The 144,179-nt window shown below is 40.7% G+C and overlaps 4 protein-coding genes and 1 pseudogene across 16 annotated transcripts in view; 4 read left to right on the top strand and 1 right to left on the bottom strand.

The window, feature by feature from the left end:
* Positions 1 to 1,491, top strand: part of LOC123826213 (CCHC-type zinc finger nucleic acid binding protein) — a 13,795-nt gene extending 12,304 nt beyond the window's left edge. For all 9 annotated transcript variants that reach the window (XM_045850192.1, XM_045850191.1, XM_045850190.1 and 6 more), the window contains exon 5: positions 406 to 1,491. In XM_045850192.1, coding sequence (XP_045706148.1) covers positions 406 to 523 — 118 coding nt within the window. In that variant the 3' untranslated portion in view covers positions 524 to 1,491. The remainder of the gene's footprint in view (positions 1 to 405) is intronic.
* Positions 1,492 to 37,401: 35,910 nt separating this feature from the next.
* On the top strand, positions 37,402 to 75,738 carry ISY1 (ISY1 splicing factor homolog). Its single transcript, XM_045850001.1, has 11 exons — positions 37,402 to 37,717; positions 40,333 to 40,355; positions 40,949 to 41,000; positions 44,478 to 44,543; positions 44,953 to 44,995; positions 62,149 to 62,261; positions 67,116 to 67,233; positions 71,421 to 71,543; positions 72,342 to 72,463; positions 74,483 to 74,569; positions 74,966 to 75,738. Exons 1-11 carry the CDS (start codon positions 37,715 to 37,717, stop codon positions 75,071 to 75,073), a joined length of 858 nt encoding a protein of 285 aa, XP_045705957.1. The 5' UTR covers positions 37,402 to 37,714; the 3' UTR covers positions 75,074 to 75,738.
* On the bottom strand, positions 70,720 to 71,220 carry LOC123826025 (annotated as a pseudogene).
* A 6,257-nt stretch (positions 75,739 to 81,995) lies between the features above and the next one.
* Positions 81,996 to 121,317, top strand: RAB43 (RAB43, member RAS oncogene family). Its single transcript, XM_045850002.1, has 3 exons — positions 81,996 to 82,469; positions 114,172 to 114,355; positions 116,623 to 121,317. Exons 1-3 carry the CDS (start codon positions 82,272 to 82,274, stop codon positions 116,871 to 116,873), a joined length of 633 nt encoding a protein of 210 aa, XP_045705958.1. The 5' UTR covers positions 81,996 to 82,271; the 3' UTR covers positions 116,874 to 121,317.
* Positions 82,337 to 141,108, top strand: GP9 (glycoprotein IX platelet). Of its 5 annotated transcripts, XM_045850003.1 has the most exons (4): positions 82,354 to 82,469; positions 85,332 to 85,624; positions 138,240 to 138,335; positions 139,281 to 141,108. In XM_045850003.1, the coding sequence occupies exon 4, from the start codon at positions 139,293 to 139,295 to the stop codon at positions 139,824 to 139,826; it is 534 nt and encodes a 177-aa protein (XP_045705959.1). In that variant the 5' UTR covers positions 82,354 to 82,469; positions 85,332 to 85,624; positions 138,240 to 138,335; positions 139,281 to 139,292; the 3' UTR covers positions 139,827 to 141,108. The 5 variants fall into 5 exon arrangements, with proteins under 5 accessions (XP_045705960.1, XP_045705959.1, XP_045705964.1 ...); XM_045850004.1 differs by lacking the exon at positions 85,332 to 85,624 and having other exon boundaries at positions 82,337 to 82,469; XM_045850008.1 differs by lacking the exons at positions 82,354 to 82,469; positions 85,332 to 85,624 and adding an exon at positions 114,333 to 114,355.
* The last annotated feature ends 3,071 nt before the right edge of the window (positions 141,109 to 144,179 follow it).

Here is a 144,179-nt window from a genome sequence, read left to right as displayed (position 1 = left end):
GGTCACCAGTTTGATTCCTAGTCAGGGCGCATGCCTGGGTTCCAGGCTAGGTCCCCAATTATGGGGCACGTGAGAGGCAACTAATCAATGTTTCTCTCTTTCTCCCTCCCTTCCCATCTTTCTAAAAGTAAATTAAATCTTTTTTAAAAAAAGATATTTTGGCCTGTATTTAGGTTTTGATGTTGGTTTATACATTTTGGGGAAATTTTAATTTTGTGGTTTTGCCATACAACTGAATATCTTTGTTCCTTTTTGCTTTTAGGTTAGAGTTTAATGATAAGATTTACTGTCTTGAAAATAAATATGTTAATTCACTTATCATTGCTTTTTGTTATGTAGTGACTATTACTTGAATATAGTTTTATGTTTTCTGAGCTCCATTGTGAAAACTTTAATTTTTTTTAGGTGTGGTGAAACTGGTCATGTAGCCATCAACTGCAGCAAGACAAGTGAAGTCAACTGCTACCGCTGTGGTGAATCAGGGCACCTTGCACGGGAATGCACAATTGAGGCCACAGCTTAATTATTTTCCTTTGTCGCCCCTCCTTTTTCTGATTAATGGTTGTATTATTTTTTCTGGATCCTCTTCACTGGCCAAAGGTTGGCAGATAGAGGCTACTCCCAGGCCAGTGAGCTTTACTTGCCATGTAAAAGGAGGAAAGGGGTGGAAAAAAATCGACTTTCTGCATTTAACTACAAAAAAAGTTTATGTTTAGTTTGGTAGAGGTGTTATGTATAATGCTTTGTTAAAGAACCCCCTTTCCTTGCCACTGGTGAATAGGGATTGATGAATGGGAAGAGCTGAATCAGACTAGTAAGCCCGTTCTGGGTTTCTTGAATATGTTCCCACATCGAAGGTAAAAACCAATTCTGGAAGTATTTGTGAGCTTCCATAAATAACTTTAATTTTAGCATAATGATGGTCTTGGATTGTCTGACCTCAGTAGCTGTTAAATAACATCAATTAACATCTGTATCAGGCCCTACACAGATCATACAGTTGAGTGGGAGTAAACAAAATAAAAAGATAAATGTGTGTTTAACATCTGCCAGGAAAATTGGTATAAAAGCCTAAACAGGAACAACTTAATGTTGCTACTTGATATGCAAATGACAAAGGTTTAGAACACATTCTCTGGCAAAGACGGAATCTAAAACCCATCTATGGGTTTTTTGAGTAAACATCTATGTTCAGAGTAAGCATAATTTGGAGCTGTTCAGGAATTGCAGAGAAATGCATTTTCACAGAAATCAAGATGTTATTTTTGTATACTATATCACTTACACAACTGTGTTTCATTTGATGTAATCAGTTTTAAAAGTCATGGAAAAAGCAACTGAAGTCCTAGATAATAGAAATGTAATTTTAAACTATCCAATAAAGCTGGAGGAGGAAGGGGAGTTTGACTAAAGTTCTTTTTGTTTCAAATTTTCATTGATGTATATAAGTGCAAAATGCCATATTAAAGAGGGGAATGTGGAGTACTGAAAGTTGACAGTTTGGACTCTTTTTGTATTAACTCAGTTACATCTTCAGTAGTGAAAAATAACCTACTTTAAGGAAGCATAAAGTAGTTACTTTGGTGTCAGTTTTGCAGGGATATAGAAGATTTAATTTTCTTTCTGTTCCATTTTAACAGTGTCCTTTAGTTGTATGTTCATAATGACCAGTTATAATATCATTACTATATTTCAGTGTTTTGTATTTTTCCTGGGCTTCACAATGATCTGAAATACTGTATTCCTTTTTTTTCTACAATGAGACCTAGATTTGAAATGACCTTAGAAATAATTTAGTTTAATGAATTCACTTTATTAGATGAGTTACTAGAAGTTTAATTTGCTCAAAGAAGGTACAGCTATATAAAGCTTAGAACCTCAAGTATCCTTCCCACCCTATGCCTTCCATTCTTTTTTTGTCCCCCCACTAAACTACAGTTACTGACATGTTTCCCTGGCTTCTTTTTTCTCTTCACAGTGCCATGTGATTTCTTGGATGTATTGTAAATTTTCCATCCTTCAAATAGAGCCTGGTCAATTTTTGATGGTATATCAATCACTGCAGTGTTAAGATATTGGTGTATCACCTATGCTGTCCCAGTTCCAACTTTGTCAAATTAATAGTTCAAAGCAGGCAAGAAAGAAGTCATAGCAGGTTTATTACTTTATAAATACAGGCTTACATGTTTCTTTTTCATTTCATATTTTTACTCAGCAAACTGTCCCACATGTTAACTAAGCATGTTAAATATTTTGAGAATCTTGGTTTCTACAACCAATGTGAGATAGCGTAACAGAAGATCTATTTTCCAAGGCATCATTGTTAAATGTAATATTCAGGAGTGAGGTGGTGGTACTTGTGCATGGGGTTATTTTCTCCCAAGGTTTCTGTCCTCAAGTAGAGAAACAAAATATAGCAAATGAGATATTTAGAGCTGCTTTGCTTCACACCATTCTTTGGGCTGCATTTGTTAAGTACCTTTGTGGCACCCTTTGATATGCATAATTAAGATCTATTTATTTACAGCAGACTACAAAGTGTTCTTTGGTAAGAACATTTATAAGTATTGATGTCAAGCCAATTATTAGGAACCAGTGGGTAAGAAAACCAATTCTGAACTCGAAGTGAATTCTTCCAGGAGGTATGGACTACAAGGAAACCACTGCCGTGTGTTTCTCTAGTTTTTGCTGACATTCCCATCCCTGTAAGCTAGATATAAAAGATGAAGGATTTTTCTTGTAACATTGGTTGGAGAGGGTAGATGAAGGAAGATAAAGAGGGCTAATATAATGAATTTTGCATTGTCTAAAGGATGACTTCATCTTGCTCTTGCATCCCTGTTAAGTTTTGCTGCCTTTTTGCCTACTTCTATAAGCTGTTGCTCTTTAGTATCTTGAAGATTCATCACTGACTTAAATGGATCAATGTCTTACATAGCCACTTTTTCCAAACTAGGTCCAGGCAAGGTTTATAAATTGCATTTGGTTAAATTCTTTAATCTCTCATCACTTACCCAGTTTTTTTCTTTGTAACTTTGAGTTTTTTAAGAAAACAGCAGTTTTCTTGAGTGTCCTATATTTACTGATTTTTTTTTCTCTTCAGGTGTCATTTATTGTTTTCTAGTCTAGAGGCTTGATTGTTGTGTTCACCTTGCATTTGCTCTGACAATATTTTAAACGTGTGTAATGTTGCATTATATTAGTTATACTGTTGATACATAACTTGTTCACTTACAGTAATCTCATTTTTTCATTATAGTGATAGGCATTTCTCTTGAAAATTTAGTAATTGTCTCTTAGTATCCTTCATTTAATGCTTTTAGCATTTATCCATTTGTGTTCATAAATTTACACAAAAGGAGAGTCTAATGTAATTCTGATTTCGCAAAACCATGTTACACTGAGAGTGATGTAGTACACTTACATGGTTTTGAAGTTATTTATAAATATGGAATATCACTTGGAAAAAAACATAAGAAAAAGTTGGTTTCCTTGGTAGGAAGTCACATTTCTGTTGAAATTGTTGCAGAGAATCTTACAAAACGAACATTTATATGTAGTATCTTGAAAAATTTTGCCTGTGAAGATTGTAGCTGTTGTACTTAAGTTATTTTTTGATTTTTTAAATAGATTATTCCTGGTACACGCTGTTCTTAGCATGTAGCAATTCTAGGGTCAGGAGGCCAGATACTTGGTTTTGTGATCATTGCAGACCATGAGATATTTTTTCCTGGGAAGTCAGCAGAAAGCTTATTTAGTATCAATATTTAGTATCAATATTCAAATTGAGAACTCCATCTAAACTTTCTAAATAGTATTTTTTGTACTTTTAAAAAAATTGTTGTTCAGCTACAATTGTCTCCATTTTCCTGCCACCACCTTCCCCTGCCCCCTCTCTATCCTTCCCCCCTGTGGCTTTCTCCATGAGTCCTTTATACATGTTCCTTGGCTAACTTTCCCTTCTTTCACCCATTATCACCCTCCCCTGTCTCCTGTGGTTACTGTCACTTTGTTCTTTATTTCCATGTCTCTGGTTATATTTTGTTGGCTTGTTTTGTTGATTAGGTTGCACTTGTGGATAAGATCATATGGTTTCTGTCTTTCACTGCCTGGTTTACTGCATTTAGCATAATACTCTCTAGTTCCATCCATGCTGTAGCAAAGGGTAGGAAGTCTTTTTTTCTTTCTGCTGCTGAGTGTTCCATTGTGTAAAAGTACCATCGTTTTTTGATCCATTCATTTACAGATGGGCACTTAGGTTGCTTCCAGCACTTGGCTATTGTAAATTGTGCTGCTATGAACATTGGGGTGCATAGGTTCTTTTGAATTGGTGTTTCAGGATTCTTAGGGTGTAATCCCAGCAATGGGTATGCCAGGTAAAAGGCAGTTCCATTCTTAGTTTTTTAAAGAAATTCCATACTGTTTTCCACAATGGCTACATTCTGGCTTCTACACTCTGTATTCCCACCAACAATGTACTAGTGTTCTCTTTTCTCCACAACCTTGCCAGCACTTTACTGTTTCTTGATTTGTTTATGATAGCCATTGTGACTAGTGTGAAGTGGTATCCCAAAATGGTTTTGATTTGCATCTCTCTGATGGCTAGTGATGCTGAGCATCCTTTCATATGTCTCTGGGCCCTTTGTGTGTCCTCTTTGTTGAAGTGTCTGTTCAGGTCCTTTGCCCATTTTTTAATTGGATTGTTTGTCTTCCTGGTGTGAGGTCATCTGGGTTTTTTATATATTTTGGAGATCAAACCCTTGTCAGAGGTATCATTGGCAAATATATTTTGCACACGGCTGGTTCCCTGTTAATTTTCTTGATATTCCTTTAGCTGTGTGAGAGCTTTTTAATTTTATATAGTCCCACTTGTTTATTCTTTCCCTTATGTCCCATGCTCTAGGGGGCATATCACTGAAAATATTACTGTGTGGAATATCAGATATTTTCCTTCCTATGTTCTTCTCTAGGAATTTTATGCTGTTGCAACTTATGTTTAAGTCTTTTATCCATCTTAGTTTACTTTTGTGTATGGTGTAAGTTGGTCATTGAGTTTCATTTTTTGCATGTAGCTGTCCATACCTCCCAACACCATTTGTTCAAGAGGCTACTTTTACTCCAATTTATGCTTCTGTCCCTTTTGTCAAATGTTAAGTGACCATAGAGATACGGGTTTATTTGTGGGCTCCATTCTGTTCCAGTGTCTGTTCTCATGCCAGTACCAGACTGTTTTGATTACAGTGGCCTTGCAATATACTTTGATACCAGGTATTGTATTCCCTCCTACTTTATTTGTCTTTCTCAAAATTGCGCCTATTTGGGGCATTTATGGTTCCATATAAACTTTTGGAGTGTTCTAGATCTGTGAAATGTGTCATTAGTATTTCAATAGGTATTGCATTGAATCTGTACATTGCTTTGGGTAGTATGGATATTTTGATGATGTTAATTCTTCCAATCCATGAACACACTATATGCTTCCATTTGTTTGTGTCTTCCTTAATTTATTTCTTCAGTGTTGTGTAGAGTATTCCGAGTACAGGTCTTTTACCTCTTTGGTTAAGTTTATTCCCTTTACTTTATTTTTCTTGTTGCTATATCAGTTGAGGTTTGTTTTTTTTTTTTCCTAATTTCTATTTCTGATATTTCATTGTTGATGTACAAAAGTGCCTTTGATTTCTTAATAATGACTTTGTATCCCGCTGTTATGCCAAATTCACTTACTGTATCAAGTACTTTTTTGGTGGAGTCTATAGGGTTTTCTATGTACGCTATCATGTCATCTGCAAGCAATGACTAATTTACTTCCTCCTTTTCAATTTGGGTGCCTTTTATTTCTTGTCTGATTACTGTGGTTAGGACTTCCACTACTGTGTTGAATAGAAGTGGTGAAAGTGTGGACATCCTTGTCTTTCCCACTAAGATTTAGTGGGAAAACTTTTAGTTTTTGCCCATTGGGTATGATATTGGCTGTAGGTTTCTCATAGATGGACTTTATTAGGTTGAGGAATGCTCCCTCTGCTCCCATGTGGCTGAGTGTTTTTATCATAGATGGCTGTTGTATATTATCGAATGCTTTTTCCATATACATCGATATAATGTGATTTTTGTGTTTCCTTTTGTTTATTTGATATATTACATTTATTGATTTGCAAATGTTGTGCCATCCTTGCATCCCTGAGGTGAATTCCACTTGATCATGGTGTATGATGTTTCTAATGTATTGTTGGATGCAGTTTGCCAATACTTTGTTCAGGAATTTTGTGTCTGTTCATCAGCAATATTGCCCTGTAGTTTTCTTTCTTTGTTGTGTGTTTATCAGGTTTTGGGATTAGGATAATTCTTACTTCATAAAAATAGTTTGGGAGTTTCTCTCTCTCTGTCCCTCTCTCTCTCTCTCTCTCTCTCAAATAGTCTGAGAGGGATAAGGGTAGTTCTTCCTTAAATGCTTATGTAAAATTCTTCTGTGAAACTGTCCAGGGCTTCCTGTGTGCTGGGAGTTTTTTTACTACTGCTTCAATTTCACCAGCTATTAGTGATCTGTTCAGGCTTTGTGTTTCTTCATTCAGTTCTGGAAGATTTTATTTTTCTAGAAATTGTCTATTTCACCCAGTTTTTAAATTTCTTGGCATATACTTGTTCATATTAATTTCTTACAATCCTTTGTATTTATGTGGTATCAGTTGTAATTTCTCCTCTTTGATTTATTTTATTTTTCGGGGACTTCTCCTTTTTTTTCTTGTTGAGTCTGTCTAAGGGCTTCTTGATTTTGTTTATCTTTTCATACAGTCAGCTCCTGGATTTATTAATCCTTTGTAGTATTCTTTTAGTCTCTATGAGATTAAATTCTGCTCTGATTTTATTTCCTTCCTTCTCTTTGCTCTGACCTTTGTTTTTATTGTTCTTCCAGTTCTTATAGATGTAGGGTTAGGTTGTTTATTTGAAATGTTTCTGTCTTTTTTAGGTAGGCCTGTATCACCATATATTTCTCAGCACTGTCTTTGCTGTGTCCCATAAGTTGTGGATTGTTGTGTGTTCATTTTGTTTCCAGAAATTTTTCTCTTCTTTCATCTCATTATTAACCCATTGATTGTTTAATAGCATGCTATTCAGTCTGCATGAGTTTTTAATGCTTTTGAATTTTTTCCTTGAGGTTGGTTTCTAGTTTCAGGCCCTGTCCAAGAAATTGCTTTCTATAATTTCAGTTTTCTTGAATTTGTTGAGGCTTGTTTTGTGTCCTGTAATGTGGTGTATCTTTGAAAATGTTCCCTGTGTGTTTGCAAAGAATGTGTATTTTGCTTCTTTGGGATGAAAAGTTCTATATACATCAGTTAAGTACATTTGATCTAATGTGTCATTCAGTTCTATCCTTGTTGATATTTTTTGGAACAGCTATCCATTGTTGACAGAGGGGTGTTAAAATTCCCTACTATAATTGTGTTACTGTCAATATCTTTCTTAAAGTCCTCCAAGATTTTTCTTATATATTTGGGTTCTACTATGTTCAGTGCATATACGTTTACAGTGTTTATCTTCTTGATGGAAGCTTCCCTTGAGTATTATAAAGTGTCCTTCTAAATCTCTCTTTACGGTCATTGTTTTGAGGTCTATTTTGTCTGATATAAGTATGGTACCCCGGCTTTATTTTCCTGTCCATTTCCTTGGGATATTTTTTTCCAAACCTTTACTTTCAGTCCGTGTAGGTCTTTTGTCCTGAGGTGGGTCACTTGTAGGTGGGCCATGTTTTCTCATCCATTCAGCTACCCTATGTCTTTTGATTGGAGCATTTAGTTCATTTACATTTAAGGTTATTATTGATAGATACTTATTAGTTTCTGCTCTCGTACCTATGTTCCTCTCTCTTACTCTTTTTCTTCCTCTTCTTATAGTAGTCTATTATATGTTGCAGTACTGGTTTGGTGGAGGTGTATTCTTTCAGCCTGCTTTTGTCTAGAAAATTCCTTATTTCACCTTGCATTTTAATTGATACACTTGCTGAGTAGAGTAGTCTTGGTTGCAGGCCTTTGCTTTTCATTACTTGGAATATTTCTTGCAATTCCTTTCTGGTTTAGTGTTTCTGTTACGAAGTCAGCTGCTGGCCTTAGTTGGGACTGCCTTGTATGTTACTGTTCCTCCCTTGCTGCCTTTAAGATTCTCTTTTTGTCTTAGAATTTTGCTATTTTAATTATGATATATCTTGATGTAGGCCTCAGGTTCCTCCTGATTGGGACTCTGTGCTTGTTAAATTTGGTGACTTGCTCTCTCATCAAATTGATGAGGTTTTCCATCATTGCTTTTTCAGACAGGTTTTCTATTCCTTGTTCCTCTTCTTCTTCTGGAATCCCTATTATGTGGATATTGTTGTATTTTATGTCATCCTGCAGTTCCCTTAACCCCTCTTCGTTCTTTTTGAGTCTTTTTTCCTTTTCTTGCTCTTTTTGGGAGTTTTTTTGTACTTTGTCATCCAGCTCACTGATTCAGTCCTCTACTTAATCTAGCCGGCTGTTGATTCCTTCTACTGTGTTCTTTGCTTTAAAAATATGTTCTTCATTTCCTCTTGTCTTGTTGATTGTTTTTATGTTTGTTTTCATGCCAATATAGTTTGTAGTAGGTTCCTTGTAGCTTCCCTGTAGTTTTAGGTAATTCTCACTGAGCTCATTGAGTTTCCTTATAACTGTTGAACTTAGTATCTGATAGTTGCCTCTATTTCATTTAGTACTCTTTCTGAGGATTCTTCCTTTCCTTTTGATGGGGGTTTGTTTCTTTGTCTTGCTGATATTTGTGAGTCTCATTGTTTGCTTCTGTTTCTTAAATTGATCTGTTTTGACTCTCTGATTTTGTGGTATGAACTTCTATGATAGGAAACGTATGAGGGTCAGTGGTGCTATCTCGATCTCCTGAACTTGATGCTCTTGCAATGCCCTTTATGCCATTTGTGTTGGCTCTCTCGACGTTAATTGGGTTTTGATTGTTGTTGGGTCATTCTTCAGTAGGTCCTCCCTGCGGCTGGGTGACTGGGGCTCACTCTGCCCACCATGTCTTGTATGATGCTGTACAGGTGCAGTCAGGTGTAGGTGAAGCTGATTCTTGTGGCTGTCTGAGGTTATAAGGCTTCTCTCACTATTGTTCAGTTGTTTGTTCTGGGTGATTTCCTCACAATTTAATTGTAATTCATTCACTCCTCTGCCATCTTGCCTTAAAGAATTTTTATAAGTTTAAAAAAATTGTATGCCTGAGGCTTACTATCCACCATGACCTGCCCAGTTAGGAATTCATGATCAGATTGTCCTGTAAATTACTTTCATAGAATCGCGCGCCGCCCCCCCTTGTTTTTCATCCACAGTTCCCTCTTTTGGTCAAATCAATTTAAAAGGAGTCATCAGTGACCAAGCTTTAGGTTGGATAGTGCCATCTGACAGTGGTAGGACGGTTCATTCCTAGGAAGTCTCAGTATTGATGTCAATACCATGGGATATGAGTTGAGGCTGAATTTTTCAAAAATAGGAAAGGTAGGTAAATTGAAGGCAATCAGGTCTTAACAGCCTTTATTGCAATAAAAAGCACTCTGGATTGTTTCCATCCTATGACCTGTATTTCCTTGTGTCTCATTTTTTTCTATATTTAGCAGATAGTATTACATTTACATAAGCCATGTACTACCAGTTATATATGTTCAGTAATCAAATAGTTGGACTACATAGAAAAACCCAAAGAACAAGTGTAACTATTATGGCTGATACTATGTAATATATAGTATTATATAATTACATATCATTATATATATAACTATATAATGTTACATATTTAACATACAGATAAACATTGAATTCTGAGTTCAATATCAATCCATAGGTATACAGGCCTTGTTGATGTCTTGGGATTGCTGTCTACCTCTTGTATTGGTGGTTTCACATCCTCAAGGAGTCTTATTTCCACAGAGGGAGATGTCCGTTTGTGGTTAGGCACCCGGGAAAGTCCCTTCCAGTGAGGCTGGAGGCTGTCTTAAAAATGTTTCCAAAAATCAAAATCTCCAGCTGTCAGTCAATGATATTTAAAGTCTTTGTCTCCTGGTAGCTTGCTATAAAAGGAAGCTGTTACCATCTTCTTTAAGTGACTTGGTGAAATTTTGGCAATGGTGTAAGATGTCTCCTTTCAGTAGTGTCAACTCATAAATTCCCTCATCTGAGTCTAGTGTAAGTTCATTGTGATAAAAAAAAAAAGAAGGAAAGAAAGGGATCCCAGTAGCATGGAAAAAGCAGGTAGCCGTCCTGGTTTCCCATAGACCTGACTATTTACAACCACTGTTTACCAATAAAATACACCATAGAGGTTTTGGTCACTTATTTTACAATTCTTCCTGTGGGATTTCAAATCTTCAGGTGTTTTAAGGTGTTACGGAAGGGAGAGACAGATCCACATCAGGAGACCCCCTCCCCACTCCCGCCTCCCCGCCTCAATTCTTGTCTCACTGCAAGAGACGAATTCAAGCAAGAGACAACACACATAGTGGAAATGAGGTAGAAAGTTTAATAAACATACATGAGCACTAAGCTGTAAGCAGGCACCCAGCTAGTTGAACTGCTCCGGGTACTGAGGGAAGAAAGTAAGTTTATTCTATACACTTGAGCCAAGGCTGCAAGTGGGTACTTAGCTAGTCTAAGTATGCGGACTGTTGGGGTTCAGGGGATATATACTATAGTGAGTTTCAAGGTTTCCCCTCTTTTGTCCTTTGGGAATAATATACAGCTATAAAGGCCTTTTTCAGTTAGTAAAGGCTCATTGTCTTAGTGAAATTGTTACAGAAGCTCCCTTTCCCAGCATAAGCTCCTCTCTTCTTCTCACTCAGTTCCCACTTGTGATGTTGAATACCCTGCAATCTCAGAAAGATTGTTACAGAAGCCCCCTTTCTAAGTGCAGTCTTCAAGGACTCCCCTTCTGTGCTCCTTTTGCTTGTGATGCTCAGGACACCTGGTAATTTTATAAAACTGAACTCAGGACTGCTCAGTTAATTGGTGCATGTCTCTTTTGCTTTAACTCTCCTCTATTAATTTATTAGATTGTAATAGCCAGGGCCCTGCCTTTATTTTGCATCTGGCTGCTCATTCCTAGCTGCTACCTAACAGGGGGATCTTCTGAAACACCTCAGAGTTATTTCTATGTATTTTGAGATTTTAACCTTAAACCCTTAATGTGTAATGAAAACTAGTAAGTAATCAATTAGCATTCTTTAGCTTGGACATTATATAACCTCTAGAAATACTTATCATAGACATTAAAAAGTTATTAATATAAACTTGCATTCGTAAAACCCAGGCAAAATAAAGACGTGTCTGTTTTACTTAAACCAAAAACTTAAGCTAGCTTGTATTTACTAAGGATTAATTCAATCACATGAACTTGAAAAGCCTTTGAGTTACTTTCTGTGCTTCTGAGAATTTTAGAATAGTCAATTCTTACAAGTGCTTACCTTTAAAAAATTTAACAATACCATCTAGAGGTAGAAAATTATTTCATATTTACAATATACATATATAGCCACATGCACACAGACCTTTTAGCTATGAGAAACTATAAAAGAACAATTGGATACAAATTTTTCCCTGGAGGCATTTACAATTTATATTTGTCTTTACCAGTCAGGTAACAAATGACTTTCCTTCTTAAAATAAGACCAGCCATTTTTAATACCTCAAAGAATTGTGTTGACACCTAAATGACATCATAGGTTGATAATTACTTAAATCTTCAAAGCTTTCAGAGACGAATTAAATGTTATCCATTCATCAGGCCTATTTTATAGTTTTTTTGTAATTGTACAAAAATTAGAAGTATCAAGGATACTTCAACCATCTGAAGTATTAGACTGACAGTTAATGGGGCTTGTTGGCCTCCGAGGTATGATTTCCCATGTTAATTTTGAGATTTGTAGAGTGTAAACATACTTCTAGGAAAAGTCAGCTCTTATATGCACATCTCCAGATGAGCTAAATGTAGTGGATATTCCTATACGACTGTTTCATTCCCTAGAGAAAATATTTCCTTAGGGTATCCCACAGATTCTTTTTTTTTTAATATATTTTTTTATTATGCTATTACAGTTGTCCCAATTTTTTCCTCCCTAACTATTCTTTGCCTGCAACCCCCATCTACCAGCATGCCCCTGATTAGTTCATATCCATGGGTTGTACATATAAATTCTTTGTATTCTCCAGTTCCTATACAATTCTTAACGTCCCCGTGTCTATTTCGTACCTACCATTCATGCTCCTTAGTCCCTGCACCTTTTGCCCCCTCCCCACTGATAACCCTTCATGTGATCTCCATTTCTGTGATTCTGTTACTGTTCTAATTGGTTAGTTTGTTTTTGGCTTTTAGGTTCAGTTGATGATGTGGGTTTGTTGTCATTTTACTGTTCATCGCTTTGAGCTTCTTAAGTAAGTCTCTCTAACATTTCATATAGTAAGGACTTGGTGATGATGAACTTGTTCAACTTGACTTTATCTGGGAAGCGCTTTATATGCCCTTCCATTCTAAATGAAAGCTTTGCTGGATGGAGTAATCTTGGATGTAGGTTCTTGTCTTTCATGACTTGGAATACTTCTTTCCACCCCCTTCTTGCTTGCAAGGTTTCTTTTGAGAAATCAGCTGGTAGTCTTATGGACACTCTTTTGTAGGTAACTCTTCCCTTTCCTCTTGCTGCTTTTAAGAATCTGTCTTTAACCTTGGGTAACTTGATGATGTGCCATGGTGTGTTCCTCTTTGGGTCCAACTTTGGGATTCTGAGCTTCCTAGACTTCCTGGAAGTCTATTTCCTTTGCCAGATGGGGGAAGTTTTCCTTCATTATTTGTTCAAATAAGTTTTCAATTTTTTGGTCTTCCTCTTTTCCTTCTGGCACCCCTGTAATTGAGATACTGAAACATTTCAAGTTGCCCCAGAGGTTCAAAGGTCTCTATTTTTTTTTTTAATTCTTATTCCTTTATTCTGTTCTGGTTGAATGTTCATTTCTTCCTTCTGGTCCAAACCATTGATTTGAGTCTCTGTTTCCTTTCCTTCACTGTTGGTTCCCTATATATTTTTATTTCACTTTGTATATCTTTCACTTTTTCCTCTGTTTTGTGCCCATATTCAACCATTTCTATGAGCATCCTGATTACCGGTGTTTTGAACTGTGCATCTGATACAGGTTGGCTTTTCTTCATCACTTAGTTGTATTGTTTTATTTGTTTGTTTGTTTGTTTCGGTGTTTTGATCTGTTCTTTCATTTGGGCTATATTTCTTTGTCTCGGCATGCTAGTTACATGTAAGGGGCAGAGCCTTAGGTTTTAGCCAGGGTGGGGCAACCCACTTTGCTCTTTTGGGGCGCTATATGTGGGAGAGGTTCAGAGAGGAAACAGTACCACTTGGTTGGCTCTCTGTTGGCTTTTAGTCATTTACCTCGCTACCCACTAGCAAATTGGGCCCTTCTGGTGCTGATTCCTGGGTGGGTGGGTGGGTTTGCGTATGTTCAGGATCCTGTTCGTTTCTCCCACGCTCTTCTGTGAGGCTGGGAGTTTCACAATCCCCACAGGTTTTTATAGCCAGAGGTTTTCAGGCTTTATTTCCCTGCACTGGAACTGTGGGTTGCGTGGTCTGTCTCCCTCCCCTGTTCCTCCCGGTTTATCTGCAGGCAAATGTGGGACTGCCCTGTCCTCCGGCCACCTCTTCGCTGTGTGTCTTCTCCTCCCCAGCTGCCTATCTCCACTCCTCTTACCAGTGTGAATAAACATTTCTTCTTTAACTCCTTGCCTGTTGGACTTCCATATATTTAGATTTTCTGTCAGTTCTGGTTATTTTTTGTTTCTAAATTTGTTACTGTCCTTTTGGTTGTGGGACAATGCAAAGTGTATCTATCTATGCCTCCATCGTGGCCTGAGGTTGTTTCCATCCTATCCCACAGATTCTTAGTCACCTAAGATTATCCGAGCAAAGGCCAGTAAGAGCTTACCAGATGCTGCTGGAATCACAACGCTTTCCAAGGCACTGGTCTCTCTCTCAGGGTGCCCTGAGTTTCTCCTCAGGGCTCCCACCGGCTTTGGGATCAGGATTAACTATGCTACCTCAACAGACAACTCTAGGCATCCATCTCTCCCACTCTGGGTTCAGGGATCTGAGAAACTTATCACCCCTTTGGCTATTCAAATTGGGGAAGCAAGTGTGTTTTCTCTTTTAGAGCTAATGAGTTCCATCTTTAATTTAACTAGGAAAGATTTTGTTCAGATTATCAGTAAGGAATCCATGTTAAAAAGCCAAAATTGAAAATAGCAACCCGTTTGTTTTCCTTTCCCTGGATTGTTTTAACCCATGTCCACCTTGAGGATTTTTAAAGAACATCTCAGAAAGTCATGGCCCTGATACTTAGGCCCAGAACTCTAAGAGCCACTTTTAAAAACAATTGAAAAATCCTCTTTCCTCTTAAGAACTTCATTCCTTCCCGAGAAATCAATATGTTCTATTTCAACACAATTACAATGATGGAGTTAACTTAGGGGTGCATCAGTTACATCCAAGGGACATGTGCACATTGTTGTGAATTTTCAGGAATCCAGTGTAGCATTACACTGCAGTGTACAAAAAAATTTCACATTTATCTGTGATCAATAGGGTAGCCCTTTTGGGGTTGTTGATTCTCCAGAAAACATTTCAGTTATGCTCTCTGGCACAAGAGTATTTGTAACCTTGTCTGCTTAAAGTGCCAGTAGTAAAACCTTGGGATTTGGGGGATGTCAAAAGAAGTTTTTAGAGCGCACTTATCTTTTACCATCCGTTTAATTTTTTTTCTAATATAAGAAGCGTATTTAGAAAGAGAGGCAGGAGTGAGCCAGCTGGCCCACAGCTTTTCTTGTCTTCTCCTCCTCTTTTCCACAGTTTTTCTCCTCTTCTTCCTTCAAGGCATGAACCTATATGCATTCCTAAGCTCCAAGAACCCATCTTTTGCCTCTGTAGCTTGTTTCCCGAGCCCACACAGCCTATCTGGCTCACTTTTTCTACCAATGTGATTTTCTAAATAAACTTTTGCTTGTGTTTGGTGGGGTTAGCATAAATCCTATAACAGTCTCATGGAGTAAGATGTTAATAACTTCTTTGCTAGAATTAGAGATGTATACATTTGGCTTGAATTTGTCAGCATCAATATTTTATGTTTTCAGATGGTTCTAGGGAGCCACAGGATTGAAAACTATTGGGATAAGTAACTAAGGTCAAAACCTTTGTGGTACAGTTGGAATTTGAGAACAGCTCACTCTCTTTTGCATATGCTCTTAATTGCAAATTGTTTACATGTAATTATCCCTTCTTGCTTGCCTGAGAATTGAAAGAACATTCATTAAACATAACTGCTTCGCATGTGTCCATTTTCAGCTCCACTACAAACCTTAACAAGAAATTTAACTGCTATTGTTAATCTTTTAATAAGTATTTTGATAGCAAGCTGTGATATTAAACCTGTCTCCTAAGATAGCTGATGCATCTCTGATGGCAAGGATGATGGGAGTGGATTCTCAAAAATAACAAACTTGGTCTTTTCTCACACTTCTGTTTCTCCCCTTATAAAAATATACAGGGGTGGAGAAAAGTAGGTTTACAGTGCGAGTACACAACAGTTTATTCTTGTATTATTATTTTCATAACCTAAATGTTTTTTTTCCATATGAACAACTGTAAACCTACTTTTGTCAACCCCTGTACTCTCCTAAATGGGCCTGAGGAGACAGGGCAGTTCCACTGAGTAGTCCTGGTACTTCCTAGTGATTTTTACTACGTGCCATTGTGATTCTCTGTTTTCAGCATTGCATCTTTCATTGAATATACTTTGCAGTATGACCCACAAACCAGAGGCCAGAACCTGACTACGTTTGTCTCCCCACAGAATATTGCTAAGTGACCGAGCTTAGGCAAAAAATAATTTGGTGGCAGATGGAGAGGTAATTCAGTAACTTGTCAATAAGAATTTTTCCACTCCCTTGAGATGGACTTCTTTCATAAGCATTACTACCTGCACTTCTAATAATCTCATCTCATGAGATTGCTTTCACAGAATAACCATCCTCTTAGGTTTTATTTAAATATTAGTTGCTGTTAGCTTGCCCTCTTATTCCCCCAATAATGATGGTCACTGGACCAAGGTTATCACAATGAGGACTTCCTTTAAAGTAGATGCTTGTGGGTAGAACAGGGGCAGTTCCCTAAACAGAGAATGGGTGACTCCAGTTGTTCTGCCTACTAAATTTTTACTTGTTGGATCAAGCCACAGAGATTCATGTATTAGGTACATTAACTAAGGATATTTCTTAGACTTAATGCTTGGGTGATATACCTACCATTTAAGAGGAAGCATTAAATAATCATTGGAGCCCTTAGGAACTTTTAATCAAGAATTGACCCAGAGTTACCCTGACCAGTGTGGCTCAGTTGGGCATTATTTCACAAAGTGAAAGGCCCCTGGTTTGATTCCTGATGAGGGCACGTGCCTGGGTTGCAGGTTTGGTTCCCATATGGGGCGCATACAAAAGACAACTCATCAGTGTTTTCTGACACTGATGTTTCTCTCCCCTACTCTCTCCCTTCCCCTGTCTAAAAATAAAACCTTTTTTTAAGAATTTATCCAGAATCAACCAATGAATAAATGGAACAACACATCAATGTTTCTCTCTCTAAAGAAGGAATTGATTAGACATGGATGAATGGTTTGAGGTCAGGAAAAGATTTCTGACTGATGTAGACATAAACCTTATTAGAAAGATGGGCATTTCATCCAGGGTATTTTAAGTTGGAAAAATCAAAATATATTTGTGTTAAATGATATGGTCTGTCTCACACAGATGAGATGACACTACAAGCTGTGACCATTTGTCCACCAATTTTGGGGTGATAGTTTTCACACAATAAACCTAAACAGATAAGGCAGAGGTCAGAGTTTGCAGATTTTTTTTTTTTTTTTCCTGAAGAGGACAAGAGTTCAGAGGGAACATTTTTGTTTTTCTATTTTATTTTTAGTTGCTGAATTTGGGTTGAGGAGAGGGGTGGGGGAGAGAGAGAGAAACATTGATTTGTTGTACCACTTATTTATGCATTCATTCCTTGTATGTGCCCTGACCAGAGAGATTGAGCCCCCCACTTTGGCATATATGAATGACGTTCCAGTACTTTTATATTTTTTAAACAGTACACTTGAGAGCAGAAGCAAGAACTTGGCACTGACTTTGAAACCCTTTCTGGTGCTCTGTTGTGGGTATAAAAGAGCCTATTCACTCTAGTAATATTCATGTTAATATTCACAAATTACCCTATCTGTCAAGTAGAAACTTTTTTCCAAATTTCTTCACTAACTAGGTTTCTGAATCAGATGGATCAACCGCGTCCGCACCCCCCCCCCCCCGCCCCTTCAAATACCCTGGAATTGGAATGGAGGAAACAGGATTTACTATTTAATACAATTTTAAGTTTTAAAACGTTTTAATTATGAAAAGTCTTAAAGAAGTAGAGGCAATAATGGTACAATGAGTTTCATTGTATTATTCAATTAAACATCTGTCAACTTTCTGTACCCTATCCATTTTTTCTTAATTGAATTTATTGAGATAACATTGGTTAATAAAATTATACAGGTTTCAGGTACACAGTTCTAGGATATATCTGTATATTGTGTGATTACCGTCCCAAATCTCCTATCACCCTTTACCCTCTTCTCTCCCTCCCCACTGCCCCTTCCCTCTGGCATTCACCATACTGTTGACTGTGTCCATGAATCTTTTTTTTTAATTTGCTTAATCCCTTCACCTTCTCACCCAGTCCCCAACCCTCTCCCCTCTAACAGATGTCAGTCTCTCCCCTTTATTTGTTAGAGTATCTTAAAGCAAATCTCAACTATCATATAATTTTACCCATAAATGTTTTTAAAACAACCACAATATTGGAGGGAGGGTCACAAGATGATGATGGAGTAGGAGGATAGTTCCTCCTCCTGGAACCAAACTGGAAATAAATATGGAAACAGCCACCCAAAATAACCAACTGAAGAAAACCTGAAGAAGACACTTTTAACCAAGGATGGGCAGAAACCAACTTAAGACTGATAGGAAGGGTGAGGATGCACAAGGGGCAGGCCCTGCTCTCATGGGCAGCAGGCTGAGGTTACAGCATGGCTGTGGGAGCTTCGCCCTGAGAGGACTGAAGCCTGGATCCCAGACTGGGATCCCAAGCAGAGTCAGTACTGGGATCAGCCATCTACGCAGAATTCTGTGGCTTAAAGCCATGGGGTTTTTGTGAGGAAAAGACAATCCACTGGAGACAAAGCCACTATTTTTTTAAGGGGCCAAACCACAGTTGTTTTTTTTCACGGCCACTCACCTTGGGCTCCAGTGAAGAGAGGGTAGCATGGGCTACAATTACATGAGGAGAGTCTGGAGTGGAAGGCACTGGGGAGAGAGATGGAGCCACTGCTGGGATCCATGTGCTGGCTAATCCCCCAATACTGCAGAAGCCATTGTTTTTGAGAAGAGCAGGCTCCTCCCAGGAGAAAAACAATTACTCCATCCTCTGGGATACCTCTTACCACACTCTCTGGAACCATGGTCGCCCCAACCTGCATCTTAACCTCTGTGGAGAAGACAGCAACATAGGCAGACTTGGGGTATCAGAGACTGACTTTAGGGTATGGCCATTCCCAGCACTTTCCCAGGAGCCACTGGTACTTCTCCATGGGAGACCCATAGAAACACCCTGCTGGTTTCATTCAGACTAAAACCCTGGGCCCTGGAGGCACCACCCACTTTCCTACTAGGGGCTCCAGCCTGCAAAGTTCAGGGGGATAATTTGGGGCAAACTCAGATGTATGGCTTAAGGTAGGAGGACACACCCACCATCTTTCCTGAAGTCTGAAAGGCACCTCCCCACCATGGAAGATCCAGTGGTACCATCTTGCTGATTCTGCCAGAAGCCCCCCCAGAAACAGTCTGGTCAAAAATTAGACTGACAATAGGCTGGCAGGTAGAGGCAGATTCTGCAGCACAGCATAGATGATCCCATGCACAGACAAGCCTGGAGGAGACAGCCACAAACTGTGAATCACTTGTAGCTTTGAAACAGACTGCCAAGGACTAGACATGGACAGCATCTGACATTGACTTACATCAGCTTCAGAAAATGTCAGAGCCATATCCAAAGGGAGAACCAGCAGGCAAGCACTAAACATTGCAGAGATGAATTCCACTTTGTCCTTTCATTATTTTCATTATTTCTTTTTCATAGATTTTGTATTCAGTATTATTTTTTCCTAGTTTTTCCCTGTTTTTTTCATTCATATCACCTACTTTACTTTCATTTTTTAATTCCATTTTTCCTTTTCTTATTTTTATTTCTTATTTCTATGTTCTTTTTTTTTTTTGCTGTTTTCCTCTTTCTATTCCTTACTCTTATTGTTCCTATTCCTTTTGTCCTCTCATTATCATTTATCTTTCCTTTAGTCTTGTATTTTTTTTTTCTATTCCATTTCTCTTTCCACTTTTATTATTCTTTGCTCTTTTGTTGTTGGTTTTGCTGTTGTTGAAGTGTATTTGCTGGTTTTGTGTTTTGTGTATGTGTGTGTTATTCTCTGAGCACCTGTACAACAGTATGGAAGATGTACTTGGAGTTGAGCCTTTCAGTCAGCCAGAGGGAAGATCCTACCAATAAACAGGCCAACAATAATCAAGACCCAAAAACAATAGGAGAGCTCACATAGCCCTCACAAAAGTCATTCCTACAGGATCCAGCTCAGGAGAGCAAGCAGACTGTACCACTGGGTCCCACAGGATTCCTAACACATAAGACCACCCCGTGAAGACAGGGAGTCAAAGCAGATCTATCTAACAAGGTAACTAACAAGGTAACAAGGTAAAGAGAAAACAAATGGGGAGACAAAGAAACAGCCCTCAAAAGAAAAGGAGGAATCTCCAGGAAAAAAGCTAAATAAAATTGAGGGAAGCAATGTATCAGATATGAAGTTCAAAGTAATGGTTATAAGGATGCTCAAGGAAACTAGTGAGAACTCTAAGGAACTTGGTAGGAAATACATCAGCATGAAAAATGGCACAAACTGAGTGAAAATAAGTTGGAAATGAAGAATGCAAATGTGAAAATGAAGATTACAATATAAGGAGTTTAAAACAAGGCTAGGTGAAGTACAGGATCAAATCAGCGATTTGGAAGATGAGGTAGATAAAAACACCCAATCAGAGTAACAAAAAGATAAAAAGACTTTAAAAGAATGAAGACAGTTTAAGGGAACTTTGAGACAACATGAAATATAATATTCACATCATAGGGATACCAGAAGGAGAAGAAACTGAACAAGGGATAGAAAACCAGTTTGAAGAATAATGACATAAAACTCCCCTAATTGGGTAAAGAAAAATGTCACAAATTTAGGAAGCAGAGTCCTAACTAAGAAGAACCCAAAGAGACCCACATCAAGACACATCATAATTAAAATGGTGAAGTTTAAAGACTGAACTAAAGGCAGCAAAAGAGAAACAGTTGCCTACTAAGGAATTCCAATAATATTGTCAGGTGATTTCTCAAAAGAAACACTGCAGTCCAGAAAGGATTGGCATAAAGTATTCATAGTAATGAAAAGCAAGGACATGCAACCAAGACTACTCTATCCAGCAAGGCTAACATTTAAAATTGAAAGCAAAGATAAAGAGCTTCCCAGACAAAAACAGAGTTCATTACCAACAAACTAGCATTGCAAGAAATGTTAAATGTACTGCTTTAAGAAGAAAATGAAACAGAGGAACATAGGTATACAGGAAGAAAATGGTAATGAATAAGTACTTATTAATATCATCTTAAATGTAAATGGATTAAATGATTCAATCAAAAGACATAGGGTGCCTGAATGGGTAGGAAAACATGACATATATATGCTCTCTACAAGAGATCCACCTCAGCACAAAAGATTTACACAGGCTGAAAGTGAAACAATGGAAAAAACATGTATTCCATGCAAATGGAGACCAAAACAAACAAGCAAAGCCAGGGTAGCAATACTTTTATCCAAAAAGATAGACTTCAAAACAAAGGCTGGAACAGAGACAAAGAAGGTCACTCACTACATAATACTAAATATATCAATCCAACAAGACAATATAACCCTTGTAAACATATAAACCCAATATAGGAGCATGTAAATATATAAAAATATTGGTGAACTTTAAGGAAGCAATTGACAGCAATACAGTCAATGTATGAGATTCTTAACACCCCACTGTCACCAGACTAAAATTAAACAAGGAAACCTTGACCTTAAATAACACACTAGGTCGAATGGGTTTAATTTATATTTATGGAACATTTCAAGCCAAAGCAGCAGAATACACATTCTTCTAAAGTGCACATGGATCATTCTCAAAGACAGACCATGTGGTAAAACAAAAATAAATCTGAACAAGTACAGGAAAAATTAAATGATATGCCTTTTTTGGATTATAATGACATGAAACTAGAAATCAACCTCAATAGAAAACTAAAAAACATTAAAATGCATGGAGGCTAAATAGCATGTTATTAAATAATAAATGATTTATCAATGAGATTAAAGAAGAAATAAAAAAATTACCTGGACACATGAAAAGGAACACACAATAACCCAAAACTTAAGAGACACAGCAAAAGCATTCCTGAGAGGGAACTTCATAGCATTACAAGCCTACTTTAGGGAAATAGAAAAATCTCAAACAATCTAACCCTACACCTAAAAAAACCCCAGAAAGACAACAAAGTCCAGGCTGAGTAAGAGGAAGAAAATAATAAAGATCAGAGCAGAAATAAATAACAGAGACTAAAAAATACAATTCAAAAGATCAAAAATCCAGGAGCTGGTTCTTTGAAAAGATAAAATTGACCAAACTTTAACCCAGTTCTGCCCAGCTAGTTAAGAACTACAAAGGAAAACATTTCAGTTAAAGATTATGTGTACAAACAAAAGGAAAAAAAAGGAGAGAGGACCCAAATAAAATCAGAAATGAAAGTGGAGAAGTAACAACTGACACCACAGAAATACAAAGGATTGTAAGAAAATACTATGAGCAACTATATGCCAAGAAATTGGACAACCTGGGCAAATGGATAAGTTTCTATAAACAGAGCCCTGGCTGGCATAGCTCAGTGAATTGAGCACGGGCTGCAAACCAAAGTGTCGCAGGTTCGATTCCCAGTCAGGGTACATACCTGGGTTGCAGGCCATGACCCCCAGCAACCGCACATTGATGTTTCTCGCGCTCTCTCTCTCTCTTTCTCCCTCCCTTCCCTCTCTAAAACTAAATAAATAAAATCTTAGAAAAAATTTCTACAAACATACAGTCTTCCAAAACTGAATCAGGAAGAAGCAGAAAACCTAAGTAGAACAATAACAACTAATGATATTGAAACAGTAATTTAAAAACTTCCAGTAAACGAGAGTCCCAGACCAGATGGTTTCACAAGCAAATTTCACCAAACATTCCAAGGAAAACTAACATCTTTCCTTCTCAAACTATTCCAGAAATTTCAAGAAGAGGGAAGACTTTCAAACTCTTTTTATGAGGTCAATATTATCCTAATTCCAAACCAGGTAAAAACAACCTGGGATATAGGCCAATATCCCTGATGAACACAGGTGGTAAAAACCTCAACAAAATATTAGCAAAACAAACCCAGAAATACATTCCAAAGATCATACACCATGATCAAGTGGGATTTATCCCACGGATGCCAAATTGGCACAATAGTTGCAAATCAATACATATGATATGTTACATAAAATGAATGATAAAAATCACATGATCATATCAATAGATGCAGAAAAAGCATTTGATAAAATCCAGCACCAATTTATGATTTAAAAAAACACTAAAGTGGGAATAGAGGAATCATACCTCAACACAATATCGGCCACATACAATAAACCTACAGGCAACATCACACTCAATGGGCAAAAACTAAAAGCAATTCTCTTAAAATTAGGAAAAAAATGGAGGTACCTGCCTTCCCCACTCTTATTCAGCATAGTACTGGAAGTCCTAGCCAGAGTGATCAGACATGAAGAAGAAATAAAAGACATCCAAATTGTAAAGAAGGAAATAAAATTGTCCTTATTTGGAGACGACATAATGTTGTCTCCACTGAAAAAATACTAGACCTAATATATAAATTCAGCAAATGTAGTGAGAAAAAAATCAGTGTGCAGAAATCTATGCTATTTTTCTATAACAATAATGAACTAGCTCAAAGGGATACTAAGAAAACAATCCCATTTACTATTGTAACAACAATAAAAAATAAGGTACTTAGGAATACATTGAACCAAGGAAGTAAAGACCCGTACTCAGAAAACTATAGGACATTCAAAAAAGAAATTAAGGAAGAAACAAATAAGTGGAAGTATATACTATGTTCATGGATTGGAAGATTTAGCATTAAAATGTTTATACTACCCAAAGAAATCTATAAATTCAACACAATTTCTATTAAAATACCAATGACATATTTCACAGATCTAGAACATATGTTCCAAAAATTTATATGAAACCAAAAAAAGACCCCAAATAGCCTCAGCAATCTTGAGAGAAAACAAAGTTGGAGGGATCACAATACCTGATACTAAACTATACTGCAAGTCCACTGTAGTCAAAACAGTCTAGTACTTGCATAAGAACAGACACATAAATCAATGGAACAGAATAGAGAGCCCAGAAGTAAATCCATGTTTTTATGGCCAATTAATATTTGACAAAGAAGACAGTAGCACACAATAGTCTAAAGACAGTCTCTTTAATAAATGGTATTGGGAGAATTGGACTCGTGTTTGCAAAAAAAAAATGAAAGACCACCAACTTATACCATACACCAGAATAAACTCAAAATGGATAAATGACCTAAATATCAGTTGCAATATCATTAAAATCTTATAGGAAAATGGGTAGTAAAATTTCAGACATCTTGCATAGCAATATGTTTGTTGACATATCTCCTAAGGCAAAGGAAAAAAAGGAATAAAAATAAATGGGACATCATCAAGGTAAAAAGCCACACAGCTAAGAAAACAATAATCAAAATGAAAGGGAATCTACTGAACATATTTGCCAATGATACATGGGACAAGGGTTTAATCTCCAAATATATTAAAAAATTATATGACTCAACACCAGGAAGACAAAAAGTCCAATTAAAAAATGGGCAAAGGACCTGAATAGACACTTCTCCAAGGAGGACATACAGACGGCCCATAGACATATGAAAAAATGCTCAACATTACTACTCATCAGGAAGATGCAAATGAAAACCACAATGAGTATCACCTCATACCTGCCAAAATGGCTGTCATCATAAGTCAACAAACAACTGCTGCTGAGGATGTGGAGAAAAAGGAATCCTTGTGCACTGTTGTTGGGAATGCAGATTGGTGCAGCCACTGTGGAAAACAGTATGGAGTTCTTTAAAAAAATAAAAAATGGAACTGCCTGTTTACCCAGTATTCTACTTCTGGGAATATATCCTAAGAATTCTGAAACACCAATTAAAAAGAGTATTGTACCCCTATGTTCATAGCAGTATTATTTACAACAGCCAAGATTTGGAAACAGCCTAAGTGTCCATCAGTAGATGAGTGGATTGAAACAGTGTACATTTACACAATGGAATACGGTGCAGCACTAAAAAGAAAAGGAATTCTTACCTTTTGTGACAGCATGGATGGAACTGGAGATTATCATGCTCAATGAAATGAGTCATTCAATGAAAGGCAAATACTCATATGGTCTCACTTAGAGGTGGAATATAATGAACAAAATAAACTAATGAGCAAAAAAGAACCAGATGCATAGAATCATGGAACAGATTGGCAACTGTAAGAGGGGAGGGTGGATATGGGGATGGGGTGAACGAAAATGAAGGGATTAGTCAGAGAACATATATGGATGACCCATGGACATGAACTACAGTGTGGGGATTGACTGTGGGTGTTGTGGGGGCTGGCTGGAGAGGGCAAAGGGGAAAAATAGGGACAACTGTAATAGAATAAACAATAAATATTTTTAAAACCACAATATTAACATTTGACAAGATTAATAATTAGTAGCATGAAAAACTCAGTCTTGTGTTTCATTTTCTTTATGCAAGAATATTTTAATTGATTTGTTTCCATGAGAACCCAAATGCTCTGTATGTATTGCATTTGGTAATATCTTTTATAGCTCTTAAATCTGTAATAGTTCTTTGTCTTTACTGGGGAAAAAATCGAATTTCCAATTACCTGTATTTGGCTGATTGCATCTTGTAGCATTTTTTCACGTGGTTTTATTCTCCAGTTTCTGTAAAATGGTAGATCTAAAACTTTAATTACATTTTGGTCCTGTTTCCCTTCTTTTAGGCAAGAAATCTCACAGGAGATGCTGTCCTGTGACATCATGTCAGGATGCAAATAATGTCAGAATTCCTTACTTTTGATGATACTAAACTTGATCAATAGATTCAGGTGATTTCATTCTTTTCTATGCATTTAAAAGTCTCTTACCAATCTTGCACCAAATGTTTTCAGCAGCGGTGGATGATAACTATCTAGATCTATGCTAATATATTTCAGTCCTGGAGAACAATTTGTGAAAGGGCCATAAATCCTTGAAAAGGCAAACCAAGGTAAGAGACCCCGGAAATTAAAATGTGTAACTTCCAAAACTTGGCCAAATAATCCATCACTTTATCCCCAAAATTCTGTTGGTACTGTTGTATGCCAATCTCTAAAACCCTTCTGGTTTTAGCACTAGAGCCTTGCTCATTTTTGAGGCTGTGTAGCATCATGCAAACAATTTGGACTGTGGTGTTAGACCTCATTGGAATCTCAGCTAAAAGTCAGTTGTTTGCTTAGATTTGGAACTGAGCATGTAGCTTTAAGATCTAGTTTCCTTATCTGTTAAATGAAAAAAAAGAAAGACCTTCTATCTTGCTGGATCATTATGTAGTAGATGAGCCATTGTTGGTAAGGAACCTAGTACTTACTAGAATATGAAATGGTAGCTATCATTTTTTAAAAAATATATTTTATTGATTATGCTATTACAGTTGTCCCATTTCCCCCCCTTCACTCCCCTCCACCCTGTATACCCTCTCCCACCCATATCCCCCCCCTTTAGTCATGTCCATGTGTCATACTTATAAGTTCTTTAGCTTCTACATTTCCCATACTATTCTTACCCTCCCCCTATCTATTTTTCAACCTACAATCTGTGCTACTTATTCTCTGTACCTTTTCCCCCCTCTCTCCTTCTCCCACTCCCCTGTTGCTAATCCTCCATGTGATCTCCATTTCTGTGGTTCTGTTCCTGTTCTAGTTGTTTGCTTAGTTTCTTTTGGTTTTGCTTTAGGTGTGGTTGTTAATAATTCTGAGTTTGCTGTCTTTTTACTATACATGTTTTTTCTTTATTTTCTTTTCTTAGATAAGTCCCTTTAACATTTCATAAAATAAGGGCTTGGTGATGATGAATTCCTTTAACTTGACCTTATCTGAGAAGCACTTCATCTGCCCTTCCATTCTAAATGAGAGCTTTGCTGGATAGAGCAACCTGGGATGTAGGTCTTTGTCTTTCATGACTTGGAATATTTCTTTCCAGCCCCTTCTTGCCTGTAAGGTCTCTTTTGAGAAATCAGCTGACATTCTGATGGGAATTCCTTTGTAGGTTACTGTCCCCTTATCTCTTGCTGCTTCTAGAATTCTCTCTTTCATTTTTACCTTGGGTAATGTAATGATGATGTGCCTTGGTGTGTTTCTTGTTGGGTCCAACTTCTTTGGGGCTCTCTGAGCTTCCTGGATTTCCTGGAAGTCTATTTCCTTTGCCAGAATGGGAAAGTTCTGCTTTATTATTTGTTCAAATACGTGCTCCATCTGTTGCTTTTCTCCTTCCCATTCTGGTACCCCTATAATTTGGATGTTGGAACGTTTAAAGATGTCCTGGAGGTTCCTAAGCTTCTCCTCGTTTTTTTTTTTTTTAATTCTTATTTCTTCATTCTTTTCTGCTTGATTGTTTTTTTCTTCCTTCTGGTCCACTCTATTGTTTTGAGTCCCAGTTTCCTTCCCTTCACTATTGGTTCTCTATGCATCTTCCTTAATCTCTTTTATGGTAACCTGCATTTTTTCATGTAATTTGCACCCAGAATCAACCATTTCTATGAGCTTCCTGATCACCAGTGTTTTGAACTGTGCATCTGATAGATTGGCTATCTCTTGGTCACTCAAAAGGATGAGTCCTGGGACATTGATCTGTTCTTCTGTTGGAGACATGTCTCTCTCTCCTTTTTTTTTTTTTTTGGTCTGGTCGCTCTTGTTACAGTGAGGGGCAGAGCCTTATGTCTTCACCTGGGCTGGGCACCCCAGTCGCTAGATTGTGACGTTGTATGTGAGGGCGGAGGTGGGGGCGGGAGAAAAGAGTGGCGGTAGCTCCGCTCTCCTGGGACCTTACTATCCCCCCTGGGATCCTGGGTTGCGCTCTCTGCCCTGGTCCACAATACCACCTCACTGGGTCCGCCAGCTGCCACTTACGAACTCAGGGTCCACCTGCTGTGCTCTTGCGTGCCCTGGATGGCTCGTGTGCCCCAGATGGCCTACGTGGTTCTGGTTGCTTATGCGCCCACTGCTCTCCATGCCCGGCTCCTCCTCTCCGCCCCTCCTACAGGTCTGGATGAACGGGTCTACTTCAACTTCTTGGCTGTCCGACTTCCATTCAGATAAATTCTCTGTCAGTTCTGGGTGTTATTCTGCCTCTAAATTGTTGCTGTTGTAATCTTGGTTGTGTGTGGAGGTACGGTGCATCCACCTATGCCTCCATCTTGTCGGAAGTCCCCTGTAGCTATCATTTTTATGCAAACTTCATAGAGTGCCACTAGATGTTTTATGTGCCACCTGAGAGCAATACCACTCAGTATTTTTGGCAAATTTGAAATGGGCTGGGTTGAACTGGGTGAGGCAAAATTTTAATGTGTGGCCACTAACTCCAGAGCCTTTGAAAGTCAGCAGTTGGTGGTTAGAGTAAAGCTGGTCACCTGGAAAATGGAGGTAGTGTAGTCCCTCCAGGGACTATGACAGCTACTTGGTTCTGCTTCATTTAAAGATTCTAGACTAGACTGGCTCCCTAAGAGGAAGGAGGAGGTGTCCCACGCAGAGGAGAGCAGCAGGGCTCAGGGAGGTAGCAGTCCCCAGAAAGACTTAACTCTCTGGAGGAGCTGAACTACCCTAAAGAGACTGACAGTGCCTAGCACCCAGGACAGCAAAGAGCGAAAAGGTGGTGTATGAGTTGCTCCTAACTGTTGTACCTCAAGGACAGCACAACTGGTGGCTTGAAGGCATCAGCCTGGCACAGAAAGGTGCTGGAGGCCTGGCAGCAAACTGAGTAACTGGGATGGAGGCTGGGTAACAGTGAAGAGCATGGCTCATTCCTGGCACCCATCCTCGCAAAACCCAACCTTCCTCAGCCTGCTGCAGCCAGGAAGACCAGCAGAACTCACTTGGATGGTTTAAAGTCAGCAGGAGGCTTTTCTTTCTATTTTTTTTTAAATTTTTAAATTTTTAATTTTTTTATACAGGTGAGACAATAAGACCAAGAGCTGTGAAAGGACCAAAGTAAGAACCAAAGAAGCATCACAAGGATAACCCCAACAACTGAGAAATGTAGACAAATTTCACTTTGCTATTCCAGACAATTTGCATGTTATTGTTTATTTGTATCATGTTATTTTTTCATTATTTTTACTTCTTTTATTTTATTACTGTTTTTAAATTTGTCTTCTTTCTGTTTAGTTTTCTTCATTTTATTTGTTTGTTTAATTGCATTGACTGGTTTTCCTTGTTCTATCTCTCACAGTGTAATTTTAATGTTCCTTCTTTCACTTCACTTGTGTTCCAATATCACACTACTCTAGGTCACGTACTTCCTATTCTTGTTATTCAGATCACACAGATTCTGTCATATGATTGTTGCTCCATTATTATTGTAAATAATTGTTGTTCCATATAATTAATTGTAAATACTACATACACAGCGAAGTTCCCAGATCTTAGCCCATTTCATTATCACCCAGAACTTTAATACTGTTGTGGTTAACTCTATTCTTTCACACACTACACCTATTTTCCATCCTTTACTACTCTCATTATATCTGATAATCTGACCTCCCATAGCCTCACTATTTTCTGCATTCAACTCACAATTCCTCCCCACTCTAACAAGAGCCTTATTTTTTCCCAACCTCTCAAAAAAGTGACTAGGTGGGTGAAATATCACAGTTAATACTATAATTACCCAAAAGATCTCCTGTCTCTTCTCTATGGGCTGGTACATTAGATATCATACAATACACTCCTGCTGTCTTAAATCATTTTGCCGCCCCCCTCCAGCTGATCACAAAAAAAGAATAGGTGGAAGCTGTGAATACCAGGATACCCACTGGAAGAGGAAACCCAACAACAAAGGAACCACCAACAAACAACAACAGAAGAAGGTGCAGGAGGCAGTGGAAGTCACATTAACTCAACCCAGGACCTATCTGGAAATACAACTAAATAGTGGAGAAATTACTCAGAACAAACAATTCAACAAGAGCAAGAGAGAAGCTTCAAAACCTTATACACGCTGAAGAACCAGCTTCAACATAACCTCCCTACACCTGCACAATAGAATACAAGAGGTGGCAGACAGAGTGACCCTCAGTTAACCAGCTGGAGGGAAGGACCAACCAAAGAAAGACCCAGCAACAATCACAACCCAAAGACATACACAGAGCCAACATAAACAACAGCCCAAGAGCATCAAGTTCACAGAATCAAGGAGAATGCACTACTGAATCTCACAGGTCTCCTACCATAGAAGTTCACACAACAAACCCAGCAAGTCAGAACAGATCAACTTAAGAAGCAGAGGCTAACAAGAAGACTCTCACAAACAATGGGAAGACAAAGAAATAAACCCCAAATGAAAGGAGAGGAGGAAGCCTCAAAAAGAATGTGAAATGAAACACAGGCAGGTCAACTATCAGATGTTGAGTGTAAAGCAATGCTTATAAGGAAGCTCAGTGAGCTCAGTGAGAATTACCTAAAACTGCAGGGAAACTGCAATGAACTCACTGCCAACTATATCAACATGAAAAAGGAAATAGAAACCATCAATAAGGTGAAGAGGAAATGAAGAATACACTTTCTGAATCAAAGAACACGGTGGAAGGAATCAAAAGCAGGGTAGATGAAGCAGAGGATCAAATCAGCGAGCTAGAGGACAAGGTAGAAAAAGACTCCCCAAAACAGCAAGAAAACAAAAAGGGACTCAGAAAGAACAAAGAGGTGTTAAGGGAATTGCACAACAACATGAAACGTAATAATATCTGTATAATAGGGATACCAGAAGGTAAAGAAGAAGAGCAAAGGCTAGAAAACCTGTTTGAAAAAAAAATGATGGAAAACTTCCCTAATTTGATGAGAGAAAAAGTCACACAAATCCAGGAAACACAGAGAGTGCCAGTCAAGAGGAACCCAAAGAGGCCCATTTCAAGACACCTCATAATTAAAATGGCAAAATTCCAAGACAAAGAGAGAATCGTAAAGTCAGCAAGGGAGAAACAGGAAGTAACATACAAGGGAGCCCTAATAAGACTACCAGCTGACTTCTCAATGGAAACGCTCCAAGCCAGAAGGGAATGGCAAGAAATATTCCAAGTAATGAAAGCCAGAGGCCTGAAAACAACTACTTTATCCAGTAAGGCTCTCAATTAGTATGGAAGGCCAAATAAGGAGCTTCCTGGACAAAAGAAGCCTCAAAGAATATACCTCCTCCAACCCAGCTCTGCAGGAGATGCTAAAGGGTTTCCTTTAAGAACAGGAAGAAAAACAGAGAAAGGGAGAGGAACACAGGTAAAAAACAATGGCAAAGATTAAATACCTATCAATAATATCCTTAAATGTAAATGGATTAAATGCCCCAATCAAAAGACACAAAGTAGCAGAATGGATAAGAAAGCATGACCCACACATATGCTGCTTACAGGAAACCCACCTCAAAACAAAAGACCTACACAGACAGAAAGTGAAGGGCTGGAAACAAATATTCCAAGCAAATGGACAGGGGAAAAAAGCCGGGGTACCAATACTCATATCGGACAAAATAGACTTCAAATAAAGAGCTGTAAAAAGAGACCCAGAAGGTCACTTCCTAATACTCAAGGGAAGAATCCATTAAGAAGACATAAACATTGAAAATATGTATGCACCCAACATAGGAGCACACAAATGCATAAAGAAAATCTTGGAGGACTTCAAGAAAGATATGGACAACAACACAATTATAGTAGGAGATTTTAACACCCCACTGTCAAAAATGGACAGAACTTCCAAACAAAATATCAACAAAGATATTGTGGCATTGAACAATGCCCTAGATCAAATGGACTTAACTGATATATATTGAACCTTTCATCCCAAAGAAGCAAAATACACATTCTTTTCAAATGCACATGGCACATTTTCAAAGATAGACCACATGATAGGTCACAAAACAAGCCTCAACAAATTCAGGAAAATTGAAATCATATCAAGCATTTTCTCCGACCACAAGGACTGAAAGTAGAAACCAACCTCAAGGAAAAAAACCCCAAAACACTCAAACTCATGGGGATTAAATAGCATGCTATGAAACAATGAATGAGTCAAGACTGAGATCAAGGAAGAAATCAAAAAGTTTCTGGAAACAAAGGGAAATAAACTCACAACAACCCAAAACTTAAGGGACACAGCAAAGTTACTCCTGAGAGGGAACTTCATAGCGATACAGGCATACCTAAAAAAGATAGAAACATTTCGAATAAACAACCTAACCCTAGGCCTACAAGAATTTGAGGAACAACAACAAAGACAGCCCAGAGCAGGTAGAAGGAATGGAATAACCAAGATCAGAGCATAATTAGAGGACATAGAGACTAAAAGCACAATTCTAAGGATCAATGAATCCAGGAGCTGGTTCTTTGAAAAGATAAACAAAATCGACAAGTCTTTAAGCAGGTTCATCAAGAAAAAAAGAGAGAGGACCCAAAATTAACACATCAGAAATGAAAGAGGAGAGATTATAACTGATACCACAGAAATACAAAGGATTGTAAGAAAGTATTACGAAGAACAATTTGCCAAGAAATTTGGAAACCTAGATGAAATGGACAAATTTTGAGAAAACTATAATCTTCCAAAACTCAATGAAGAACAAGCAGAAAGACTGAGCACACCCAAAACAGCTGATGAAATGGAAACAGTAATCAAAACTTTCCCACACACTAAGTCCTGGGCCAGACTGTTCCACAGGAGAATACTACAAAGCATTTAAGGAAGAACTAACCCCTATCCTTCAAAGACTATTCCAAAAAAGCCAAGATGAAGGAAGACTCCCAAGCTGTTTTGAGGAAGCCAGCATCACTCTAATCCCAAAACCACATAAAAAACATAACAAAGAAAGAAAACTTCAGGCCAATATCTCTGAAGAACATAGATGCTAAAATCCTCAACAAAATATTGTCAAACTGCATCCAGCAATACATTAAAAACATCATACACCATGATCAAGTAGGATTCATCCAGGGATGCAAGGATGGTACAATATTCGCAAATCTATAAATGAAATACATCACATAAACAAAACTAAAGACAAAGGTCACATGATCATATAAATAGATTGGGAAAAGCATTTGATAAGGTACAGCACCGATTTATGATAAAAACCCTCTGCAAAGTAGGAGTACAAAGAGTATACCTCAACATAATAAAGGCCATATACGAGAAACCTTCAGTCAACATCATACTCAATGGCAAAAACTAAAAGCTTTTCCACTAAGATCAGGAACGAGACAAAGATGTCCACTTTTGCCACTGGTATTCTACATAGTATTTGAAGACCTAGCAACAGCAATCAGACAAGAAAAGTAAAAAGCATCTAAATTGGAAAGGAGGAAACAAAACTGTCATTGTTTGCAGATGACATGATAGGGTACATAGGAAATTGTACGGACTCCACCAAAAAAACTACTTGACCTAAGAAGTGAATTTGGGAAAATAGCAGGATACAAAGTCAATATTCAGACATCAAAGGCATTTTTGTACACCAACAATGAAATTATCAGGAACAGAAATCAGGAAAAAATCCCAGTTGATACAGCAACAAGAAAAATAAAATACCTAGGAATAAGTCTAACCAAGGAGGTACAAGACCTGTACTCAGAAAACTATGCAACACTGAAGAGAGAAATTAAGGAAGACACAAACAAATGGAACCATGTACCATGTTCATGGTTTGGAAGAATTAACATTATGAAAGTGGCCATACTACCCAAAGGGATTTATAGATTCAATGCAATCCCTACTAAAGTACCCATGACATATTTCACAGATATAGAACATACATTTCAGAAATTTATATGAACCCTTAAAAAAAGCCTGAATAGCTGCAGGAATTTCAGGAGGTCTGGACAACAACATGTAAAAAAATGAAACTTATCACCAACTTACACCATACACTACAATAAATTCAAGGTGAATAAAAGACTTAAATATAAGTCTTGACACCATAAAATGCCTAGAAAAGAACATGGGCAGGAAAATCTCAGATATTCCATGCAGCAAAATTTTCACTGATATATCCCCTTGCATGTAGCTGTCCTAATCTCCCAAAACCATGTGTTGAAGAGGATATTTTTGTCCCATTTAATACTTCTACCCCCTTTGGCTGATGGAGACACTGGCTCACAGTGTCTGAGTCATTATGGATGAAATGAGATATTCACACGGACTATCGAGTTTGGTGGAGGAAAAGGGACAGCATGGCTTTTCTCTCAAGGGGAGCAAAAGCCTTGGCCTCCACCATGACAGGTCTTTATTGGGTTTCTCCACCCATTACATGTTGGTCTTCTTTTACTATCGCAGGTTCCCTTTAGGTGGTTACAAAGGGAGGGAAACAGAGGGAGAGAAACATCGATGTGTGAGAGATATATCCATTGGTTGCCTCTCACACATCTCCAACGGGGGGCTCGCCCACAACCCAGGCATGTATCCTGACTGGGAATTGAACCAGCGACCTTTTGGTTCACAGGCCTGCACTCAATCCACTGAGCTATACCAACCAGGGCCATTGGTTGGTGCCGCGGTCTGGCCACAGCTAGGTCCAGGGGTTCCTGAAAGGTGAGTAAGGTGTCGGCAATGGGAGACAGACGACAACACGCCTCAGAGGATGGTGATGCTCTGTTCCGTTTATTGCAAGTACAAGCAGGTTTTTATACTTTCATTTTTGGTAGTGATTAACATTTGTGATTAGGTGAAGCAGGAAAAAATTAATACAAAGGTAACCAGGAAAAATACAAAAGTTTCCATAGATTCAATTATATTAAACAAAGATTATTTTAACCAGGAGAGCCATAAATCAGACAATTAGAAATAGCTGTACATACAAAGTTTGAATGTCTTATTGTTTATTAAAGTTCTCAGAATTTGTTATCTGACGCCCTGGGAACTGTTTCTACGTGCTTAGTTTGTAATAGTTAACCGGCTTTTCTTATTTCTTTGCCTGTCTAATTCTTTTTGATATATATTCCTATTCAAGGTAAAGGCGGGGCTGTTACTCCAACAACTTTTAGACATTCAGGGGCTCTTTTATTAGAGGGGATCTTGTTCTCTGGTCAAGAAATTATTTTATACAACTTCATTGGAATTATGCAAATCAATAAACCTGAAATACAGGTGTCTAACAATCCCACCACCTTTTGATCACCAAAACAAACATGTAAGGAGAGATAAACAGGAAATCCAGCTACAGTAAACCTTTTTTGTTCCTTAGTTAATAAACACCAGGGAGGTCTGCTTCGAGCTAGCCTTTCCATGAAATTTAGACTATTATAAGGCACTTGGACTCCATCCTTATTGAGCATTCTAATGCCATCCTAATTATATGCTCCTGTATAAGGCAATGGGGGACCTGGAACCCTCTGGAGACTATTAGCTCTTCTTGGGGGATACCATAATTTGCCATTAATCTAATATGCTACCCACGGGTATCCCTGGGCTGTGGGTAGGGATCTATAAAGTTTTTTCTTGTTTTCTTGAAAGACTCTTTGTATCTGTGGGTAAGGAACAGGCATGGGAAAGTCCGCCAATAATTCAGCCTGTTGTAACTGATTCATGAATTCTTTTATGGGAACAATCAAGGATAATTTCTTACTCAGGTTTATAAACACCTTGTTTAAAACAATTTGGGCATGATTCAATAGTCTAGGGACAACTAGTTGTCCCTTCAGAATTTCCTTCAAAGTAAATCGTTGACTCACTTCGAGACTTTTTCTCCTCATGGCCTGTTCTTACGGGAATCAGGGTACAAAGTAAGACCATGATCAATATTAGCAAGGAAATTATTAAGAGCAATCCCCAGGAAAATTACCGCCCCCCTTTGTATGCCACACTCTGTTCTAGGAAGATGGATTCCTTGAATTCCCTCTTTCCACGTTTGGACCTTGTCAGAAAACATAGTTGGAAGAGGGCGTGGCAGGTTGGTTCTTATATGTGCCCTGACTCAGGATCAAACCCACAAACCTGGCACATGGGGATGATGCTCTAACCAACTGAGCTATCCAGCCACTCCTAACACTGGACATGTAGTTCCCTTTCCCAGAATCAGAAGGTTCCCAGATGGAATTCAGGGGAGTAGGTAGGGGGAATGGTTGCTGGAATGACAATCAACATAGGTAATGCCTCTTGAATCCTGTTACATATGATATCTGCATCCTAGAGTCAGGAATTTAATAGATAAATATATGTGTGAAAAATCTCATCTGAGTGAAGAACAAGTCTGTTTGTTTGGAACCAGATATTATTCAAGGTAAAGGTTAAGCAACTCTAATAACAGACCCTCAAATGCATCAGCTAAAATAAGACTACGTTTATTTCTGACTTTACAGAGCTTGGTGTTCCAGAACTCTGAGGGGACACTAGCACCCTCAATACTTCCATTTCTAAATTCAAGGTGGCTGTTCCCATAGTAGCCTCTCAGCAAAGGGAAAGGGCAAAGGGAGGACATGTTCATTCTTTTCATGGCACAACTTAAGTGTCACACACTTCATTCATTTGATTCCCATTGGCCATTATTCAACCATAAACCCACACACAGCTGACAGAGGTGAGAAAATAGGAGTCTAGCAGGATGGACCTATGTCCACTTAAAACTTTTAAGGAGGAAACTTGTCCTTGTCATGGTTCAGGCATGAGATACTGGTATCTCTTCTTCTAAGTATTTGTTTGATCCTGAACCACATGTCAGCTGTCTCCTAGCTGCATCTAGAGTGACCATCATTGGTCCTCTGATAGAGGAAGTCACCATGGCTGAAGCGCCATGCTTGGGAAGGAGAGCTGCTGTTAACTGAATTTGGTATCAGCTCTCACCTGAATTCCACATCACAGCTCACTCCATTGCCAACACCATGTGGGATTAGCCACCAGAACCATTCCTAACAGTGGCCTCTCCTGTGTTCCTAGTCTTTGTCTAAGGATCTTTTCTGATCCTAGCAATGTGCCTGTCACACAAACTGACTGCATCTCTGTGGCTAGTTACTCACATATCATCTAATCAATATCCTCCTTCTTAAAGCAAGTGGCCTTTTCTTCCCTGGACCTAAATTTCTTATTTTAAAAGAAGATGACCTCAAGCTCTGGTCCAATTCTGATAGGCTCTGTGATTCCAGGAGGAGAAAATCCCAGAAAAAGCACAGGTTCCAAATAAATGACAAGGAAACGTGAAGAAATTTTCAAAGCCGGGCAAGCTCCAATTCCTGGAGAACACAGACTCTGGCTATGATTTGCCCACAGAGGCGTTTTAGCGTTAGCTAAACGGTTTTGTGCAATTTATACTTGGGATTATTATACCATGGTATGCACCCATCGGAATGCCCATGGGTAATCATTATATCCATGTACAATGCGCATCCTTATTTTCCCCTCCAAAATCTGGACAAAAAAAGTGTACATTACACACAGCAAAATACAGTAACTGAAGACTAGCTTTGACTTCTGAAGAAGCCTCCTCCATGCAGGCGGGATGGTGATCCTGTTCAACCTCAGTTAATTGTGAGAATTCAATCCATTCACTGGGATAAAGAGAGCATCTTTGCTCTCCACGAGGTTCCACGGAACGAGCATCTACGGCTGCGTACGCCACTCCCAACGTCTTTCCAGACACCTGCAGTGGAACAGCTAGCTACCGCGATCCCAATAGTTACTGCGTGAAATTCGCAGTTGTTATCGCGAGAGTAAAACCAGCCTCCGAGGGCTGAGTCGGAGAAATGCCTGTCATTCCCAGTACGCAAGCGCAATTCTGTCAACGCCCCCATTCTTCTATCGTACGCGTTGGTGCAACGTCCGTACGCCCAGGAAGGCCGCCAACGGAGCGACTGTGCATTCCTTCTCCCTTCTCCAGCCAATTCTCAGCTTCACTTCCGGTTTCTTCATTTCTTGTTCTTCCTGCCCCCGCCCTCCAGCCTTTTTTCCCCTTCCAATTGAAAAAGTCGGTGATACAGTTAGAATCTTCAGTTCCCGACCGGGTTGGCCTCTTCTGAGGCCGGAAAGTTCTCTGGCGGTGATCCGAGGTTGGCGCCTCCACTTGCACTATGGTGAGTAGGGTGGGTGAGTGAAGGACGGGGCGAGCGGACCGGCTATACGGGCTCCCAGCCTCTTCTGGGTCCCTCGTTGTAGGCGCTCAGCCGGCATCACTGTAGGCCTCAGGCCCCTAGGGTGTAATGTGTGAATTCTCTTCCCGCCTCTCAACGTCAGAAGTTGGTGACGGAAACTGGAATCTCGAGGGCCACCGTCTCTCATTGGTGTTTTAATCTCGACAAAGCGCTTACGTCATCAAGAGGGGAAACTAAGGAACAGAGAGGCAGGCACAGGGACCGGCTCGGATTCACGGTTCCTGCCGTGGGCTGGATGTTTGTCCCCAAGCGTCATAGCTGTTGTGACCGTATGTTACTGAATTGTTTGATTTATATATGTTCCCCCCAACACAAGATAAAAACTTCCCAAGGGTAGGGGCCTTTCACCTTTGCTTATTTAATGTCTGGCACGTTGTAGGTGTTCCAGTTAACACATGAATGAATGTCATAGTGTCATTGCTTGAAGGTGTGATCTCTGGTCTGGAGTGGTTAGTTGGCTTTTTCATTCAGGAAGCACTCACAACGGGTAAATATGAGAATGCACACAGTGCTGGTACAACATTTTGGTTTACCATGATATTTTCATCAAGTGAGGCTCCCATAATGAACCCTCGATGCTGCAGTAAGGTTATAGAGTAATTCCAACATAAGGTTATATTGGAAACCATTGTGGATTGATGAACACAAGAACCTAAGAATGAAAGAAAACAGTTGGCTCGAAGCAGTGCTTTCGGTAGGAGGATATATCCCAAATTTACTGTTTCATTCTGCCCTGAGATTCTTCATTTCTGAACTCTGGCAAGCATTGGTAATCTCCTTTTTCCATTCCCTAGCCAGGGAGATGATCCTTGGGCCTGGTTATTTTTGGCTATAGGAGTTGTTGGTTATTTTATGTAACACCATCACACGTTCATATTTGTGGGTTCATTACCCTGGCTACATGTACTCATCACTGATTACTTACTATTGATTCATTGTTTTGGAGGGAGTTCCTATGAGTTACTTGGGAAAAACCATGGCTTAGTTCCTAGCATCTAGCATGATGTTTTAAGTGTGGAATAGGCATTGAGAAATACTGAATTAAATATTTAGGATCTGTCCTAGATATTTAATGAAATATCTAGGACACAGTCACAGCCTTCAAGATGGTGGCTTCCCCTGGGAGAGCCTTTATTTTATTCCTTAGTAAATATTGTGTTCATTTATCCACCAAGCATTTGCCAAGCTTGTTTTTGTGTCTATTGAAAAGGATGGTCAGAGACAAGATTTTAATGAGCTCACTTTTGCTTAGCATCTATAAATTGCATACTTGATGTCTTCATGTATTTATCTCATCAAGTCATCATGACCTCTGTATGAGATAAGAAGTATGATCCTTGTTGTAAAGTAGTCTTAGACTACTTAATACTTAGTAGTACTCAGGGATGATAAGTGGAAGAGCTGGGAATAAAATTCAATTTTGTGACTCTAGCAAGTACTCTTTCACTTACACCCAGAAAACATTTTCCCTACCTGACATTGTATTTCAGGGATAATTGGCTTAACCTTAGTGTGACAGTACTTATATAAAACTCTCTTTGTAAAAGTTAGTCTCTTTCTCAAATTCCATTGCCAGAAAACAGACAATTGTAATACTAGATGGAAAGTGCCATGGTAGGTATAAACCCAGACAAAGGGTAGTAACCTAGTTGGGAAGAAAGGGGGTCATGGAAAAACTTACTGGGATGGTGATGACACAGGTAAATTTTGAAGAATGAATAGGAGTTAGCCAGATCCAAGGGGTTGGGGACCAGAGGAGTAAAGATTTTAGGCAGAGGGAGCAGCATAAGTAAAGGCACAGGATTTGGACATCTTTTTTTTTTTAAAGAATTTCTAAAAAGATTTTATTTATTTATTTTTGGAGAGGGAAGGGAGGGAGAAAGAGAGAGAGAGAAACATCAATGTGCCATTGCTGGGGACTGTGGCCTGCAACCCAGGCATGTGCCCTGACTGGGAATCGAACCTGCGATGCTTTGGTTCACAGCCCGTGCTCAATCCACTGAGCTATGCCAGCCAGGTGGACATCTTTTAATTATTATTATTTTTTTTAATTTTGAGAGTACATTTATTAAAGCTGGGGACAGTGAAACAGGGAAGGGCTTAGGATAGAAGAAGCTACAGAAAGAGCCTAGGCAGTGATGTTTTGGCTCTCTAGAAATGTTATAGGAAAGAAGCCTAGATTTCTTTGGCTCTAGAAAGTCAGAGAAAAGGAACCTTGGAGATAGATTCAGGGGGTTAGCCCAGGATGAGCTGCTGCTGCCCATTGGTCCCCTCATTGCAACTCTTTTGGGGACCCTTAGAGTTTAGGAGATGTGTGTCTGAGAGGAAAGAAAGGTGTGGGCATGCTCCCGAGAGGGAGAGCAGTCTTTTCATATTTTTTTTGTTATTGTGTTTATATGCTACTTTAAGCATTTTGCTTGTGACTGTGTCTTGTGGTGAAACTTGTTGCTAAAAAGCAAATAAATATTTTTTTAAAAAAGCAAGTTAAGAAAGTTTTTAAAAAATGGGTCTTTTTCTTCTGTTCTTTCCCCTTTTAGGCCCGAAATGCAGAAAAGGCCATGTAAGTATCAACTCAATTTTGACTGTAGATTTTATGTAACTTAATTACTACCACAGGGCTCTTTTTGTGTTTGGTCCTTTTGGTGTATGAGCCTTTTGATATATGTTCCTTTCTTTACATATTTTCAAATAGTATTCTCATATTTTCCCATTTGTTTTCCCCATTAGTGTTTTCTGAAAGCTCCCAGAACTTTTATTGGATGAGCATTCATTTACCTAGGCATAGAGGCTAGGGCTGTGAGAGTGACAGCTAGGGCACCCCAAACACTAATCTTTAATAACATCTGGATGTTTTGCTCACCACAGTGGTCTGTTAAGTTGAGTTTCCCACAGTACTTACATGCAGTGAAAATAAAATAGATACTTGGATTTTCAGGAACACACATGATTTATAAATTCTACTCTTTGGAACATGGAAATCTGTAACTTCTGTGTGGTTTCTTAATCACAACACATGCACACACACACACACACACACACACACACACAAGAATGACGTTGAATATGGTCTTGAGCAGATTTACCCTGTCCAGGAACTTAGGTGATAAGAAATCTGTGAGCAGGGTCTAATGGAGTCTTTTCTTTTTCTGGTAGGACGGCCTTAGCAAGATTTCGCCAAGCTCAATTGGAGGAGGGAAAAGTGAAGGTTGGTGTAAATCTCCTCTTGAACTGTAAAGTAGAATGAAAAATGTGATAAAACTCCCTACTGAGCTGACTTCAAACTCATAATCTTCCTGTTTCTTGTTTATACTTGGTGACATGCCTTTTTTTTAATGTATTTTATTGATTATGCTATTACAGTTGTCCCGTTTCCCCCCTTCTCTCCCCTCCACCCTGTACCCCCTCTCCCACCCACGTTCCCCCCCTTTAGTTCATGTCCATGTGTCATACTTATGAGTTCTTTAGCTTCTACATTTCCCGTACTATTCTTGCCCTCCCCCTATCTATTTTCAACCTACATTCTATGCTACTTATTCTCTATACCTTTTCCCCCCTCTCCTCCTCCCACCCCCCCCTGCTGCTAGCCCTCCATGTGCCCTCCATTTCTGTGGTTCTGTTCCTGTTCTAGTTGTTTGCTTAGTTTCTTTTGGTTTTGCTTTAGGTGTGGTTGTTAGTAATTGTGAGTTTGCTGTCCTTTTACTATACATGTTTTTTCTTTATCTTTTTTTTTCTTAGATAAGTCCCTTTAACATTTCATAAAATAAGGGCTTGGTGATGACTAACTCCTTTAACTTGACCTTATCTGAGAAGCACTTCATCTGTCCTTCCATTCTAAATGAGAGCTTTGCTGGATAGAGCAACCTGGGATGTAGGTCCTTGTCTTTCATGACTTGGAATATTTCTTTCCAACCCCTTCTTGCCTGTAAGGTCTCTTTGGAGAAATTAGCTGACAGTATGATGGGAACTCCTTTGTAGGTTACTGTCTCCTTGTCTCTTGCTGCTTCTAGGATTCTCTCCTTCGTTTTTACCTTGGCTAATGTAATGATGATGTGCCTTGGTGTGTTTCTTCTTGGGTCCAACTTCTTTGGGGCTCTCTGAGCTTCTTGGATTTCTTGGAAGACTGTTCCCTTTGCCAGATTGGGGAAGTTCTCCTTTATTATTTGTTCAAATACGTGCTCCATCTGTTGCTTTTCTCCTTCCCATTCTGGTACCCCTATAATTTGGATGCTGGAACGTTTAAAGGTGTCCTGGATGCTCTTAAGCTTTTCCTCGATTTTTTGAATTCTTATTTCATCATGCTTTCCTGCTTGGTTGATTATATCTTCCTTCCGGTCCACTGTATTGTTTTGAGACTCAAATTCCTTCCTTTCACTATTGGCTCTCCTCCGCATATCTTCCTGCATCTCTTTTATGATAACCTGCATCCTTTCATCTAAATTGTACCCAAAAACAACCAATTCTGTGAGCTTTCTGATCACCAGTGTTTTGAACTGTGCATCTGATAGATTGGCTATTTCTTGGTCGCTCAAAATGATGAGTCCTGGGGGACTGATCTGTTCTGTTGGAAACATGTCTTATGTCTTTCTCTGTCCTTTTTTTTTTCCCGGTCTGGTCGCTCTTGTTACGGTGGGGGGCAGAGCCTTAGGTGTTCACAGGGGCTGGGCACCCCGGTCGCTAGATTGTGACGTTATATGTGGGGGCGGGGGGCGGGGGCGGGAGTGGGAGGGAACAATGGAGGTAGTTCCATTCTCCTGGGCTCAGACCCCTCCCCGGGATCCTGGGCTGCGAGCTCTGCCCTGGTCCACAATCGCTGCCCCACTGGGTCCGCCAGCCGCAGCTTGTGCACTCAGGGATCACCGCTGTGCTCTTGCGCCCCTGATGGCTGTCGCGCCGATTTCGCGCCAAATTTTCCCCGACCTCCACGCGCCGCCTACCAGCGCCTGCCCCGCGCCTGCCCGGCTCGTCATCTCCCACCAGTCTGGATGTATGGGTCCACTTCAACTTCTTGGCTGTCTGACTTCCGTTCAGATAAATCCTCTGTCAGTTCTGAGTGATATTCTGTCTGTAAATTATTGTTGTTCTAATCTTGGTTGTGCGAGGAGGTACGGTGCGTCCACCTATTCCTCCATCTTGCCGGAAGTCCAGTGACATGCTTATGAGTCTGTACACTTGAATTCTGGGTGCATCTCTATAGCTAGGGTTGTGTGATGATCTGGCTACTTGTTCTTCCATCTCTTTTGTGCTATGGTAATTGGGTCCCCATATTATCTCAGCTTTGTCTAATATTGAATAATAGTGGGTAGAATAGCTGTGAGGAATAGCTTTTAGCTGAAACCAGTAAGTGATCTCAAACTCACAGAGACTCAGGCAGATTAGGGGTAAAATGTACCATTCTTTGGATATTTTGCTTTGTTTACATTTTATTTTTTTCCTTAGTTTTTTGTATCAGTTTCAGGTGTACAGCATAGTGGTTAGAGAATCTTGTACTTTGCAAAGTATTCCCTTGATACTTCAGTTCCATCTGCCACCATACATAATTATTACAGTATTATTGGCTATATTCCCTATGCTGTACTGTACATCCCTATTACTGTTTTGTAACCACCAATATGTACTTCTTAATCCCTTTACCTTTTTCACCTAGTCCCCCAAACCAATCCTTCCTTTCTGGTAATTATCAGTCTGTTCTCTGTAACTATGAGTCTATTTCTGTTTTGTTTGTTTATTTAAATTGTTCTTTAGGTTTCACATGTATATAAAATCATATGGTATATGTCTTTCTCTGACTAATTTGACTTAGCATAATACCCTGTAGGTTCATCCATGCTATTGCAAGTGGTAAGATTTCATTCCTTTTTGTTGTTGAGTAATAGTCCACTGTATATATGTACCACAACTTTTTTATCCACTTGTCTGTTGATGGGCACTTGGGTTGCTTCCCTGTCTTGGCTATTATAAATAATGCTGCAGTGAATATAAGGGTGCATATACTTTTTCAAACTAGTGTCTTGGGTTTCTTCAGCTATATCCCCAGAATTGAAATCATTGGGTCATAAGGCAGTTCCATTTTAAACTTTTTGAGGACCTTCTATACTGTTTTCCATAGTGACTGCTCCAGTCTGCTTCCCCACCAATGGTACATGAGAGTTCACTTTTCTCCACATCCTTGCCAACGCTTCTTTCATTAATGATAGCCATTCTGACAGGTGTGAGGTGATATCTCATTGTGGTTTTAATTTGCATTTCTCTGATGAGTAGTGACATTAAACATCTTTTCATATGTCTATTGGCTATCTGTACATACACACACACACTCTCTCTCTCTCATACATGTGTATACACACACATCTGTTCTAAATGCTGATGGCCATCATTTCTTAAGGTGATATAAATATGCCATAAGTGGATATAATCTAGTTTACTTAGTCATCTCTCTACTATAGGGCTTTTAATTTGTTTCCTTTGCTTCACTGTACTAAATACAATGCAATGAATGTTTTTACCTATTGTTTCCTAAATAGAGAGTGTAAAGTGAGGTTTAAGGCTTGATGAGATCATCTGGAAGTGAAACTTTAGATGTGTTTAGACATTTTGGACTTCAGGCCTGAATCAGCTGAATGTTGTAGGAAGCTTGTAATTTCATACTGTACAGTGGCAATGTGTAAAATTTGCTTCTTTTTAGGAACGAAGACCCTTCCTTGCTTCAGAATGTACTGAGCTACCCAAAGCTGAGAAGTGGAGACGACAGGTACATTCTGGATGAATATGATCTTAGTAGAAGTAACAGGTTTCTAATTGCTTCTTGTTATCTAAATGACTTTTAAACCAGAATTCTAAGTTATTTTTTTAAAAAAGATTTTATTTATATATTTTTTAGAGAGGGGAAGGGAGGCAGAAGGAGAGGGAGAGGAACATCAATGTGCAGTTGCCTCTTGCATGCACCCCTTACTAGGGACTTGACTGGCAACACAGGCATGTGTCCCAGACTGGGAATCCAACTGGCGACCCTTTGGTTCATAGGCTGGCACTCAGTCCACTAAGCTATTACCAATTAGGGCCTATGTTTTTTTAAATTACTAATTTTAAATTACATTTTTCTGTGCTTTTAGACATATTCAAAAGTAATAAGAATCTATTAACTTTTGTTTTTTTCATAGATCATTGGAGAAATCTCTAAAAAAGTGGCTCAGATTCAGAATGGTAAGCTACTCTGTGTACTTGAAGTGTTTGATTTTCAAATTCACAATTAAATTTCGGGATGTCAACACTCTTCTCTCAATAATCAATAGAACAAGTAGAAAATAAGTAAGTACATACAAAAACTGAACAATACTACTAATAATTGGACCTAGTTGACATTTATACAACAATCTACTTAACCTAACATAAAAACATACATTTTATTTTTTAAATATATTTTATCAATTATGCTTTTACAGTTGTTCCATTTTTTTTCTCGCCTTTATTGTCCTCCTCCCTGCACCTCCCACTCCACCAGCTTTCCCCCACCTTAGTTAATGTCCATGGGTTGTACATATAAGTTCTTTGGCTTCTCCATTTCCCATACTATTCTTAACATCCCCCTGTCTATTTTGTACCTGCCATTTATGCTTCTTATTCCCTGTACCTTTTTCCCCATTCTTCCCCCTCCCCTGTCCCACTGATAACCTTCCATGTGATCTCCATTTCTGAGATTCTGTTCCTGTTTTAGTAGTTTGCTTAGTTCATTTTTATTTCTTATTATTTTTAAAGGTTTTATTTATTTTTTATTTTTTAGAGAGAGGGGAAGGGAGAAGGAAAGAGAGGGAGAGAACCATCAGTGTGTGGTTGCCTCTCATGTGGCCCCCACCGGGGACCCTACTCACACCTAGGCATGTGCCCTGACTGGGAATCAAACCAGCGACCCTTTGGTTCACAGCCCACGCTCAATCCACTGAGCTATACCAGCCAGGGAGTTCATTTTTATTTTTGTTTTTGGGTTCAGTTATTGATAATTGTGAGTTTGTTGTCATTTTATTCTTCATAGTTTTGATCATCTTTTTCTAAGATAAGTCCTTTTAACATTTCATATAATAAGGGCTTGGTGATGATGAACTCCTTTAACTTGACCTTATTGGGGAAGCACTTTATCTGCTCTCCCATTCTAAATGATAGCTTTGCTGAATAGAGTAATCATGGATGTAAGTCCTTGCCTTTCATGACTTTGAATACTTCTTTCCAGCCCCTTCTTGCCTGCAAGGTTTCTTTTAAGAAATCAGCTGATAGTCTTATGGACACTCTTTACCAGTAGGTTACTGTCTCATTTTCTCTTGCAGCTTTTAAGATTCTCTTATTTTTAATCTTGTATAATGTAATTATGATGTGCCTTGATGTGTTCTTCCTTGGGTGCAAATTCTTTGTGACTTTCTGAGCTTCCTGGACTTCCTGGAAGTCTGTTTCCTGTGGCAGATTAGGGAAGTTCTCCTTCATTATTTGTTCAAATAAGTTTTCCACTTCTTGGTCTTCCTCCTCTCCTTCCGGTACCCCTATGATTTGGATGTTGGAAAGTTTAAAGTTGTCCAGCAGGGTCCTAAGCCTCTACTCATTTTTCTGAATTCTTGTTTCTTCATTCTATTCTGGATGAATGTTTATTTATTCCTTTTGCTCCCAGTTTTCTTCCCTTCAGTGTTGGTTCCCTGTATATTTTTCTTTATTTCACTTTGCATAGCCTTCACTTTTTCCTCCATTTTGCAACTATACTCAACCATTTCTGTGAGCATCCTGATTACCAGGGTTTTGAACTTGTCATCTGATAGGTTGGCGCTGTGTGTGGGGGAGGGGTCAGAGAGGAAACAGTGCCGCTTGCTAGGCTCTGGGCTGGCTTTCAGTCACTTCTCCTGGTACCCACAAGCAAATTGGGCCGTACTGGTGCTGATTCCCAAGCTGGTGGGTTTGTGTACATTTTAGGACCCCACGAATCTCTCCAATGAACTCTGCTATGAAGCTGGGAGTTTCTCTTGTCACTGCAACCCCCACAGATTTTTATAGCCAAAGGTTTTGAGGCTTTATTTCCCCACACTGGAACCCTGAGTTTTGCTGTCTGTCTTGCTCCTCAGTTGTTCCTCCCAGTATATCTGCATGCAAATGTTGAAACACCAGGTCCACCAGTTGCTACTTTGCCATGAGTCCTCCCCGCCCTGGCTGCCCGTCTCCACCCCTCCTACAAGTCTGAATGAATGTTTCTTCTTTAACTTTTTGGTTGTCAGACTTCCATACAGTTTGACTTTCTGGCAGTTCTCGTTATTTTTTGTTTTAAATTTGTTGTCATTCTTTTGGTTATGTGAGAAGGCAAAGTGTATCTACCTATACCTCCGACTTGGCTGGAAGCAAAAGCATACACTTTATTTTTTAAAGAACACGTTTTAAAAAATATTTTATTTATTTTTAGAGAGAGGGGGAGGGAAGGAGAAAGACAGGGAGAGAAACATCAATGTGTGATTGCCACTCATGTGTCCCCCACTGGGGACCTGGCCTGCAACCCAGGCATGTGTCCTGACTGGAAATCAAACTGGCGACCCTTTGGTTCGCAGCCCGTGCTCAATCCACTGAGCTACACCAGTAGCAGGGCTACTGGTTGCAGGGCTTAAAGAACACATTTAAAAAATGTGTTCTTTAAAAAATGGAACATTCACCAAAATAAAACATATTTTGGCTCTGGCTGTTGGGGCTGTGCAAGAGGCAACTTCACATTGATGTTTCTCTTCTTCTCTTTCTTCCTCCCTTCCCCTTTCTCTAAAAATAAATAAATGAAGTCTTTAAAAAACCATATTTTGGGCTATAAAAGAAATATTAGCAAATTTAAAATAATTGAAATCATACATTGTGTGTTCTCTGATAGCATTAATGTAGAAATCAACAGCAGAAAGATATTGGGAAAATTTCAAATAATTGGAAATTAAACAACATACTTCTAAATAACATGTGTCAAAGAGGAAACCACAAGGAGATTAGAGATTTTGGCAGAGGTAATGGGTATTTATTTTTCTATTTTTTAAATAATTAAAAAAATATTCCATTGTACTTGAGATGAAACATTATATTTGTTTCAGGTATGCAACATAGTTATTAGCCATTTATATAATTTATGAAGTGATCACCCTGATAATTCTAGTACCGATATATACCATATATAGTTTTTACAGTATCATTGACTATATTCTTTTTGTTAAGTTTTTTTTTAAAGATTTTATTTATTTTTAGAGAGGGAAGGGAGGGAGAAAGAGAGAGAGAGAGAAACATCAATGTGCGGTTGCTGGGGGCCATGGCCTGCAACCTAGGCATGTGCCCTGACTGGGAATCGAACCTGCGATGCCTGGTTTGCAGCCTGTGCTCAATCCACTGAGCTATGCCAGCCAGGGCTTTTTTTAAAAATTTTTTTTATTTTACTTATTTCTTTTAGACAGGGGAAGGGAGGGAGAAAGAGAGGGAGAGAAACATCAATGTGTGGTTGTCTCTCATGTGCCCCCCACCGGGGACCTGGCCCTCAATCCAGGCACGTGCCCTGATTGGGAATCAAACTGGTGACCATTCAGTTCCCAGGCTGGGGCTCAGTCTACTGAGCCACACCAGCCAGGGTGATTATATTCTTTATGGTCTGCTTTACATTCTCGTAACTATTTTTATAACAGTCAGTTTGTATTTCTTAACCCCTTCTCCTATTTCGCCCAGTCTCCCAAACCCCCTCCCTTTTGGAAACTACCAGTCTGTTCTCTGTGTCTATGAATTTGTTTTTGCTTGTTTATTAGGTTTCACATATAAGTGAAATTGTAGGGTATTTGTTTTTCTCTGACATATTTGACTTAGCATAAAACCCTCTATGTCTATGTATGTTGTGGGAAATGGTAAGATTTTATTCTTTTTATGGCCAAGTAATATTCCATTGTATAAGTATACCACATCTTTATCGTTTTGTCTACTGAAGGACAGACACTTAGGTTGATTCTATATCTTGTCAGTGATCACAAGGATGCAAGTATCTTTTTGAAATAGTGTTTTGGATTTATTTGGGTATATATTCAGAAGTGGGATTGCTGGGTGATTTGGTAGTTCTGTTTTTAATTTTTGGCGAAACCTCCATACTGTTTTCTATAGTGCCTGTTACAACTTACAGTACTACCAATATGCACAAGACTTCCCTTTTTTCTATATCCTCACCAAAACTTGTTTGATTTATTTATGATAGCCATACTGACAGGTGTGAGATGATATCTCATTGTGGTTTTAATTTGCATATCCTTTTTTTTAACAACTGATAGTCAATTTATTAAAAAGGTTGATTTAAGCATCTGTAATGAGGACTTCAGTCTCGGCTCAGCTCAATACTGATGGAAGTAGTTTGCTTAAAAAATCTCAGAAGGGCCATTCAAGTCAGTGAGTCACTTGTGGGTCCTTATGTGACATGATCCCAAGTCTTAGAACTGCCCCACCCCTCACAGGGAGTTTTTCTTGTAGTGATTCTTGGAGTCTTGGAACCCATCTCAACTGGTTCTTTCACTTTGAGATTCTTTTCCTTGGCACCTCTGATCAGGTTAGTACACATCATCTGCAAAGACTTTACATTCCGATTAGAGTAATTCTAATTCAGTGAATCGCCACCTCTGGTTGAGTGGGTATCTTTCTGGTATCTTTATTATTTTTTAAAGGTTTGATTTATTTGTTTTTGGAGAAGGGAAGGGAGGGAGAAAGAAAGGGAGAGAAATATCAATGTGTGTTTGCCTCTTGTGCACCCCAAACTGGGGACATGGCCTGCACCCCAGGCATGACTGGGAATCGAACTGGTGATCTCTTGTTTCGCAGCCCGCGCTCAATCCACTGAGCTGCACCAGCCAGGGCTCTTTCTGGTGTCTTTAAAAGCCATTGCTGCCATGCTGCTTCCTGGCCAATTTGTTCCTAGTTGAGAAAGCGAACAGTTGTGAATCAGGAGCAGGAGTGGGTGGGACATTAGTTAGCTACAGCTGCAATCTCCTCTTCCTCAAAGAGTTTAATTTGCATATCCTTGATGATTAGTGATGTTGAACATGTTTTCATATGTCTATTGGCCATCTGTATGTCCTCTGTGGAGAAAAATGTCTGTTCTGGTCCTCTGCCCATATTTTAATTGGATTTTTTATTTTTTTGCAACATTTTCAGCATAGTATGCTTTATTATTTCAAGAAAGGTAAAAATGCAACTGAAACACATTGTGCGGTATATGGAGAAGGTGCTGTTACTAATTGAACATGTTAAAAGAGCTTTGTTTTGGCTGGAGGTTTCTTGTTGGATGATGGTTGAGTAGACCAGTTGAAGTTGATTGTGATCAAATTGAAACACTGAGATCAATAAACGTTATACCACACAGGACATAGCTGACATACTCAGAATATCCAAATCAGTAAAGTTATTGGTGAAAGTAAAACATGTATCTTTTATTTTACAGAAAAAACTAAATGGACTTTTTGGCCAACCCAGTATATTATAGATATTAACCCCTTGCTGAATGTATTATTGGCCAATATATTCTCTTGTACAGTAGTTTGTCTCTTCATTTTTTTTTTTTTGATGGTTTCCTTTCCTGTGCAGAATGTCTTAGTTTGATGTATTCCCATTTGTTTATTTTTCCTTTTGTTTCTCTTACCCAAGGAGACATGCCCCCCAAAATATTGTCAAGAGTATTATCACAGAATTTACTACCTGTATTTTCTTCTGGGAGTTTTATAGTTTTACATTTGTGGTCTACATTTAGGTCTTTAATCCATTTTGAGCAAATTCTTGTTTTGGTGTAAGAAGGTGATCTAATTTTATTTTTTTGCATGGGGCAGTCCAGTATTGCCCATAGTATTTGTTGAAGAGGTTGTCTTTACCCCACTGGATAATCTTGCCTCCTTTGTCATATATGAATCGACCATAAAGGTGTAGGTTTAATTCTGGGCACTTTATTTTGTTCCATTATTCTGTGTGTCTGTTTATATGCCAGTACCAATACTCTTTTGATAACTGTAGCCTTGTAGTTTGGTTTGATGGATAGGTATCAGATTGTGTGACCTCCAACTTATTCTTTCTCAAGATTGCTTTGGCTATCTGGGATCTTTTGTAGTTTCATACTAATATTATTTGGATTTTTTTAGTTTCAATTTTGTGAAAAATGCTATTACTTCTTTGATAAGGATTGCATTGAATCCATAGAGTGCTTTGGGTAGTATGGACGTTTTAATGATGTTAATTCTCCCTATCCATGAGCATGGTATATGCTTACATTTATTTGCATTTCTTCAGTTTCTTTCTTCATTGTCTTATAGTTACAGGTCTTTTATACTCTTGCTCAAATTTATTCCTAGGTATTTTATTATTTTTTGATGCAGTTGTAAATATAGTTATTTTCTCAACTTTCTTTCTGATAGTTTGTTACTACTGTAACAATGCAGCCAATTTCTGAATATTAATTATTTATTCTGCTTCTTTACTGAATTCATTTATTAGTTTTAGTAGTTTGTGGTGGAATCTTTAGGGTTCTCTCTATATAGTGGTATTCTGTTATCTACAAATACAGTGTTAGTTGGCTGTGGTTGGGTGTCAGGGAATCACCAGAGGGAGGTGAATTCTATTAGCCAGGTTAATGAAGAACTCAGATTTTGTGCCTTCCTGCATCTGCTTTTCTGTTTGGAGGTAGGGTTCAACAAAGGAACAGTGGCACCTGCCAGCCCTTTCATCCCTGGAGAGAGATGTCCCGATCCCTGTTCCTGCACTCCCCCAAAGCTAGTCAGTTTAGTTTTTTCCCCCCGTATGTCCCTTGTGCTTTTTGAATTGCTACCTCTGTGCTGAAGCCCAGAGCAAATGAGTTTGTGAGCAAATGAATCTGTGCTTGGGCCTGAGACGTGCAACGCCCAGGTCTCCAGCAGCCTTTCATCTCACTTGGATATAATCTTCACTAGTTTTTCACAGCCAGATGTTATGGGGATTTTTATTCCCAGCAGTGGATCCCTGGCCAGGGGAACCTAGTGTAGGGCTGGGATTCCATGTTCCTCATGGGGGAATCTCTATAGCTGAGATATTTCTCCTGATTCTTTTTTTTTATTGTTTACTGATTTGAGAGAGAGAGAGAGAAACATCAGTTTGCTGTTCTGCTTATTTATGCATTTATTGGTTGATTCTTGTATGTACCCTAACCAGAGATTATACCTGCAATCTTGGTGTATTTGGACAATGCCGTAACCAACTTTCGTACCCAGCTAGAGCTCCCTCAGGATTCCTAATTGCCACACCATGGGTGTGGGGCCTGCCAATCCATGTGTATCCCCATCCTACCAGTCTTGACGTCACTTTCTTATATCTTTAGTTATAGGACTTGTGTTCAGCAGGTGTTCAGGTGGTTCTCATGATGGTTATTAAATAATTTAGTTGTAATTTTGATGTGATTGTGGGAGGAGGTGAATACAGCATTCACCTACTCTGCCATATTGACCAGAATTTCAGAAAATATTTTTAATTTAGTGATAATGAAAACTTAACATCAAAATTTAGGAAAAAAACAATTATGGCATGCAACTAAAGCAATGCTTAGATGAAAATGTATTGCTTTAAAATAATAGAAAATAAGAAAGTTAAAAAATCAGTGAATTGTTTCTACCCCATTCAACTAGACAAGAAGAGCAAATTAAACCTAAAGTAAGCATAAAGAAGGAACTAATAAGATGAGAGCAGAAATCAATGAAATTGAAAACAGAAGGAGATAGAGAAAGTAAATCAAGGCTGATTCCTAAGACAATCAATAAAAATTGATAAACTTTTAGTCAAAATGACTGAGGAAAAAAAAACACAAATTACAAGTGTCACAAATAAAATTGGGCCATGACTGGTGTGACTCAGTGGGTTGGGTGTCATCCTGTAAACTGAAAGGTTGCTGATTCGATTCCTGCTTCAGGGCAGATGCCTGGGTTGCAAGCCAGGTGCCTTTTTGGGGGTGTGCCAGAGGCAACCAAATAACATTTCTGTCACACGTTAATGTAGCTTACCCTCTTTTTCTTCTGCATTTCACCTATCCAAATAATTCAATCAATCTTAAAAAAATTTTTCTTTACTATTCTATTAAAGTTGTCACAGTTTTCCCCTGTTTCTCTCCCCTGCCCACACCCCACTCCCACAATCAATCCCCACCCTGTTGTCCGTGGGTCATTCATACATGTTCCTTGACTAGACCCTTCCCCTCCCTTACCCGCTCTTCTGCCTCACCCTGCCCCTCTGGTTACTGTCAATCTGTTCCTCGTTTCCATGCCTCTGATTCTATTTTTCCCATTCGTTTGTTTTGTTCATTAGGTTCCTGTAACAGATGACATCATATGGTGTTTGTTTTTCACTGCCTGGCTTGCTTCACTTAGCATAATACTCTCTAGTTTCGTCCATGCTGTTGCAAAGGTAGGAATTCCTTTCTTTCTGCTGCATAGTATTCCATTCTGTAACATACCCCAGTTTTTTGATTGATTCATATACTGATGGGCACATAGGCTCTTCCCAGCACTTGGCTGTTTATTAATGCTGCTATGAACATTGGGGTTGGTAGGTTCTTCTGAATTGGTGTTTCAGGATTCTTAAGGTATAATCTTAGAAGTGGCATCCCTGGATCAAAAGGCAGTTCCATTTTCAGTTTTTTGAGGAAATTCCATACTGTTTTCCAAGGTGGCTGTACTAGTCTGCATTCCCATAAACATTGTAGTAGAGTTCCCTTTACTTGATAACTTTTCTAGCACTTGTTTATAGATTTGTTTATAATGGCCATTCTGACCACTGTGAGGTGGTATCTCATTGGGTTTTAATTTGCATCTCTCTGATGGGTAGTGATGCTGAGCATTCTTTCATATGTCTCTAGGTACTCTGTATGTCCTCCTTGGAAAAGTGGCTGTTCAGGTACTTTGCTCATTTTTTAATTGGATTGTTTGTCTTCCTGGTGTGGAATTGTGTGAGTTCTTTATATATTTTGGAGATCAAACCCTTGTCTGAAGTGTCATTGGCAAATATATTTTCTCATACAGTTGATTCCCTTTTCATTTTGCTGATGTTTTCTTTAGCTGTGTAGAAGCTTTCTATTTTCTTGTAGCCCCAATGGTTTATTCTCTCCTTTTTGTCCTTTGCTCTGGGGGACATGTGGTGAAAATATTGCATGGAATATCTGAAATTTTCCTGCCTATGTTCTCCTCTAAGACTTGTATGGTGTCCTGACTTATATTTAAGTCTTTTATCCATCTTGAGTTTATTTTTGTGTATGGTGTAAGTTGGTGGTCAAGTTTCATTTTTTTTACATGTAGCTGTTCAGATCTCCTAACACCATCTGGTGAATAGGCTAGTTTTACTCCATGTTATGGTCCTGCCCCCTTTTTTGAATATTAATTGGCCATAGAGACATGGGTTTATATCTGGACTCTCTATTCTGTTCCATTGGTCTATGTGTCTGTTCTTACGCTAGTACCAGACTGTTTGGACTACAGTGGCTTTATAATATAGCTTGATATCAGGTATTGTAATCTCTCCTACTTTGCTCTTATACTCTGAATTGCTGATACTATTTGGGGTAATATATGGTTCCATATAAATTTTTGAAATGTTTATTCTATGTCTGTAAAATATGTCATTGATATTTAATAGGAATTGTGTTGAATCTATAAGTTGCTTTGGGTAGTATGTACATTTTCATAATATTAATTCTTCCAATCCATGAACAGGGTATATGCTTCCATTTATTTGTGTCTTTAATTTCTTTCTTCAGTGTTGTGTAGTTTTCTCAATACAGGTACTTTTTCCTAGGTAGTTTTATCTTTCTTGTGGCTATAGTCAATGGGAATTTTCCCCCTGATTTCTGTTTTTGATATTTCGTTGTTGGTATACAAAAATGTGTTCGATTTCAGAATATTGACTTTGTATCTTGCTGTTTTGCCAGATTCACTTGGTAGGTCAAGAAGTTTTTTGAGGGAGTCTGTAGGGTCTTCTGTGTACACTATCATATCATCTGCAAACAATGACAGTTTTACTTCCCTGTTTTCAATTTGGATGCCTTTTATTTCTTTTTCTTGTCTGATTGCTGTGGGTAGAACTTCCAGTACTATGTTGAATAGAAGAGGTGAAAGTGGACACCCTTGTCTTGTTCCTTAATCTTAGTGGGAAAGCTTTTACAAGCTTAGTGGGCAAAGCTTTTTTTGCCCATTGAGTATGATGTTGGCTGTAGGTTTCTTATATATGGGCTTTATTATGTTGAGGTTTGCCCTCTCTACTCTCACTCTGCTGAGTGTTTTTATCGTAAATGGGTGCTGTGACCTTATCAAATGCTGTTTCTGCATCCATTGATATGATCATGTGATTTTTGTCTTTCCTTTTGTTTATGTGATGTATTACATTTATTGATTTGCAAATGTTGTACCATCCTTGCATCCCTGTGATGAGATCCACTTGATCATGGAGTGTGATGTTTTTAATGTATTGCTGAATGCGGTTTGCCAATATTTTGTTGAGGATTTTAGCGCCTGCATTCATCAGTGATATTGGCCTGTAGTTTTGTTTCTTTGTTGTGTCTTTATCTGGTTTTGGGATCAGAATGATGCTGGTCTCAGAAAAGAGTTTGAGTCTTCCCCCTTCTTGGATTTTTTGGAATAGTCTGAGAAGGATAGGGTCTAGCTCTTCCTTAAATGTTTTGTAAAATTTTCCTGTGAAACTGTCCAGTCCAGGGCTGCTGTGTGCCAGGAGTATTTTAATTACTGATTCAGTTTCACCAGATGTTATCAGTCTGTGCAGGCTTTGTGCTTCTTCTTTATTCAGTTTTGGAAGATTATGAGTTTCTAGAAATTTGTCCATTTCACCCAGGTATTTAAATTTCTTGGCTTATATTTGTTCATAGTAGTTTCTTACAATCCTTTATATTTCTGTGGTAATCAGTTGTAATCTCTCCTCTTTCAGTCTATTTTATTTATTTGGGTTCTCTTCCATTTTCCTTGATGAGCCTGGGTAAAGGCTTGTTGATTTTGTTTATCTTTTCGAAGAACCAGCTCCTGGATTTATCCAACCTTTGAATTGTTTTTTTAGACTTTTGTCATTTAATTCTGCCCTGATCTTGATTATTTCCTTCCTCCTACAGGGCTCTGGGAATTGTTTGTTGTTGTTACTCCACAGTTTTTATAGTGTAGGGCTAGGTTATTTATTTGAGATGTTTCTGTCTTTTTTAGGTAGGCTTGTATTGCCATGAACTTCCCTTTCAAGATTGCCTTTGCTGTGTCCCATAGGTGTTAGACTGTTGTGTGTTCATTTTCATTAGTTTCCAGAAACTCTTTAATTTTTTTAAATGATTTTATTTATTTATTTTTAGAGGGGGGAAGGGAGGGAGAATAAGAGTGAGAGAAATGTCAATGTGATTGCCTCTCACATGGCCCCCACTGGGGACCTAGTCTGCAACCCAGGCATGTGCCCTGACTGGAAATTGATCCAGTGACACTTTGGTTTGCAGCCCACGCACAGTTCACTGAGCTATGCCAGCCAGGGCTGATTTCCTCCTTAATGTCATTATTAACCCATTCATTGTTTAATAGCATGTGGTTCAGTCTCCATGAATTTGAATGTTCTTGAGTTTTTTCCTTGAGGCTGGTTTCTAGTTTCAAGCCCTTGTGCGCCAAGAAGATGCTTGATATAATTTGTTTTCTTGAATTTGTTGAGGCTTGTTTTGTGTCCTATCAAGTGGTGTATGTGTGAAAATGTTCCATGTGCATTTGAAAAGAATGTGTATTTTTGCTTCTTTGGCATGAAAGGTTCTATATATATATATATCAGTTAAGTCCTTTGATCTAGGGTGGTGTTCAGTTCCACAATATCCTTGTTGATATTTTGTTGGGAAGATGTATCCATTGTTGACACTGGGGTGTTAAAATCCTGTTCTATAAATGTGCTGCTATCTATCTTTCTTGAAGTCTTTCAAGATTTTCCTCATGTATTTGGGTGCTCCTATGTTGGGTGCATAAATGTTTACAGTGTTTATGTCTTCTTGATGGATTCTTCCCTTGAGCATTAAGAAATGTCCTTCTGTGTCTTTTTTTATGGCGTTTGTTTTGAAGTCTGTCTTGTCTGATGTAAGCATTGTTAAACCGACTTTTTTCTCTTGTCCTTTTGCTTGGAATATATTTTCCAGCCCTTTGCTTTCAGTCTGTGTAGGTCTTTTATTTTGAGGTGGTTCTCTTGTAAGCAGCATATATGTGGGTCACATTTTCTTATCCGTTCAGCTACCCTGTGTCTTTTGTTGGAGGATTTAATCTATGTACATTTAAAGTTATTATTGATAGGTACTTATTCATTGCCGTTTTACCCCTTTGTATCTGTGTTCCTCTCTCTCACTATTTTTTCTTCTTCTTCTTAAAGCAGCCCCTTTAGCATATCTTACACTGCTGATTTGGTGGAGGTGTATTCCTTCAGCCTACTTTTGTCTGGGAAACTGCTTATTTCACCTTCTATTTTTTAAAAAATATTTTTTATTGATTACGCTATTACAGTTTTCCCATTTTTCCCCCTTGATCCCCTCTCCACCCTGACCCCCCAACCCTCCAGCCCCTTAGTTCATGTCCATGGGTTGTACATATAAGTTCTTTGAGTCCTCTGTTTCCTATACCATTTTTTATCTCTCCCTATTTTATGCCTAAATTATGCTGCTTCTTCCCTCTACCTTTCCCCCGCATCTCTCCCTTCCCTGTCCCCACTGACCTCCCTCTGTGTGATGTCCATTTCTCTGATTCTGTTCCTGTTCTGGTTGTTAGCTTAGTTTTTGTTTTCATTGTTTTTCTTTTTTTTAAGGTTCATTTGTTAATAGTTGTGAGTTTCTTGCCATTTTATTGTTCATAATTTTTATCTTTTTCTTGAGTAAGTCCCTTTAACATTTCATATAATAAGGGCTTGGTGATGATGAACTCCTTTAACTTGACCTTATTGGGGAAGCACTTTATCTGCCCTTCCATTCTAAATGATAGCTTTGCTGAATAGAGTAATCATGGATGTAAGTCCTTGCCTTTCATGACTTTGAATACTTCTTTCCAGCCCCTTCTTGCCTGCAAGGTTTCTTTTGAGAAACAAGCTGATAGCCTTATGGGCACTCCTTTGTAGGTAACTGTCTTCTTTTCTCTTGCTGCTCTTAGGATTTTCTGTTTGTCTTTAATGTTGGATAACTTTTTAATGATGATGTGCCTTGGTGTGTTCTTCTTTGGGTCTACCTCCTTTGAGATTCTCTGGGCTTCCTGGACTTCCTACAAGTCTATTTCCTTTGCCAGATTGGGGAAGTTTTCCTTCATTATTTGTTCAAATAAGTTTTCAATTTCTTGCTGCTGTTCTTCTCCTTCTGGCACCCCTATAATTTGGATATTGGAACCGTTCAGGTTGTTCCAGAGAATCCTCAGCCTCTCTTCATTTTTTTTTTTTATTCTTATTTGTTCGTTCTGATCCAGTTGGATGTTTATTTCTTCCTTTTGTTCTAAATCGTTGCTTTGGATCCTGGTTTCCTTCGTGTCACTGTTGCTTCCCTGTATATTTTGCTTTATTTCATTTTAGGTATCTTTCACTTGTTCTTTCATTTTTTGACCAAGCTCAATCAGTTCTGTGAACATTTTGATTACCAGCGCTTTAAATTCTCCATGAGATAGGTTGGAAATCTCCTCATCTGTTAGTTCCGAGGTTTTGCTGTGTTCTTTCATTTGGGCCATATTTCTTTGTCTTGGCACACCTGCTAAGTTGTAAGGGATGGGCCCTTTGGTATTCACCAGGGCAGGGCAACCCTCTTTGCTGTGTTGCCTGTGGGGGAGGGGTCAGAGAAGGAACAGTGCAGCTCACCTGCTCATCTCTTGTTCACTTTCCAACAGACTCCTGTGTCAGACTAGAAGCATCTGCCACTGTGGCAACCCCAGCCATAGCCCACAGTCAGCACTGAGTCTCAGTTTTCCCCTTAAATTAGCCCCTCCCATGCAGCTCTGCCGAGCTTGGCAGTCAGTCCCACCGCCCAGCCACCTTCCCTCAGTTTTTCTGAGTTGGCCTGTGCGTTCTGCCTTACCGATCTTGTTATTCTCATTGATTTTTTCTTAATTCCTTGGTTGTTGGAGTTCCATGCAGTTTGATTTTCTGGCATTTTTGGTTGCTTATTGATTTTACATTGGTTGTTATCCTCCTTTTGGTTGTGCAGGGAAATGAAGGGTTTTTATCTATGTCTCCATCTTGGCCAGAATTCCCTTACCTTCTATGTTAATGGACAGTTTTGCTTTGTAGCATAATCTTGGTTGCAAGCCTTTGCTTTTCAGTACTTTGAATATTTCTTGCCATTCCCTTCTGTTTTGTAGTGTTTCTGTTGAGAAATCAGTGATACCCTTATTGGAGCTCCCTTGTATGTTACTATCTGTTTCTCCTTTGCTGCCTTTAAAATTATCTCTTTGTCTTTAAATTTGCCATTTTAATTATGATGTGTCTGGAGTGGGCCTCTTTGGGTTCATCTTGATTGGGATCCTCTGTGCTTTCCAGATTTGTGTGACTTTTTTCTCATCAAGTTAGGGAAATTTTATGTCCTAACTTTTTCAAACAGGTTTTCTATCCCTTGCTCCTCTTCTTCTCCTTCTGGTTTCTTTATGATATGGATATTATTATGTTTCATGTTGTCCTGTAGCTCCCTTAAACCCTCTTCATTCTTTTTGAGTCTATTTTTCTTTTTCTTTTTTTAAGTATATATACTTTTAATAATAAATTTTTTTAGATTTTATTTATTTATTTTTAGAGAGGGAAGGGATAGAGAAAGAGAGAGAGAGAGAGAGAAACATCAATGTGTGGTTGCTGGGGGCCGTTGCCTGCAACCCAGGCATGTGCCCTAACTGGGAATCCAACCTGCGATGTTTTGGTTCGCAGCCTGAGCTCAATCCATTGAGCTATGCCAGCCAGGACGAGTCTATTTTTCTTTTCCTGCTCTTTCTGGGAATTTTTTTCTACCTCGTCATCCAGCTTGTCGATTCTGTCCTCTACTTCATCTGGCCTGATTTTGATTCTTTCTACTGTATTTTTCAAATCAGAAATTGTATTCTTCATTTCCTCCTGGTTCTTGTTGATAGTTTCTATGTCTTTTTTCATGCTGATATAGTTTGCTGTAAGTTCCTTGTAGCTTCCCTGGAGTTTTTTGTAGTTCTCACTGTGCTTCCTAAGTGTTCTTATAACCATTATTTTGAGCTGAAAATGTCTGATAGTTTGGTTACATCAAGTTCATTTAGCATTCTTTGTGGGGATTCCTCCTTTCTTTTGTTCTAGGGTTTCCTTTTCTGGGGATTCCTGAGTAGATGCAGGAAAAATATTTGACAGAGTTTAACATTCCTTCATGATAAAAACTATTAACTAACTAGGAATAAAAGGTAACTTTTTACCTTAATCAAGCACTTTTATGAAAAAATCTATTCCATCATCATACTTATTAGTGGAAATTTGAACACTTTTTTCCTAAGATGAGAAAGTACGTAGAGATAGTCATTCTCATCACTTCTATTCAATATCATAGTGGAATTCCTAGCCACTGCAGTAAAGAAAGAAAAGGTAATATAAATATAAGGCTCACAGATTGGAAAGGAAGTAATAAAGTTCTCTATTCTCAGATGACATGTTTTCTATGTAGAAAATCCCAAGGAATCTACAGAAAGATTTCTAAAATAAATATAGGCATTTGGCAGTGTCATTCAATAGAAGGTCAATAAACAAATTTTTTGTATACTATGTGAATATTTGGAACTATAACATTTTTATAGTGCTATTTACAAATGCATCAAAACACAAGAAAGACTTAGATATAGCCCTGGCTGGTGTGGCTCAGTGGATTGAGCACCGGCCTGTGAACTAAAGGGCCATCAGTTTGATTCCCAGTCAGGATGCATGCCTGGGTTGCTGTCCAGGTCCCTGGTAGGGGGCACTTGAGAGGCAACCACACATTGGTGTTTCTCTTCCTCTCTTTCTCCCTTTCTTCCCCTCTCTAACAATAGATAAATAAAATCTTTTAAAAAAAGAAAGACTTAGATATGTCTGATAAAATCTATGTGTGATTAATATGCTAAAAACTATGAAACAGTGATGAAAGAAATCAAAGAAGACCCAAATAAATGGAGAGATATAAAGTATTTGTGGAGGGGAAGACTCAATATAGGAAATATACCAATCTTTTTTCAAATACTATCACAATCAAAATCCCAACAGTATTTTGTTTTATATGTTGACAAATAGTTTAAAAATTTAAATCTATAGGTAGGAGAACTAGAATAATCAAAACAGTTTTGAAAAAGCACAAAATTGGAGTATTTATACCACCTAGTTTTCAGGTTTAATATGAACTACAGTATTCAAAGTAATGTGGTATTGGTGAACAATAGACACATAGACCAATGGAACAGAGTAACATGTCCATAAGTAGAGCCACACATTTATGATTAATTTACTTTTGACAAAGGTACAAAGCAATTCAATGGAGAAAGGGAGGGACTCTCCCTTGGAACAGCCATAAGACATTTTATTTCAGTGGTTCATTAACCATATGACCTCCTTTTCTGTGGTAAGGTGCTCTAGCTACTTCCTGCTCTTGGCCACTACAGACAACATCCTCAGCAAACTCCTTTGTGCACATCCTTTTAAATCAGTCCCTTAGGCTTAATTCTCATACCATTTAATAACACATTGTTTTCTTGAAAATACTAAGTCAAGCCCGGGCTGGCGTAGCTCAGTGGATTGAACTCGGGCTGGGAACCAAAGTGTCCCAGGTTCGATTCCCAGCCAGGGTACATGCCTGGGTTGCAGGCCATAACCCCCAGCAACCGCACATTGATGTTCCCCTCTCTCTCTCTCTCTCTCTCTCTCTCTCTCTCTCTCTCTCTCTCTCTCTCTCTCTCTCTCTCTCCCCCCCTCCCTTCCCTCTCTAAAAAATAAATAAATAAAATATTAAAAAAAAAGAAAATACTAAGTCAATACAGAATGCTACCAGCCTCATGCATGTTTGCTAGATTGAATACTAAGTTTCCCCACCAGTAAGGTTTTGCTATTTTAGTAGTCATGTAAATAGAAATGCAGGATTACTTCAGTTTATATTTCTTTGGTTGCTAATAAGGATGAAGTTTTTTTCAAGGATTTTTTTTTTCCCTTATGCTGGTGGCAACTCTGTTCATAATCCTTGCTCTTTCATTTATTTGGGTATTGATGGTATTTAAAATAAATTTAAAATGAGTATTTTTTATCTTGTATGTCTTTGTAGATGTTGACATTCATTTTTATGGGTATGACATTGAATGGTATTTTGAAGAAATGATATAAATATTTTTGTTTTCTAGCTGGCTTAGGTGAATTCCGAATTCGTGACCTGAATGATGAAATTAACAAACTGCTAAGAGAGAAAGGACATTGGGAGGTCCGGATAAAGGAGCTGGGTGGTCCTGATTATGTAGTAAGTAAGCAGCTCACTTACCCCCAGTGGCTGTTAGGGGTAAGCTTGTAAGCTTTTGGGCAGGCTGGGTGAGTCTTACCTAGGAGCATGCAGTTCCCAGCCCATGCCTATCAGAGGGCAGTCACTCAAGTAATGAAAGAAGGCTTGAAAAGTACTTGTTGCAGGTAGACAGGAAACCATGAAAAGCATAGGTCAAATAATGCTTAAAGGCTCTATAGTACAGGTCTCAGAGCAGATAAGGCACATACATTTACTAGTCAGATGTTCCTAAGTAAGCCACTTAATCTCTCTGGGTCTTGCTCCTTGGGAATTAGGGCAACCATTATTGGATTTTTACCTGAGGGGGCTGTGGAACACTCCATTCTTTCCTGGTTTTACGGAAACAGTGGCTTTCAAGGTTTTACGACCGTGAGTCATTATAAATATGTGCCTACATGTGTGCGCACACACACACTTTATATCACAACCCAGTGAACACAAAAATGTGCTGAAGAAATACTTAATATGTGTTGATGCACTTTGTTATTTTCTATTCTGTTCTATTTTGATTTTTAAAAAAATTGATGATTGTGATCCACTTAACTGATTTCATGTCTTGCTATTGGTTTCAACTTTGAAAAATACTGTTCCCAGAGCTTGTGAAAAGATCTGCCTCAGATCATTTGAACTGGTAGTATCTAATTAGTGGACTATATGTAATGTGTCATGTAAGAAATACATGGCAGTTTTTCTACATCATGGTCTTTTCACATTTGTGAAGGTCTAACACAGCCATAATTTGCACTTTAATACCTGCAATGTAAATGAAGCATTTCTTCTTCCCATAACATAAAGAAAGGCATTCACATTTCTTGAACATCTGTTGTATTCTAGGCAATGCAGTAGGAACTTTCATTTAACCTCTTTACCAGGTTTGTGATGATGTATTTTGTTTCCTGTCAGCCTTCATTAAAGTAATGCAGAAATTTATCAGTCCTCATAGAAAATGTCAGAAGCATTACAAAATTAAAATATAATTCTTAAATTCACCTCCCAAAAGCAACATTGGTTTTATATATTTCCTTTCAGAATTTTTTAATGCCTAAGAATTTTGTTTTCATTTATTATGTATAAAAATAATAAATTTATGCTCCGACTGGTGTGTCTGAGTGGGTTGGATGTCATCCCACAAGCCAAAAGGTCGCTGGTTCAATTCCTGGTCAGGGCATGTGCCTGGGTAGAGGGCCAGATCCCCAGTTGGGGACACTGAAGAGGTGGCTGATTAATGTTTCTCTCGCACATCGATGTTTTCTCCTTCTCTTTCTCCCTCCTTTCCCTTCTCTCTAAAAATAAATAAGTGCATTTTTTTAAAGGTGGTACATTTAGAGTTTCAGTTTTATAAGATGAAAAGACTTATGATGATGGATGGTGGTGATGGTTACATGACATTATGAATATATTTATTAGCATTTTTATGTACATATAAGAATGGTTAAGACTTCTGGCCAAGATGAAGGCGTAGGTAGACACCCTTTCCCTCCTTGCACAACCAAAAGGACAACAACAAATCAATTAAAAAAAAAAAGCAGAAGTGCCAGAAAATCAAACTGTATGGAAGTTTGACAACCAAGGAGTTAAAGAAGAAACATTTGTTCAGACTGGTAGGAGGGGCAGAGATGGGCAGCTGAGGCAGAGAGGATGTGTGGCTAGGCGGCAGCTGGAGGACCAGGCAGGTGGGCAATACATGGTGGTGCACTGGGTAGCCCCACATTTCCATGTGGATAAACTAGAAAGAAGAAATGGGGAGCGAGGTGGGCCAAATAATCCAGGCTTCTAGAGTGGGGAAATAAAGCCTCAAAACCTCTGGCTGTAAAAACTTGTGGAGTTGCAGTGGCAGAAGAAACTTCCAGCCTCACAAGAAAGTTCACTGGAGAGTCCCACAGGGGCCCAGAATGTCCACAACCTCACCCAGCTGGGACTCAGCACCAGTAGGGCCCAATTTGTTTGTGGGTACTGGGAGAAGTGACTAAAAGCCTGCCCAGAGCTGAGCAACTGACATTGTTCCCTCTCTGACCTCTCCCCCACACACAGCGCCACAACACAGGGACGTGGGTTGCCCTGCCTTGGTGAATACCTAAGGCTCTGCCCCTTACTGCTGAGCAGGTGGGCTGAGAAAAAGAAATATGCCACAAATGAAAGAACAGATCAAAGCTCCAAAAACAGAGATAAGTGATGAAGAGATAGCAAACCTATCAGATGCCAAGTTCAAAACCCTGGTAATCAGGATGCTCACAGAAATTGTTGCAAAATGGAGGAAAAAGTGAAGGCTATGCAAAGTGAAATAAAGAAAAATATACAGGGAACTAACAGTGAAGGGAAGAAAACTGGGACTCAAATCAACTTTTTGGAGCAGAAGGAAGACATAAACATTCACCACAACAGAATAAAGAAACAAGCATCCCCAAAAAAATGAGTAGAGGCTTAGGAACCTCCTGGACAACTTTAAACTTTCTAACATCCGAATCATAGTGGTACTGGAAGAAGAGGAAGAGCAAGAAATGGAAAACTTATTTAAAGAGATAATGAAGGAGAACTTCTCCAATCTAGCAAAGGAAATAGACTTCTAGGAAGTCCAGGAAGCTCAGAGCATCCCAAAGAAGTTGGACCCAAGGAGGAACACACCAAGGCATATCATAATTACAATACCCAAGATTAAAGAGAAGGAGAGAATCTTAAAAGCAGCAAGAGAAATGGAGAGAGTTACCTACAAAGGAGTTCCCATAAGACTATCAGCTGATTTCTCAAAAGAAACCTTACAGGTAAGAAGGGGCTGGAAAGAAGTATTCCAAGTCCTGAAAGGCAAGGACCTACATCCAAGATTACTCTATCCACCAAAGCTATCATTTAGAGTGGAAGGGCAGATAAAGTGCTTTACCCAGATAAGGTCAAGTTAAAGAAGTTCATCCTCACCAAGCCCTTATTATATGAAATGTTAGAGGGACTTATCTTAGAAAAAGATGATCAAAACTATGAACAATAAAATGACATCAAACTGACAACTGTCAACAATTGAACGTTCAAAAACCAAACAAACAACTAGAACAGGAATGGAATCACAGAAATGGAGATAGCATGGTGGTTTATAGGTGGAAAGGGGGAGGGGAGAGTATTGGGGGAAAAGGTGCAGGGAATAAGAAGTGTAAATGATAGGCACAAAATAGACAGGGAGAGCTTAAGAATAGTATAGGACATGGAGAAACCAAAGAACTTACTTACATGTATGACTCATGGACATAAACTAAGAGGGGGAATGCTGGTGGGAGTGGGAGTGCACGGTGGAAGGGAATTAAGGGGAGAAAAAAATGGGACAACTGTAATAGTGTAATGAATGGAATATATTGAAAAAAAGAAGAACGGTTGTTAGTAAATTTTGCGATATGTGTATTGTACCACAATAAAAAAAAGTAATACATTATCATCAAGTTCATAAAAGTATAAAGAAGCAGAACAACATTTGGTTACAGTCCCATTACCTGTGCAATACTTTAATGTTTCCTTCCATTGTTTTTCTATGAATGCCGTAATTGAGATCATACTCTATATGTACAATGTTGGTTCCAGGTTTTGTTTCTTTTATAAATGGTAATTTTGATGATATAAATAATGTATATACTTTTATACAAAAAACATAAAGAAGTATATAAAAGTTGTGAAATTTTAAAAATGTATGCATATAGGATATATTGCATATTTTTCTTCCATGCAGAAATGAGTATTACCATTTTCCAGAATTTCCTGTGCATATTATGCTTATATTTATAGAAATTGATTCATATTTATGTGTTTTGTTTGTATAATAGTGTATCGGGAGCAGAGTTTTACATAAATAATCATTTGTATAATCGTTTTAAAAAGCATTTTTGAGCTAACAAAAAGTTGCAAAAATATACAGCAGATTCTTATATACCCCTTAGACAGATTTACCAGTTTTTTAACATTTTTCTGGTATAGCTTTGTTATTTTCTTTCTTTTATTTATTGATTTTAGAGAGAGAGAGAGAAACATAGATTTGTGTTCTACTTATTTATGCATTCATTGGTTGCTTCTTGTATATGTCCTGACCAGAGATTGAATCTATAACCTTGGCAGATAGGGATGATCCTCTAACCAATTGAGCTAACTGGCCAGGGCCAGCTTTATCATTTTCTGTGTGTACCTTGAGATTTATTTTTCTGAACCATTTCAAGCTTAACTAAATGGTTCTCCTTTATCCCTTAATACTTATTTTTGTACTTCCTAAGAAGAATGTTCTCTTACATAACCATGGTAGAGTTACCAAGTTTGATATTTAACTCTGATGTAATAATTTTATCTAATCTACGTGGCTGATTCATCAGTTGTCCCAATAATGTCCTATATAGCATTTCCCCCTCTAGTATAGGACCTAGTTCAAAGTCACTTAATGCATATAGTTGTTGACATCATTTTAAATGGATTGAACTGCATCTTCTGGATATTTCATTTGTCTTCTACTTGTCATTTAGTTGGTTTGCAATTTTTTGTAAGCTTTTGTCACTTAACATCATATCATAAGCATTTTCAAAGTCAATATAAGAACCATTATTGTTAAAAATAAAGAATCAAAGAACCATCATTGATAAGGTATAGTATATATTCCAACCATGAATTTGCTATAATTTACCTAAATCATCCTCTTACTTTTAGGTATTCAGGTTGATTTTTAAGAGGTACATAAATATTTTTCTATGTGCATAAATATTTTCCATATTAAAGATTATCTTAAAATATATTTACAGACATGGAAATAGTGGGTTTAAGGATTAGATTCACATTCTTTTTTTCCTTCCCAATAAGAAAGTTGGCCCTAAAATGCTGGATCATGAAGGAAAAGAAGTCCCAGGAAATCGAGGTTACAAATACTTTGGAGCAGCAAAAGATTTGCCTGGTGTTAGAGAGTTATTTGAAAAAGAACGTGAGTAATTAATATTTGAATGGGTTTTAGCTTCAGTTTTTTTTTAAACATTACACATAGGCTTTTATTTGTTATCATTAAATGTCTGAATTTTAAATAGATAACTTGGAGTGGGGGTTCATTTCTAGTAGCTTGTTCAATTTTAGTACTTGTCTTGCTTACAGGAGCTTTTCCAAAATTACTACCTTCACCATGAAGCTCCATGAATTTTCCCAGTTCAAACTTGGGCTTCTTCAGCTTTTTCACTTTTCTTCAAAAGACATCATGGAGTGGATAAATAGATTGGCAAGCTTTTCTCTGCCATTCCAGCGCTATCTGGAGTCAATTTATTGACCACTTCTTTCAAGTAATTTATCTGTACCTCTTGAGTTAAGATTTCCTTCAACTTCCAGATTTTGCAGACTGTTGATGCTGAGCCTAAGAGGTCTCCTGAACCTGATTGCTGTTTTTTAGTAAAACCAGCACAGAATAGATGAAGCAAATAACAGTCAGTAGTCTTGATGGCAATGTGAGCCTCAGTCACGGGCTACTATTTTTTGAATATGAAACACATTTTGTCATCGGTTAGGATCAATGCTATGAAGATTAAGCAGACAATTTTTGCCCTGAACACCCTCAGTAATTAGCTTGAATTTCTAAATGCAGCTTCATCATTCCCAGATTAGTTAGGCTCATTTCAAAAACATGATCCTTGAGACCATCAGGTGCAATTTTGGTTCCTTGAGTTCCTGTGACTTGTGTTTTCCTAATATTTCTTATATTGAACATAGTTGGTGTTTTCACATCATACTAGTCTTTCTTAGAACATGGAACAACCACTTTCTTCTTGGCTCCCTTTTTGCTGCTTTTTGTAAGGTGTTTGTTCTTACTGACCATCCTTCCAGAACTTCTCCTTTGCATTTACAACTTGGCTGGCACAAGAGGCCTAGCTTTTGACCTATCTTGGCTTTCAAGATGCCCTCCTTACTAAGCTTAATCATTTCTAGCTATTGATTTAAAGTGAGAGACATGCAATTCTTTCTTTCACTTGAACACTTAGAGGCCATTGTTGGGTTGTTAATTGGCCTGATTTCAGTATTTTGTCTCGAGGAATAGGGAGGCCCAAAGAGAAGGAGAGAGTCAGGGAATGGCTGGTTAGTGAAGTAGTCACAACACACATACATTTATCTGTTATTTCCACCATGTTATATGGATGGGTATAGTTTGTGGCACCCCAAAACAATTACAATAATAACATCAAAGATCAGTGATCACTATAACAAGTATAGGAATGACAAAGTTTTAATTAATACTTGGAGAATTACCAAAATGTCACAAAGACACAAAGTGAACTAATGCTATTGCAAAAGTAGCACCCGTTGCCCTGGCTGGGTGGTTCAGCTGTAAGCGTTGTCCTGTATAGCAAAAAGTTGCGAGTTCCATCTCCACTCAAGGCACATACCTAGGTTTTGGGTTTGATCCCTGCCTGGTCAGGGTGCAAATGGGAGGGATCTTTGTTTCTCTTTCTCTTCTTTCCTGCCTCTCTAAAATCAATAAACATATCCTGGGGTGAGGATTTAAAAAAAAAAAGAGTGTTATTGATAGATTTGCTTGAAGCAGAGTTGTCACAAACCTTCAATTTTTAAAAAATGCAGTATTTGCAAAGCACAATTAAGTGAAGTGCAATGAAATGTGTTATGCCTGTATTTTAATTTTGTCTTTTAGAAAAGTAGTCTAAACACTTTATAGAAAAAGTATGAAATGCAGAGAAGAATGATACTGGTATTCTCAGCACTGTTGGCATTCTATTTCCTTCCAGTCAGTTTTTCTATTTGTTTAAAATTTTAATTCTACCTTTATTAAACTGTTTATTTTTAAATTCATTATGCCAAAACTGCTTTTGCATATGTTATGAACATTGCTTAAATAGAGTTCAGAGTTTAAATATCATGTCATTCATTATAAAAGTAATGTAATTTTATACAGAGAATTTCTAAAACACCAAAAATCAGGAAAAAAAAAGCCTGCATTTTTACAACTTGTAGATGATTGTTAATGTGTCAGGGAATGTTTCCAGTGTTTTAAGAGTTGCAGTGGAGGAAGGGACTCCTAAATTTAGGTTATGTTAAATATGCTACTTTTTTTTGAATTTACATTTTTATAAATTAATTTTCATTTATTCCAGTCATAAATATTTTTAAAATAAGAAAATGTTTAAGTTAGTCTTGATGAGTATAATTTAACTAGCAATACAGTCCTTTTAATTCCCTCTCCTCCTAATCTCAGTGCCTCTGCCAGATAAAAATGTTAACTATTATTATCTATTTGGTATGTTCCCTTCCAGGCCTTTTACATGCACTTCCATGGTTATTTCTTTAGTTAAATTTCATCAGTAAAGGTGACAGGTGACTCAACTACAATTTACTTTAGGCAGGAAAGCCTAAATTTATTGGCTCACATCACTGAAAAGCCCCTAGGTCAGGGGTGTCAAACTCATTTTCACTGGGGAGGGGGTTGCACATCAGCCTCACAGTTGCCTTCAAAGGGCTGAATGTGATTTTAGGACTGTATAAATGTAACTACTCCTTAATAGTTAAGTGAGAGCTTGGCGCTGCCGCTGGGTAGAAACAAAGGTGCCAGGTCAGATAAAACAAGATGGAGGGCCAGATTCGGCCCGTGGGCCTTGTGTTTGCCACCTGTGCCCTAGGTAGTTTGCCTTTAGGGATGGCTGATTCTAGGCCACATTTCTCCATGTTGCAGCACTCTGAGCCAGTCAGGTTTCAGCCATGTATGCTGTCCTGCATGCAACCAGCATGGTGACTACCACTTATGACATCTGGACTGAGAGTGGTGAACAGGTAGAATAGAGTTGCCATTACCTACATTAGGGCGATAGATGGTGGCCTTCCAAAACACAGTGGCTCTCTCATACCTGTTGTGTTATGATATCCATTGATATGTTCCCACAGTTCTACTTAGAACTCTATTAATGGATGGGAAGGATTAAAGAATAGCATTAATGAAACCATTCCTGCTTTGGTAGACTTCTAGTTATATCCAGATTTTCATAATTATAATATTTTTGCTGATTTGATGGTTGAAGATATACTACCTTTATTTTTTATTTCTTTTACTACTGATAAAATTCATAATTCAATTACAAATTGAAAATTTTATACTCATGAATTTTTTCTTCTTCAATTATCAGCCTTTATTCTTTTTTAAGAAAGGATTTTATTTCTTTATTTTTAGAGAAGGGGGAAGGGAGGGAGAAAGAGAGGCAGAGAATCATGGATGTGTGAGAGAAATGTCCATTGGTTGCCCCTAACTGGGGACCTGGCCCACAACCAAGGCATGTGCCCTGACCAGGAATCGAACTGGTGACCTTTTAGTTTGCAGAATGATGTCCAACCCACTGAGTCACACCAGTTGGCATCAGCTTACATTCTTTGATCTATCTGCTGGGTTGTCATTTCTCTTTTGATTTTCAAGAATTACTTAAATATTCTAAGTATTTATATATTTATATATTTATATATTTTTCTTGTGTAAAAGCCTATGTAGGAAATAGTGCCAGGTATCCTCAGTCACCACACAATCAAAGCATCTTGTCAATAGCATAATACCATCTTGGCAATTGAAATACTCTATAAAATAAAAAGTTCCACAAATCAAAGGAAACTGGATACAAAAGTGATTAAAGAAAAGTACTTCAAAACATTTCCATTGGCTTTCTCAAGTTTCTGGTTTATCCTTTTGAATTTTGTACATTATCTTGTGAGGTATAAGTTGAAACAAAAACCCAGCCAAACAGAACAAGAAACAAAGGGCCTGGTGAACTATCAGGGATCTGCATGTTACAATATGAAACTTTGTATAATTGTCCAACATATAGTTCCAAGCATTTTAAAATGGTTCTTGCAGAGGATTCTCAGGTAAAAGTAAATTAACATACTCCATAGCTGAGGATGCTGAACTAAAGATACTGACACTTTCATTGGTTGCCATTTTTCAAATCTATGTACATGGCGTTATCATTCCATGACCCTCTCTTGCAGTCCCTTCTCCTGCATGCTCACATGGATACTGCCATCTGTTTCATATTTTCATGAGCACATATACTATATGCCTGTCTAACATTGTGCAGGAAGAAGATTTGAGTGTGATAATGATGGGAAATTCAGCTAAGTTGGTGCTCTTTCTTTTAGCTCTTCCTCCTCCAAGAAAAACACGTGCTGAGCTCATGAAGGCAATAGATTTTGAATACTACGGTTACCTCGATGAAGATGATGGTGTTATTGTGCCTTTGGAACAGGAATATGAGAAGAAACGTAGGTCTACAGGCATTTCATTTCATTATAGATGGCATCTGGTTTCTGTTCTTTGTTTTGAAACTGGCTTTTTAAATACTGCTTTATGTCAGAAAGGAGTTTTCTTTGTTGCTAATGGTCTTCAGAGGAAATGATCTGCTAATGACTTAATCCCCAGTAATTGTGAGGCAATTAGCATGGTGTTGGGCCAGAAGGAGCATGTTGGGAAAGCTACAGAGTGGCATCCGACCTGGTCCCTGTCCACCTGGGTTTACCATCTTGATTCCTTCCCAGACTGGCCTTTCTTGAAATCATGAAATAGTGCCCACTTAAGGAGATTTAGACCTGTTTTAAACACAGCTAATGGTTTTTCAGTGTAGAGCAGGATGGGTCTCTTTCTGAGAGCTTCCTCCATGCAAGAAATATTTTTAGACATTCTTTTGAAGCCTCATAACAACTCTGGAGAATAAGTTAGTGCTGCTCCCCATGAGGTTCATTGAGCTAGGGCTTTGGAAGCAGGTGGTAAGGGGTTGGAGCTCTGCCAGCATGGTGTACAACTGCATCTCTTTTCATGTGGGCATGTCAGGAAACTATCCAGATTGTTGAGCTGGGGAGGATCTGAGGATGTTCCCTAAAACTCTGCTTTGTAGTGACAAAGCCAAAGCAGTTGTGAGACTAGACTGCCACTCACATCTGATACTCTTAACCAGGGCAGAATGAAGGATGTCCCTTTCCTGAGGGAACATCTTGGCCTTGCCCTACAGAGTACTTAAAGCTTATTCATAGTCCAAAGTAACACCTGCTGTTCCTTGTCTTCAGTCAGAGCCAAATTGGTGGAAAAGTGGAAGGCAGAGAGAGAGGCTCGGCTGGCAAGAGGAGAAAAGGAAGAGGAGGAAGAAGAGGAGGAAGAGATTAACATCTATGCTGTTACTGAGGAGGAGGTACTGGGGGCAGTGAGGGTCTCCCTGGTGCTCACTAACTTCTGCTTTGAGCTGTGAAGCCTGGACCTTTTGGGAAGGGTTCCAGTGCAAGTCAAGTTCAGCTGCTGCTTTTTGCCTTGCTTGATGCCTCCTGGTAGGAACTACAAAGTGATCTGCTGTTGGTTTCTTCTTGGAGGCATTTGGGAGAGGCTATGCTGTGAACCGAGTCCAGCTGCCACTAGTGTTGGGCTTTGGACCCTTTGGTGGTCACTGTGATATGAGCTGAGGCCAGCCACCAGTTGTGCTAGGCTAATGGCACTTCTTTGAAGCTATGTTTCAAGTGCAGTTGGCCACCATTTATGCCAGCCTTGGAGCCACCTGATAGAAGTTACATTGCAAGTTGTTGAGACTGCTTATGCCCAGCCTGGGGGAGTTTACATAGAGGTACAAGGCATGATAAGGCCAGCTGCTGCTTGTTTGGGGTTTGTACACCTTTCAGACACAGCTGCTAGAAGAAGCTCAAGCTCAGTGATTGAGTCGGGTGGGGTGGGGTCTCAGGGAATCATCAGGGCAGGGAGAACCTTGTTAGCCAAGTTAATAGAGATCTCAGATTCAGTGCCCACCTGCTTCTGCTGGCTGGATGGGAGGAGGGCTCAACAATGGAACAGTGCTGCCTGCTAACAGTTCTGTCCCAACTCCTGTCCCACTAGCATTTGTCCTGAATCTTACCAATATAGTTTCTCCACATATGTATCTGGCACTTTCTGAGCTGCTGCCTCAGTGCTGGAGCCCAGAACAAATGAGCTTGTCAGTCCAGAGCAAATGAGATTGTGAATCTGTGTTGCCAGTAGCCCTCTGTCTCACTTGGATGCATTCTCCACTTGTTGCCACGGCCTGGCACTGGTGCCCTAGGCTGGGGATCCTGGTGTGGGGATGGGGCCCCTTGTTCCTCAGAGGGGACCTCTGCAACAGAAATACCCCTCCTAATTCTTAATTGCCATACTGTGTGAGGCCTGTTCATTTAGCATCTCTGCCCCTCCTACCAGTCTCCACATGACTTCTTCTGTATAGTTTAGTTATAGAACTTCTCTTTAGGTGGTCTTTAGGTGCTTCTCATGACAGTAATTTTGTAATTTAGTTTTCATTTTGATGTGGTCGTGGGAACGGGACAGCACAGTGTTTACCTACTCCATCATTTTTTGTTAATCATCACCTGAGGACATTTTCTCATTGCTTTTAGAGAAAGCGGAAGGGAAAGAGGGTTTAGAGTGTGGAGAAGGGAGGGAGAAAGAGAAGGAGAGAAACATTGATGTGAGAGAGAAACATCGATTGGTTGCCTTTCGTACATGCCCCAACTGGGGACCGAACCCACAACCTAGGCATGTCATTGAACCCATGACCTTTTTGAGCTATAGGATGATGCTCTAAACAAGTGACCCACATCTGCCAGGGCCCACTCTACCATTTTGTCTGGACTTTAAGTTTAATTTTTTTTTTAAGATTTCATTTATTTATTTTTAGAGAGGGAAAGGAGGGAGAAAGAGAGAGAGAGAGAAACATCAGTGTGAGGTTGCTGGGGGCCATGGCCTGCACCCCAGGCATGTGCCCTGACTGGGAATCAAACCTGTGATGCTTTAGTTCGCAGCCTGAGCTCAATCCACTGAGTTATGCCAGCCAGGGCTTAAGTTTAATTTTTAAAGAATCGGTAATATAGTCACAAGTCAAGAATCAAACAGTATATAAAGATAGTCAAGAGAGATTTTCTTTTGCAATTCTGCCCTCCATCGACCTAGTTCTCACTGCTATCACTAGTTTCTATTCTTACTTTCTTTTCTGATACAAAAGTTAGCATAATATATACAGTGTTCTGTTAATTTTTGTGCTTAATGATATCTTGGTTGTGTTTCTGTATAAGTACAGAACTTCCTCATTCCTTTCCCCCCCCTTTTAAATAGCTACAGAGTAGCATATATTATAGCACAAGCAACATTTATTTCATGGTCTTCTATTTATGGACTTTTGGTTGTTCTCTGTTTCTAGTCTGATGAAGAAGGCAGCCAGGAGAATGGAGGGGAAGATGGGCAGCAGAAGTTCATCGCTCATGTCCCTGTGCCATCACAACAAGAGGTAAGGTAGAGGCTGTGAGCTACCCTTGCAGGTGGACCTTCCCAAGTGCCAGGGACCTCACTTCTACAGAAGAGTCCATTTAGTGCTACTGTTTTTTTTTCCTTGTCTGTCCATTTGGGCAGCTCTGACTCCTGACCACATGACACTGGTCACTGTGCTTATAGCAGGGTGTGGAATCTAGAGAAGGCAGGATTTCATCTGCTTTAGAGGAAACTGATGTACATTCTGTTGTTCACATGCTTGCAGTGGGAGAAAAGGGGACCTTCACAACCGCTCTAGGTATTGAGCTGCTCACTGGCCACCCTCAGAGAGACTCCCTCTTAGCTATAGTTCGGCAGGGAAGAGAGGGCCTTACTGAAGAGTGTTGCATGAGCCCTTTACTCTTGTTATTCACAGATTGAGGAGGCACTTGTGCAGAGGAAGAAGATGGAACTCCTTCAGAAGTATGCAAGTGAGACTCTACAGGCCCAGAGTGAAGAGGCCAAAAGACTCATGGGATATTAGGGCTGAGCAAGGGCTCTCCTTGGGGTCTGGAGAAGAATCTGTTTGGAGTTCTTCAGCCCCACTGGAACTTGCATTAACTCACTGGCTCTGCTGTCCTTGGACTGCAGACTGGTAGGCTAGTGCTATGAGGCTTCCTGCTCTTTCTTACTGTTCATTTTTCTCTTACCTTTTCTTACCTCATCTGCTGATCTCAGACAAGAAGTCTGCCCCATCCTTCCCTAGCAGGCTTTCTACATGCTAGCAGTTCAGTTGTCACCTTTGTACAAATACTTTGATCCTGTATGAACCCACTTATTTTTATCTTGAGTGTGTAAAACAGGCTACTAACTGGCTACCTGTGTTTTATTCAGCTTTCTACTATCATTTGGTGGGGAGGGTGATCAGTTACTCACTACCATTAAAAAATACAGTTTTTCCTAAAAAGACATTATTTGTAACTCCTCTTGAAAAATGAAATGTGTCAGTCCTGAAATGTGCTCACATCCATAGCCAGCCAGAGCTGTACAGTTTGGGCCTGGTACAGTTCTCTATGGCCTACTCAGCCTGTCTGATTTCCTCCTGCCCAGATGGCAGGAAATTGAGTTTACTTCTGTTTTATGACTGGTTCTGTAGAGAGCTATTTTTATTAAAGCTTTTTATATGAGAGGGAATCCTCCATATCTGCAGCTTCTTGTTCTCCTGGGCTCTGTGTACTGAGATGATGGTTGCATTGGAATGTGAGGTTAGGAATCACATCAGGGGAGAGAGTCCTACAACACACAGCCCAGGTGTGGGAGGGCTGGGACTAGTTCCTGGCTCTGTCTGGGTGTGGCTCTGCCTGGGAGCTGAGCTTGGTGGGCAGAGCCATCCTTACTATGCCCCCTAGGCGGCCTATGTGAAAATACGCCTTGGATGTCCAGGAAGCACCAGTTGGATCCAAACCTGCTATCCAAGCTGAGACTTTCCTTTTCAGTGGGAAGAAATGACAACAGAGGCTGTAGCCCCTAGGGCAGTGGCAGGGGGTCTCCCCATTCTCAGAGGGGTCCTGGGGTTGTCTGGGAGTGTTTGGACCAGGAAGTTGTCCTTTGTATCAGGGTGCTATCTGGGGCTGTGTGTGAACAGGAAGTCCTGGAGCTTGAAGAAGCCCAGTACACAGCAGGGAGTTTGGTCGGGGATGGCCTGCCTGCCTGGAAGCAGCAGTCTGGAAATGGCAGAGTCATGTGTGGCTATGGGTGGCAAGTGTCAGGGGGAATGCATTCGGGCCATGGGCAGTTCTGGGGACCCTCTTGAAGGAGACCAAGAGCAGCAGGGAACTGTGCAGAGGTCTGAGCAAGTGGGTGACCTGGTTTGTTTGTGACCTACAGTCAGATGTGGAGATTGGAGGCATGAGTCAGGTCAGGCAGAGGCTGGGTGGAGTGGGAGTAGCTGCATGGGGAAGATGACAGGAGACCCGTGAGGATAAGGAGAGGGGATATAACTGGGCAGGGATACCCTGTGTCCTGGCTTCTCTGAAGGAAGTTCTGATGGTCCCCCACCCCTAGCCGAGCTCCTGGGCAAATGTAAGCAGGGTGCTGAGAGGGGTTGAGATTGGAGCTCTGGGAGTGGAGCCCTGGTGGCAAAACAGGTCAGAGCTCTGGGACCCAGCACCCAGGCCAGGCCTGGCCTGGTCCGAGAGCTGGAAGGCTCAGGAGTGAATTCAGTGGGGGCTTTGAGCAGGGATTCTCTGGATCCTTGACCTGTTTCCCTGTTTTAAAGTCCATGATTGGATCTGTGGGTTTTCCCCAGAGTCTGGGTAGTCCCTGGTGTGGGCAGAGGAAAGGAAGGGCCCTTAGGACAGCCTGGCCCACATCAGAGCCTCCGGGATGGGTATGGGGTGCCCCTCTCAGATGGACCCAGTTATAGGTATTCAGACAACAGGTATCTCTTCTCCTTGGGACAAGTGGTTGGCAAGTGTCTGGAGTGTGGCGCACCTGGGATTTCCAGGGCTCCTGGCCTTCCTCATTCAGGCAATGGAACTCAGCAGCCTTCTCAACCACCTGGGACAGAGACAAAAACAGGAGCCCCCTGTCCTGCTCCGGCCCTTCAGGTTACAAAGACCCTGCCACCCAGGATGTCACTGTAGCTTCCCTGGGTGCACACAGAACAGGAATGAGTGTCCCACATCTGAGGAAACTGAGGCCCTTGTTATAGAAGCACCTAACCCAGCATTTGCTATTTTCCCTGATAGAGATGGTATCCAACTCCAGGCCTCTTCCTGTCCTGTAGGTGCTGGCTAGTTGTCTGCCAGAGACCCCAGAAAAGATCTCTGTAGGGCTCCCACTCCAGCTGAGGAACAGTAGGGAAATCTGAGTTAGCTTGGTGGGTATGATCACTGTGGGGGATGTGGTCACCTTGGCAGAGCTCATTGCTGAGAGGTAACAGAACAAGTGTCAAGACTCTTTGACCAAACCTGTTTCACGGTTTGCATTAGCTTTGGTTCTGCACAGTTTTGAAAATGGCAACTTTCCGTATATACATTTCCATGGACTTCTCATCCCTTTTCTTACCCCATTGGTCCACCTATGAGTCTAAAACAATATTACTCTTGTTTTAAGATTTGTCATACTAGCCCCACCCAGATGTTAGACTGCCCTTTTCCCCCTGTACACTTAACCTCTTGCACTCTGGCTCCTGACTTCACATGCTCCTGCTTTGGGCAATTTATAAATAAGGAAGAGATTAAAACCTTTTTCTTTCTTCCATACCCTGGGCTACTCCAAGGCCTGCCATGGAGGAGCAAAAAGCTGGTTTTGTTGCCTGATCCACTGCTTCACCCCATCCCCATCTTACTGCTTTCTCCTAAAGCCCTAAGAGAGGATGGGCTAGGGTTCTCACCCCTGCTCACATTAATGCAGCAGGATCCCACCTGCTGTCATCAGGCCTATTCTAACTTGTAGCAGTCACTGCCTAGCTAGTGACACAGGCCCATGCCCACTGGGACACTAGAATTGGCACCCTGGACCTCAGATATTTTCACATCTCCTTTCCTGCTTTAACTGCCCTACCCCCTGCCTTCCTCTCTTGCTCCCCCAAAAAAAGAAAGAAAGAAAGAAATCATGGAGGTAATGTCTTCTGTAGAGCTGACCCTGTACTACAGAGTTCCTGCACTGGGTACTTTTTTGAGTCACCAATCCTGTGTTTCTACCTCACTAAGATGAGAGGGGAAGGCAGATGTGCTTTTATGTCTCTCTGGCTAAGGCCATGTAGGATTCTGTGAAAACCGGTGTGGGAGGAACAAATTTTTTACTACCCTCAAGATTCTTCTGGGTGGTCTAATAATCAAATAGACATGAGACAGCTTAGCAACATAAAATGACCAAATTTAATACATACATATGTATAGGAACCTTGTACACATGAGAGAGGGACCACATATGCAGGAGCAGTTCAGAGATAGAAAGGGAATATGGGTATATAAGGCATCCTGAGCTAAGGATAAAGTAAGGTGCCTTGGGAATTTCAGTGGGTCATTGTAGGATGATAAGAACAGATATTTAGTAAACAGAAGTTTACCCTTATCTACAAACAGGTCAAAAGAAGTTATGTCTGATAATCTCTTATTATGGGCAAGGCCCCTGTTTCAAGTTTTAGGTAGTTAAAGGAAGGGGCAGAAGTGTCTGAGCCTAATGCTAAAATTATTTTTTGCTCAAAGTAATTACATACCACTAAGTCACATCTTGGGGTGGATCATTCTGAACCCCCTACACTGGCAAATTTGAAGGATTGGGAAATAGGGTGAGGGGCTTCATGGCAGGGGACCAGATGATTTGGGGGCAAGAAGAGGTAAGGCAGGCCTTGAATGTGTTGGTGTTTTGGAGGGTCTGGGCTTGTCACTGAAGTGTGAACATGGGGATAGCCAGGTAAAAGCAATTCTAGCAGGCCCATTTGGTGAGAGGATATGGGGCCAACTAGAGGTTGAGAGGGGAGGAAGCCAGGGCAGTCCTCTGGTGGTGGGGGGTAGAAAAAACCAGTGAACCAGTGAGGAACACTGCTCTGGTTCTGAGGGTAGCAGTGCGGGGTGGAAAGGTACCATGGTGTTGAGAGAGGTTTAAGTAGGGGTGCTGAGAGCCAGATAACCCCATATTTTCAGTCAGCCTCAAGTGTGAGGTGGTTACCATCAACAGAAATGGAGGGCTGGTGTTCATTAGGCTCGTGTTTATGACATTTTAGATTTCTAGGAGGCGAGAGTGGAATGACTGCAGTTTTGGTCACCACCAGGTGAGCCGAGGACTGCCTGGGAGGGGGACTTCCCAGACCTCAGCCAGCAACTGCCCAGGGCCCCTAAGCCTACAACTGCTATGGCATATTGCTTTGTTGCTGCTTTTAATGATCTAATATTAAAATATTAATCAAGTACTCTTATTAAGAATACAGATATTATATTTGGTGTCTGGTCTTCTTCATGGTGTTTTTCACCTTTTTTTTCTAATTGGAACACATTATGAGCACTAGTTTGGGCACTGCCAAATAAAAAAAATGTGGATGCTATTGCTAGAGGCTATAATAATGGTGATTGTAGAAATAAAGAAAAAGGTGAGAAAATAAAAACAGAGGGAAGGAAAGGAGAGTGGGAGAAAGGAAGGAGGAGAAAGATGGCACTTGCCTCTAACCACTTGGAGTTCTAATCAACAGAACATTGGGGTTATATCACATGCTACAGATGTTACAGCCAGGATAGTGCCACCTGTGTGGCAATAGCACAAACAGTTTAAATTCACTCTGCCTACCAGCTAGTAGCTTTAAGAATATTAAATTCTTGATACATTATTTAAAAACTGAAATGTGTGTTATTTCAAACTTTGGGCATTAAGTGAGACATCACAAATATTTTGAATTGCTCTATTTTAAACAGACAATAATTCAATTTCAAATAAAAGGCCACTGTGCTATTCAGGACTTTACTACTAAAAGAGAGAAAATGTAGGTTTGTTTGTTTTTTAACAGTTTTACTGAGGTATAATTTGCATACCATAAACTTCACTTATTATAAATATACAATATAAGGATTCTGATAAATGTCCTGAATCATATAACACTCATGACAGTCCAGTTTTAGAATGTTTCCATCACCCCACAAATACAAGTGGTGGCTGGTCTTTCTGGTAAAATCCATGCCAAGACCAAATTGCACCAAGCCATCCCAAACTAATTCCACGCAAGGCCAATGTAAAGGCCAGTTTCCTCCTTCCTTACCTCATGACTCCAGTTGGTGACAGCCTTGGCTCATTCTGGCTCCTGGACTCATTTTTCCCTTCCCTCTGTTCACCTTGTACTTTGGATAGCCACCCTGAGCTTGAGGCAGATGTTTTCTGGATTCTGGGTTTTGACATGCCCCACCTTTCCAGAGCCAACACCATCATCCATCCCATCTTCTACTCCTTTCATTCACATGGAGGCTGTTTCCTGCTGCTCCAGCTGTCTGCTCCTATGTGACATACTGAAGGTGAATTGCTTTTCCCAGAATTGCTTTTCCATGGCACTTTGGGGTTACCTGTCTAGTACTGTTGAATATTTCCCATAGCAGTGGGATTCAAATTCTTCCAGAACAAATAACCCTTCCACCTTTACCAGGCGTGGGTCTAGCTTTGCTTCCTCCTCCAGTCTCTTCCCCACTTGGCCAGTACAGCTGGTGAGAGTACAGGTCCTGGTAGACTTGCTTTCTATGGTCTCCTTAAGCTACAAGGAGGCCCTCTTCCCTTTTCTACTGGGGAGGGTATGGATTCTTGTCTACTTTGTTCACTGATATATTCCAAGACCCTAGAACAATACCTGATCCATTGTTTGATTAGTGCCCCTAGTAGGCATTAATCAAACAATGAATTAAATAGAATTGGAGTGCTGTAGCCCTCTTGTAAGGGTGCTGTATAAAGAGGGCAGGAGTGATCTTGGGAAATAGGTTCTATTTGATTTATTTTAAGCTTATTATAGGTGTTTGAATATTTTTCTGAGGCTCCCTGGCTCACTGAGCCATCTTGGGAACTGATCATCCCTACAGAACTGCTCACAAGCCTCCCTTATTCCTCTGCTCAGGCCAGTCTTTGATGCTTTTCATCTGGGTTAGTTCCCCCAACTGGACCCACAATACCACTGAGCCAGCCTATTCTGAGACATTTGGGTAGCTGCTTCAACTGCTAGGCTCCCTTTTGGGGTTGTGATCTCCCAACTCCTTTTTTTGGCTTAGCCTTCTACCAAATGGAGCCCCTTAAATTCTCCTCTCCACAGAGTCCTGGGAGGTCATGTTGAGCTACAGCTTTCAGGTGCTTCTCCACAAAGATTCCTGCCTTCTCCCCAGTTTTGTAGCCAGCTTAATTTTTGGCCTCACTATAGACTTCCTTTTTCCTTGTGTGCCACCAGGCCTTTCCTTTTTTTAGTGTGAGAAAATGTCATCTGTCACATCCTGTTAGAGGGATTCTCCATCGTTGGCCCTGTTATGTGAGCACTAAGGTGACACTGCTCTGGTCGTCCCCTTCTCCAATGATCCACTCTAGACGAGGACATTCTGGGTCCAAGTACTGGGTTAACAAGCCTCTAGGCCTGCAGGCCCAGAGACCCCACCATTCCCACAAGCCTGCTTCTGACTGGGTCTGGAAGAGCAGCAGGTAGGTGAGCACAGGCAGGCTGGCCATGCCTGGAGAAGGGGGAGGCGGCACAGGAGGCACTGGACAGCACCTGGGGTCCGGGCTGGAGAGCTGCTTAGTTGAAGAAGGGTCTGAAGTGGGCTGTGGTTTTGGGGCAATGCAGAGGGCGGGATAAATAAGTGGAAGGGGCGAGGCGAGTGCTGCGGGTGGTGCTGAGAGAGAATAGGAATGTGGGCGGTACTAAGCCGTGTGCGGAGGGCGGAGTCAAGTTGTGGGCGGTGCTGAGGGTGGAATTGGGCGGGGGAGATGCTGTGGGCGGGACTTGCTGCCGACCCGATGGTTGGACTGGTCTGGCGCGGAATTGAAGGCCCCTGGCGAGCGTCGCGGGGGGCTGGACGTGGGGAGTCAGGGCGGAGCCCAGGCAGCGGGATTCGGGGTGGTTGAGGAGGAGCGGAGGACCTGCTGGGATTGGGCGGAGGCCGGCGATCGGTGGCGCTGCAGCTTCAGGTGTTCCGGAGGCTCCACGTCGCCTGGCGCCTGCGGCTTCCGAGAGCTTAGGTGGTTCTCAGCGTCTGGAGCCGGCCTGCGGTTCCCGCGAGGACATGGCTGGGCCGGGTCCGGGAGACCCAGACGAGCATTACGATTTCCTGTTCAAACTGGTGCTAGTGGGCGATGCGAGCGTGGGCAAGACGTGCGTGGTGCAGCGCTTCAAGACCGGAGCTTTCTCGGAGCGCCAGAGCAGCACCATCGGCGTCGACTTTACCATGAAGACGCTGGAGATCCAGGGCAAGCGAGTCAAGGTGGGAGGCCCGGCCTGGGGACACCGGGCCGGGGTGGCCTGCTCTCTTTGGACACTGCGAAGCCCAGGCTCCGACGTGCACTAGGGGCGGCCAGGGCCCCTGGAAGGTTTTCGCTCAGCGGGGGCGGGGATTGTCTTTTTCCCTCGGTAGCTGGAGTCCAGGATTATTCTGAGGTGTTTGGCAGACCCCTTTTGCTTTCCATTACCCTTCCTCCTGTCGGAGCAGGCCTGGGCCTTGGGATCTGAGCCAGGTTCAGTCTGCAAAGCGCCGGTCTTGAGTGTGTGTGTGTGTATGTTTGTGTGGGCGCTTTGGAGGTGGTCAGGAGGAGGCTGTGCCCTCTCGAGCTGATACCCTTTACTTTGCTCCCAAATGAGTGGAAGGCAGCCGAGCGCCTCAGAGTGCCGGAGATAGAGGGACGCCTCGCTGGCCAGACCTTTCCTCAAGCTCGGCCCTCAGGTGGGGAACTCAGCCAGAGAACCACCCGCCCCGCGCCTAGGAGGGATCAGGAAGTAGTTGCTTTTAGGACCGGAGGGCCCAAACTTTTCGCCAGAATTTCCGGTCTTGGCTACGCCCCTCTGCAGTGGTTTTGTGGACCTGGTGGCGGAACTTTTCTAAGGCCAGCACTGGGTCCCCTCCCCCAGCTGGAATTTGTTATAGAAACTGAAAATTTCACAGATACCGGAAGGTAGGGGAGAGAATCGATCTTTTGGCAACGGCTCCGAATAGAAACAGCAGGATGTAGTTGCCACAGTGTTCTGGCAATGGTTTGATAAATAGTATTTGTGATTAATGAATCAGAATTTTTTAACCTGCGTGTGAGCCTTAACAGAGACCAACGCCAGCACACGGCATTGGTCTTTCTTCAGTAACTTTACTTCACTGTACAGAAATCCTTTTCGTTCGTTCATGGTTTTGAGTTCATGATCTCCAGAGCAACTCTTAAGAGCACTGGGCAGGGGCAGTACAAGGCAAGCGTTGTCTCTGTGTTTTCAAGAAGTTGAGCCCTGATGCTGTGAGGCTTTGCCACCTTGGTCAGCTGTAGCCTGCTCATAGTTACCTTTGGCCAGGATACTTAGCTCTTTGTTCCTGCATAAGTTGGATAATTTCTGTGTTGCCTCCTGCCCCTTCATGGACAAAAAGTAAGCCAATGGTCTTTACATGACCACAGTGCATCTAGAGTAGATGAGATGGTAGAAGCACAAACTACCTGGCTGAAGGTTTTTGTTTTTGTTTTTAAATAGTTTTTTCGATTTCTGTGTGTTTTCGGTCTCCTTGGGATAGAAAAAAGAGCAAGGTGTGGCAAGCAGCACTGAATCATTATTTGGGACCACCTCTTTTAGAACACATAGCCAGGGAAGGGTTTGTGGGATGGGTGGAATATATCCATGGGTGAATTTGTGCCCTGTGATGATGTCAGAAGCTACAGGAAAAGTGGAGTATAAAAATATAGGGATACTCAGCAGTGGCACTCTTGCAAGCTGTCAGCCTGTTTCTACTCCAGTGTTTGCGGTGGCCCATGCTGACAGTGGTTAAGGAGGGGGTAGGGTGTTTCTGTTTATCTGATGAGGTAACAACCTGTGCCCCTTTGAAGCCCAGGATGTACTGTGTACCTGACCATAGGTTACGCAATGCAGAACAGGCAGTTCTTATTTCTTTTCTTTATGGTGACATCCAGATTGTTCTTAGGAGGCAGCTGGGTAGGATTGGAAATGGGAGAACAGTGTAGATATGGTAAAGCCTTTAATAGTTATAATCATTGCCCTTCTTGAGAGTCTGTTGTGTGCCAGCTATTTTATGGATGTGTTATTATTAACTCCCTTTCACACAGGACAGGTTTGTGCCAAAGCACACAGCTAGTGAGTAACAGAGGTGGGATTTTTTCTTCTGGTTTTTCTGACTCCACAGCATTGGGGCCCTTTCCCTCCCCCTCAGAATCTGATTGTTTGGAGGGGGAAAGCCTTTTGAGTATTATTTACTTCCTCATTTTGCAGTTAGAGAAACCTTAAGCCCAGTACACTGAGAAGGCTCTGAATTAAACCTGAGCAGCAGTGGGAGAAGGACCGTCTCTAAGTCAGGACTTCTGGGCTCTACTGACTCATCAGGAGCAAGTCATTTTTTGTTTCTCAGAGACTCTTTTGTCATCAGTAAAATAACTTTGAGGTGTCTTCCAGCAATACAATAAAAAAACAGAGGGTTATGAGGTTTAATTTACATATAGTAAACCTCACCCATTTTTAGGCATACAGTTCCGTGAACTTTGACAAATGTATACAGACCTGTACCCACTACCACAATCAAGGAATAGAATACTTCCATCAACCCAGAAAATTCCCTTGTATCGTTTTGTGTTGCTGTCCTCCCTTCACTTCAGCCCCTAGCAAACACTGATCTGTTTTCTGTTACTATAGTTTCAGCAATGTGATTTTTCCTGGAACCTTTGATGAGCCAGATTTGATTGTTGTTTCTGCAGAAGCATGTCCACAGATTTAGTTTAAAACCTTTCCAGGGTCTGTCCAGGGTCCAACAAGTGTCCAGCATGATCTCCAACTTCCTTTCCCTATAATGCTGGCTTTTGTTAGAGTTGTAAGGAACCTTAGAAATAGATCACCTAGTGGTTTTCCAGTTCTGAGCTCCAGTGCTTGGGGACATGGAGGGGTATAGGGGGAAGACCAAGAGACCACAGATTCAGAAGAGCCAGCAGCTTCTCATGCAGCCAAAACAATACTACTTTTACTTAGTTTTATATTGAGGTTCCACTTGTTTTTATCTGACTACAGAGTTCTGCTAAAAATTAAAAAGTTTGAAACATCATAGATCTAATTAAACCCCTTTGTTCCTGTGGTCACTTCCTTTTGCAACCAGAATAACATCCAAACTTCTTACTTGAAGAAATGGACCCTGCCTGCCTTGCCATCTTCATCTATCTCCCTCTGCCCCTCACTCAGTACTTTCCAGCCTTACTAGCCTTTTCTGTCCTTCAAACAAGTTTGCCTCAGGCCCTTTGTATTTTTGCCCCTGGCTGTTCATACTCTGTCCCAAGGGCACCTGCTTGGGACCACTGCATCGTCCTTTGGGATCTGCTGAGAATACCACCCCTTCAGAGAGGACTTCTTTGGCCTCCCAGACCCTCTTTCCCATATTGGATAAATTCAAGGGTAAGTTCATAGCACTTACCAAGACTTGAAATTACTTTGTTGTTCTCCATATAATTTTAGCTCCTTGAAGGCTCAGAGATTCAGGCTGCCTTATGTTATCAGTAAATTCCTGCATCTACAACAGTGTCAGTGCTGTTCAGTACATGTCTATTAATTGATTTTTATTTATAGAGAGGAAGCAGAGGCCAAAATAAATGAATTGACCAACACACCCAAGGACACATGCAAATCAATGACAAAACCAGGATTTGAACCCCATCAGCCTGGCTTCTAAAGCAGTGCTTTTCTTTATGCTCTAGAGTCCCTCTGAGTTCATAATGATGACCCTGAGATCTTGCAAGTTAATGAATCTAGGAAAAGTGCAGCTGTGGCCACTGCACTGTGAGAGAAGAATGTAGTCTTGGGTATTTTATAGATTTCAATTATAAGGATTGAAAACCCCAAAGAATTTCATACTAAACAGATGTTCAGCTAACAACATCTGGCCAGTTTCAAGCAGCTCAGATAACCTGCTGTGCTGGTTAGTAAAGCTTTGTATGTGGTGATTGGTTTCTGTACCCTAGACCATATGGATTCCTTTTGCCTTAGCTATGAAGATTGAACCTCAAGAGAGAACCTGGGTGCTTCTAGTCTTTCAAATTGTAGAGTCACTGAAAGAAAACACTGGATTAGGAGCCTGAATGTCTGTTTTTTTTTGTCCAACCCTGCCACAACAGTGGATAGTTCCTTTTCTCTTTTTGAAGCTCCAGGCTTCCTCATTTGTAAATTGGGACTGATCTTCATTCTGCCTACTTAGTGTGGTTAGAAAACTATAGACATGCTTAAAATAGTTTATAGTTCTCTTTATGTATTTTGAGTAGACATCATCCTCATGGTTCAGAATTTCAAAATTTTTGAGATGTGAAATGGCAAACAGCACTTCTTTCTACATTTGTCCCTCAACCCGCTCAGAGCCCTCTACTAAGAGGCATTCAGCCCTGACTGGTGTGGCTCTGTGGGTTGGGCATCATCTCGAAAACTGAAAAGTCGCTGATTTGATTCCTAGTCAGGGCAATGCCTGGATTGCTGGTGTGTAAGGCAACTGATTGATGTTTCTCTCCTTCTCTGTTCCTCTCTCTAAAAATAAATAAATAAAAATTTTTAAAAATTCAAAAGGATATTAAAAAGAGAGGCAATCATTGTTAACCCATTTCTTGTCTATCCTGAAAGTGCTGTTGTAAATAAAACCAAGGAATCACAAATAAAAGAAATTAATTTATTGTAGTTGTTACCATTTCCCTCTTTAGAATAGAAAAATTCTTTTTTTGATTTAAATTTTCTTTTTCTTTTCTTTTTTTATAAATACATTTTATTGAGTATGCTATTACAGTTGTCCTATTTTTTTCTCTCCCCTTTATTCTGCTCTGCCCTGTACCCCCTCTCCCTGCACCTGTCCTCCCACCAGCTTCTCCTCCGTGCCTTAGTTCATATCCACGGGTTCTACATATAAGTTCTTTGGCTTCTCCATTCCCTATACTATCTATATCTATCTGTCTGTCTATCTATCTATCTATCTGTCTATCTGTCTATCTATAGAGAGAGGGGAAAGGAAGGAGAAAGGGAGAGAAACATCAATGTGTGGTTGCCTCTCACATGCCCCTTACTGGGGACCTGGCTTGCAACCCAGGCATATGACTAGAAATCAAAACGATGACCCTGTGGTTCGCAGGCCTGCATTCAATCCACTGAGCTACACCAGCCAGGGCTCCTATACTATTCTTAACCTCCCCCTGTCTATTTTGTACCTACCATTTATGCTTCTTATTCCCTTTACATTTTCCTCCATTCTCCCCCTCCCCTCTGATAACCCTCCATGTGATCTCCATTTCTGTGATTCTATTCCTATTCTAGTTGTTTGCTTAGTTTGTTTTTCTTTTTTAGGTTCAGTTGTTGATAGTTGTGGGTTTGATGTCATTTTACAATTCATAGTTTTGATCTTCTTTTTCTTAGATAAGTCCCTCTAACATTTCATATAATAAGGACTTGGGGTGATGATGAACTCCTTTAACTTGAACTTATCTGGGAAACACTTTATGTGCCCTTCCATTCTAATGATAGCTTTGGTGGATAGAGTAATCTAGCTTGTAGGTTTTTGCCTTTCATGATTTTGAATACTTCTTTCCAGCTACTTCTTGACCATGTTTCTTTTGAGAAATCATCTGATAGCCTTATGGGAACTCCTTTGTAGGTAACTCTCTCTGTTTTTCTTGCTGCTTTTAAGATTCTCTCCTTCATTTTAATCTTGGGTACTGTAATGATGATGTGCCTTGGTGTGTGCTTCCTTGGGTCCAACTTTTTTGGGATGCTCTGAGCTTTCTAGACTTCCTAGAAGTCTATTTCCTTTGCTAGATTGGGGAAGTTCTCCTTCATTATTTTTTCAAATAAGTTTTCCATTCTTTGCTCTTCCCGTTCTCATTCTGGCACCCCTGTCATTCTGATATTGGAATGTTTAAAGTTGTGCCAGAGGTTCTTAAGTGTCTCCTCATTTTTTTGAATTCTTATTGCTTCATTCTTTTCTGGTTGAATGTTTATTTCTTCCTTCTCCAAATCATTGATTTGAATCCCAGTTTCCTTCCCTTTACTGTTGGCTCCCTGTATATTTTTCTTTATTTCACTTTGCGTAGCCTTCACTTTTTTCTCCATTTTGTGCCCATACTCAACCATTGCTGTGAGCATCCTGATTACTGGTGTTTTGAACTGTGCATCTGATAAGTTGGCTCTCTCATTGCTTAGTTCTTTTTCTAGAGTTTTAATCTATCCTCTCATTTGGGCCATATTTCTTTGTCTTAGAGTGCCTGTTTTGTAGCAAGGGGCGGAGCCTTAGGTATTCACCAGAGCAAGGCAACACACTCCCTGTGTTGTGGTACTGTATGTGGGGGAGGGGTCAGAAGGAACAATACCATTTGCTCCACTCTGCCAGCTTTCAGTTACTTCCCCTGCTACTCACAAGCAAATTGGACCCTTCTAGTGCTAAGTCCTGGGTGAGTGGGCTTGTGTACGTTCTCTGACCCTGTTTGTCTCTCCTGTGAGGCTGGGAGTTTTCTCCTGCTGCTGCAAGACCCACAGGTTTTTACAGCCAGAGGATCTGAGGCTTTATTTTCCTGCACTGGAACCCTGGGTTGTGTGGTCTGTCTCACTCCCAAGTTGTTCCTCTTGGTTTACCTGCATGCAAATGTGGGATTGCTGGGTCCTTCAGCCACTACCTTGCTGCAAATCCTCTCTGCCCCTCCTACCAGTCTGGAGGAATCTTTCTTCTTTAACTCCTTGGTTGTCAAACTTCCATACAGTTTGATTTTCTGGCAGTTCTGGTTATTATTATTTTTTTTTAATTTGTTCTTGTCCTTCTTTTGGTTGTACAAGGAGGCAAAGCATATCTACCTATGCCTCCATCATGGCCAGAAATGTGTGTGATTTTCTTATTTAGATCAAATTGGTTTGAATTTTTCAATTCTGAGCAGAAATAGCAAAAGGACTGTGTAAGAGAGAAGTTCTAGGTTATATTAGTTGTCTGAGGAAATTGTTCTTGATACCAGTGACAACCATACCCATACTCATTGCAAAATAAGCCTTGGATCCCAAGTTTTCTGAAAGTCCTGAGGCAGCACATGAAGTGGAAAGCAGGCCAATGTTAGAACCCAAGGGAAACAGATTAAAATCTTGGCTTTAGCCCTGGCTGGTGTGGCTCAGTGGATTGAGCACTGGACTACGAAGCAGAGTGTTCGATTCCCAGTCAGGGCACATGCCTCAGCTGCAGGCCAGGTTCCCTGGTGCGGGGAGTGCAAGAGGCAACCACACATTGATGTTTCTCTCCCTCTCTTTCTCCCTCCCTTCCCCTTTGTCTAAAAAAAAAATAAGTAAAATAAATAAAATCTTAAAAAAAATCTTGGCTTTGCTACATAGGGCCTTGGGCATGTGATGTCACCACATTTATTTATTTATTATTATTATTTTTATCCATACCTGAAGACATATTTTTCATTGCTTTTTAGAAAAAAGATTTTGTTAATTTGTTAGAGAGAGGGGAAGGGGGGGAAAGAGAAGGAAAGAAACATCGATGTTCAAGAGAAACATTAATTGGTTGCCTCTTGTATGCCAGTGGGGACCTGGCTTGCAACTTAGGCATGTATGCTGACCAGGAATCAAACTGACCACCTTTGGGTTCGCAGGCTGGTGCTTAATCCACTGAACTGCACTAGCTAGGGCTCATTTTTTTTTTTTTTTTTGAGAGAGAGAGGAAGGGAGAGAGAGAAACATCATGTGGAAGATAAACATCAGTTGGTTGTCCAGAGCAGGGAGTGAACCTGCAACCTAGGTGTGTGCCCTGATTTGGAATTGTACTTGTGACTTTTCTGTTCACAGGCCAGTGCTCAGTCCACTGATCCACACTAGCCAGGATTCATAGATTTTTCGAGAGAGAGAAAGGGAGAGAGAGAAACATCATATGAAAAAGAAACATCAATTAGTTGCTTGGACCAGGGATCAAACCTGCAACCTAGGTATGTACCCTGACCTGGAATTGAACCCAAAAACTTTTGATAACAGTGCTCCAACCAACTGAGCCACACCAGCCAGGGTGTGTTGTTTCTACTTTTTTAATTTTCACGTGAGGATATATTTATTGATTTGAGAGAGGGAGAGAGAAGGAGAGAGACATTGATGTGAGAAACATCAGTTGGTTGTGTCCCGCACGTGCCCCAACCAGGGATCAAACCCACAACCTAGATATATTCTCTGACCAGGAATTGTACCTGCAACATTTGCTCCAACCAGCTGAGCTACCCGGCCAGAGCATATGTCATTTCTTTTTTTTTTCTTTTTAATTGTTTTTAAAGGTTTTATTTATTTTTAGAGAGAGAGGTAGGAAGGAAGAAAGAGAGGGAGAGAAACATCAATGTGTGGTTGCCTTTTATGCTCGCCCTCCTACTGGAGACCTGGCCTACAACCCAGGCATGTGCCCTGACTGGGAATCGAACCAGCAACCCTTTGGTTCGTAGGCCCGCGCTCAATCCACTGAGCCACACCAGCCAGGGTCATTTCTTTTAATCTGCTTCTTCTACATACCCTCTAGCTTTAAGGACCTGATGTATAGTGGATTATAAATAGATGGGAATTGATATTGGTGTGGAAATCACCTGATAGAGATGGAGACAGGAAGTGTGAGGCTGTCCAACTGGCCTTGTGCAAAGTACTTCACTGATCTTTTACTCTATCAGTGAAATGAAGAAAAGAATCCTTGTCTTACCTACTTATACAGAGTTTTCTGTGTAAGAAAAGGCAAGGACCTGGCCCCTGGGGTGGATATGTGCAGAGATTCCACAAGTTACAGAAGGTGTTTTGGCACCTTGCCAGGTCCTCATCACAGTTAGGATGTCAACCTGTCTGTTTCCTTTCCTCACTTTCACCTCTTTGTTTAATCCTCACCCTAGGATATGTTTTTATTGATTTTAGAGAGAGAGGAAGGGGGAGAGGGAGAGGGAGGGGGAGGGGGGAGGGGGAGGGGGAGGGGGGAGGGGGGGAGGGGGGAGGGGGAGGGGGAGAGGGAGAGGGAGAGGGAGAGATCAATGTGAGAGAAACATTGATCAGCTGCTGCCCTTATGCACCCCAACAGGGGATCGAATCTGCAACCCATGTATATGCCTTGGTCAGGAATTGAACCTGTAACCTGGTGTATGGGATGATATTCCAGCCAACTGAGCCATGTGGCCAGGCCTCATCTCTTTTGTTTTTAAGTCCTTTCAGGTTTTCTTTATCATCCATTGGCCTTTGTGTAGTGCTAGGCCTGTGGTAGGCTTTTGCTGAGTCCTGATGCTGAATGGTTTTCTTTCAACACTTTGGGCATGGGAAATGAGAACTGAGTAGTAATAGCGCAGCCCTTGCTCCCACATGTACCAAACCTGTTTACACTATTGTCCTCATTCATTGTTCCACTTGCCTCTCTCTGTGGCCCTGTGAGAGAGCTGTGAGAGAGATCCCCCCCCCCCCCGCCCTATTCTACAGAGGGAGACATGAAGGTCTGTGTGTGGCAAGTGTGAAGTAGAACCTAGCCATCCAGCTCCTAGTTGGGTGCTTTTATCTCATTGTGGTATTATGCTTTCTGCCATTACCAACACACACACATGCTCATACACACACATGCATGAAAAAGTTTGGAACCAGTTTAATATGCAGGCTATCATATATCACTTACATTTTACATTTTGATTAGGAGTATCATATGAACATCTTAATGGTAGGTGCTTATTAAACATCCTTATTAATTCAGATTAATTGGAAGAAATGGTTCATGTAGTCAGTGCAGACAAAAGAAAAAGCCCATGACCTAGAATGGCCTGTGATACTGCTTTATTGAACATGTAGCAATAGAAACTGAGCCAAGTGCTATTTGATAGATGGCCTTTCTAACCTGCTTTGACGAATTAGAATTAATAAGGACCGTTTCTCATTGATAGCTCCTATCTCTATGTAATTACAAATATATCCTCCTGTAATATTACTTGCATTACTTTGCCTTGTAAATCTCCCTTTCCTGGATTAGAAAAGGGCAAATTTAATTCTGGGTGAAGTGTGTGAGCATCATCAGCTCTTAGAGGTTTTCGCACATGTTCATGAATGATTGAGGTGAGACCATCCAAACTATGAAGTGTGACTAAAAAGTAATATGGCTGGTTTTTAAAAATAACAACCTAGAACTTAAATATGCAAATAGGTGATATCCCTTTCAAAGTAGTGTTCTTGAGAGATTGTATACGTATTTCCCAAATGTTTAATCAGTTGTGAAGTAATCCCTACTGAAAATCTTCAGAACCTGCGGCTCTTTCTTTTGGCAAGTCTTTGAGGGGTGGATTTGATGACTAATAGCAGGCTACTTGAGCCTATCACAGTGTTAGCAGGTCCAAAATGAGTTCTGAATATGAAATCACAATTCTGGTTTGCAATAGGCCAAGGGAGCTTGCCCAAGGACCCTGAGGGCAATTGGCGGTATCTTTTGGGCAGTGACAGGTTGTTAGTATAAGTGTGCTGCCTCTTGAGGTGACTACTCTTTAAGGGGACAAGGTTCATCTTTATTTGAGAGGACTAAAAAGTTGGTCTTCCCTCCTAGTTGATAGATAGTGGGTCATTTTTCCTCCCTGAATCAGTTATTTTGTCCATGACATGATGTTGGAGTATGCTATCTTTGAAGGATTCATCATTCACTGAAGAAAATTCCTTGTAATTTTAAGCCAGGTAATATCTACCCCCGTCATTTTTATGCCTAAGAAGTATAAAAGTCAGATATTTTTTAAATTAAAATACTCTATTTACATTTTCAAATAGAAACTTTGATTTTTTTTTTTGTTTAAATTTACTCTTGGGTTTTAACTCTGTAATGGGTATACATATACTGAATGATTTTATGATGAACAAATGGATCATAGTTATCCAAATAAATTTCAGTTTGCTAGGTGTGAATTGTTCTTGTTTGTCATGTTTACATTATAAATGAAATACATGGAAAATCAATTTTATTATTGAAATCACAGAGGTAAGTAGCTCAATATAAACTCTGACTCTACAGTTTTCTTTGGGTTATTTTCTCCAGAATAAGCCCTTGATGAGTATTGACTAAAGCAAGTGAGCAAGAACAAAGGAAAAGCCATATCTGAGCAGGAAAGGGTGTCAGTGGATCTGAAGCTCTGCTTAAAGAGTGGGGTTCATGCAAGAGCTGCAGGTCACTGGGCACAGAGCAGGAGATGAATGTGAGCTAAAAAAGGGAGACCACATGGGAACTCAGGGGTTCATCTGCTGCTGGGAAGGAGAGTGGTAATGGATGGAAGGCCCTGGTATGTTATGATACTTTGGAGCAGTTTGCTCTGCATGCATATTCATGTATGTGTACAGCAACAGATTTTATTTTGCCTTACATAAGTTGGCCTTACCTGATTATCTTGTTTAATGTGGCACTCTACCAAATTCCTTTAAAAAATCTTTATTGAGATATAATCCAGATACCATAAATTCCTCTATTTAATGTATATAATTTAATGATTTTGCTTTTGTTTTGTTTTTTGTTTTGTTTTATATACTTACAGAGTTGTACAGCCATCCCCACAATTTCAGGATATTTCTATCACCCCAAAGGAACCTGGTGCCCATTAGCAGTCACTCATATTCTATTCTGTCCCTAGTCCCTGGCAACCACTTTTCTACTTTTTGTCTGTATAGAGTTGCCTGTTCTGGACATTATATATAAACTGAGCCACCCAATATTATGGGTTTTCTTGTGTCTAGCTTCTTTCACCAAATGTGATGTTTTTAAGACCCAAGTTACTTTTTATCCCTTTTTCGCCCTGCTTTGTTTTTCCTTCCCAGCATACCACTCTAAGTCACGCTTGCTTCTTTGCTCCCAGGCCCAGGAGGGAATGTGAGCTTGTTATGCCTACACACCTAACCCTGTGCCTTCCCTATTTGTTGAATGAGTGAAGCCTCTGCCCTCACTGTTCAGCGACTGACTCTTTTTTCACATAACAAAGTACATTTTGTTTTTTATTGATTGGCTGTCTCTTTTCCATGTCATCCTCTAGCAATATATAGCAAATATATATATGCCATTTCTACTTACCTTATTAAATTTTAATAATTCATTTTTAATTTTATTTTTGATTTCAGAGAGAAGAGAAGGGAGGGAGGAAGAGAGGGTGAGAAACATTGATGTGTCAGAGAAACATCAATTGGTTGTCTTCTGTATGTGTCCCAGGGACTGAACCTGCAACTGAAACATGTGTCCCAACCAGGAATAGAACCAGACACCATTTGGTTCAAGGAACAACACCCAATCAACTGAACCATGGTGGCTGGCACTTATCTTGTTAAATTTTAAATACATATACATACTTAATTTTCCTATCTACAGTCCAGAATTAGAATCTGTTTCTTTGACCTGAAGAAGACAAGAACCGTAGCACACTTTGCTTCCCTCCTCATTGCCTTCACACCCACAGCTTCAACATTGAAATCATCTAATATTTGAATTCTAGATCATTATTATTTTTTTTTGATATTTTGTCAACAGTTATTTAGACTTAATTCTAAGGTTTATTTATTTTTGGTTTACTGTTCTATATTTATTTATTTTCATTTTGTCTGAATTGTTCCTCAGGTGTTTCCTACAGAAAGTTTGTGATAAACTTTAAGTAACCACACATCCAAAATTAACTCTCCCCTCCCCCAATTTAAATGTTAGCTTGGCTAGATAGAAATCTACTTATAAAATAATTTCCTCAGAACTGTGAAGATATTGCACTATCTGAAAATACTCAGTGCTGCTCTTGAGAAGTCTGAGTCTAGCTGAGTAATTGTTTGTTTTTAGTCAACTCTGTCTTTTTTGTAAGAATTTAGGTTTTTTAACAAAATATTTCTGACATTCTGAAATCTTCCCATATTGTGTCTAGGTTGTGGAATATTTTTCATTCATCGTGCTCTGAACTCAGTTATAATCATTATGAAAATTCCTGTGGTTTTAAAGCTCTAAGGAATTTTATTTCTTCGATTAGCTTTTTTTTTTTTTTTTTTTTGTCATTCTCCCTGTTCTCTTTTTTGGAGATTGCATAGGACAGGAGGTGGAAACTTCTGTCCTCTACATCTCTTACTTTTTCCTCAGTCTTGAAGCTTATTCTGTTATTCTGTGTCCTGGATAACACCTGGGCTCCACCTTCTAGCTCACTGATTTACTTTTAAAAAATTATTTTATTTATTTTTAGAGAGAGGGGAGGGAAGGAGAGGGAGAGGAACTTCAATGGGGGTTGCCTCTCAGGTGCCCCCTGCTGGGGACCTGGCCTGCAACCCAGGCATGCACTCTGGGAATCAAACCAGAATCTCTTTGGTTTGAAGGCCTGCACTCAGTCCACTGAGCTACACCAGCCAGGGCTCACTGATTTACTTTTAAGTCATATCTCTTATTATATTCATTTTCTTTTTTGATTCTTTTATTTTTTATTTTTTTATTATTCAGTAACAGCTGTCCTGCCTTTTCCCCATTGTTTACCCCAAACCCGTCCCCCCTACAACTCCTACAGTCACACCTCCTCCATTGTATGTCCCTGTGAGTCCTCTATTCATGTTGCTTTGCTTGTCCCTTCTTCTTGGCCACATTATCTCCCTCCTCACTCCTCTATGGTCACTGTCAGTGTTCTTTATTTCCAGGTCTCTAGTTCTATTTTGCTCATTTGTTTTGTTGATTGGGTTCCACTTATAGGTGAGATCATACGGTATTTGTCTTTCATCACCTGTCTTATTTCACTTAGCATAATGTTTTCCAGCTCCATCCATACTGTTGTAAAGTGTAGGAGTTCCTTCTTTCTTTATGCTGCATAGTGTTCCATTGAGTAAATGTAACACAATTTTTTGTTTGTTTGTAACCTATTCTTTTTTTTTTTTGTAACAGTTTTTTGATCCACTCATTTATTGATGGGCACTTAGGCTCTTTCTAGGACTTGACTATTGTAAATAATGCTACTATGAACATTGTGGTACATAAATTTGTTTGAATTGGTGATTCAGGTTTCATGGGGTATATTCCCAGCAGTGGGATCGCTAGACGGAAAGAAAGGCAGTTCCATCTTTAGTTTTTTGAGAAAATTCCATATTGTTTTCCACAGTGTCTACACTAGTCTGCATTCCTACCAACAGTGTACTTTGATTTCACTCCCTTTTCTCCACAACCGCGCCAGCACTTGTTGTTTGTTGATTAATTAATGATGGCCATTCTCATCAGTGTGAAGTGTTATCTCACTGTGGTTTTAATTTGTGTCTCTCTAATGGCTAGTGGTATTAAGCATTTTTCCATGTGTGTATGGGTCCTCTGTATGTCCTCCTTGGAGAAGTGTCTGTTCAAGTCCTTTCCCCTTTTTTAAATTGGATTGCTTACCTTCCTGGTGTGGAGTTGTATAAGTTGTTTTATACATAAGTTAATACACAACTTAATATATAAGTTGTATATATTTTGGAAATCAAACCCTTGTCCAAGGTATCATTGGCAAATATGTTTTCTCATAGTTAGTTCCCTTTCCATTTTGTTGATTTTTTTTTTAGCCGTGCAGATGATTTTTAGTTTGATGTAGTTCCATCTATTTGTTCTTTTCCTTATGTTCCTTGCTCAAGAGGGTGTATAGTTGAAAATATTGATGCTTTGGGTATCTGAAATTTTCCTGCCTATGTTTTCCTCTAGGACTTTTATGGTGTCCCAACTTATATTTAAGTCTTTTATTCATCTTGGGTTTATTTTTATAAAATAAAAATGGTGTATGGGTATGGTGTAAGTTGGTAGTCAAGTTTCATTTTTTTACATGTATTTGTCCAGATCTCCCAACACTATCTGTTGAAGAGGCAATTTTTACTCCATTTTATATTCCTGCCCTGTTTGTCAACTAGTAACTGACTGTATTGACATGGGTTTGTTTCTGGGCTCCCTATTCTGTTCCATTGGTGTATGTGTCTTTTCTTATGCCAGTTTCAGACTGTTCTGATTATAGAGGCTGTCAGGTATTGTGATTCCTCCTACTTTGTTCCTCTTCTCAAAATTGCTGAGGCTATTTGGTTTATGGTTCCATATAAATTTTTGAAATCTTTGTTCTATCTGTGAAATATGTCATTGGTATTTTAATAGGGATTGCATTGAATCTATAAATTGCTTTGGGAAGTATGTACATTTTGAAGATATTAATTCTTCCAGTCCATGAATATGATAAATACTTCCATTTATTTGTGTCTTCCTTAATCTCTTTCTTCAGTGTTGTGTAGTTTTCTGAGTACAGGTCTTTTACCTACATGTTTATGTTTATTCATATTTTATTTTTCTTGTTGCTACAGTAGATGAGATTTCCTACCCAATTGTTTGTTTTTTTAACCAATTTTGTAGAAAAAACTTCATTTTTTTAATGATTTCAGATTTACAGAACAATATCAAAATAGTGCAGACAGTTCCCATGTACTCAACACCCAGTTTCCACTATTATTAACAGCTTACATTACTGTGGTATGTTTCTTACAATTAATGAATCAGTATTGACACATTATTAAACATTACTACTGTAAAACTGCATACTTCATTTAGGTTGCCTTAGTTTTTTAAAAATATATTTTATTGATTATGCTGTTATAGTTGTCCCATATTCCTCTCTTTATTCCTTTCTGCCCTACACCCTTCCTCCCACCACTTTAGTTCATGTCCATTGGTCATACATGTAAGTTCTTCAGTTTCTATATTTTCTATAGTATTTTTAACCTCCTTCTGTCTATTTTGTACCTGCCACTTGTGCTTCTTATTCCCTGTACTTTTTCCTAATTCTCCTCCCTCTCTGCTGATAACCCTCCATGTGATCTCCATTTCTGTGATTCTGTTCCTGTTCTAGTTGTCTGCTTAGTTTGTTTCTGTTTTTGTTTTTTTAGGTTTAGTTGTTGATAGTTGTGAGTTTGTTATTTTACTGTTTCTATTTTTTATCTTCTTTTTCTTAGATAAGTCCCTCTAACATTTCATATATAAGGGCTTGGTGATGATAAACTCCTTTAACTTGACTTTATCTGGGGAGCACTTTATCTGCCCTCCATCCTAAATGATACCTTTGCTGGATAGAGTAATATTGGATGTAGGTCCTTGCCTTTCAGGACTTTTCAATACTTCTTTCCAGCCCCTTCTTGTCTGTAAGGTTTCTTTTGAGAAATCAGCCGATATTCTTATGGGAATTCCTTTGTAAGTTACTATCTCCTTTTCTCTTGCAGCTTTTAAGGTTCTCTCCTTCTCTTTAATCTTGGGTATTGTAATTATGACATGCCTTGGTGTGTGCTTCCTTGGGTCCAACTTCTTTGGGACTTTCTGAGCTTCCTGGACTTCCTGGAAGTCTTCCTTTGCTAGATTGGGGAAGTTTTCCTTCATTGTTTTTTCAAATACGTTTTCCATTTTTTGCTCTTCCTTTTCTCCTTCTGGCACCCCTGTGATTTAGATATCGAAACGTTGGAAGTTGTTCCTGAGGTTCCTAAGTGTCTCTTCATTTTTGTGAATTCTTGTATCTTCATTCTGTTTAGGATAATGCTAGTCCCATAAAGTTAACTGGGAAACTGAACTCTCCTTGAATTTTTTGGAATAGTTTAAAAAGGACACCTATTAATTCTTCTGTGAATGTTTGGCAAAATTCATCTGATCCAGGACTTTGGTTCATTGGAGTTTTTGATTACTGAATAAATTTTGTTAGTAGCAATCTGTTTATATATTCTTTTCCCTCTAGATTCAGTTTTGGAAGATTGTATTTTTCTAGGAATTTATTCATTTCTTTCAGATTGTCCAGCTTGTGGTTTGTAATATTTTCTTAAAATCTTTTGTATGTCTGTGGTGCTCATTTACTTCTCCTCTTTCATTTCTAATATAAATAATATAAATAAATAATTTGGGGACTTCTGGCCAAGATGGAGGCATAGGTAGTCGCATTGTGCCTCCTCGCACAACCATTAACTAAGGACAACAAAAATTTAGAAACAAAAAACACCCAGAACTGAGAGAAATGAACTGAATGGAAGTCTGACTACCATTCATCCAGATCGGTAAGGAGGGGCGGAGTTGGAGGCCTACAGAGAGGGGTCAAGGGGTCCCGGCAGGAAAAAGTGGTGGCTGGCAGACTCAGACGTGGGCACTCAGGGCGAAGATGGCAGTTGGCGGACCCCAGAAGTGTGGAGGCAGCTGGTGGACCGGTGGCAGACCCTGGGTGTGGGAGGCAACGAGCAGACCTAGTGAGGTGCGCAAGGCAGCTGGCTGTCCACAGCCACACATTCCCGCACAGACAAACTAAGCGAAAACGGGCGGCGACACAGACCGTGCAACCCAGGGACCCAGAGCCGGGAAATGAAGCCTGAAGGCATCGATTGAAAACACCTGTGGGAGTTGAGGCCGGGAGATTTCTCTCAGCCTCACAGGAGGCTCCTTGGGGAAACCCACAGAGTCGCAGAAAATATACAAGCACACCCGCCTGGGAGCCAGCACCAGAAGAGCCCAATTTGTTTGTGGGAAGCGGCAAAGGGGACTGAAGTCCTAGAGAGAGTGGAGCTGGTGCCATTGTTCCCTTTCAGATCCCGCCCCCACATACTGTTGTATGTCGCTGTATGTCGTTGTATGACATTTCACAACCCAGCAACTGAGGTGCCCTGCCCTGGTGAACACCTAAGGCTCCGCCCCTCATACATAACAGGCGCGACCAGACCAAAGAAAAAAAATAAAAACAAAATAAAAAAGATGGGTCAAACAGAATTAAAAGCCCCAGAGCCAGTTTTTTTTTAAGCGACTAAGAGATAGCCAACCTATCAGATGCACAGTTCAAAGCACTGGTGATCAGTATGCTCACAGAATTGGTTGACTTTGGTCATAAATTAGATGAACAGATGCAGGCTACGATAAAAGAAATGAAGGAAAATGCACAGGGAACCAATAGTGATGGAGAGAAAACTGGGTTTCAAATCAATGGAAGGGACCAGAAGGAAGAAAGGAACAACCAAACAGAAAAGAATGAAGAAACAAGAATTCAAAGAAATGAGGAGTGGCAACATCGAATTATAGGGGTACCAGAAGGGGAAGAGGAAAAACAACAAGTGGAAAAGTTATTTGAACAAATAATAAAGGAGAACTTCCCCAGTCTGGCAAAGGAAATAGACTTCCAGGGAGTCCAGGAAGCTCAGAGAGTCCCAAAGAGGTTGGACCCAAGGAGGAACACACCAAAGCACATCATAATTACATTACCCACAGTAAAAATGAAAGAATTCTAGAAGCAGCAAGAGATAAGGGGACAGTAACCTACAAAGGAATTCCCATCAGAATGTCAGCTGATTTCTCAAAAGAGACCTTATAGGCAAGAAAGGGCTGGAAGGAAGTATTCCAAGTCATGAAAGGCAAGGACCTACATCCAATATTACTCTATCCAGCAAAGCTATCATTTAGAATGGAAGGACAGATCAAGTGCTTCTCAGATAAGGTCAAGTTAAAGGAGTTCATCATCACCAAGCCCTTATTATATGAAATGTTAAAGGGACTTATCTAAGAAAAAGAAGACAAAAATATGAACAGTAAAAAAAGACATCAAACTCACAGTAAAAACCATACCTAAAACAAAAGCAAACTAAGCAAACAAATAGAACAGGAACAGAACCACAGAATTGGAGATCACATGGAGGGTTAGCAACAGGGAAGTGGGAGGAGGAGAGGGGGGGAAAGATATAGAGAATAAGCATAAACAATAGGTAGAAAATAGACAGGGGAAGGGCAAGAATAGTATGGGAAATGTGGAAGCTAAAGAACTTATGACACATGGACATGAACTAAAGGGGGGGAATGTGGGTGGGAGGGGGTGGGCAGGGTGGAGGGGAGTGAAGGGGGAAAATGGGACAATTCTAATAGTATAAATAATAAAATATATTAAAAAATAGAAATAAAAATAATTTGGGTTCTCTCCATTTCTATCCTGATGAATCTAGTGAAAGTTTTATCAGACTTGTTTATCTTTTCCCGCACTTGGTTTTATTGATCTTTTATATTGTTATTTACTCAATACTTTTCTACCTTTATTATTTCATTTGTGCTTTGGTTGTTCTTTTCATAGGTACTTTAGTTGTAAGGTTAGATTGTTTATTTGAGATATTCTTACATCCTGAGGTAGACCCGTATTGCTATGAATTCCCCCCCGTAGGACTGCTTTTGCTGTGTTCCATAGATTGTAGGGCATTTAGTTAAATTTTATAATTTTTAACATTTTTATTTACATTTATCTCAAAGTATTTTTGTATTTCTTCCTAGATTTCATTTAAGTTAACCTGTTCATTGTTTAGTAGCATGGTATTTAGCCTGGATGTGTTTTTGTGTTTTTTAGTATTTTTGTTGTAATTGATTTCTAGTTTCATACCATTATTGTCAGAGCAAATTCTTTTTTCTTTAAAGATTTTATTTATTTATTTTTAGAGAGAAGGGAAGGTAGGGAAAAAAAGAGGGAGAGAAACATCAATGTGTGAGGGAAACAAGAAATGGCTCCCTCTTGCATGCCCTGAATTGGGACCTGGCCTGCAACCTAGCATGTGCCCTGACTGGAAATCAAACTGGTAAACTTTTGGCCAGAGCAGATTCTTGATGTGATATTAATCCTCCTAAATTATTTAGACTTGTTTTGTGGCCTCACGTGTGGTATATCATGGATAATTTTCCATGTATTCTTTTTCAAAATTAAAAAAAATTTATTGTTCTTCAACTACACTTGCCCCATTTTCTGCCCACTAATCTCCCCTGCCCCACTTACCCACACCTCCCACACTCAATCCTACCCCCTGGCACCTATTGTCTTTGTCCTTGAGTCCTTTATACATGTTCCTTGATGACCATTCCCATCTTTCCCCTGTTATTCCCCTCCCACCTCCCCTTTGGTCACTGTCAGTTTGTTCTTCATTTCAGTGTCTCTGGTTGTATTTTGCTTGCTTGCTTGTTTTGTTTATTAGGTTTCGCTTAGAGGTGAGAGCATATGGTAATTGTCTTTTACTGCCTGACTTATTTCACTTAGCATAATGCTCTCCAGTTTTTTTTTTTTAATTGACTGTTGTTGAAGTACAGTTGTCTGCATTTACCACTCCCCACCACTGCCCCCTACCCCAGCCATTTGCATCTTCCTCCCCTGATTACACCCCACCTTGGTTTTGTCCATGTGTCCTTCATAGTTGTTCCTGAAAACCCTTCCCTCTTTTCCCCATTATCCCCTCCCATGTCCCCTTTTGTTACTGTCAGATTGTTCTTAATTACAATGCTTCTGTTTATATTTTGCTTGCTTATTTGTTTTGTTGGTTAGGTTCCACTTAAAGGTGAGATCATATGGTATTTGTTTTTCACTGCCTGGCATATTTCACTCAGTGCGTAATGCTCTCCAGTTCTGTCCATGCTGTCCCTGAGGGAAGGAGCCCTTAATTTCTTTCTGCTGCGTAGTATTCCATTGTGTATGTGTACCACAGTATTATGATCCACTCATTTACTGATGGACCCTCAGTCTGTTTCTAGTACTTGGCTATTGTAAATTGCACAGCTGTGAACATCGAATTGCATAGGTTCATTTGAATTGCTGTTTCAGGATTCTTAGGATATAATCCTAGCAGTGGAATTACCAGGTCAAAAGGTAGTTCCATTTCTAGTTTTCTAAGGAGATTCCATAACTATTTTCCACAGTGGCTGCACCTGCCTGCACTCCCACTGACAATACACTAGGGTTCTCTTTTCTCTTACAACCTCTTCAGCACTTATAGTTTATTGATTTCTTTATGATGGCCATTCTGACTGGTGTTAAGTTGTATCTCATTGTGGTTTTAATTCTCATCCCTCTGATGGCTAGTGATGCTGAGCATCCTTCCATATGTCTGTGGGCCTTCTGTATGTCACCCTTGGAGAAGTGTCTGTTTGGGTCCTTTGCCCATTTTTTAATTGAGTTGTTTGTCTTCCTGGAGTGGAGTTGTGTAGATTTTAGAGATCAAACCCTTTTCTGAGTTATCATTGGCAAATTATTTTCCCATGTGGCTGGTTCCATTTTCACTTTGCTGATTTTTTTTTTTTTTAGCAACGTATAAGCTTTTTCATTTGATGAAGTTCCATTCATTTATTCTTTCCTTTATGTCCCTTGCTCTAGTGGACATATCAGTGAAATATTGCTGTGTGGAATATCTGATACTTTCTACCCTATGTCTCTTCTAGGAATTTTATGGTGTTCCAACTTATTTTTAAGTCCTTTATCCACCTTCATTTTATCTTTGTGTATGGTGTAAGTTGTTGATTGAGTTTCATTTTTTTGCATGTAGCCTCCAGGTCTCCCAGCACCATTTGTTGAAGAGGCTGTTTTTACTCCATTTTATGCTCCTTTCCCCTTTGTTGAATATTAATTGACCATAGAGACTTGGGTTTATTTCTGTGCTCTCTGTTCCATTTTAGTGATCTATATTTGTGTGTTCTTATGCCAGTACCAGACTGTTTTGATCAATGTGGCCTTGTAGTATAGTTTGATAACAGGTATTGTATTTTCCCCTACTTTGTTCTCCTTCCTCAAAATGGCTGCATCTTTTTGGGGTCATTTATGGTGCCATATAAGTTTTCAAAATGTTTGTTCTATATCTGTGAAATTTATCATTGTATTTAAATAGGTATTGTGTTGAATCTATAAATTACTTTGGGTAGTATGGACATTTTGATGATGTTAATTCTTCCAATACATGAAGATGGTCTATGTTTCCATTTATTAGTGTCTTTCTTAATTTCTTTCTCTAGTGTTTTGTAGTTTTTCGAGTACAGATCTTTTACCTTCTTGGCTAGGTTTATTCCTAGGTTCCTCATTTTTCTTGTTGCTATATCAAGTGGGATTTCTTTCCTAATTTCTGTTTCTGATATTTCGTTGTTGGTGTTCAAAATGCCTTCAATTTCTGAATATTGACTTTGTTTCCTGCTGTTTTGCCAAATTCACTTATTAGGTCAAGTGATTTTTTGTTGGAGTCTGTAGGGTGTTTTATGTATACTATCATGTCATCAGAAAACAATGACAGTTTTGTTTCCTCCTTTCCAATTTGGATGCCTTTTATTTCCTTTTCTTGTCTAATCACTTTGGCTAGGACATCCAATCCTGTGTTGAATAAAAGTGGTGAAAGTGGGCGTGCTTGTCTTGTTCCTGATCTTAGTGGGAAAGCTTTTAGTATTTGCCCATTGAGTATGATGTTGGTGATAGGTTTCTTGCATATGACTTTTATTATGTTGAGTTATGCCCCCTCTACTCCCACTTTGCTGAGTGTTTTTATCATAAATGGGTGCTGTACCTTATCAAATGATTTTTCTGCATCATTGATACGATCACGTGATTTTTGTCTTTGCTCTTGTTTATGTGATGTATTCCATTTATTGATTTGTGAATATTGTCCCATCCTTGCATTCCTGGGATGAGTCCCATGTGATCATGGTGTATGATCTTTTTAATGTATTGCTGGTTGAGGTTTGCCAATATTTTGTTCAGGATTTTGGCCTCTATGTTTATCAGCAATATTTGCCTGTAGTTTTCTTTTTTTGTTGTGTTTTTATCTGGTTTGGGAATTAAGATGATGATGGCTTCATAAAAAGAGTTTGGGAGTCTTCTCTCTCCTTGGATTTTTAGGAATAGTCTGAGAAGAATAGGGGTTAGCTCTTCTTTAAGTGTTTTGTCAAGTTCTTCTGTGAAACTGTCCAGTCCAGGGCTGCTGTGTGCTGGGAGTTTTTTAGGTTAATGATTCAGTTTCACCAGCTGTTATTAGTCTGTTCAGACTATTCAGTTTTGGAAGACTATGTTTTTCTAGAAATTTGTCCATTTCACTCAGGTATTTAAATTTCTTGCATATATTTGTTCATAGTAATTTCTTATAATTTTTTGTATTTCTGTGGTATTAATTCTAATCTCTACTCTTTCAATTTATTTTATTTGGGTCCTCTCCCTTTTTTTCTTGATGAGTCTGCTTTTTTTTCTTGATGACTCTCCCTTTTTTCCCTGATGAGTCAAACTGCTTGTTGATTTTGTTTATCTTTTCAAAGAACTAGCTCCTGGATATATTGATCCTTTGCATTTTTCTTTTAGTCTCTTATGTCATTTAATATATGCTGTTGTACAGGTGCTGGTAAACAAAGCAGTATTACCAGACAACCAAACCTATACCAGGAAAAAGAACCCACCTACAAACATTAGCAGTCTCTATTGCTATTGACCTAAGATTAATAAAGGTGAAAGAGAGATTGCAGATATTATAAGATATGACAAAGAGAACATGAGATGACTAAAAGTGTGGAAAATTTTGTTGTGTAGTAAGAGGGAGGAGAATTGATAAAAGATGGGAGAGAACTGAGGCAAAGAAAGGGAGAGAGCACAATTTACAACATAAGTAAAAGATGAAATGGTGATGGAAACAATGGGATTGGAAGGGGAAAGAGTATTCTATGAGGTTTGAAGTAAAATTGAAAAGGTACTGGACCAACAGGAGCAAAATTGCAGAAAACCCACAGCAGGGTTGATAGCAACAACAGCTGTATGAAGTTTAATAAAGGTGGAATGGCAATGAGAATATGGTAGAAAAGTGAAAAATGAATATGAGATGTCTACAGTAAGGAAAAATGATTTTGGGGGGGGTGGGAAAGAGAAACTAAGAGTAAGGAAAATAAGATAAGAGGAAAATAAAAGAAGAGTAAGGAGTAAAGCCCAGGTTCAGAGAGGGGGAAAATAGGGAAAAAAAGGGAGAGAGAAAACAAATAAAATTCCTCACTTATTAGGGGTAGGGCGAAGGCAAAATGGAGTAAGGCAGTGGCAGAGTATTCTATGGGATTTAAAATACAAACAAGCAGAGAACAAGTAGGACTTTCTTTGGAGAAGTACAGCAATAACTGTAGTATTTCACCCTACTAGCCACTGTTTATTTACAGTGGGAAAGAAATAAAACTCTTATTTGTGGGGAAAAAGAATGTGAGCTGACTTAAGAAAGAAGAGCACTTATGCATGATTAGATGGAGGAGAAATAGTGAGAGTAAGTGATAGAAACTTGGTATAGTGTGAGAGAAAATAAAGTTAATCATGACAATAATGAAGTTTAGGAAGGTGGCAAAGGGTGCCACCTGTGGGATTTGGAATAACAATAGTATGATAAGAAGTATATAACCTGATTAAAAACAATAAAAAGACTAAGAGTAGTGTGTTATTTGGAATACAAGTGAAGTGAAAGAAGAAAATTTAAAATGCAATGTGAAAGGGAGAATAAAAAGATAAAATAATAAAAGTAAACATACAAAACAAAAACCCTGAGTAAACAGAAAGGAGAAATTAAAAAAAAACATGCAAGTTCTGAAGGAGAGCAAAGTGAAATTTGTCTCAGCTGTTGCTGTTTGCCTTCTGACTTCTTTCTGAATCTGTCTCTGGTTTTCTCACAGCTCCAGGTCTTATTGTCTTACTCTTGAAAAAACAAAAAAAAGAAGACAAAACAGAAAACCTTCTGCTGATTTTAAACCTGCCCTGCTGGTTTTGGAGATCTTCCTGGATCTTGCAGTCAGTGGCAGACAGGGCTCCGTTTTTTTTCCCTTTCCTGTGGTTCTGCAAGGATGGTGTCTCAGTCCGGGTTACAGTAGTAATCACTGAGTACCCAGTTTCCTGCCTATGCCCTCAGAGCACTGTGTGGCCTTTACTGTTCACTCTGCATTTGCACTGCACCAGCACCAGCAATCCACCTCATTTTGCACCCCTTTGATCAGTCTGTGAGGTGCACTAAGTAGGAGCAAACGGCACCCATACTCCTCCCTCTGTGTTGGCCTGGCTGCTGCATGGGCACGAGGTCCTTGCACAGCAGCTTAGTTCCCCTTTTGAAAAAAATCTCTCTGGGTGCTGCTGCCTCTTTGAGCCCCTGATGCCCTTCTTTGATCAATCTGAGGCTCCCTGAGTGGGAGCAAATTGCACACACACACTCCTCCCTCTTTGTTGACTTGGCCACCATGTGTGTGAGGTCCCTGCTTGGCAGCTGAGTTTCCCTTCTGAAAAAAGTCCTCTTGGGTGCCACTGTGACTCTTAGCCACTGCCTGGTATTCCACACAGTCTAACTCTCTGACCAGTCTAGAGTCTATCTGGGTCATGGGCCAGTTGTGGCCCATCTCTTCCCCCAGCTCCAGGTGTCACCCAGCTCCCCAAATTCTCTGGTACTGTCCCAACTGGCAACTGCTGCCCCATCTGGAGTATGTTGCTGGCTGTGTGTCACTTGCTGCCTTTTTTATCTACACAGCAACTTTACCCATTCAGGTCTCTCCTGGTGTGGGGGTGGGGCTCCCCCCCCCTCCACTGGGAGGACAGGGAGTCACTAGATTGCCATCACTGACCCCACCCTCCTGTTGGCAGCTGCATTCTCTGCACAAGGCTTGGGGACCTTCCCATCAGCCTGTAAGATCTCCTTACTGCCTATTTTTAAGCATCCTCTGCACTTTGGCTTCCAAACTTCATATCAGCTGGGATTCTCTTGGCTGTTTACTCTGTTCAGAAGATTAGCTAGGTGTCCCAGTTGGGTGCATGAGTAAGTGAGCACAACTCCCATGTGCATTGCTGCCATCTTCCTGAACTCCCCATGCACTCTTGAAAAGAACATGTATTCTTTTGCTTTCCATCGAAATGGTCTAAAATTATCAATTAAATCCATCTGGTCTTTTGTGTCATTTAAGGCTGGTGTTTCCTTGTTGGTTCTGTTTGGAAGATCAATTCAGTGATGTTAATGGGGTGTTAAAGTCTCCTATTGTGATTGTATTGCTGTTAATTTCTCCGTGTGTTCATCAATATTTACTTTATATATTTATGTGCTCCTTTGTTGAATGCATAAATATTTACAAAGGTTATATATATCTTCTTGTTGGATTGATCCTTTTATCATTATATGTATTATGCTTTGTCTTTTTTTATAGCCTTTCTGTTAAAATCTATATGAATGAAGTAAGTTTGGCTAGTCAGCTTTTTTTTTTTCATTTGCATAAATTATCTTTTTTCATCTCTAGTTTCTGTCTATGTCTTTCAGTTTGAAGTGGGTCTCTTGTACACGGTATATATTTGGGCCTTCTTTTCCTATCCATTCAGCTACCCTATGTCTTTTGATACATTTACATTTAAAGTGATTAGTGATAAGTAGATAGTCATTGCCATTTTATTATTCATATTTATGTTCTTTTTCCCCCATTCTTTTTGTTAAAGAATTTCCTTAAAATTTTAGTAACACTTGTTTGGTGGTGATAAACTACTTGAGCTTTCCTTGCCTGGTAAGCACTTTATTCCTCCTTTAATTTTAAATGGTAGCCCTGCTGGGTAGGGTAGTCTTGATTGTAGGTGTTTGCTTTTCATCACTTTGAATATTTTGTTCCAGTCCCTTCGGGCCTGAAAAGTTCCTATTGAGAAATCTGCTGACAGTCTTATGGGAGCTCTCTTATAGGTGACTGTCTTTCTCTTTTGACTTTTAAGATTCTCTCTTTGTCTTAAACCTTTGCCATTTTAATTATGATGTGTTTTGGGGTGGGCCTCTTTGGCTTCATTTTGTTTGGGACTTTCTGAGCTTACTAGACTTGTGTGACATTTTTCTTCACCATATTAGGCAAATTTTCAGTCATTATTTCTTCAAATAGGATGTCAATTACTTTCTCTCTTCTCCTTTTGGTATTTCTATGATGTGGGTGTTATGACACTTGATGTTGTCCCAGAGGTCCCTTCAGCTATCCTCATTTTTTAATTGTGGTTTTCTCTTTACTGCTCTGATTGTGTTTTTTCTGTTACCTTGTATTCAAAATTGCTGATTTGATCCTCTGGTTCATATAACTGCTGTTGACTCCTAGTGTATTCTTCCTTTCTGTTCTGGTATTCTTTATTTCTGACTTTTTTTTTTAATAGTTTCTGTGTCCTTTTTTATATTGTTGAAATTCTCTTAAGTTCCTTGAGCATCCTTATAACCTCTGTTTTGTTTTCCTCTATTTCATTTAGCTTTTTTTTTTCCTGGCTATTTCTCTTGCTCTTTGTTTTGGTGCATGTTTCTCTGTCTCCCATTTGGCTGTCTCTCTGTGTTTGTTTCAGTGTATAATGGAGATCTGCTATGTATCCTACTCTTGGTAGGGTGGCCTTATGTGGTAGATGTCCTGTGGGACCCAGTGATACAATTTCTTTGATCACTTGAGCTGGGTACTCCAGGAATGTTCCTTGTGTGGGTTGTGTGTGCCCTCTTGGTGTATTAGAACCTTGAGGCCACTCAGCAAAAGTCTCAGGGTACACCAAAGCCAGTTTCCACTTGCCTAGGGCCTTGGTACCTTTGATGTGGGGTGAGGTCTCAGGAAGTTGTCAGGATGGAGCTAGTAGAATTCATCAGGCAAAATCAGATTATTGATTTGTTCCTGTGGAGGGAGGGATTAACAGAAGAAATGTGGTACCTGAAGGTTGTGAGAGAAGACAGTTCTTGCCCTGAAGCCAGACAACTCAGTTTCTCCCTGTGTGTCTCTAGCACCCCTCAAGATTGACCGGAATTCCTGGACGGTTTCTTAAGAAAGATTGCAAAGCAGGCCCAGGCTGTAGTTGCCACTGATAAAAGATGACCCTTGCCTTAAAGCCACAAAACTCAGTTTATCCGTGTTTATCTCTGGCACTCTCTGAGCCTGACTGGAATTCCTTGACACAGTTTTTCAAGAATCACAGGCCTAGGCTGGTTGTTGCTGACAGTTTCTCTCTGTGTGCAAGCTAGTTAGGGTGGGATCTGAGTAAAGGTGGAGCCAGTGTAGCTTATCAGGCCACTGTCCTGTGTGGAGAGGGCTTAAACCAGGAAAGATGGTGCTTCCTGGGCTGTGCAGTAAGAGGACTCACTACAGGAACTTTGGAGGTTGTCCCTCCAGCCCTTGTCTCAAAGCCACATGACTACGTCTCTCCCATGACTCTGGCATCCCCTGTGCCACCATCCCTTTGCTGGAGTCCAGGGTGAGTGCCTAGAGTGAGAGTTTTTGCTTTGGGTCTTTAAGAAGATGCTGCCTGCATTTCCAACAGCATTACATTTCCCCAGGTGGACAGAATCCCTGCTGATTTTCATAGCCAGATGTTATATGGGCTTCTTTGCCAAGGGCATATGGGGCTGAGAACCCTCACTCATCGGGGATGACCTGTGCAGCTGAATATACCTCAGGATACTCAACTGTAGCAGATGGGTGTGGGGCCAGCCTACTTTATGTCTCTGTCCCTCCTATCAACCTTGTTGTGCCTTCTTATTTATATCCTTAGTTATTGGACTTCTATTCAGCTACTCTTCAAATGGTTATCCAGGTTGATCATTCTATAATTTAGTTGTAATTTTGATGTGGTCATGGGAGTAGGTGAGTACTATTTCCACCCACTCAGCCATCTTGGACCTCCCCTTTTTGCATCGTTTTTTTTTTTTTTTTTTTTTGCATTATTTTTTATTGACTGCTTTTCCCCCTCTGTCTATAGGTCAGATTTTCCTGTTTAGCAATTTTTGATTGTATACTGGAGATAGTGGTTGATATCTTGTAGAGACCCTGTATTCTGTTATCTTCTTAGTAGTCAATTCAGTTACTGGCCGATCACCTTGAACCCATGCATGTTTGTTTTTATGTTTTGTTTGTGTTCAAGGATGTTTCTTTGCCTCTGTTACTTTATAGAACTCAGTCTCCAAACCTGAGACTTATGTCGGGTCTTGGTTTTAGGCTTTGTTAGGCCAGGTTTATGGAGGCCTTCCTCTAGTCAGGGTCCTCACTCAAAAGGGTATGCTTTCCTGAAGTCCCAGCTTAATATCTGGGTCATTAACAATGTGCTAACGAGGCTTCATCACTGAGGCTGGGTTGAAACTTAAGCATTCCTTAGCACTGTTCTTCTTAATCCTGTAGGAGCCACTCTCTGGCAAGATTCTGGTAGTCTTATCCTGTGCATATAGTCTTCACTGGGCACTCCATCACATAGACTTTTCAGCCCTCCCACCTCCTGCATTGTTCCCCCATGCTCTGCTTAGATTCTGTTCCATTGTCCTGTGGTTAGGAAACTGCCCTCTCAGAGAGTTGTGATCATGAAGTGCATTTTATGAGTTTTCCTTCTTTGAGGACTACAGTTTTGCACTTGTTTACATCCTGAAAATGACAGCTTCCCCTTTTTTTTTCCAGTCTAATGGTTGTTTATGAAGTGAAAGCTTGTCTGCTGTTGATTACTATGCCAGAGCTGGCAGTTGCCCTGGTGCCCTGAAGTCTGCTCTGGATGGGTTAACATCCAGGTTCAGTGCTTGGTTTTTATCTTGGAATTTTCCTCTACCACCATCTTAGGGATTCCCCTTGTCTCTCTTTTGAGTTGAATTCTCTGTTCTCGGGAACTTACATTTTCTTAATTTTGGTTGATTTCTTTAGGTACAGGAACCTTCTGTAGTTTACTGGAAAAGGGTGGCAGAAAGGGAAATTTTTTGAGGCTTGCATGCCTGAAAATGCCTTAATAAACCATTGCACCTGATCGATAGACCGAGTAGAGAATTCTAGGTTGAAAATAATTTTCCCTTATAATTTTGGGCATTGTTTGATTGTGTACCTGATATCATGTGAATCTTTTGCTTGAAATCTTGAAACTTGTTTTTACTCTCTGGAAGTTTTTAGGGTCTTCTATACTATTGTTCTGGAATTCTCTCAGTCATGTGTTTTGTATGGGTCTGTTTTCCTCCATTGTGTGTATGCTTAGTGGGCCTTTTAAATCAGTTCTGAGGGATTTTCTTGAAGTATTTCTTTGATTTTACTCCTCCCACTCCAAACCTCTTATTGCAAATTGTTCTTCCTAGACTAGTTCTATAATTTTCTTTTCTCTCTTTTCTATCTCTTTGTATTTTTTCTTTACTATGGAGGGATTTCTTTAACTTTATCTCCCAACCCTTATGTTGTATTTGTCATTTATGTTATATATTTAATTTCTAAGAACTCTTTTTTTATTTTTTTCTGCTTTAAAAAAGCAGAAATGCTCCCTCTGCTTTAAAAAAAGTGTTTTATTATTGTTTCATAGATCTTTCCTTATCTCTGAAACTACAGGTGATTGTTTTTGAGATTGTTTATGTTTCCTCCAAGTTGCTTTTTTCCCCATGTTTGTTTGGCCTCTGTCTTTAGTGTTATATACTCTCCTCTGGGGGTATGGAGATGAGTTCTTGGTCATTTGGATCCCAGGTTTGTGCAATATAGTGCCAAAGTTCACACCTTTTACTTTAACCCATGCGTACGCTAGGAGATACCATGAGCTATGGAATATGGAGCCTGGTTTCCTTGGAACCTCTTACAGCTGAGGAATAAATAGGAAGTCTCAGGACTGGAGGATTCTAATTCGCATGTTGTGGCCTAGGAGTTGTTAAATCTTGGACTTTTCTTGGTGGGGTCTGGGAGAAAGGTTGTCGCTTCCACAGTGCAAAGGTCATTATTCTTGACCTTAGGAACTCTCTGAGGATTCTGAGGTGTGTGTTCCCACCCCAGACAGACTAGGGGGCTTCAGACACCTTGAGAACTAGATAGAGGGGCACTGACAGTGCTTGCACCAGCGAAGGAAGATGGATAGACCTACAGCTCAGTGTGGACCAAAGGCTTGTGTTCATTCTTGGAGAGCCCTGAGAACCTATGATTTATGGAGCAAAGAAGGCAATCCCTGAGTTTTTGAGAGCCCTGGTACCTGCCTACTCTGATACTTGTCCACAATCTCTCTTTCCCAGTCCTAGAGCTGGTGATCTCTTCCTGGAGTGGGAGGCCTCCTAGCCTGGGCACAGTGTAGGTGCAGGTGTGCCCTTGCTCCAGCTCCTCCTCCTGCTCTATCTTGTGTGTATCCTGCCATATTGCTGCTTCTATAGAAAACCAGGGAAGCTCCTGCTTCTCCATGGTCAATATCTAGGAAGGCTGGGTAGTGGGCACTAAAGAGTGTTTGTTAAGTGGACACATGGGTAGGAAAAGACCCCAACTTTCTTGCCTTTGGCCAATCTGAGTCAGCTGATGGTAAAGGCCCCTGGCAGAACTCTACCTTTTGCTTTCCCTAGGCCCTCATTGCCACAACCCAGGCCTTCTTTTCACCAGATTGTGAGCATCTTCATTTATGTTGCTGAGGCAGAAGTAGAAAACCATAGCTCTGGGGGAGCCTTACTCATGGTCAGGCATAGCAGTACATTTATAATCACAGAGAGGTGAAGAAACTTGACATCCATATAGCCAGCACCATGGTATACCTGGACCCAGCTTACCTGACTATGAGCTTGTGAAGCCCTTCTGGTTCATAGTAAGCCCAGTGTTTAGGAGAGAGGGCATGCAGAGGACCCTGGGTGGAGTGAAGTTCCTGTTGCAGTACAGAGTACATTCTTTGTTCCCTCACCACCTTTTCTTTCCCTGGAGACTCTAAAGGGCAGAGAAGGGGCTGCCCACATTCCCTTTGCATCCTCCTGTCATCCTCGAAGTTGGGGCAGAGTTTGTTTTTTTCCTTCCCTTCTTTGTTTTTCTTTATCTTTATCTTTTTCTTTTCTTCTTTCTTTCGAGAGGAGAAGGAGGGTAGAGAGGAGGATAGAGAGAGTGGGGGAGAGAGAGACAGACAAACAGACATCAATTGGTTGCCTCTTTTACACTCCTTGACTGGGGATGAACCCATAATCTAGGTATGTTACCTGACCAAGGATTGAACTGCCACCTTTTGGTGTGTGGGATGATGCTCCAACCAACCTATCCCACCCAGACAGGGTACCTCTGAGTTACTTTCTAAGGGCTCAGAAGGCCCTCTCTCTCTCTCTCTCTCTCTCTCTCTCTCTCTCTCTCTCTCTCTCTCTCTCTCCACCTTCTATACTTTCTGTGTGATTCCAGTCAAGGTGTGGGCTGATGGCCTGCCATTTGGAACCAGCACTTTCAGAATGGGTGTGTGGGATTGCCCTTCCTGTCCCCCATGTTAGGCCATATTACCAGGTTCATGGGAAGCTCCCTATTTTTTTAGCTGCAGATCTGGGACACAGCTGGCCAGGAGCGATTCCGCACCATTACTCAGAGCTACTACCGCAGTGCCAACGGGGCCATTCTTGCTTATGACATCACCAAGAGAAGCTCCTTCCTGTCAGTGCCTCATTGGATCGAGGATGTGAGGAAGTATGCAGGCTCCAATATTGTGCAGCTGCTGATTGGTGAGCTGGGGGGAGTGGGGTGGGGGTGGGCAGGGTTTCTTGGGGCCACAGATCCCATCTGTTTGTCTCAGTTTCTCTCTCCTTTTTAAACAAAGGGCAAGCCAGAATACAGAGAGGGACTGAGCTTGTCCTGGTAGGAATGGAGCCAGAACTTGAACGATGATCTTGCAAATTCTGATTCTGCTAATCACTTGTAAAGTTATATTCAAAGTTGGAATTAGAAGAAGGAAGAAAGGAAGCTAACATTTGCTTTGTAGTGTGCATGTCTGCACGGTAGTTAACACTGGTTAAATTTTCTTTGTGTCTTTGGATTTAGTTCCTATAATCTGGCTACTCTTTATTTGTCAAAGCATGGAGTTGAACCTAAGAGAAGTGAATACTTTCTCCCAGTTCACACAGCCTGAGCATATACGAGTATATGTGAGATTTGAGTTCAGTTCTACTAATTGTAATTCAGTGGAGTAGAGCTCCTCAAATGTTTGCATGCTTCCAAAGCCTTAAAGCCTTAAAGATGCTGGGCACCACCTTCAGAGCATCTGATTCAGGAGGTCTAGTTGGGGGCCTATGAATGTACATCTCTAACAAGTTCCCAGGTTATGCCTGTGACGTCCATGTTGCTGGTGCTGCAGAGGGATGCAGCTTTTTCCCTTTTCCTCCTACATAAACTTCCCAGACCTGGGCTCAAGAAGCTTTGGATCATTTGTATGGTTCCTGGGGTCCTCACCCCAACAGTCAGGCTGATTTTTTCAGAGATTGTACAGATGGGGCCTGGATATGTCTCCATCTGGGAAAAGGGTGGCATTTGGTTCCATACGTGCCTTCCATAGCCTTCCTGGACTAGGGTGTAGAAGTACTCAGCAAAGCTTGACTACTTGGGCAGTAACAGAGCTTTCCTTCTACATCCTTACACTTCCTTTTTATCCAGGACATTTAAAATATAATATTTTATTATTGAGTATTTTACACAAATACAAAAATAAAATAGTGTAATGAACCTCAGATATCTATTACCCAGCTTCAACACTTAGAAACTTATGCCCTGTTTCATCTCCACCCTCATCCCCTCCCTCCCTTATATTATTTTTCAGGTAATTTCTGAATTACATGTTTTTCATCTGTAGTATTCCACCATAAATCAATAAAAGATAAAAATATATAACAACAATATCACTTTCACATCTAAAAATATTGACATATCCTGAACAAAATCAAGTAGCTGTGTTTAGATTTGTAATTTCTCATAAACAATATATGCTATTTTTTTTTAGTTTGTTGAAATTAGGATGTTTTACACATTGAAATTAGTTAATACATCATTTAAGGTTACCAAAGAAATTTTAGGTATTTATAGACAGTTACCTATCTTTCTTTGTTCTCTTTATAATCAATCACATTGCAAAAGTCAACCACTTAGAAATTAAAAAAATTCTGTTAGTGATTGGGTCAAGGAGCAGTTTACCACATGGTTTAGAATGTACTGAAATATCTCACCCCTGTAGGAGAAGCCAAAGGTGTATTCTCAGGTAGAGTGGTAGTCTGTGTTCTTACTATTAGAAAAGCAAAATAACCAAGAACCACAGTCCTAGAGAGAATAAAAATATTTCAAAGGAAAATAGAAAATAAATGATCATAATAAAATTTTAGCAAAAACAAAATTTAGCAGCACCAGATTTCTTCCACATTTATAGAGTACCTACCAAGTACCAATTATTTTCATATTTGTTGTATCATTTAATCTACTCTGCTGAAGATTGCATCATAGACCGGGAAATTGAGACTCAGATGAAGTGACTTTCCTAAGTGATAGGAAACCAGAGTTTCTACCTAGGTTTTCTTCTAGCTTTAAAGTATCATATTCTTTAACTTAAACTTCACTGCTTTTATTTCATAGAAAGAAGTAATAAAATATATAAGCCTTTGAGAAAGATTTTTTTTAAATGAGAAACTAAAGGATAGAATAACAGCTTGAAAATAAAAAGGTTTATTTATTTATTTGATTTAATCTTTTTATCTTCATTGTATTTTTCTCCATTACCATTTAGTCCCTTTATTCCCTCCCCTACCGCCCGTAACAATCACCACACTGTTGTTCCTGTCCATGAGTACTTTTTCCTTTTTTCCTCAATCTCCCTGCCCCCTAAAGGTTTTCTTTTAAAAAAGATAGATTACTGTGCACAACTGGGTTTCTCAGTTTGGCCTGACAAGTAGGACAGGGCTTTCCTTGCACCAATTGGCCTCACAAAGTTGCTCCTGGCCTTTCCCTGCAGGGAACAAGTCAGACCTTGGTGCGCTCCGAGAGGTCCCTTTGGCTGAGGCACAGAGCCTAGCAGAGCACTACGACATCCTGTGTGCCATTGAGACGTCTGCCAAGGACTCAAGCAACGTGGAGGAGGCCTTCATGAGGGTAGCCACGGAGCTGGTCATGAGGCATGGGGGTCCTCTGCTCAGTGAGAAGAGCACCGACCACATCCAGCTGGATAGCAAGGACATTGGAGAAAGCTGGGGCTGCGGGTGCTGACTGGGGTACAGGGCAGGCAGGCAGGCAGGCAGGCAGGCAGGGGCCTCTCCATCTCCTCTCTCTGGTCTGCCAAGCCCAGCCCTTCAGAGTTGGCCCTCTGTGGTACCAGTGATTCTAGAGAAGCTTGATGAAGTCCTGGAATTATTCATCCCATGGTCTGGATGCTTGATAGAAAAGCTACACCAAGGAAGGGAGAACCAGGATTCTTCTGGCAAGAGGTCTATTGGTACAGGGTACAGTGTGTGGCCCATCCTGCCAGTCAGCAGCTGTTCCCTCAGTGTTCTTCTTGTCCTAGGATAGGCCTGAGCTCATGAGTATGGACTGCAGCTGTGGAGGGGCCAGGAATGTGCTTCCCCAGCTCTATACATACTAGTTCTGACCATTTCACACCTTGTATCTGCTAAAGCTGTTGCAGCAGGTTGCTGCTTTCCAGGGATGTGGGTTGTGCTCAGGTCATTCCAGGGCCTCAATATGCAGCTTCAGAGAGTGAGAGCAACCAGCCCAATAGGCTGGTTTCTGAGCATAGTCCCAGGGAAGTCCTAACTCTTTCCAGGTGAAGAAACTTATTTCTTCACTGCCAACTCTAAGCTCATAGACATCATGGGGTCCAGTTTGCTGCCTTAGCAAGACCTCTCAAGTTTTCTGGTTTTCCATGTAGCTTCTTGTTTTCATCCACAAAAGTGTAGGGTCATGGCTCATACCCAAGTGGGTACTGTTTGCTTGCTTGGGGCCCAAAGTTTTGTCACTCGGGTTGCAAATCTAGCAAATTCTTAAGTACCAGGGTCTCAGAAACTTGGTGGTAGGGGAAATGAGATAGGAACCTGGATATTTAAGGGAAAAATAAAATCATGCATTCTTGAGGATCAGGTCTGAGAGTGTCCCTCAGGACCCAGTCTTACCTATGTGCAGAAATCTTTCCTGCTATGTTTATAGCATCAGCTCCCCCTGCCCCTCCCAGTCTATCTTATAGAGTTTTCCAAACAAAAAAGATAAGGCCTTGGTAGTTCTGGATTGGGCTATTTCACCCACCCTGGGCCCACCTGTCCTCAATAGCCTCAATAGCCTCAATGTGCTCAGGGTGCTTAGGTAAGAAGGCAGGCCAGGGCTGAGATTATTGGGGTCTTTGAAGTAGCACTGGGTTCTGTGGTGTGGCTCAGAAGATTGCAGGAAGTTCCTAAGCCAATCCCAGTTCCTCCATGTCAGCCCAGTCCAGCCCCTTTGGCCCCTCGTTGTGGGACCTTTGGAGTGGGAGCAGGGAGCAAGAAGGCTGCCTGGATTGTGTCCTCAGTGGCCTTACCGATGGATAGGTCCCAGTTGCTAGCATTGAGGGTTTGTGTCTTCCTGGCCACTCCATTTCAGTGCCTGGGTTCCACCTGCAGAGTAGAAAGTAACTGTCACTGAGGGGTTCCCTAAAGAGGGTTCCATTGAGGCCAAGGGCAAAGATTCTCCAGCCCCATGACCTCTCTGCTAGGGATTAATATTTGGGCAGGGCTGGGCATTGAACTTGGTCTCCAGCTGGAAGATAATGCTTATGAAGCCCCACCTGCTGCTTTGGGGAGGTAGGGGTACATGCAAAGGGTCTTGTAGCAGAAGTGTAGGCCTACACTCCTGTGATTGACTCGCAGCCCCAGTTCTAGCCAAGAGCATAGGTAACTGCCAGACCACTCTACCCACCAGTCTTGCAGAGCTTAGGGGAGGAGAGAGGCCCGTCTACCTCTCCTTCATATGGGTATCCTTGGCTGGCATAAGGATCCAGGGTAGGCACTGGAACAGGTAGCTGGCTGGCGATGGGCTCATTTGTTACCCTAGAATGTGAGCCATCTCCTCTTCTCTCCCCCTCTGCTCATAGGCAGGGAGGCCTGAAACCCTGCAAAGTGTGGCTTAGAAGGGGAAAAGAACAGTGGGCCTAGCCTAGGACCAGGGAGGTTTCTTCTTACTGGTAACTTCTTGCTTTACCTAGAAATCAAGGAACCACTTTGCTTCCTCCCCTTCAAAATCCCAAAATGTCAAGTATTGGGCTGAGTGGATCTCTTGCTGTCCCATCCTTCATGCATGGAGCAGCCTCACTCCAGAGGTTTAGCCTAGAAATTGGGGGTTACTTTGGGTTCCTCACTTTTTCTTCCCATACTACCACAGTGCTGTGGGCTTACCTCCACAGTGCTGTGCCCTCTGCTCCACACAGGCTCATCCTCTCACCTGGACATCTCACTGACCTTGGCTCCTGGGCTTCTAGCCTTCACTACCCCAAGCTATTCTCCTGCTGTTGTCTAAGTGTCAATTGTGAAAGGTTACTCCTGGCCCTGCCACTCCCCACCCCATCCCCAGCACCTTCCAGGGTGCCCTTGGGCACTTAGAATGTTGTCCACACTTGACCCAGATGTCCAAGACCTTCACAGCTCTATCTTGGCTTCTTTCCTGTACCTGCTTGTTCCCCAGGAGTACCCTCTTTCCAGGCTAACCCCTTCCTGTCCTCCCCCCACTTACTGACCCTACCCTTTTTGTTCTCTTATAATGCCACAAATGACCCATTTGGACATTCCTGAAAACTGACCCCACTCCAGGCTAATCTCTTGCTCATAGTACCCTCTAGCAAGAATGAGTTCTTTCCCCACCCCTTGGCCTGTGAGTTTCCTCCCCCTACTTCCTGGGCTATTTCTTATAGTCTCCAAGAGAGATGTTTTCTGGCCCTCAACTTTATGCAAATGCTAGTGCTCAGGGCCTGGCCTACAGTGTGTTATTGACTGCATGCCTTGTGAGGTCCCTACTCTATAGTGACCCATCGGGCTGGGGCCTCTCTACATCTGTGGGCTTTAGTCCTGTGATAGGGTAAGAGAAGATGGGGCAACTATTTGAGATAGGAAACAAGACTTGATTCCATTTCCTCTCCTAGCAGCCTCTGGGCAAGAGAACACTTTAATCTTTTTTTATAAATTACCTAAAAATAGGAGTAGGTGGTGCAAGGGGCCAGGATGTGGGAGACAGGGCATTGGTCAGAAGGAGAGCTTGGAAGTGTTGTGACAGCTCAGGCCTGGAGGAAGGCAGTCTGTGGTCTGGGTGAGGCTTAAGTGACATGGGCTGAGGGAGAACAAAAGGGAAGTTGATGTATTATGGTTATGGGAGTTGGACTCAGGTGGGCAAGGAACACAAATCCTGATTCTTCCTCAGAGAGGTAGTTCCCAGTCCTCCCAGAGGTGTTTTGATCCCAAAGGCATGAGCTCCAGTAGAGTTGGAGCTGGAGGAAGCTCCCAATTCATATTGAATTCAGTTAGTCTTCTCTGGGAGGGCTTCCAGGTGTAGGGCTTCAAGGGTTCTCTCAGACCTATTGTCCTGGACTGTTAGGAGTGGAGAGGGCTTTAGCTAGCCCAAGGATGCCATTTGCATTTGGGAATTTTCACATGATCTATTTATGAATATATAAATCTTTATATCAAATCTATTTTTTAAAACATGGAAAGTTGCCTTTATGGAAATTTAGCAGAGCCAGAATGTACATATTCCTAAACCATTAAGCAGTTTTCTCTAATGAGCCAGTGGCACCCAAGACTGGTTTGGTTACTTTTGAGCCCAGAGCCAGCCTAGGTGGCCACATCCCCACAGATGGTCCCACTTGCTTAGCTTTCCCCAACTTGTCTTTAGGTCTGGGGTGGAAGATGAGCCTACACACTGCCCACTACCTGTTATCTGGATCCCTGTTAAGCTCATTTTGTCCCAAGCCAGGGTGGGATCCCCTGGGCAGAGAGGTAGTCAACTGCCTAAGGGGCAGGAAGGAGCTTGGGTTGGGTCCCCTTTCTGCCAGGGATACGGTGTGTTACTTTGGGTAACTCATGGTGTCTTTCTGGGCCCAGGTTCCTTCAATTGGGTTTTGTGGGAGGAGGTTGGGAATACTGTTTGGTGATTGCCAGGGGCACCAGGGATCCCTCATACTTCTACCACCTTGTGAAGGAGGTCTGTTTCTACCCTTCCAGTGTCTGCTTTTTCAGATGAGTCAACAGACTTGGGTTGAGAGTTCTTTGTCCAAGCCTTACAGCCATAAGGAAGTAGAGCCATGTCAAAATCTAGAACCCTCATGAGGGCAAGACTGTTTTTGTTTACTGCTATATTCCAGGTGCAGAGAATGGATCTAGGCACATAGGTGCTCAAAGAACTGCTGAGTGCCTGAACTGGCTCCTGGCATCAGGAAGCCCATTAATCCACAGACCATGAAGATAACTGAGTCTGCTTTGGCCACTCACAAAAAGAGGCCTCTGTCCGCCCTGACTGGTGTGGCTCAATGGGTTAGGCATCATTCTGCAAACCAAAAGGTTGTTGGAGGTCAGTCCACGGTTGGGGATGTATAAGAGGCAACCAATCCATATTTCTCTCACACACTGATGTTTCTCTCGCTCTTTTTCTCCCTCTTTTCCCCTCTCTCTAAAAATAAAAATAATAAAATCTTTTTTAAAAAGGAGGCCTCTGCCTAAATGGTGAGATGAAGACAGCATAGCATAGCCAGGTGGTATTGTATTTGCCCTGCCAAGACTAGTTCTGAGACAAAGTGACATCTTAGGACTTAGACCAACCTCCATTAAAATTCCAGGTCTGCCCTGACTAGTTGCATTATCTTGGGCAAGTCATTTCTCTACTCAGTGCCTCAGTTTCTTCAGATGTGGGACACTCATTCCTGTTCTGTGTGCACCCAGGGAAGCTACAATGACATCCTGGGTGGCAGGGTCTTTGTAACCTGAAGGGCCGGAGCAGGACAGGGGGCTCCTGTTTTTGTCTCTGTCCCAGGTGGTTGAGAAGGCTGCTGAGTTCCATTGCCTGAATGAGGAAGGCCAGGAGCCCTGGAAATCCCAGGTGCGCCACACTCCAGACACTTGCCAACCACTTGTCCCAAGGAGAAGAGATACCTGTTGTCTGAATACCTATAACTGGGTCCATCTGAGAGGGGCACCCCATACCCATCCCGGAGGCTCTGATGTGGGCCAGGCTGTCCTAAGGGCCCTTCCTTTCCTCTGCCCACACCAGGGACTACCCAGACTCTGGGGGAAAACCCACAGATCCAATCATGGACTTTAAAACAGGGAAACAGATCAAGGATCCAGAGAATCCCTGCTCAAAGCCCCCACTGAATTCACTCCTGAGCCTTCCAGCTCTCGGACCAGGCCAGGCCTGGCCTGGGTGCTGGGTCCCAGAGCTCTGACCTGTTTTGCCACCAGGGCTCCACTCCCAGAGCTCCAATCTCAACCCCTCTCAGCACCCTGCTTACATTTGCCCAGGAGCTCGGCTAGGGGGTGGGGGGACCATCAGAACTTCCTTCAGAGAAGCCAGGACACAGGGTATTCCTGCCCAGTTATATCCCCTCTCCTTATCCTCACGGGTCTCCTGTCATCTTCCCCATGCAGCTACTCCCACTCCACCCAGCCTCTGCCTGACTCATGCCTCCAATCTCCACATCTGACTGTAGGTCACAAACAAACCAGGTCACCCACTTGCTCAGACCTCTGCACAGTTCCCTGCTGCTCTTGGTCTCCTTCAAGAGGGTCCCCAGAACTGCCCATGGCCCGAATGCATTCCCCCTGACACTTGCCATCCATAGCCACACATGACTCTGCCATTTCCAGACTGCTGCTTCCAGGCAGGCAGGCCATCCCTGACCAAACTCCCTGCTGTGTACTGGGTCTCTTCAAGCTCCAGGACTTCCTCTTCCAGCCCCAGATAGCACCCTGATACAAAGGACAACTTCCTGGTCCAAACACTCCCAGACAACCCCAGGACCCCTCTGAGAATGGGGAGACCCCCCTGCCACTGCCCTAGGGGCCACAGCCTCTGTTGTCATTTCTTCCCACTGAAAAGGAAAGTCTCAGCTTGGATAGCAGGTTTGGATCCAACTGGTGCTTCCTGGACATCAAAGGTGTAGTTTCACACAGGCTGCCTAGGGGGCACAATGCCCACTGGGCTCAGCTCCCAGACAGAGCTGGAAATTAGTCCCAGCCCTCCCCCACCTGGGCTGTGTGTTTTGGGACACTCGCCCCTGTTGTGATTCCGAACCTCATATTCTAATGCAATCATCACCTCAGTACACAGAACCCAGGGAACAAGAAGCTGAAGATATGGAGGTTTCCCTTTCATATCAAATTCAAAGCTGCCCATTCATCATGACAGTGATGCTGGTATCTACCAGTGAGCTAGAAGGGTCTGTGTGCTGGGCTGAGGGGGAGGAGTGGTCATTAGGAAGCAGGGACTTGGGAGAGGATATCAGGAGAGGAGGTGTCAAGAGGCCCACAAATTAGCTCCTGGGAGCGTGTTGAGTGGGGCCATCATGCTCTAGCTTTCTGTTTAAAATGAGGTTCAGGCCAGTAGCTGGCATTATCCAGGAGCTTGTAGAAAATATAGAATCTCAGCATCCACCTCAGGGTTCCTGAGTCAGAATCTAAATTTTAATAAGATCTCCATGGGTCTGTGTGCATGTTACAGTTTGTGGAACACTGGTCTACACAGCATGCCCACCCCACTAGGGTGGTCCAAGGGCAGGTCTTAACATTTCAGAAGTTTTTAGGTTTTTCCTAAAAAAGAAATCCTAAAAGATCTTGCCTGTTTACCTCTGTGGAAGTATTTTCCTCCTTTTGTATAAATGCAGACTTGGTATGTGGACCTCAAGGACAAAAGTTGGTGTTTTGCTTTTTGACAAGGCTCAGGCTCTGACTCGGACCAAGATAGACAGAGACAGGGCCCATGGCAACAGTCAGTGGAATGCCCTGGGTCAACCTAACACGTAGTCTTCTTTCATTCAAACTCTGACTATCTGGCAACATTTGAACTATCATCTGTGATAGGGATTTTTTTTTTTTTCTGGATCCCTGACCAAGCTGTATGCAACCCCCCTCTTTTCCCCAGAAAACATGTAGATTCATATATAGACCCAAATATGGCACATCATCAGGGTTTAGCAGACAATAGGGTAAAGACTGCCCAATTTCCATGTCTAGGATCTTCAAATTTCTGTAGAATGGTAACACAATCTGAGATGATAGAGTCTGATATTTATTGAGAAGTTTTTATACTACTTCACAAGAGGGTTTAAGCACCTTGCCTCATAATGCCAGTGGTGGAGATAAGATCCGAACCCTGGACATGAGGCTCGGGAATAATGCCTTAAACCCTTGAAATCTTGTGAGGGAACCTTGGGTTTTGTGCCTGAGACTGTGGCTGCAGCAACAATGACCATGTGCTCAGGTTTAGAATTGACAACGTGGACATGATTCTAAGTGGAACTTTCTTAAAATAGCACTGTGTGGGGAATCTATCCAAGGAATGAATCATAAAAACAATAAAACTTCTATGCCCAGGAATATCAGTGGCAGCCTTATGTGGCCAAAAACGGGCCCACATACTAAACCTGACAAGCTCAGGGGAGGCCTGCATGGTGGACCTTACAAATTCAGAGACTGAAAGTAACCACATAGGATGGTCTAAACATAAAAAATTCCTAACTGAAAGTGAGTTGTAGCAGGTAGTCATGTCTTAGCCCTGTAGCTTCTTAAATAAAGGTCAGTGTTTACCTTAAGTAAGCATGTCTATTGTTTTTTTGCATCTAAGATAACATACCTTTGAAATGTCAGAATAATCTCTTCTAGGTTCCTCAGGGCACAATGTAGGCACCAGAGCTGGAGAGCACAGAACCCCTCATTGTTATTTTGTTTCCTGCATACCATCTTTGTGTGCTATATAAATGTTAATTATTAACTGTCACCCAAGAGAAGTTTGTGTCTCTTCATTTTACTTTTTTCCAATCCCAGAGATTTTTCTGCTTTGCTTTCTCCTGCTCTTTTAATTTACCCAGTGTAACTCTCCTTTTATTGTAACATATAAAGTAAGCTGCAAAACTGCCATTCTCCAGAGTATTTTCTCAGTCTGTTGAGATTTTGCTCTCCAGTGATTGTCAATTTGGCTCAAATAAACTCATAAAAGTTCTCTACAGGTTTGGACATTTCTTATATAGATATTTACTTTGCATAGTGAGCAGGGTTCCAATGAAGACCACGCAGGACCACCCTATGGACCTGGACTGGGTGCTAGGTCCCAGCAGGGGCCTATTGTGTCCCCAGTTTCCTTGCTTTGCATCAAGTGAACTTGAGTGAGTTTGTCTTGGAATTCTGGACCTACCTGTTTAGGCCCTGACTTTATTGGAGCTGTACTTAAAAGAAAATCCTCAAGGTGGCACTAGCAGGGGTGTCCAACCTTTTGGCATCTCTGGGCTGCACTGGAAGAGTTAACTTGGGCTACACATTGAACACACAAACACTAACAAAAACTAATAAGCAAAAAAAATAAAAGTTTTAAGTGAATTTACGATTTTGTGTTGGGCCACATTCATAGCCATCCTGGGCTGAATGTGACCTGCACAAGCCGTGGGCTGGACACTTCTGTAAGGATAAGCATTGAGATAACCCAGCTGAGGCTAAGGGTCAATTGAGATAATCCAGGGACAGGAAAAATATTATGCTAAGTGAAATAAGCCAGTCAGTGAAAGACAAATACCATATGATCTCATGTACAAGAGGAACCTAATGAACAAAAATAAACTAATGAGCAAAATAGAACCAGAGGCATGGAAACATGGAACAGACTACAGTGACCAGAAGGGAGGAGGAGGAGGGATAAAGGTGGAAAGAAGGGGAAGGGGCTAGTTAAAGAACATGTATGAATGACCCATGGACACGAATAGCAGTGTGGGGATTGACGGTGGGTGCTGGGGGTGGGATGGGCAGAGGAGGGAAAAGGGAAAATTGGGACAACTGTAATAGAATGACAATTTTTTTTAAAAGTAGAAAGCTGTTTCCAATTGTACCCATTGAATTCAGTTTATTTAATAAACTATTCAAATGCAAATAAAAAAATTTGGGTGGCTGTTTTTTATTTTGGCTTCTCAATGGGAATTGCTTACCGAGAGTCTGAACCAAACCCTTTGCTAGATAAATTAGAGTCTGAACTTGTTCAGCTCTGAAGATTAGGGGCATTTACTCTCTCCAGCTTGAATTTTGGGTATTCTGGGTGACAGAAACTATATGGAGGTTTCCAAGGGTACCCCTGAAGACTAACAGGACCCCATAAGGAATTCCAACACAACTGTAATCAAATGATTAACTCACCTGGGAATGCACACATAAAGGCTGTTTATCTAGTTCTCTGCATCCTCAGGGTTGTATCAGGCAGCTGGGGAGAGAAACTGAGTCATGTAAGGGGGTTGGAGCAATTGGTGGTGACACCCTCTTGGAGCTCAACCAGTAAACAGCACACTTCAATACACTTAGGAATTTGTTCAGACTCTGCAGATCTCAAAAGATGCCTCCAAGGCCAACAAGCTCCCAATCCCCATAAATGCTCCTGCAGGTGTACAATTCATAGGGAGTCTTTACTTGCAAGTACTTACAGAAATGGTAAGGTTTTACTATAAGTGAAGATGGCTGAAATAGTTCTTTAACACTTAAATTATTATTTTTTGCACACAATAGAAAAAGCCAGCTCTAAAATCAAACTGATGAATGGGAGGCTTACCTCAATTAGCAAATAGAAGCCTCTGAAATGGAGCACAGTGAGACTTTCTCCATGAAGTTAGCAACATAATTTTAGAGACTGTTCCAGGAGCTTCTCAATGTCAACACCCTACTTTTCCTTCCTCTTCATCTGCCCCACTGTACCCTTTATTTTGTTGTCTGGATTTACTCTCCTCCTCCCTTTTTCCTTCTCTATATATCCTTCACTGCAGCTCCCTATTGACCTAGGGGAGACTTAGAATAGAAAACCAGCTTCCTGGCAGGGTGCCCATACAGGAGTGCAGGTGGCTGAGGAGAGTGGTAAGGCCAGGCCAGAGTTCCCAGTTGGCAGGTGTCCACCTGGCTCACATTCCCAGTTCCCCCATATCTTATCCTCAACCCCTAGCCCCTGTCACTGTAGCAGGACAAGGAGATAGTTTTCTACTCAGGCATAGCTGTGTGTCCCTGCTTTAGTTAACTCCTTGGGCAGCAGTCGTAGTGTAGAATGACCTCTGCCAGAAATAACTTGGGAGAACAGCTTTTCTGAGGGTTGGTAGTTGGCATGTCTCAGTGACCACCCAGCATATACTGGTGTGTGGGGCCACAGGGGTCAGCTGTACGTCCGGAATGTGCCATGGAGATGTATAATAGAATTTAACCAGGAGATGTAGTTCCCAGGTGAGCAGAAATGTACACACAGGGATGTTTAGTACAGCACAGAGAAGAATAAAAAGAACTAAAAACGCCCTAGGTGTCATTCAGTGAGAACACTGCAACCACCAAAAAGGATGTGCTGGATCATCATTTGCCAACACAGAAGAATATTTAAGTGGGGAATGCAAGTTGCAGAACATCATAGTATAAATTACTCGTTTAAAGAGAAGAAGAGGAGAAATGACGTTTTATGTGAGATCCAGGGAAATCTGAGACACTCTATGGCTTCTGCCAGCATAGTAACGTTTTGTAAGGAAACTTCTGCCAGGAATCTTAAAATAAAAAAAGAGCCTGAATCTTGACTAAAGTTTTTTGACAAGGCATTCACTTAAAACAACCAAGCCTCTGAACTGCTTTGCACAGATTTTCCCCAGAAGTTAGCAAAATACAATCTCTGGCTTTAATCTTTGATCTCATACTCTCTAGAGACCCCCAGGTGTCTTTCCAAAAGTCAATCTATTTTCCTGTGTGCATGTGTCTGACCTTGTTTCTGCCCTTCCCAGTGCTGACACCTCATCACCTCTGCCTTGCCCAGGTTCTGCAATAGGAAGGTGCAGGTGGGCTTCCCCTAGGAGGATGGGAAAATGGAGGTGGGACACCTTCTTGCAGGTTCTGTCCACACCATCGGTATTTATGGATTCATGGAGACTATGAAAGGGTATCAGGATAGTCCTTGACAGTGTGACCTGTGGGCATGGCAGAAGGTAGGAGAGGTGTGGGCCTCTCCCTTTTCCATAAACACTTGCCACTTTATGGCCAGAGCCAAGCCTTCACTGCACTGCTCCAGAGCTTCCACTTGGGGGCACACTTCAGTTCCTCATTTGCCCTCAGCTGAACCTCTTTGTCTCCCTACCTTTAGGATGTGATGAGCAGATCCAGCACATGGGGTGTTGTGATGTTGTATGCACCACCTGAGGGTGGAAGCTTCCCTGAGAATAACAGAACAATGGGCTATGACTCTGAAGTATACAGAACTTTTCCTTTCCTTACCACTGCATAAAAGTTTGTTGTGTGAATTTTCCTATCTACTTAGCCAGTTTTCTGTAAATGGACATTTGGATTGCTTCCTCTGCAATAATGCTGCAGTGAGTTGCGTTGTGTAGACATCATTTTGCACATTTGCTCTTGTGTCTTTGGCATAAAACTTTTTAAAAGCCAGACAGCTGGCTAAGAGGAAAAGTGCAGATATACATTGACACTTTGTCTGTGATATAAGTTGCAATCTCCCCCCTAATTTGTCATTTGTCTTTTTTACCTTGTTTCTGTTTTGGTACACAAAGTTTTGTGGTTTTTTCCTTATATGTATATGTTTAAATTTTACATTTGGTTATAAAACAAGCCTCAGTAAATTTAAAAGGATTGAAATGATACAAAATGTGTTGTCTGATTACATGGAATGAAATTAGAAGTAAATAACAGATGAAGATTTGGGAAATTCACAAATCAATGGAAATGAAACAACATGCTCCTAAATAACTTCTGACTTAAGAAATCACAAGGGAAGTTAGAGCATACCTGAATGAAAATAAAAACAACTACTAAAACTTAGGGGATGCAGCTAAAGCAGTGCTTACTAGGAAATTGGTAGATATAATCACCTATATTTAAAAAGAAGAAAGATCTCAAATCAATAACCTATACTTCCACCTTAAGAAACTAGAAAACGAAGAGGCTAAACCCAAAGCAAACAGAAGAAAGAACAAAGATTAGAGCAGAAATAAATAGATTAGAAAACCAATAGAGAAAGTCAGTGAGACAAAAGTAAGTTCTTTGAAAAAAATCAATGGTATTGACAAATTTTTACTTAGAATGACCAAAGATAGTAAGAGGCAAGGTGAAAATTACTAAGATCATGAATGAATAGGGGACATACAATTCAAGTACTACAAACAATTGTAAACAATTTTTAAAAAATTTTAAAATATGTTTTTAATTGTTTAATTACAGTTGTCACCATTTTCCCCCTATTACTGTCCTTCACCTTACCCACAACCCACCTCCCACATTCAGTCTTTACCTCTCATTGTCTTTGTCCATAGATCCTTTATACATGTTCCTTTGATGACCCTTCAGATTGTTCCCTCTCTTATCCTCCTACCCTCTCCCCTTTGGTTACTGTCAGTTCTTTATTTCCACATTGCTGGTTATATTTTGCTTGCCTATTTTGTTGACTAGGTTCCAGTTATAGCTCAGATCATATGGTATTTTGTCTTTCATTGCCTGGCTTATTTCACTTAGCATGGTGCTCTCCAGGCCATCCATGCAGTCACAAAGGGTAGGAGTTTCTTCTTCCTTTCTGCCGTGTAGTACTCCATAGTATAAATATACCATAGTTTTCTGATCCACTTATTTACTGATGGGAACTTAAGCTGTTTCCAGCACTTAGCTATTGTAAATTGTGCTGCTATGACCATTGGGGTACATAGGCTCTTTTTTTAAAAAATATTTTATTGATTATGCTATTACAGTTGTCCCATTTTCCCCTCTTCACTCCCCTGCACCCTGCACACCCCCTCCCACCCACATTCCTTACCTTTAGTTCATGTCCATGTGTCATACGTATATGTTCTTTGGCTTCTGCATTTCCCATACTATTCTTATCACCCCCCACCCCTGCCCCGTCTATTTTCTACATACCATCTATGCTGCTTACTCTCTGTACCATTTCCCCTCCCTCCCCCTCCCACTCCCCTATTGATAACCCTTCATGTGATTTCCATTTCTGTGGTTCTGTTCCTGTTCTAGCTGTTTGTTTACTTTGTTTTTGTTTTTATTTTAGGTGTGGTTGTTAATAATTGTGACTTTGCTGTCATTTTCCTGTACATGTTTTTTATCTTCTTTTTCTTAGGTAAGTCCCTTTAACATTTTATATAATAAGGGCTTGGTGATGATGAATTCCTTTACCTTGACCTTATCTGAGAAGCACTTTATCTGCCCTTCCATTCTAAATGAAAACTTTGCTGGGTAGACGAATCTTGAATGTAGGTCCTTGCCTTTCATGACTTGGACTACTTTTTTCCAGCCCCTTCTTGCCTGCAAGATCTCTTCTGAGAAATCAGCTAATTGTCTGATGGGAACTCCTTTGTAGGTAGCTGTCTCCTTTTCTCTTGCTGCTTCTAGGATTCTCTCATTTTAATCTTGGTTGATGTAATTATGATGTGCCTTCGTGTGTTCCTCCTTGGGTCCAACTTCTTTGGGACTCTCTGAGCTTCCTGGACTCCCTGGAAGTCTATTTCCTTTGCCAGATTGGGGGAGTTCTCCTTTATTATTTGTTCAAATAACTTTTCCACTTTTGCTCTTCCTCTTCTCCTTCTGGTATCCCTATAATTTGGATGTTGGGATGCTTAAAAATGTCCTGGAAGTTCCCAAGCCTCTCCTCATTTTTTTGAATTCTTGTTTCTTCTTTTCTGTTTGGATGTTTCTTCCTTCTGTTCCCTTCCATTGATTTGAGTCCCAGTTTCCCTCCCATCACTATTAGTTCCCTGTGCATTTTCCTTTTTCATTTAACATAGCCTTCATTTTTTCATCTAATTTGCAACCAAATTCAACCAATTCTGTGAGCATCCTGATTACCAGTGTTTTGAACTGTGCATCTGATAGGTTGGCTATCTTCATCACTTAGTTTGTATTTTTTCTGGAGCTTTGATCTGTTCTTTCATTTGGGCCAATTTCTTTTTGTCCTGGCGTTCCTGTTGTGTAGTGAGGGGCAGAGCCTTAACTGTTCACCCGGGCGGAGCAACCCAGTCACTGTGTTGTGGTGCTGTATGTGGGTCCGAGAGGGAACAGTGGCGCTTGCTCTGCTCTCTGCTGGATTTCAGTCACTTTCTCCGCTTTCTACAATCAAATTAGGCTCTTCTAGTGCTGATTCCCATGTGGTGGTTTTGTGTATGTTCTGGGACCCTGTGGGTCTCTCCAGTGAACTCTCCTGTGAGACTGGGAGATTCTCCTTCTGGTGCCTCAGCCTCCACAGGTGTTTTCAATCAGTGGTTTGAGGCTTTATTTCCATGAGCTGTGGCTCTGGGTTATGTGGTCCAACCAGTTTCCCAGTTTCCCCCGGTTTATTGTGCGAGAATGTGGGGCTGCTCGGTTCGCCAGCCCCCTTGCACACTGAGTCCCTCTCTACAATCTGCTTTGCTGGGTCCGCCAGCTGCAGCTTTACCTTGAGCCCTCTCTGTGCTGGCTGCCAGACTCTGCCCCTCTTACTGGTCTGGATGAATGTATCTTCTTTAACTCCTTGGTTGTTGGACTTTCATTTAGTTCGATTTTCTGGCAGTTCTGGCTTTTGCTATTAAATTTGTTGTTGTCCTTTTGATTGTGTGAGGAGGCAGAAGGTGTTTACCTACACCTCCATCTTGGCCAGAAGTCTTGGTACATAGGTTCTTTTAAATTTGTGTTTAGGGATTCTTAACATGTAATCCCAGCAGTGGAATTGCAGGGTCAAAAGACAATTCCATTTTTAGATTTTTGAGGAAATTCCACATTTTTCCACACTTGATACACCAGTCTGCATTCCCACCAACAAAAGGTAGGTACTAGGGTTCCCTTTTCTCCACAACCTCACCAGTACTTTTGTTTGTTGATTTGTTTATGATAGCCACTCTGACCAGTGTGAAGGGGAATCTCATTGTGGTTTTAATTTGCATCTCTCTGAAGGCTAGTGAAGATGAAACATCCTTTATAAGTATTTGGGCTCTGTATGTCCTCCTTGGAGAAATGTCTGTTCAGGTCCTTTGCACAGTTTTTAATTGGATTCTCTGTCTTCCTGGATTGGAGTCATGTGAGGTCTTTATATATTTTGGAGATCAAACCCTTGTCTGAGGTGTTATTGACAAATATATTTTGCCAAATGGTTGGTTTCCTTTTCATTTTGCTAATGTTTTCTTTACCCATGCAGAAGCTTTTTATTTTGATGTAGTCCCATTTGTTTATTCTTTCTTTTATGTCCCTTGCTCCAGGGGACATATCAGTGAAAATATTTCTGTGTGGGATATCTGAGATTTTCCTGCCCATGTTGTCCTCTAGGACCTTTATGGTTTCGTGACTTATATTTAAGTCTTTTATCCATCTTGAGTTTATTTTTGTGTATGGAGTAAGTTGGTGGTTGAGTTTCATTTCTGTGCATGTAGCTGTCCAGATCTCCCAATACCGTTTGTTGAAGAGGCTATTTTTACTCCATGTTATGCTACTGTTATTCATCACTTAGTTTGTATTTTTTTCTGGAGCTTTGCTCTGTTATTTCATTTGGGCCATTGTTTTTTGTCTGAGTGTGCCCATTACACAGTAAGGGGTGGAGCCTTAGATGTTCACCAGGGCAGGGCAACCCATTTGCTGTGTTGTGATACTGTATGTGGCGGTGGGGTTTGAAAGGCAACAATGGTACTTGTTTCATTTTCTGCTGTTTTTCAGTCACTTCCCCTGCTACCCACAATCACATTGGGCCCTTCTGTTGCTGATTTCTGGGTGGGTGGGTTTGTGTACATTCTAGGACCATGTGTGTCCCTGCAACAAACTCTCCTGTGAGGCTGGGAGTTTTTCCCACTGCTGCCTCCACCTGCACAGGTGTTTTCAATCAGAAGTTTGAGGCTTTATTTCCCCATACTGGAACTCTGGGTTGGGCAATCTGTCTCCCTCCCCAGTTGTTCCTCCTGGTTTATCTGCATGAGGATGTGGGATTGCCCAGTCCATAATCTGCCACCTCGCTGAGTCTGCCAGCCACTGCCTTGTCTGCCAGCTGCAACCATGACCACTGTGGTCCTCCGGCCACCACCTTGCCACAAGTCCTCTCTGCCCAGCTGCCTGTCTCCACCCCTCCTACTGGTCTGGATGAATATTCCTTGTTTAACTCCTTGGTTGTCGGACTTCCATACAGTTCAATTTTCTGTCAGTTCTGGTTGTTTTTTGTTTTTAAATTGTTGTTGTTCTCCTTTTGGTTTTGTGAGGAGGCACAGCATGTCTACTTACATCTCCATCTTGGCCAGAAGCCCCATATTATGTTTTACTGATCATTTTCTTCTTCTTAGATAAGTCCCTTTAACATTTCATATAATAAGGGCTTGGCAATGATGAACTCCTTTAACTTGACCTTAACTGGGAAGCACTTTATCTGCTCTTCCATTCTAAATGTTAGCTTTGCTGGATAGCGTAATATTGGATGTAGGTCCTTGCTTTTCATGACTTTGAATACTTCTTTCCCTTCCCTTGCCTGTAAGGTTTCTTTTGAGAAATCAGCTGATAGTCTTATGAGAACTCCTTTGTAAGTAACTCTCTCATTTTCTTTTGCTGCTTTTAAGATTCTCTCCTTCTCTTTAATTGTAGGAATTGTAATTATGACATGCCTTGGTGTGTGCTTCCTTGGGTCCAACTTCTTTGGGACTCTCTGAGCTTCCTGAACTTCCTGGAAGTCTGTTTCCTTTGCCTAATTGGGGAAATGTTCCTTCATTATTTGTTCAAATAACTTTTCCACTTGTTGCTCTTCCTCTCTTCATTCTGGCACCCCTATGGTTTTGATGTTAAATTGTTTAAAATTGCCCTGAAGGTTCCTATGCCTCTCTTCATTTTTTGAATTCTTTTCTCTTCATTTTGTTCTGGTTGAATGTTTCTTTCTTCCTAATGCTCCAAATTGTTGATGTGAATCCTTGTTTCCTTCCCTTCACTGTTGGTTCCCTGTATATTTTTCTTGATTTCACTTTGCATAGCCTTCACTTTTTCCTCCATTTTGCAACCACACTTAACCATTTCTGTGGGCCTCCTGATTACTTGTATTTTGAACTGTGCATCTGATAGGTTGGCTATCTCTTCAATTTTTATTTCTATTTTTGGAGCTCTGATCTTTCATTTGAGTCATATTTCTTTGTCTCAGCACACCAGTTGTAAGGGGTGGAGCCTTAATTATTCACCAGGGCAGGGAAACCCATCTTGCTGCTTTGTGGTGCTGCCTGTGGAGGAGGGGTCAGAGAGGGAACAGTGCTGCTTTCTCTGTTCTCTGCTGGCTTTCAGTCACTTATCCTGCTACATACAAGCCCATTGGGCCCTTCTGTTGCTAATTCCTGGTGGATGGGTTTGTGTACATTTTAGGATGCTGTGGTTCTCTGCAATGAACTCTCCTGTAAGGCTAGGGGTTTCTCCCACTGCCACAACCTCCACAGATTTTTATAGTCAGTGGTTTTGAGGCTTTTTTTTTTTCCTGTGCTGGAAGCCTGGGTTGCATGGTCTGTATAGACACTCATCCAAAAAGATCATACAGATGCTCAATAAATATATGAAAAGATGCTCATTGTTACTAGTCATCAGAGAAATACAAAAACTACAATGAGATTGTTACAGAACAGACCTGGGTGGGGTGAATGATATACTATTACTGAATGGACCTACCCTTGTGCTCCAGGGGTCTCCCCGGCCCCGTACTAGGTTTGCCTTGCCCACTGCCAGGGAAAGACATCTCTCAATGCCAGAGTTTGGTGAAAAGGAAAGGGTTTCTTTATTTAAAGTGTTATACAAACTTAAGAGTAATGACTTAATGTCTTTATTGATATACTAAAGTCCTTTAGAATACCCACAAACACACAGTCCTTCTTTTCCCTTCTGCCCAGTCTGGGGTACCATATCTCAATAAAAGAAACAGAAGTCCATGGTTCTTCTCTGCCCAAGCCAAGTGGTCCCAAAAAGACCCCACATGGCTGCCATGCCTGGGTTTAAATCCCAGCATCAATCTTCCTCTGTCGTTCCATTTCTGACTCCTCTTACAATTTGCCACAGCTGCCAGCACTCCCATATTTTTCCATATTTACTGGGCTGCCATAGTAAGTCCAGGCAGATGTGGCCCTGTGGTGTGGAGCCAATCATCTCCAAGTTCTTATGCAGGCTCTGTAACCAGGGGGAGTTGCCTCCCAGTTACATTATGGGTTGAAGTCACTCCCATTCCCCTGGCTCAAAGCATGGCCACAGCTGTTCAACATATTTATGAAACCAGTTGAAGGTTATAGATATGTTAAATGACTGTTCTAGAGGTCATCTGCAAAATTGTTGCTATTCAAAACAACTCTCAGTGGCCCTGCTCCATGTGTCCCATCCCTCAGCTCAGACTTGTGGGGGTGAGGAATATATATAAATATTTCCTGGACATCAAGTTCTGGACCCCATTACAAATCCCTATTTAGGGCCCCTCTTGGCTGCACCCTATTACAATATATCACTTCACCCTTTTCATCAGTAAATCAACAAACAATAATTGCTGGTGAGGATGTGGGAAAAGGGGGACCCTCTTACACTGTAGGCAGGAATGCAGGTTGGTACAGCCACTGTTGAAGGCTGTATGGAATTGCCTCAAAAATTAAAAATTAAAATTGCCCTTTTCTCAGCAATTCCCTTCTTGGAATTAAACCAAAGAAGCGTGAATTTGAAAGAGTATAAAGCACCTCTATGTTCATTGCAGTGTTGTTTACAAGATTTGGAAGCAGTCCAAGTGTCATCAGTAGGTAAATGGATACAACAACTATGGTACATTACAGTGTGGAATACTACTCAGCCATAAAAAAGAAAAATGACTTTTACCCTTTGAAACATCATGGGTGGACCTGGAGAACATTATGCTAAGTGAAATAAACCAGTCAGAAAAAGATAAATACCATATGATTTCATTTATATGTGGAATCTAGTGAACCATGTGAACTAACAAATAAAACAGAGACAGACCCATAGATAGGGAGTAGGCTGACAGCTCTCTGGTGGTGGGAGGGTGAGGGGATGGAGGGTTCAAGCCAAAAACAAAAGTGACTCATAAACATGGATAACAGTGTGGTGATTTCCAGGGGGAGGGAGTGAGTGGAGGTGGAAGAGGTTATAACAGAGATAAATGGTAATGGAAAAAATACAATAAAAATTTAAAAATAAAAAGGGGGAAATTTAATCTGAAACCAAATAAGACCCCGATTAACCTCAGCAATCTTGTGAAAGAAGAACAAAGCTGGATGTATCACAACTCTGGATTATTAAACTGTACCATAAGGCCATTGTTATAAAAACAGCCTGATATTGATATAAGAACAGACGTAAATATCAATGGAGCAGGACAGAGAGCCCAGGAGTAAACTCATGCCTTTATGAACAATTGATATTTAACAAAGATGGCAAGAGTATACAATGGAGCAAAGACAGTCTCTTCAATAAATGGTGTGGGAAAACTGGACAGGTACAATACACGCAAAAAAAAAAAAAGGATCTAGACCATCAACTTACACCACACACAAAAATAAACTCAAAATGGATAAAAGACTTAAATGTAAGTCACGAAACCATAAAAATCCTAAAAGAAAACATAGGCTGTAAAATCTCAGATATTCCATGTTGCTGTATTTTTGCCAATATATCTCCTAAAACATAAAACAAAGGAAAAAATAAACAAATAGGACTATATCAAATTCAAAAGCTTCTGCACAGCTAAAGTAAACATCAGCAAGATGAATAGGGAACCCACTGTATGGGAGAACATTTTGCTAATGATATATCTGATAAGGGTTCGATCTCCAAAATATACAGAGAACTAATACCACTTGATACCAGGATGACAAACAACCCGATTAAGAAAGGAGCAAAACTGCTGTTCAACATCACTGATCAACAGAGAAAAGAACACTGAAACTTCAGTGAGATATTATTACCTTATACTTGCCAGGATGGCTACCATCAATAAATTAACAAACAATTTTTGTTGAGGATGTGGAGTAAAGGGAATCCAGTGCACTGTTGGTGGGAATGCAGTCTGGTGCAGCCACTGTGAAAAACAGTATGGAGTATCCTTTAAAAATTAAACATGGGAACTTTCTTTGACCCAGCAATTCCACTTCTGGGAATATATCCTGAGGATACTGGAACACCAAGACAAAAAAATATATGTACTGCTATGTTCATAGCAGCACTATGTACAACAGCCAAGATCTGGAAACAGCCTTAGTGCCTATTAGTAGATGAGTGGATAAAACAGCAGTGGTACATTTACACAATGGAATACCATGCAGAAGTACAAAAGAAGAAACTCTTACATTTTGCAACAGTATGGATGGACCTGGAGAATATTATGCTAAGTGAAACAAGCCAGTCAGTGAAAGACAAATACCATATGGTCTCATTGATATTTGGAATTTAATGAACACAGTAAACTAACAAATGAAGTAATAAGAGAAGCTTAGATACATGAAACTGACAGCTGCCAGAAAAGAAATTGGGGCAGGATGAAAGATTGTGAAGTGATTAACCAAAGAACATTTATGCACAACCCATGGACACATGGGGATTGACTTAGGCCAGAAAGAAGGTGGGCCTGGGTGAAGGTGGGGAAAGGGAGGAAAAGCAGGAACAACTGTACTAGCAGAAACAATAAAAATAAAAACAAATAAATTAAAAAATAAGATTTAGAGATATAATTAAATAAAAAGTACATTTCTCTTTTAAAGGGAACTTTATTTCACTAACAAATGGAAAACTGATGTCACTTCCCTAAGGAGAATGTAGCTATAGAAATAAATGTAATGCAAATCAAATAATAGCCTTACATTCCACCTAGAGAGTAATGTGTGATAGGCACTCTGAACCTCAGGCCTATATGTCCATATTTTTAAAACGGGATCAGGAAGTGTTAGAATGTGCTAATGATGCAATGGCAGCAAAAAGGCTTTTTTTTTTAACCTATTCAGGGTCAAAGAAAACTGAAAACTAAATCACCCTCTCCAGTAGAATTTTTGGCCTGCCCATTGTTGCTGCCCAACTCACATCTCTGTGAGGCGAGCAGGACAAGGGTTATTGCTCCCATTTTCCAGTTAATGAAAACTGAGATTTGGAGAAGCAACTAGCAAAGCCACTCATCTCTGAGGCCTCCTCCTCATAGAAATCCTCCCCTACACCTGGGTCCAGATGCAGGGCCTTTTTCATCCTACCACACACCCTGAACTGAGGCTCATTGAGGCATCGGTGATTCAGTGACATGAACTATTAGCCTGCTTCTGTAAACTCAGGTTAACCTAAACTTCTGTACCCAAGGCACTGGGACACCAGGGCCCCCTGCCTTTGGAGATAGGTCCTGCAGGGCTGCATGTAGTGGATAAGCCAGGCTATTTTTATCACTTCCTTCCTCCCTCTCAAGCAGTGGCCACAGTCAGCAGCTTTACAGAGAACTTCCACTTCAGCCTCAACCAGGACAATTCAGGCCACAGAAAGGGAAACCTGACTGTAGTCCTTGAAGGTAAGTGACCCTCCTTATTACTCAATACTACCTCCCACACCAGGGACCCCTCTCAGGTTAAGAGGAGGCCAGCTGTCAAGTCCTGTCTCTGTGCCTCCTTTTGCTCTTCCTTTTAGAAGATGGGGTTGGTTGGAGCATTCACTCTGAAACACCTGCTCTTTGGCTAAGTTGATTCATTGGTTTATTCAGTGAAAATTCAATGGAAGCTTGCCCTAGGGTGAAGAGGGGCAGGAGGTTGGGAGAGCTTGTCTTAGAAAGGGGGGAAACAGTTGTGGAGAGGAGGCAGTGAGTTAGGCAGAAAAGGGGCTCATGAGACTTGAGTTTGAGTTTGGTTTCTGGCAGAGACAACTGGGTGCTCTGTGCAAATCACACTGTCTCTGGGCCTCAATTCCCCAAGCCTGGATAATTATCTCTCCAGAGGAAGCCCCACCTGGTACCCCTTTGCCGCTCCCTCCTCAGGATCCTTGTAGTGCTCTCTTCTACATAGCAAGCTGTTAGAACTAATGGGATGAGGTGTGGTATGTGAAGTCCATACCATCGGCCTAACCCGAGGCTTAGGCAGGGAGGCTGGAAGCAGCCTTTCCTGGTTCTAGCAACCAAAGGCCAGGACTGTAAATCATGTAGCAGGGACCTGCTTCCCCCACCTCCTGAGGTCCTGTCCCCTTTAGAAGTTACCCCTGCTCCCTTCCCCACCTCAGCCACCCTCACTGTCCTGCCATCTGAGTATTCAGTCCTGCCCTCTGGATCAGCCAGACCCACATTGGCCACATTTTACTTCCTTCAGTCTTTACCACCAAAGTTTTGCAGGCAAGAAAGCTAAGGCCTGAGAAGGTAATGGTTCTTTGACCCAGGTCAGATACCATTGTTTTCATGGTACCCACTGGTTCTTGGGATGGGGTGCAGGCTGCCAGGCACTCCCTTACCTCACTGCCACTCTTCCCACAGCCAGCCTGCACAATGCCTACTTGGGCAGCCCTGTTCCTGCTCTGGGCTACCACGGAGGCCACCAAGGACTGCCCTGCACCATGCACCTGCCACGCTCTGGAAACCATGGGGCTGTGGGTGGACTGCAGCGGGCGAGGACTCACATCCTTGCCTGCCCTGCCAGCCCACACCCGCCACCTCCTGCTGGCCAACAACAGCCTTCGTTCCATGCCCCCTGGCACCCTCGACAACCTGCTCCAGCTGCAGACACTTGATGTGACACAGAACCCCTGGCACTGTGACTGCAGCCTTACCTACCTGCGCCTCTGGCTGGAAGATCACACACCTGAGGCCCTGCCACATGTCCACTGTGCCAGCCCTGGCCTTGCTACCATCCACCCACTGGACCAACTCACAGGCTATGAGCTGGGCAACTGCGGCTGGCAGCTACAGGCATCATGGGCCTACCCAGAGGTCTGGTGGGATGTAGCACTGGTTGTTGTGGTCACAATGGGCCTGGCTCTCCTGGCAGGTCTGTTGTGCACTGCCACAGAGTCCCTGTACTGAGCCTAGACTCCCAGGGTCACCCTCAGGCCAGGCAGCGAGGACCTGAGCCCCGCCCCAGATTCTACCAGCCCTGATTAGCCAGAACCACCTGTAACAAAAAATAAACTGGCTACTCAGCCATTTTATTCAAGCTCAGAGATTGTTTTCCCCTCTCAGCTTCTGGAAACCTGGGTTTATTTTTCTTTATGACTAGATATCAGTTGGTGTTTGTCCCCTAAGTTTCTAAGTAAAATGGGCTGTCCAACTTACTTCCAACTACCCACTCCCAATTCCAAAATCTGGATATCCAGAGCCCTTCCCCAGGGCCTGCCAGGTCCCAGGGTATCAGTTCTCAAACCCTGCCCTACTCTTGACAGCCCAGGCCAATTGCACATCACTATTCAGTCCCTCTCCAAATTTAAGAGAAAACTCTTACAACACAGCAGTGAATAGACAGGAGGTACTGAAGAGGGCGTTGGCCATCTCTGCAACAGACATATACTGAAAGACACTTCATTCCCAATATTATTGCCTTTGACTACTCTGGCCCCGAGGCCGTCCGGGTTCACCTGACCATATCCTTTCTCTTCTGCACTAGTTTCTCTCCCCTTTATTTCCTCTCTACCCCTCTTCTTCAGAAACAAAACATCAAGTCAGTCCATTTCTCATGGAAATGACTTCCTTCCTGGTGCTGACATCAGACACCTGCAAACTCTGGGGTCCCACTTCTACCCCATGTACCATATTCTTTTTTAAAAAATTTTATTTTATTTTAATTGTTCAAGTACAGTTTTCTGCCTCCAGATTCTTCAAACAAGACACTTCTCTCCCTCAGAGGAGTTACAGTACCAGCAGATAAAATAAACTTTTCTACACCTTACAAGATAACATTTAAGTTTGTTACTGGCCAACCAAAATGCAAATATAATTACACCAAGGTCCCTCCCTTAAGGAGCTGTTCCATGTAGTGGTCCTATGACTCAGAAGGTGCCACAAGGAAGGCCAAGTGGGCACCGAGTGCCACTGAAGGGCACCTACTCAAACTCAAGGTGAAGGATGAATAGTAGGAAGTGGTGGAGACTGGCAAATCAGAGATCCCACGTTTCATCCAAAGAGTTTCAGACAAATGCTACCAAGTGGAGATGAGGACCCAGGTGGGCCAAGGTGCCCAGTATTCCATTCTTCTAGAGACTGAAATCTATATTTTTATGTGAAATCTCTGAGTTATTCAAGTGTTGGCAATTAAATAAAAATTTAATTGATAATAAGACAAATATATATTATCAATTAGATGGAGCATAGGCTGAGAGTCTGTAATTTGTTTACTAGGAATCAGCTATAAAAATGCTACCTAATGAAAACAATAGTAAAATCTGTCATCTACTTATTGGGCACAGAGTATGCAACCCCTCACAATGGTCATTTTCTGCACCCTGTGAAAATCCTGACAGGAAGATATTGTTCTCCCACCCGCATGGAGTGGCCTCCACTGTTTCCCACCACCATTCCCTCATTTCTGCTGTCACTACTAGCACTAAACAACCATGGACTTTATCCCCACTATAAGCAAAATGCCAGCTCTGTCACTGCTATCAGTCTATCCATTCCCCATGGCATCATCATCGTGATTGTTTCCTTTATGAGTATTTTCTTTTTCTTTCTAAAGTATTTTTTATTGATTATGCTATTACAGTTTTCCTAATTTCCTCCCTTCATCCCCCCCTCCACCCTGCCTCGCAACCCTCTAGCATCCCCCCAACTTAGTTCATTTCCATGGGTTGTATATACAAGTTCTTTGAGTCCTCTGTTTCCCATACCATTTTTATCTTTCCCCATCTATTTTATGCCTACTAATTATGCTTCTTCTTCCCTGTACCTTTTCCCCCTATTCCTCTCTTGCCCCTCCCCACTGAATTCCCTCTGTACGATATCCATTTCTCTGATTCTGTTCCTGTTCTAGTTGTTTGCTTAGATTTTGTTTTCATTGTTTTTCTTTTAGGGTCATTTGTTAATAGTTGTTAATTTGATGTCATTTTATTGTTCATATTTTTGACCTTTTTCTTAGATAAATCCCTTTAACGTTTCATATAATAAGGGCTTGGTGATGATGAACTCCTTTAACATGACCTTATCTGAGAAGCACTTTCTCTGCCCTTCCATTCTAAATGAAAGCTTTGGTGGATAGAGCAATCTTGGATGTAGGTCCTTGCCTTTCATGACTTGGAATACTTCTTTCCAGCTCCTCCTTGCCTGTAAAGTCTCTTTTGAGAAATCAGCTGACATTCTGATGGGAACTCCTTTGTAGGTAACTGTCCCCTTATCTCTTGCTGCTTCTAGAATTCTCTCCATTTTTATCTTGGGTAATGTAATTATGATGTGCTTTGGCGTGTTCCTCCTTGGGTCCAACCTATTTGGGACTCTCTGAGCTTCCTGGACTTCCTGGAAGTCTATTTCCCTTGCCATATTGGGGAAGTTCTGATTAGGAGACTTCTTGTAGACAATGAGCACTCAGGCTATGTCAAAGCTGAGGGGTGAGGGTCCATAGCCCTCCAAGTCTTTCCCTAGGGGCCCCTTCATGACCATGCCTGTCTTATGTCATCCCTCCCTTGAGGAATCTTACCCATCATTGGCTAACCAGTCAGGCTTGGGGCCAAGCAGGGTGAAGTAAAGGGGGCAGTGGCTTAACTCCCTGACAGGGAGTTAAGCTTTGTCTTCTTAGTGGCTTATGGTCCCAAAGTCTTTCACTCAGCCTTAACCATGGGGGGTTACAGCTTCTGAAACCAGGCAGAGGGTTCCCAACATCTGACTATTGGGTTGTCCATTTTATTTTATTTTTTTATTGAAGCAGCCTTTATTTTATTCACCTTTTATCTTGTATTATTATTTTTCTTAATTGTACTCAGATCTTTGTTATAAATTTTCTTCTACTTATTTTTTGTTTCTTTTTATTTCTGTGGTTTCTTCTGGGGTAAATTTAACTGATTATTTGGAATTTTTCCCTGCTCTTTTGGTAGCCATATATAGCTATAGTGTTTTCTCTTGTAACTGCTTTTTCTTCCTGCTAGATTTTGTTAGGTTGTTTTCAATTTGTGTGAGTCTCAACGCAGATTTAGTTTTCTATTTGTTTTCCTCTTTGATCTATTGTTTGGGAGCATGTTGTTTAATCTTCACATACGTGGTTTTTTCTCTTTTATTTTTAGCTTAATTTTAATTATTTTTAAAATTGTGGTCAGATAATATGGTAGATATCTTTTAATTTTCTTGACTTTCTTGAGGCTTGTTTTGTGGCCTAGTACATGATCTATCTTGGAAAATGTTCCACTGGACTAGGAGTAAATGTCATAAAATGCAGAATTTACATGAAATGTTTTATAACTGATGATGAGTAAAGTAATCCACACTGGCAGTTAGGGCCACTTTTTTCTTATTTTTTTAAAAGATTTTATTAATTTTTTTATAGACAAAGGGAAGGAAGGGGGAAGGAGAGGGAGTGAAATATCAGTGTGTGGTTGCCTCTTCTGCACCCAATACTGGGGACCTGGCCTGCGATCCAGGCATGTGCCCTGACTGGGAAATTGAACCAGCAACCTTTTGGTCTACAGACCTGCACTCAATCCACTGAGCTACACCAGCCAGGGTTTTTCTTATTAATTTTTAAATTCCTTATTTAAAACAAAATGGCTTTTTAAAACTTATATTCATATTTTATTTTATTTTAATTTATTTTATTTTATTTTATTTTTTATTCAAGATCTTTTTTATTTTGGCAATTGGAAAGGTGTCAAACTGCATCTTCTTTTTTTCCCTTTTTCTTTTTGTTCAAGTACCGTTGTTTCCATTTTCCCATCAGTACTTTCCTCCATCAAAAACATCCTCACCTCCTACCCTCAATCCTATGCCCTTTGGCTTTGTTCATGGGTCCTTTACACATGTTCCTTGATAACTCTTCCATTTCCTTCCCCCATTAACCCATTCCCATTTCCCCTCTGGCTACTGGGAGTTTGTTTTTTATTTCACTGTCTCTGGTCATATTTTGCTTGCTTTTTTGTTTAGTTGATAAGGTTCCACTTATAGGTGAGAGCATATGGTATTTATCTTTCACCAACTGGCTAAAATGACTCTTTTTATACATCTCATGCCACATTTCACTTAACTATTAAAGACTGGAGTTAAGGTGGTAAAAACAAAGTACAATATACATATTTCTTTTTTTAAAAAAATATTTTATTATTGTTCAACTACAGTTGTCTGCATTTTCCCCCATCACTCCCCCCACCACAGCCAAACCCACCTCCCTCCCTTGCTTCCATCCACCCTTGGTTTTGTCCATGTGTCCTTCATATTAATTCCTGAAAATCCTTCCCCCCATTATAC

Source organism: Phyllostomus hastatus, unplaced genomic scaffold (genome assembly GCF_019186645.2).
Source record: "Phyllostomus hastatus isolate PE091 unplaced genomic scaffold, TTU_PhHast_1.1 phas_contig_80, whole genome shotgun sequence".
Taxonomy (NCBI): domain Eukaryota; kingdom Metazoa; phylum Chordata; class Mammalia; order Chiroptera; family Phyllostomidae; genus Phyllostomus; species Phyllostomus hastatus.
The sequence above is the reverse complement of the archived record's forward strand: the minus strand, read 5'-3'. Positions and strand labels throughout refer to the sequence as shown.

Coding starts and splice junctions, on each gene's coding strand:
- ISY1 (XM_045850001.1), top strand. Junction 44,544..44,952: donor CTGAGAAGTGGAGACGACAG/GTACATTCTGGA, acceptor TTTTTTTCATAG/ATCATTGGAGAAATCTCTAA. Junction 67,234..71,420: donor AGAGTTATTTGAAAAAGAAC/GTGAGTAATTAA, acceptor TCTTTCTTTTAG/CTCTTCCTCCTCCAAGAAAA.
- RAB43 (XM_045850002.1), top strand. CDS start 82,272: ATGGCTGGGCCGGGTCCGGGAGACCCAGACGAGCATTACGATTTCCTG. Junction 82,470..114,171: donor TCCAGGGCAAGCGAGTCAAG/GTGGGAGGCCCG, acceptor CTATTTTTTTAG/CTGCAGATCTGGGACACAGC. Junction 114,356..116,622: donor TATTGTGCAGCTGCTGATTG/GTGAGCTGGGGG, acceptor CTTTCCCTGCAG/GGAACAAGTCAGACCTTGGT.
- GP9 (XM_045850004.1), top strand. CDS start 139,293: ATGCCTACTTGGGCAGCCCTGTTCCTGCTCTGGGCTACCACGGAGGCC.